The following is a 144,179-nucleotide window of genomic DNA, read 5'->3' on the forward strand; positions in this document are numbered from 1 at the left end:
TATTTTTGCTTACAGTTTGCATTATGGTAGTGCCTGAAGGTTTGGGCCCAGCTGTGTTAGACACTGAATAACAGGTTTCTCTGTACTGACATTCCTCCTGCGCTGTCTCAGCACGTCTTTCTCTGCTTGGTCAGTTTCCAAAATCCTTCTTCTAAACACCCTTCAAACTCTGCCACTTCCAAATGCTCCACTACCCACCTGTTCCAGAAAATACCCTTAGAATATTTTTTTTTCAAACCACTTATCATCTTACCTTCCCATAACATCAAAAGAAGTGGCCGAGTCCTATACTCACTAGTTCACACATCTCAGGATTCCACATCTTTCCTTCACTAAATCAGTCCCAACAGCCAACATCCTTGGTGTTGGTGCGAATCTTTTCTACCACCGCTCTCACTAAGCTTGTAGGAAAATGACTGCTGAAGCTACTGAGCTACTCTTTTCTCTTTGTCCCCATTGCAGTCTTGGCTGATCAACACCCTGCCAGATGCTTTGGTTCCTCAATCAACAGTTCCAGAGTTTGTTCCTTTACACAATCATTTACTGCTGCTATAAAATGGCTAGTTGCCCTTCCTACCGCATCATTCACAGAAATTGATAGGGGATTATATTTTGAGGGGACCTTTTTAAAGCATACATCTAGCATTACGTTTTGAAGTAACAGTTGCTTTCATTCCGGGCAGTAGATTTTTCCCTGTTCTTGCTAGTATGTTCCTCCCTTACTTATTTCATAAGCACACAGGTGGACACCTTTTAATAAAAAAGTGGTGTAATAATGTCACCAGGGCATAGTGGCACCAATAAATATTTGGAAAGAGAGCTATTAATTCAACAAAGAGATAAATAATGGAGACCAAATACAACTAATTGCTGAAGAACATCACCTACCACACGTTGTTGCTTTTGAGAGTGGCAGAATGTTGTTGTATTCAGTATACTCCCAGAGGAATTAGAGGGGTGCATTTTATACTGAGGTTTGTGGCAGATCTCTTTTAGTATTCATAGGTGTGCTGGCATAATACAATTCATTTAGGAATATGACACATCTGTGTAATTTGTAGGTGTTGACTGTCTAACCTTCAGACAACTTGATGGAAAAAAATAATTCATCCATAACAGAGACTTTTATTTTTCAATCCATAACATTCTATTTAATGTATTAGAAGTACATGAAAAGAATAGAAAAACAGGAAAAGTAAAACAACAGGAAGAGAAAGAAATGCCTCACTGTACAGCATTTCAACAAATAATGTAGAGATGGATTATTCCATATTTTCAGATCATTTATAGTGAAAGTTCTCTGAGTCTTCCTATGGGTCTAGCTTACTTATCCTTGTGATCAAGTAAGAGAAAAGCCGTTGCAGTCCTATATAGATGACATTTATTTTTCCAGTAATTCAGACAACTCGAACATGACAATACTGAAGAATATGTTATGAATATTTCATCTCATGATTAGAATCATCTTCAAATATAACTCTCTATATTCACATGCCTCAGCTGTGGTGTGACATATACAGCTGCATAATGTATTTACATCACAATGATTTTTATCAAAATAAAACAGAAGTTACAGATACTCAAGGAAGGACAATAAAAAAAGATAGCCCACTCCTTTAATTGTATGTCTCTTGTGTTTAAAATAAACTACTTAATTGCAAGGGAGTAAGTTTTGATTACTCTAAATAATAAGACATTTCACTTAATAAGACGTGGTGCATTCTGGGGCATTTTGCCACCCGTGAGCATCAGAGTACCAGGATGCTATTATCTGCAGCATATGAACTAGTTCACAACTATCCCAGGGCTAGTAATCTTCCATTTCAAGAAATGCAATTTATGGTCATGCTGCAGTTTTCATCTTTGCACTTAGAGTATCTCCCAGGCATCTTTCACAGATTATGGTTCCACCTGGGTCAGGAATAGGTGGTCATGAACCCCTGGTTTTTGTTTGTTTGTTTGTTTGTTTTTCATTTCTAGAAGTCTACACAGTATAAAATTTGCCTTCTTTTTCTCAGTGGAAGAAAATATTTTTGAATGAATTTTGGGTTAGAAAATACTGTCCTCTGAAAGCAGCCTCTAAGCTAAGCTAAGCTCCCACCATTTTTCAGGAGCCTGATCGTGTATTCCATCAAAACCACAGGCATAGCTTCTTCACTCAGAGCTTTGTTCTATTCTCCAGTATCCACCCCACTTTTCCCCGACTTGTGTGGCTGGTGTGGCCTCTCTCACGGCCTCAAGCTTCCTTCCCTTCTGCTGTGTGCTGGCATTTTTCTCCACAGGAGGGCTCAGATGATCCAATTGGGTACAAAAGTGCTTTTAGTGATCAGTAATTTGGAGTCAATAAACCTCTTTAGTAGCAGGGGTTATTACTGAGCGAAACTGTGCCTAGTTCCATTTCTAGCCTACTTCGCAACCCCACGCTTCTCTGTGCAGGAGGGGACAGCAGGGCCGGAGCATTTGCCAGTCATGCAGTTAACACCAGCAATTGCTCCAGATAGAAAGAGCTACATCATCATTACCAGGAGGGAGGAGTGAGTCTAACAAAACACATTGCAGTAGCAATCGGGTAATTGGATCTCTACTGGAAATGCAGCCTGAGTAATAATTTCAGATGGCACCGATTGTGTTATAACAGAAATTATACCTCTATTATCATAGTCCAGTAGATCCAGTTCTAACCAGAGGCAAATGCTTTAAAGGCACTGCTACCTCTGTGCATACCTGAACTTCTCGGGAAAGGCTAATCCACTTTGAAATTTATGCCAAATTGGCAAAATACTCCGTTCTGCCTGAACTTAATCTCTTGAGTTGAGGCACATGGGGAATGTGAGAAAACAACCTTTTCCTGAAATACACAAAAGAAGGAAAAACCTCCACTACCATCCAGTATATTGTACATCTCTTGGCTGGATGAGTGGAAAACATATTCTGGAGCATGATAGTGTACACGGTCGTGGTGTGCTACTTTTCTTCAGTAATGAATTTTATGCCTGCCTGTTTCTGTTCCTTTGTCTATTTTTAATTCAAATATGTAAAAGCTTTTCTTAATACAGACTCCCAGGTGTCAGTTGCTGCCGGGAGTCCCTTTTCTTTCCTCTATTGTTCTCTTAATTGTTACTTCAAAACAATTAGCTGGGCATTCATATGCAAATGAATGCAAATGTACAGGGGATTGGGTGTGAGAGAATACCACCACTTGTTAATTTCCACTTCAAGGTCTGCTGGTAGGAACAACAAAATTGCTTAACAATGTATTTTTCCTGGGCCATAAAGGGTGAACTCCCGAAGATTCCAGCTGTCCTGCTGGCTTGGCAATTGTTAAGGTTCTGCTGTTTCTTGGTAAGATATTTATTTGGGTTTAGAGATTGTCCTAGCCTTGTTACCCTAGTCTGCCCTTGCTCGTTTATGCTTGAAGACATGCCTTAGAATTTGGAGACAATCCTGATTAGGTAATAAGGTAAATTATTAATATCCATTAAGGCACAAAACCTCTCAGTGGAAGGAATTCCTCACTTCTCTCACAAAATAAAACTTTTATAATTTATAAAAGAGTATGTTTTATTGCATTTCAGGCTTAGAAGACTGATACACTGACTGATAGGCTGGGGATGAATCCTAGAGAGACTTCACCAGTTGCTAAGATAAATCTCATCTTTTTTGGAGCTGTTATATTGTATAAATGTACATTCCTTTTCAAGCTATATAGTAAAACTCCTTATGAAAAATAGTTGGTTATTCAGCATTCAGAACTGCTTTACAAAGATAAATACCTTAGCTTTTCAGATCCAATTAATACACAGAAACCAATTAAAAGACCAAACCCTGTAATCATTAGGCAGGAAAAATTCAGAAGCACAGACTATCTTAAGCAGGAAAACCCACAGCACAGCAGGAAAACTCCATCACTCATATGTGACTCTCCAACCAGGATGCCCACCAAGGAAAAGTTCTCTCTAGGAGGTGTAACTTTAGAAAGACATTTCTGAGGCTGTGGGAGGAAGTGATTAACTTTTAACTCCACAATTAATTTTTTTTTTTTTTTTTACATTACCTTGCTGTTCTTCTACTTTAATCTCTGAAAATCATCTACACAACAATAAGGGACCATAATATTTACCACTCAGGGCAGGTAGCATCTTTGTTATGCAGTGCGAATCCCACGTTTCACCAGACACATCCCTCATGGAAAAAAAAAAAGAAAAAAGATGTGACTGGGTTGTGAAAGCTGGCTTCAATTCCCTGCTCCATCACTTACCAAAGGGTGGTGGGCTGACTCTTTAGGCCTGGACACTCAGTTCTGTTTAGATGTCTAAATGCTACTGGAATCAGTGGAATTCAGGTGTTCGCTTGTCTTTATCCAGTACTTAATGGTCCTGTATCCTGGCTTCCTACCTCCAGGATGGGGTAATAGCACTGCCCTCAGTGCTGTTGTGAGAATAAGCACATTTAAGACTGGGGGGAACTCTGGCACGGTAGTGATAGGGGCCATATAAATACCTTGAGCAAAGAGGCACCACTATTTATACTACAATATAAATAAACAGTAAGAAAGCTGCTATGACTGATCTGGGGTCTCTGGCTCTGTAACATAGGAGCTAATTCAAATTGCTACTATGCATACCAGAGGAGGAGGAGACCTTGTACACCTGCAGAGGTGGCAATGAGAAAGGGAGAGACTCCTCCATCACACTCAGTTCCTCTGTACAGAGGGTTGGCTACTGTCAGAGGTAATTTGGGTGGCTACCCCCAAGGCTTCACAATGTGTTGTGCTTCAGGGAAAAGAAGGATGATGAGTGGTCTTACCTTCATCCCTGCCCTTTCTTTCTGTGACCAGTGTTCTATTTAAATAAGCTGGTGGTTGTTGTTGATTTTATTTCTCCCCTCTCCCCCTCCACAGGTGTATCCATTTATGATGATTTAGCTCCAAGCAAGGACTTAAGGGTTTTGTCCAAAACTAATACACAAATGCCAGAAATGGTCTTTAACCATAATACTTCTATTTTTCCCTCTTTAAAACTTGGAGAAATTGAAATATCTGTCTTCATTACAACATAAGCACCTGTGGAAACTTGGAAGGTGCTGGATATATCCCCTTACAGAAAGAATAAATGTCTCATCCCAGCAGAGTGTGCCCTTGCTGCAACCTGTTCATACCTCACCAACCAATACATTTTATCTTCATATGTGGTTGAAATAGGGCAGATTTCTGTGACTTAAACAGGCAAATAAAACACATCCATCTTCTAATAAGCACGCAGGAAGTTATTATTAGCCAGTGGGCTAATATTAAAACACACAGAAATATAAGAAAAGTCTGATTTGAACAGGTGGGGCTTTAAAGCATGTTTTACCCTGAAGTTTCCACTAAGTTTTTTTTCTTAATGAGTTGTCTAAGGCCTTTGCCTTTATGAGGCTGACAGTTGCAACTTGAAAGTCCAAGGAATATTTTTAGTGGAAACAAGAGATAGGTGCTGGCAGGGTGTTTTAACGATGGGCTGTTTGTTTTGGTAACAAGATTCAAAGAATGCATTATTTATAAAGCCCTGATATGCACATATGGCTCTGGTTGTATGCAGCAATATAATAACAGAAGTGGTTTCTTATAACCTGTCTGCATGACACTCCCAGATGACCGCTGGGACCAGAATTTCACATGCAGTATGAACCAGCAAAGCCAGCAGAAGTTGTTCCTCACTAGACTGCTCATTCCCACTCCATGCCCTTGCTTCCCTCTGCTGTCAGCATGGGTGCTTGTGCTGGGTTTTGAACCAGATCAAGGAATTAATCCAGGTTAAAACTCACCTAGCAAATGAACCCTAAGATGTTTAACTGCTTATATGGTTATGCTTGTAATGCTATGGTGCAATAGTGTTTTCCACTAACCAGTGGGATCCTTAGGTCTTTAGCAATATCTAGGTAGTAGGAAATACTAAATCTAGGCCTGCTGAAGAGAGCTCAGAAACTGACTGAGCTCATGATCTGCTTTAGAGATCTGCTGATCTGTCAAAACCTGCTTCAGTAGCCCAGGGCTTTCCTTACTAGCCAACAATGCAGCCCTGGCTGCTTCCTCACTGCGTTTCATAGCTGAGAAAGGAAGCCTGGACCAGTCTCTTCCCACTCCTGTACTTCGGTCTTCTGATGGGGTCTAGAACAATGTTTCTTTATGTTCTTTGCTCTTTTCAGCTAACTACCGCCCAGTGCTCACAGGCAGATGGCCCACTTTAGCCCTTTTGAATTGCCTGGGACATCAATATAAAGCATAAAGGTGTTTTGAATAAATCAGGTCTCTTAGAGGCAGGTAGCTGTGATGAGGCTCTCAATGAGCAAAAAGGAATGGTAATAATTTAAAAGATGAAGTATTCACATGTATCAAAGCCTTGGATATAACTTAATATATATCTAATACAGTTTTATGCAGTATAGATAAATAGACAGAACTCAAATAGTGTAATCCCATTGCCAACATCAAAGCATGTAGATTTCAGAAAGGAAAAGTACAATTAGAATGTGATTCAAGATATAAAGCTTTTCATATCTCCACAAAATGCATATATGTGTACATATATTTATGCTTAAATATATATTAATGAGTTCTTTTGCATAGTGCAGTTTGTAAAGCTCAGATCTCTTGTCTTTAGTGTGTTCTAGTATCCTTTCTTTTATGTCTGATTCTCCCCATTAAGTACATCATTCTATTTTTTTAGCAGACAAAATCCTTTACTAGCCTTTCTCCTTGATAATCTTTTTACATTTTTCCTTATCTCTTCCTTTGTGTCTATTTTCTGATTGTACCTCTTACACAGGCCTTCACTCAAGGTTAGTGAAATTAAACATTAGCTGGCTTAATAGGTAGCTAGTAACAGTAGTTTATCTACCAAGATAAGCTTCCAGATTTTGGATGTCTTGAATTTCTTCTTTTCCACTTCCATTATCTTAACACATTGTTATTTGAGGAGGTAGACACCCATCTCCTTGAATGTTGCTTACAAGCAGTTTCCCTATATAAGGCCCTGTGATTATTTCTTCTCCGGCAGGTTTCAGCTAAGATAGTTTTAATACGTCCCTTTTTGGAGTAAAAGGCTATAGATGTTTCAGAATGTTTCATAATTTCTAATAGCTTATACACACTGCAGGTGCCATGTTCATCTCATGTAGTGTAGGATATTTCCATTCTAAAATGTACCCCAAAGGATCACAGCAGCAGGGAAAACTGGGGACAGGTTTGTAGGCTTCACTCTGTTATCAAGGCAGGGAAAAAAAAGTAGATCTGCCATGTATCTATATAAAGGTAGCAAAAGCAGGAGGTTGCCCAGACATTTGGAGCTGAAGCATTATAACTGTAGGAATGGAAGTGAAGCCTGGTCAGAGGCCTCATGGATTTGGATAATAACGCTATACATGTGTCTGTGTTATTCCACTACTCTGTTTGGTGTGTGAAAGGGAGGATCAGACCATGGTTACTTCTCTTCCACATGCCAGTCTGAAGGGTAGGACATGGGAGTTTTGTAGGACGTAACCTTCTGGGCTAGTTATTACAAAGCACATTTACATTCCACACAAATCTAGAAATTTGTAATGTTTCCACGAAGAGCAGGGTGGCTCAAAGAGCCAGTGGCTGGACTTGTGCATCATGCTTTGTCTCCACCAGAGATTCACCAAGTTGAAAAGCCTGACTAGAAGCAGCTACTATGATCCAGGGCTTACAGATCCCGACAGTCAAAGAAGAGACATAGACATGGCAGCCAAGTGTCTGGGATAAACACAGCCTTCTCCAAAACAGCAGTCTTCTACAATTAGCTTGAGTTTGTTTAAACACTCTTTAAGTAGGCGTAGTCCAGAGCTAGGGCTTGGGACAAAGTCTCCTTGTCTGAAACAGTCTTTTCACTTGTGCACAGTCAATAAGATCTTCAGACATCATTAGGACATTAGACATCTCTGATGAGATGTGACTGGTTACATTGTGTGAGGCAGACAGTCATGACTGCTTGTTTCAGACTTTTCACGGCTCTGAGTGACCGACCTGTAGTGCCAGCAGCTCATCGCCAGCCTTCCGCAGCACAGCAATCGAATAAACAAATCTGCCTCCCATCCTCCAGCTCTTATGGCTCATAGCCCAGTAAAAGGGTGGCTGGGGACTACTAGAACTGTCACGTCATGGGACATTGGCCTCTGTTACTGACTAATGATCTTTCCGTACAGAAGTTGGTGCTTTGCTTTGACATACTCTGTAATTATTCTCTGTAAACCTGCCTTTTCTGTTGCTGCTTAGCCACTGCAGATGAATGTATCAAAAGCTTAGCAATGTTTTTTGGATACTTCTGCACCTTTCGGTATTTCCTAGGTTCTGGTAGCTTTTCTAGGTGCTGCTAAAAGCTTGTTTGAATGCAGTAGGATGGGGGATTTCCATACTATAGCCTATAGGTTTTAACAACTCAAGCTGCCACCTTTTTTCCCCCCAGACACAGCTGGGGTGGAGGCAGGTGATGTTAGCTTCCTATCCAAATGGTTGCTATGGTTTAATTAACGCAAACCCAGAATTCAGCAGCTGAACGATTCCTCCATTTCAAGTAACCTTTTCCAATATTATTTAACAGGCTGTTGTCAATCAATTCTAATTTAGTACTTTTTTTCAGTACTTTTCTCCTCATCTAGGTCTAATTTTCACAATCCATCTCCTTTCTCTTCAGTTGCTCTATAATGTACCTCATCAGATATAATCTCCTTCAATATCTTACCAATTTTGGGGCCTCCTTCAATCCTTGATCCTTATTTTACTCTGTTCCTCTTAGAATCCATTTTATGAACCTTTTCTTCCAAGCAACTAACACCTCAGCCCTGAATCACTAACCTTTTTACAGTGACATCTGACATATTTTTCTGTTTGATATGTATTGTTTCTTAAAATGGAACTGTTTCTGCAGCCTGTAAACCCTCTTAGAAATTAGCTACTCTTTATGCTGCCCCATGACACAATATGCCCAACTGAATCTTCGAAGACCAGGGGAAAGAAGACTGGTCAAAGATAAAGCGGGGCCTTTGTTAAACAGAGTGTTTCTGCATCCATCTTATTCCAGGCAAAAACTCTGATAATCAACAATACTATAGCTTTCATGTGCTGGGGCACAGTGCCAGTGTTGCAACTGCTGCAGAAGGTAAGAACAAAGAGGGAAGATAAGGAGTTGTGCTGTAGGGGGGAAGGGAGGAGTGGGAAGAAAAAAATCTTTTGCATTCCTGGAATGATTGTGACACAATCATAATAATTCAGAAATAATTATATTTGTTATCGGTCAACATAATTTCCTGCAGTTCTACACACAACGTCATTTTCCTTTTCCAGCAGTCAGGCTGAACAAATGGTTCTGTTCTTGTTATTATTTTAGTACGAAGCAGAGTGATGTTGATTGAACTAATAGTATAAACACAAGGATATCACTGAGAAATGCTTGAAGATTGGCATTTAGCCTATTGTTTCCCAACATGATGCAACCGTATTTGTTCATTATCACTTTTTTCCTCATGTTTTGCTGTAAAATGCCACAGTGCTGCGGTATTGTAAGGACAAACACTGCAATATGGTTAAAGACTAACTCAGTTTAAGTTATTATCCAGAGCCCATTACTGTAGTATTGGAATGCATAAGAGAGACTATTTAGTAGATGAAAGAAAAATAATACAAAACCAGTATCATGCTGTTTATTCAAATGCTGTAGGCTAGAGCTCTGTGTATGACACATATAAAATGACTGATGGATTTCAGCTTACAGTTTAGGAGAGAGGATGCAGACACCCCTGCTGGGGTATGACTTTCTTCTGCTCAACAGATCCCTGGCTCCCTAGAGGGACTGGTAGGTCCCTGGGGAGACAGGTCATGCTACCTTCAGTTTTCCTGAGAGACTGCCAGAGAAGGAGGGCAGCTTTAGCCTGGGCCAGTCACTTCCCAGGAGTATTGCCATATGAGATGGAGCCTGTTCCCTGCCTTCCGCAGGACTCTTCAAATGAGACTTTTGAGGTGCTGCCAGTTCTCTCTGGCATTATTCTCTATTGCTAGGTGTCTTGCACTTATAGAGGCTCACACAAACCAAGAGGAAACTTCACACCATTTATTCTCTTGCAAAAGTCTCCAGGCAGTATACAGAGCTAAAAGGGAGTCCTGCTGGACAGGAGTACACAGCTCATTAATATAACTGGATTAGAATTTGGTCCTTTATGTTCACTACAGTTGCTTTACAATCTGCTTTTATTGTTGCTCAGATATTTCCCATTGTCATATAAAATGATTAATACATAAACATGAGAGAAACAAAGACAGACTCTAAAGGATCTCGAGTGACCTTACTGGAAACTGAGTACAGGAAAATTAGAACTGAAAAATACACATAAATAACAGCCAGAAAAAGAGGGAAACCAGTTCTAACTCTTTTGTTCCTTTGCTCCCTAGTATAGGTCAGTTAATGTATTTACTCATAGGAGTCTCCAATTTAGTTTTCCATATGCAGTAGAGAGAAACATGCAGCCTTTTCTTGAGATGTTATGAAAGATAACAGCATAGGAGGTTACAAGAAGTATGATACAAAGATCTTTATCAGATATATAATATTTTTATTAGAGATGTGGGAGCAGAAAAGTAGTCTGCTGATTGAATTAGCAGGTGTTTTGTTTTGTTTTGTTTTGCTTTGTTTTTTTAATTAGGAGACATGAATAGCAGATGATTATACAATGGAATCTCAAAAGGCTAAAAAGTGGCAAGGTAAGGTTCAACTTGGCAAAGGAAATATGGGATAAGTTTTATAAAAAGGTTAATTTAGGGTAAAATCCATCACAAAATTGTAATGTGTTTTGTGGTTTAAATGTTTGTAAAGTATGATCTTTAAATTTATGCTATTTTGAATACCTGGCATCTATATGAAACCATCCAGCTACACTGTTGGCTCCTATGCCTGCAGGCTTCTTTAAAAATTCTGCTGTGAAGACTTGGAGTAGTAAGGGAATTTTCTGTGCAAGCCAGCTTCCTTCCCTTTAGTCTCATTTCAAAGTCACATTGGTAAGAACAAAGGAAGTTTCTCAAGCAAGAAGAACTGAAAACAAGCTAATGAGAAAGAGTTTTCTATTAGCCAAATTGGCTGCTTCTTTACAGGGATGCAGCTTCTTCCATGAAACAGACTCAATACTATCCACTGCTAGATGTTATTTCTTTAATAATTATCATTACACAAACATAGATACATAAATAGAAAATGCAAGAAACATCTAAGGATGTCTAACTATGCATAGTTATGGATAAATTCTAAAAGTTTATGATGTTCAACTGTAGCACTTCCTACGATTTATGCACTAATTACAGGCTTTTAATATTTTATCATTCAATGGACATTCCACTTAAAGGCTGATTTACAGATAGCCTCAGCAACCCATAGCTCCAATTCAACACAGTAGGACCTGGAGATCTCCCTCCATAAATCAGAGACCTTCCTCCTCTGTTTTTTTTTAATTGGCAAGCACCAAGTGAGCGCCAATGTCAGCAAGCGTGGGCAGAAGAAGAGGAAGAACTTTTATGTGATGTGTAACAAACTAGTGGTGGAATCACTGCCATGGAAATTGCTGAAGTAAGCCCTTTGAGAGGATTTGAAAGGGATTAGGTATCCATAAGAACAGGAACAACATTTTAAGTTTTGTAGTCTTACTACCAAAGAATTACAAGGGTCATGAAGCCTCATGCTTCAGAGCTTAAGTTGCCAGTCTGTGGGGGTCAGTATAGATTGTTATCTCTGTTATAATACAGTCAACAGTTGAACTAGGTCATTACTGGTTTTGTGTTAACATACTTGCATTTATAAGAAGTAGATCACTGAAGAGCATGAAGCAATGTTCTCCTCTAGTGTGACAAGATATGTGTTTCTGTGAGTGCAGATTTGTTCTCCTTTCTATGATGCTCTTGAAATATGTCTTTGCCAAGAGGACACAGAGTGAGGTGGTCATACACAGACAAAGAAGAGTTGTGATGAATGTGAATTAGCTCCTGATCTGTTAGTTTTCTAACAGATCTGTTAGCTCCTGATCTGTTAGTTTGCAAGTTAGTTTATCAAACTATGTTCCTCTGTAGTCACCCCTATACCTTTCTTTGCAATACCTTGCTCAGTGTTTACCTACTCCCCCACGACTGTCCATTATTTCCAGCTTTTACCTTTATGCACTGCCTTGCACTCAGCTGGTCACTGGAGCCATTTCTGGCACTCATTGACAATTCTCTCCTGCACATGGAGCTGGGCACATGTGTACTAACTTATTTTTCCGTGCGCTCAGATTGGATCGGTAAAGCTCTTCCTTTTCTCTGCTGAACAACCCAATGCATTTGCCTTTCTGCAGTATCTTGAGGAAGATCTCAAGGATCATGCGAGGTGACAAGTGGAGGGCAGCAGTTCTTACCAAGCTGAAGGGCAATGAGCAGGTGAGGCGTCTAGAGAACAAGTCTTATGAGGAGTGGCTGAAGGAACTGGGGCTGCTTAGCCTGGAGAAAAGGAGGCTGAGGGCAGACTTTATTGCTGTCTACAACTACCTGAAAGCAGATTGTAGCAAGGAGGGTGTTGATCTCTTCTCCCAAGTAGCAAGTGATGGGACAAGAGGAAATGGCCTCATGTTGCACCAGGGGAGGTTTAGATTGGATATTGGGAAAAAATTATTCACAGAAAAGTTTGTGAAGACCTGGAACAGTCTGCACAGGGAAGTGCTGGAGTCACCATCCCTGGACGTGTTTGAAAGAGGTATAGATGAGGTTCTTAGGGACATGGTTTAGTGCCAGAGTTAGGTTATGGTTGGACAATATGGTCTTGAGGGTCTCTTCCAATGAAAATGATTCTACGATTCTCAAGGTGCTGAAGGGACCTTCAGGCTTCAGGAGGAGCCCTTCCACTCTCTCAGCAAAAAGGGGCTTTGGTATATCGACTTTTTCAGCACTGGGAAAAGGCAAGATACAGCTTAGGAGATCCACAGTAAAAGGGCCTTAGATGGCTTAGAAAAAGCACAGAACACGTCCCTTTCAGCAATGCTGAAACTTTTTGATGACTGCTGTGTTTCGTGTGCCTAGTACCTGCTCATATTAGCCATGTGCAGCAGCAGCAGGATCACAGGGAGGCAGAATCATAGACACAGAACAAACTCCACGTGGTGAGATGGCCACAAGGCTCTCCAAAAGACCACATCAGCTATCTTCTTAATTGGCCATTTTCGTTTTAATTATACCCAATATAACCAATACACTGTGTGTTTACCTCTGAACTGTTTGCCTTGCTTCCAAAGCCAGATGCGGATTTCAGATGGAGCAATGAACAACTAGCAGCCAAGATAAAAGCCTGGAGAGGTGGAATAATCTTTTGAATGGAGATAGCAAGACCCTGCAGAGACATGGGTAGATCTACAGTACTTTAAAGCAGTCATTTAGAATGAAATTCTCCTTTTAGCTTTCAATCTTTTGGAAGGATGCGATACAGTATGCCTGGAGTTTTGAGATAGATGCAGGAAAATTTAAAACTTGCTAAGTAAGAGGTTACTGACAGTATGCAGGAGGAGCTGTAATGGCTAAGCCTCTAGAAACCTGAAGGGATGACACTGTGGTTGGATTTTAGGAAAAAAGGAAGAATTGCCAAGGCAATGAAGTACATGCTCTTAAATGAGATCAAGGAGCACCCTCACTAAAGGCTTGTCTTTGATATGTGGACACTGCATCCTAACAATTGTTCCCTTTCAGGTCTTGATAATTTAAGATTATTTTTATAATGCACTGTGCTGTAGCATGCCAATGATGTAGTCTTGCATACAATTGTATTATACAACAAAGCAAGGACAATCTGAACTAAAATTAATGCACAGTATTAAATCAGGTACTTAATCACTCATTTTATTTTGATTTACTGAAGCTATTGTGTTCTTGTTCTATATTACTGAAAAAAAATTAACAAGACACAACATGTCTCTGAATACCACAATATGTAAGCTCACTTTAGGAAACAATATAGATAATTCCAATTCTTAAAAACCCAATAGAACCATTAGACTTGCATATTAAAATACGCCATTCTCCTCTCAAACTTAAACACACCCATATATTGCCCTATCAATTGGCAAGTGGTACATTAGTTTCCCACGTAAAAAGGCTATTAAGACGACAAGAGAAATTAATTTCAGTTGGATACAACTGTAAATACTAAAATACTTTTTACTGGAAGACTTTTAGAAATTGATCTGTGAGGGGGGCTGACTCATTTTGTGTATGCTACTGTTCTATCTTCATTTGGAGATAAATTATCACATTATACTCTTTGCTCTCCCACTTGCAAATTAAGTTGTCATTCAACAACTCATAAAGAGGCAAGCTGCAACAATCCATAAGAACAAATAATGCAGCTACTCTTTGTTTAAAAAATGTGGGTTTATATATGTATGGTTTTGTGATTATTTCATCCCCACCCCATTCTTTGTACCTGACTACATATTGACAAGATGCTTCTAATTTATTTCCCCACTAGCTGGACACCATTAAAATCCTATTGATAGTAAATATAATTATTTTTTTCAGAAACAAAATATAAAAATAATCTATTTTCTGAGAGTTTACTTTAAAAAAATGTTTCTTTTGTGGCAAGAAAGTTTTGACTTGAATAAGTTTTCTCAGATGAATGCGGGCTCCAGAAGAAAATAGAAATAAAAAAAGAAAACAGCTTTTCCAGTTAGTATATGGAAAAAAATATCCAAAGCCTGTTGATCTGTTTTGGTTTTACATTACCAAACCCTGATATTTCAAGTGCAAACAAAATGAATATTTTCAAAATAATATTATGCAATATACAAAATAAGTATTTTTAGCGTGTGTGTTTTTTCTATAAAACTTCCAGGTGGGACTCTGCATGGAAACTATCTAGCAGTCTCTAAGAAACTCTGTTCTGGGTGTTTCTACATGAACCAGTGACATTTGGCAGTGACCTCTTGAATTACAACTATTTTTTTTTTTTCTATGTAGGACACTTAGGAACATTCATTTTCAATGGAATTTATTTTTCAAATAGGCTTGAAGAAACAAGATCTTTCCCAGTACTTTGAGTTGAACCTTTCCGCAGGGCTTCTGTTTTCTCCTCAAGTTAAATATCATAAAGCAAATAATTCAAACTAGTGGAAATCAGCAAATACAAGTACAGCACTGTTACGGTCCTGTGCTTCATCTGAATTAAGCCAAGTTTTGTAAAAGAGATGGGTATAAAGAAATAGATATCACTCATGATGTTGGTGGTAGATCAAGGCTGTGTTCCCACTTCCTTACTGCTGGGCGACTATAGTGCCTGTGAAGTTTGTGGTGCTAACTTTGCATGAGAAGAGAACAAAACATAGGCAAAAGTGACCCAGTATTTCTATTCTCAGCAAGTGTGTGTATTTTAGGAGTGGCTGAAACCATTTAAAATTCCAAGTGTGAGTGGTAACATCTCACAATTTTTCTCCAGATCACTCCCAGTCTTGTATCTACAGTGATGGGGAGAAAAGCACCTGGGATGCTGGTAGTCTGCCATCGTCCTGTGCATTCACTACTAGTGCTGTGCTGTGTCTGTGTCTTCCTTAGCTCAGTAAATACAGAGTCAAATGTGCCTGATCAACGGTCTCTGGAATATGTAGTTTCTTCCATGAAGACACCAGACAAGACTGGAATTTTGACTTTCTGATTAATATTTTATTTTTCTGTCTGTTTTTCTGGCTTTCCTACAGCCTATTGATTTACCATAGTACTTGTCTCACAAGTACACACCTCTTCTCCCTCGACTCATGTCTCCTACAATCAAGCAGTTTTGTAGGTGTTTTTCTGGCTTGGACTGGGCACGAATGCCTGACAGTAGAAATGATGACTCTGGAAAAACTATGCTTTAAAAAAACCCAAAAACCAAACAGCTGTGAGAAAGATATCAACCTGTTACCTCATATTACATGGGGCTAGATGTAGGCTCATACTACATGCCCAATCAAGCACTTTGAAATCCCTTTTTTCCTCAACTGCAATAGCTAGTGGGAAAAGCTGCCCAATTAGAGACAATACTTTCTCCATGCAGGTTAACAAAGTGGGGAAGAGAGGACAGAAAACCTGAAGAGGCTTGTTTGCAGCTTGCTGAAGCAAGGCTCTGGGCAGCAGTGGTGGCATACCAGGTAGATGCTGGGCAGATGCAGACTGTGGCTCTCCCATGGTGCAGACACTCCTGGACTGTTCTCTGGGGCAACATATTGAACACTTCATAGGCATGACTTACAGCAAAGCCATTGACAAGCCTACATCTTGTACTGTTTGGCTTGGAGTTGCTTAGAGGTTTAATGCCCTTATTCATAGTTTCAAAATAGCATATGCGGCTGTATCACTTGTAATTTACATTCCTAGGGGAATGCAGGGTAAAAGAGTTGTTACCAGTGAACAGGTGCTGGTGTCCAGGAACAGCAGATATCAGTTGGATGAACATATATCTTTTTAGACAGCATTTGTATTTATTGAAAAGGTAGACTATGTGAGTATCTTACACATCAACAGTAGTAACCTCATACCAATAGGCAAATGGCTTTGTTACAGGATGAAGTCTGACCACAATTTATGTGATCATAGCAGCCTGACTACCTATAGATCTCAGAATCTACATATCTGCATATCTACATCAGGAACTTCATCCTATCCAACAGATGGGAAACCTGAGAGGAGGGGAACAAGGATATCTGTAATATAACTGATAAAGGAACTGGCACCTCAGGTGCACATTTGAGTGTCGTGTTCTCTGACTCCTGAGGAAGACTGTGCAACTGAATTCTCTGTCTGACTTAAAAAATAAGTCAGAGTCTAGAATATGATTCATAAGGCTAATCAAACTATGTAGCCTTTTCTTCTGCAAAACCACAGCATAGCTGTCTTTTTTTTTTTTTTTTAATTTTATTTTACAATACACAAAATAAATGGACAGAGAGTGTCTGCTAGTGGAAAGCTCTGCAACAGCACTAAGTGCTAAAAACAACAAGTCTGCAGTGTAACATGATAGAGAAATTGTTCTGCAAGGTCTTGACTCTGACCTTACATTACCTGTATCAAAACAGTGCAAAAAAGGAGACAGAAGAAACAGCCAAGTCCTCTCTAAAATTATCGCTGGCACCAGACCCACAGAGAGTAGATCATAGTATATTTCTATGAATAGAACTTGGAGGAGTTGTGGAAGATTTGCAGACCCTGTAATTTTGCAGCTGAAGCTGACGACTGGCAGGCGACCACAGCTCTGGTGGCTGAGGAGTGAACAGGACGACTCCGAGCTGTCTGAGGGAGATCTACAAGCAAGCTGCAAGGTACTTCAATCCTTGGAAACTGCCTATCTTTCAAAAGCTTTTTGTTATATCAAAATAAATGTCAGGGAATACAAGCATGGCAACATTCTTCAGTTTATCACATGAAACCTCTGAAGAATCTCTTGAGCCTCTGTTTGCCAGTTGCACAAATCATCAGCTTGCTCTTGTACGTGCTTACCAGCCTTAGTGGGTATTATTTGTACTAGAAAGTATCTGAACGGTCAGGACCCATGAGTTACTATTCCTACTACAATGCCTAAGGGCACTGAATAGGAATTACAATACAAGACATCGAACAAGGCACTTAAGCATGTAGCACAGAAGTTCTGGCAATCTGCAGTTTGAAGTAGACAGCAATGGGCGCATTCCAGAGAAACGGGGAGAGGAGGCACGAAAGGAGTGTAAAATTGTTCAGAGGTGAAATACGAGCACTATTTGATGAAGAAGTACATATTAAAAGCAATGTCCTATGGATGTTGTACATATCGGTTGCAAGCTTATGTGCAAGGCAAAATATATACATGCTGGTCATTACTCTGTATTTTAGGTGTGGAGGTTGGGTTTCCCTGTGCAGTGACATTACAGAAGTCTACAAATGGTGTCTTACATCTAAGTTGTTTATAATGTGATTGCAAACAGCGAGTGTATTGTTTCAACATGGTTAATGTTTATGAGCTGCATTTCAGTTTATAGGTGCACACAGATTGCCTGGAAAAGTACCAGGCCATTCCTTTTTTAAGCTAGTGGTGAAGAAAGATGAAAGTCTACACACTCCCTTCCACTGTAAAATCACACAGGGGGAACAAAATGAGTTCAAGTAGTCTACAATTGTTTGAGTCTAAAGTTTTTATAAATTACCTCATGCTCTCCTTGTGTCTGTGAGATTATCTGAGATTCCAAATAGGGCTATTTCAGGCTAAGAAGAGAACAATTAAGGACTGGGAATCCATGAGAAATCAAGACTGCAATGCTGTAGATTCTCAGCATAGACTTGCAAACCCACTTTTTCCAAAGGCTTTCGTCTGGCCATCACTAGAACCATCAACAAATTCCAGCTGGTTGCTGTACTGCTTTTGGCTCCATGACCCATGTGTGCACTCTGGGAAGAGGGGATTCATGCAGTGTAACTGGATTTAATGCTGCTTCAAGCCATATTAACTGTACTCAACATTTACAGCATATGGTTCCCAGGTTTCCCAGTGGAAAATACCATTCAGACCTGCTGCTTCTTAGTTCTTTGTACATCCTCTGATGTGCCTCCTGTTTCTCTATGACCTAAAAACCACTTGAAGGTGTCAGAGGAGAAGGACGTGCAAAGGGAAGAGGTACCATCAAATATTGCTAATATTCATTTCCCCTTCCCTTCAATAGAAAAGATGAAGAGAAGAAAAATGGACAAACTAAATGTAAAGATATTGAACAGTAAATACCCTCTGTGTTTTATGTTAGAAAATAGGAAAGAATGCAATTAAAACATATTCATAAACAGAATGATTTTTTTTTATTTTTACTGTAATTTTTCTCCTATCTCTCTCATCTCTCTCGTGAAATGAATTACAGAAATGCACAGCTAAGCAGCAGTGCATTAGGTAGAATGAGGATGCAGAGTTTACTAATATTATGTGTTTATAGAAGGATGAGAACAGTCACTGAATGGGCACTTCACATAAGCCTCCAGATCCCTCCATCTTCCCCAGCAGAGGTGGATGTGTGATGTTAGGTATTCTGTGCATAACTGCCTGAACAGTAGGAGCTTAAACTGCCAACTAGATGATACATTTTTACCTGCTCAGCTGTAAGAGTTAAGAGCTTGGCTTGCCAGGGATGGCACAGACAGGAGGTGTGGTGGGGAACGAGCAGGACACCCCTGCTAAAAGCTGTGCATCTAATTTCTCATGCAGGGTTGTTTTCTCTCATTTTCCTGTTCTTCAGCACTTAATGATTTTTCTGTCATCAATGGAGTTTTAATTGAGTGGGATTAGGGGTGGATTAAAGGATCTCATCAGAGCTCATACTCCCTGCATCCACTTCCTGTTGAGTCCTCTCAACAGAAGAGCTTTTGACATTAGGAAAGTGAAAAATACTTAAGACAGTGACACAGTAATGGAGTACTGAATTGAAATGTAACCAAGGAGTTAGTAAAGGCAAGCATGTCATAAAATCTTGGAGATCAGAGAAGGACATGGTTTACGTCACATTGCCCACTCCTGGATTTCATCTCACTGTATACAAGATATACAAGATGGGTTTAAACTTCAGCAGGCACAAAGGCATCACCTCAAGCCCCTCCTCAACTGCTTATGGATTTTTTAATGAAAGACACTTTCCAGCATATAGCTGAATCAATATTAAAAATATTGTAAAATTCACAACATGAAAAGCCAATGGATTTACATTTCATTCTGTATTTACATTGGTTTTAGAATCAAAGCTACGGCAGGAGAATAAACCCTTTCTTTCTTCTTTTATGCCAGGGAGAAGTAGAATACAGAAATTATGCATTTATTTGTGTTAGCTATCTTTTTACTTATTTACTGAAAATATCTAACCAGGAGAAAAGGGAAAGGGAATAGGGTCTCTGAAAATGAATCTATTGAGTACTTAGCCAGACATAGGAGAAAATCCTGACCCAGCAAAGAAAATATTCTCAGTGACTTCAGTGGGCACAGTTTTGTATACTGCTTCCCACACAGAGCAGAAGCTTAGTTCTGCTCTTGATGTCCTGCTTTAATCACCAGGAGCTAAACATGCAAATACACACCAGGATTGCAACTAGAACATTTAAGACTAAATATACAGCTATGTGAACAATGACCAAATATCACCATAAACAATCTTATCTTTTAGACACTATGAATTCTTCTCCAGTAATAAAAATTTCCCCTCTGATATGCACAGCAGGTCTCAACTCTGAAACACTACTGGCATTAACGGGATACATGTATACAGTATATATATGTATATACACACATATGCAAGTCAAAATTTACCATGAGGTTCTGTAAGAATAATATTAGTGATGTTTTCTCTTCCACATCTGTACTTGAAAGTAGCAGTGACATTTCAGTCTCTTGCAGGATGTTTTAGATATGGTTCTAGATATGGCTCAGTTAAGTCCTTCTGTCCTGGTTTTGTTAAAAACAAGTTTCTCTTTTAGTGAATTTGCCTGTCAGCTAAAGCCTTCATATTAGCTGCATTTTCCTGGAGAACCAGATACATGTTTTGGTAAACATAGCAATGGAATGAGAAGTTATTGATAAGCATGGATGGACATCTCATGAGAGGGGCAATGAGAAACAGGTGATCAAGAAACTGACCAACTGAGTTTAACATCCCATTCACGTGAATACTTCATACAAAAGTGGGAGATCACGAGGATCTCGTCCCTTTTTCTTTATGGCCGACATTAGGAGAGGACCTTGCTAGTCATCCCTGTGAACTCAGGCCCAGTGACAGACTGAATCCAGCTCTGGTTGGCTGCAGAGTCCAATCCAGGACTTTGGGTGCCGCCTCTGCAGTTGCTGGGACTTTCAAGATTGGTTTTGTATATTTTGTATTATCTTCTCTATTCATATCAGTAGCATTAGTAAAACATTTTTAATTCTTCCAAATCTCTTCTCTCTGTCCTTCTTTCTCTCCCGATCGCCTGTCCTTAGTGGGAAGTGGGGAGAGGGAGGGGCAGAAGGAGGAAGGAGAGGGAGAGGAGCTTAACAGTACATCTGCCAGGGTTTTATTGTCACCCCACAATCAAAACCCTCAGCACCTTCAAAGCTATACCTATCCAAAGGGGTCCAAAATGCTCTAGACTAAAAGTATTTTTAGGATGGACATTCTTGTAAAATGTGCTATCTGTAAGTCTTACATTAAACATGTCTTGGTGGGGCTATTTCCACTCCGGGTTGTCACATCTCCCCATTAGCTTGTCTGACTAAAGGTGATTGAACATATCAGTACTTCGGTGTTTTTTCTTTGTTTACTTGTTTTTGTTTTGTTTATTTATTTATTATTTACTTAATCAGAGTTACCACATGACTGGAACATATTGTCCTCCTGATGAAAACCTGCCTACAAAGGATGAGCAGATATTCTTCATTTTTACAGAATAATTTTTGGTCATGATGCTATCATATCATTGTGAATTTATTTGCTACTGAATATACGTAGTAACATGAATCTAGCTCTTGAATGCCTGTAACTCCTTACCAATCAGCACATCTGCAGTGAACGTCTGGGATTTGTTGACATCTAGTAGCCTGTCTAGCTCCACTGTGTATGCACAGTAGAGTTCAACCTTATAGGGTCACCAGGTGTCTGCAAATATGCAGAGAAGTTTCTGAGAGACCAACTGTATTTGCACTGCACAGTTGTTTTACACGCATGCAACAAAATCATAGAATCATAGAATAGTTTGGGTTGGAAGGGACCTTGAAAGATCGTCTAATCCAACCCCCTCCACAAGCAGGGACATCTGCAACTAGATCAGGTTGCTCAGAGCCCCGTCCAGACTGGCCTTGAATGTCTCCAGGGATGGGGCATCTCCCACCTCTCTGGGCAATCTGTTACAGTATTTTACCATGCTCATTATAAAAATGTCTTACTCATATACCTGAATCTCCTCTCTTCTAGTTTAAAATCATTACCCCTTGTCCTGTCATAACAGGCCCTGCTAAAAAGTCTGTCCCCATCTTTCTTATAGTCTCCTTTTAGGTAATGAAAGGCTGCAAAAAGGTCTCCCAGAAGCCTTCTCTTCTCCAGGCTGAACAACAACAACTCTCTCAGCCTGTCCTCATAGGAGAGGTTTTCCAGCCCTCTGATCATTTGGATGACCTCCTCTGGATCTTCTCCAACAGGTCCATGTCTCTCCTGTACTGAGGGCCCCAGAGCTGGATGCAGGACTCCAGATGTGGTCTCACCACAGTGGAGCAGAGGGGCAGAATCACCTCCCTTGACCTGCAATCTGCAAAACACCAGACTTACCTTACAACAACACCAGACTTACTTCATTGCATATGTGAAGATACCTCTCTCCAGGAAATCCCAGACAAAGGTTGGTAGACCTATACTTAGGAGACTGGATTTCAGACAGATGCTCAAGGTTTGTCAAATATTGCTGTAATGATGCAAACTTGTTGCTAATAGTTCACATGAAAACACATGTCAGAGAAAAAATGGGGTTCCAGGTCCCCATCTATTTGTAGTTGGAATGTTAAGGACTCAGTCAAGTGGAGCACAGCTGCAAGGAGGCTGGGAATTGCTGTTCAAGGATAGTAGACAATGGAAATGGAATGAAGCACAGGTAGAAATTAACTTAAAATACAACTAGGAAAGGAAAACTCAAATTTACAGCAGTTTTTTGTAATTATTGTTTCCAGCATTCAGAAAAAAAGATTAATGGAGGATACCGCTGCTAAAAATATAATCTCATGCATTACTCTATATTTGCTAAATATGGCAAACCACAGCACTGATAGGTACTTGAGTATAATGCATATCTCAATCATTTGTGGGTTGGTTCTTTTTTTGAAAGTGCATGGTTTTAAGCATATGAATTTGAATCCGGGGTGCTTAAAACAAATAGCATTGTGTAAATTATGTTAAATTGTGGAAATGATGATTAGAATAACTCAAGAGTCAAATTTAGACACCTATTATATGTGTCTGTCTCATGCTGGTGCTAAAGATAGGAATATTGTAAATGAAATGGAAGAAAAATTATGGCACAGGGTCCCATGAGTTAAAACCTTCAGAGCATCAGTCTAACGGTCAGACATAATCTAACATGGCCAATGGATTCTCCTGAAGTGCTCCTTGCCATTATGAAGCATTTACTGAAAACAGGCAGAACAGTAGATGCTTTCAGCATCTTCCACAAAAGCAGACAAATGAGAAAACTAAAACTCATGAGATTCTTTGTAATTCTCTAAAGCAAAGGAGATCAACTCTAAGAGTGATTGAGAACTCTTAGTGTCTGTGCTGTCAGCCATTTGTTTTCCTTTGAAAAAGAGAACTGTAAGGCTGGCCAGTCCTTTAAGATACTGGAAAGAAGCTGTTATCGAGTTGAACCAGCTGCTGGTGAGAAACAAGGTAAAGGAGAAACACGTGTGTACACACAGATTTCATCTTCTTCTTCACAGGGTTTTTGCCTTTAACATTTTCACTTCACTGGTTGTGTTGAAGTTTCACGGTTACAAACTCAGTCTTGGCCATCCCATCAACTACTGCAGACAAATGCTAAATTTAAATTTATGTTTCAGGAAGTAATAAGAGATCACATAAAATAACTCCTTGATTAATTGCATCTGCTTTTGGTTACATTTATTTTCTTACTTGTGATCATTGTTCATGTTTTCTAGAAAATGTTTTTCTTAAATTAACAGTAGAATTTATTCCTGTCCAGGGGTAGCTATTTCAAGAATACTGGCCATTTCTAGGTCTTTTACTAGCTCAGTTAAAATGCTTCTAGTTCATTTGACAGTAAGAGTTCAAGCTAAGCATGTAAAACTACCACCGTGAGCAGAAGGAAATTACCTTCCTCTATTTCCCTATGATATACAGCTACATGATTTAAAAGTGTGATAGGACATTTATAGGTGAATCTGACCACTGCAAGAGTACAATAACAAGTCAGATGGAGTAGAAGAGCAGTTTTCATATCCTCAGGTAGATGCAATATTTTCATAAAATTTCATAGTTTGCACAACTTGATGAAAAGCTGTAAGAGACTGAGAAGCACAGTCAGAACTTTGAATAAATTAGATGATATGATTTAGATGTGTTGCAAAAAAAGTTCAGAAATCTGTATATAAAGAGGCTTTGCGGATCAAGGCTTCAAAATAAGCTGGATTTGTAATAACAAGGTTTTATAAAGCATCCAGTCTAGAGGAATGTGCAGCTAAAATATTTCAAGGCTGAAGTTTTCCATAATAACAAAGAAAAGATGAATTTCCTCATTTGAATCATATTTAATTCTGCACCCAAGGACAACATATTGACCAAAACTCTCCATAGATATAGGGAATTTGACATGGTGATCTAACTTTCAGACTTCTGATGAAGTTTACTTTTCTTAGAAAAATTACAGGATACATGCAATTTTTGTTGGTCAAATAATGATTTTTTTGGGCACGGAGCTGGAGGCGATACTATTTATGCTTACAAAATATAAAGTTTTATATATTCAGATCCTGTGAGACAACCAGGTCTTGACATGTAGTTCCTTATTGTTCCTTTGTAAGGAAAATACTAGAAAAGAAGGTCAACCTGCTTAGCCTAGTATCTTATTTGGACAACAGGTACAACTCTAGTTGGGGAAATACAATGGGAGGAAGCCACATATGGTACGAAGTCATAGCCTGAATGTATGTTTTTACTAACTTTGAAAAGCTCCTAGGGAATTCATTGGAATTTATGCTAATCTCGAGTAGAAAGAGTTACTATAGTTACTAATACAATAGTTGCTAAATGTAGTTCTCACTATATATATAGTGCGCATTCTGGGATCCTATAAATTGAAAAGATAAAAGATCTTTAATTATGTTTGCCATGGTAATAAATGATTGGCTTCTTTTTATATAGTTCTACTGTAGACAGAGTATGCGCATAACACTTCGCATGTTTTTAAGAATTCAGCATCAGCTGGGAATATTAGAGTTCTTACTCCCTCTCCTTTTTATTTAAAGGTTGGCAGTAATTTTTCATGTCAAGATCATGATTGATGTGGGTTAACTTTCACTAAAAATCTTTTGAAACATTTTGAGTAATGTTAAAAATTATGGCATGCAATACATCAAAATATTTTTCTAGGCTTCCTGCATAAATAAATAAACACTAGGGAAATGTGGAAGGCATTCATGGTATTTTGTAAGCAAGTTTCAAACTGCATCTTGCAGATTTATATGCTTCATAACTTACAATGCGATGCATGTTGCATTTTATTAAAATACACTGTGCATGAGGAATAGATGGTGATCTGCTACATTTGTGTCTTTGCCCACTTCAATTTGAAATGGAGATCAATTCACTAAGAAACGTATCCAAGCATGGATTATGTAGCCTGTCCATCAAGTGTCAGTTTCCTGGGGAAATACTAATAGCAAATCCTCAATCTTAGGGCAAATGTCAAGGCTGTAACGTCCAGCACTCTGAGTATGGAACATGGGATTACAAAAACATCTGCCATTGACAGGCAAATGTTAAAGTCACTGATCTTCAGCAGTCAAGATCTGAATAGCATAGAAAATCCCTCCAAGACATAATTCCTAAAGATAAGTAAAACAAGATGAGGAACAGGTGAAGCAGCAATGAGTTTTCCTAAGAGAAAAAGAAAGACAGACGTCTACTGTCACTCAGTAATGTAGGTCAAACAAAAAAAAGGTAGTCAGGCCACTGGCAGGTGCACAGTGTGGAGCTCTCCTCTTATTTTTGCAGTCAGAATCTTCTCATTCACCTTCATTAGCAGACCATTATAAAAGCCTGCGGAGCTGAAGACATCTGCCTTTTCTGACCACGTATCGATATCTCACTGAGGTGCTCATGAGAGATGTCTAGAATCCTTGCAGTCAGTCCACCCAGAATAGTTCAGACCACTCACATGAGGAGTTTACCTTTCTGTCTTGACACATTGAAAGCACAAGCCCTTAAGCAAGGTACTGAGTTTATAGACTTTTGAACACAACCAGTACTTCCAGGGCAAAGAAAACAAGTTCTTGCTTTGAGCAAAGTGAGATTCTGAGAAGACCACAGCGTGGCTGAAGAAAAGGCTCAGAGATGGTTTAAAGCTATCACCAGTCAGTGTCAGGAAATGTTAGGACATCGGACCAACACAATCCTTTCTCCTTCCTATTGTTCTTTCCACAAACCCATGTTATGTACTATATTAATGTGAGGGATGAACTGTTCTCTGAAAGTGCATATCTTTCTCCTAGGATGATTGCATTAGACAACTAGTTTCGATTAGGCATTATATGATTTCATATGGTTAAAATTAGGTGTGATTAATCCCACATCTAATGTGTACAGATAAATACGAGTAATTAGAAAACATTTTAAGATCCTTCCAAATGCCAAGGCGCCATGGAGGGAGCCATCTTCACAGAATCGCAGAATCACAGAATGTTAGAGATTGGAAGGGACCTTGAAAGATCATCCAGTCCAATCCCCCTGTCAGAGCAGGAACACCCAGATACTTCAGTATTTCTGTGTGTTCAAAATTACCTAAGTGAACGGTGTCTTGGAGAGCTGGATGCCGTTGGGAAGGTGACAGAAAATGACTTAGAGTGTTTGAAATACTATATTCAATGTCATATATAGTATACTCAGTAAAGCAGCTAGACAATTAGCTGCCAGCAAGTATTTATTCTTTGCAAAAATTATAGAATAGCATCTACCATTACTGTCAAAGTTCAAACTACATAAATTCAGTATAATTTTTACTTTTCCAAATATTCCTAATATATTTTTGTTGCAGTGTTGAAATTAATCAGACAATGGCTTATTTACCTTTTAACTGTATAGTAAGCAACAACTACAAGAAACTTTTCTCTATTTCCACGGCTTAAGGTACCCGTGGTCACAAGAAAAAAATATACCCTTTCAACCAGGACTTTAATTGTTCCTAAAATGAAAGGACACCAATACACTGCTGGCAATTTATGAACCTTCTGTCCTACCAAGATATAGCTGTACATAAATCTTGGAAAACTGTATTATTAAGCTTGTTGCAGCTCTGTAAGAGAATATGAATAATACAGTATGCACTTCTTTTACTTTTCATTGTTTTCTCTATTCCTACATTTCTTAGCAATAAAGGAAGGTTTTGAGAGTTTTGTTCTTAGAACCTAGGCTAGAAATTATTTTTATGATTTGCTCCATTTGCATGCTGTCTCACATCTGACAGTCCACTATGAGCAATTGAGAAACTTCTTCTGCATAAATTACAGTAAGCCTTATGGCAATTATTGCTATCTTTACTGATCCATGCAAAACTATTTCTTCTCTAATTCCAGAAAGTGCAAAGCCTCTTCTTTTTAGGGAGTTGTTGACCATATTAAGGTTTTCAGCAATATAGCTGTGAAAGTAGAAGTTAACCAGGCCCCTGAGAGCCCTGGTTAATTAGAAGTTTTGCTACATGGCAGAAGTGAATGAATTGTGGGTAAGACAGTACATGTAGATTTTTACCCAGAAAGGGCAATTTTACTTTCTATTAATTAGGATATAGACTATTAAAATAAGGTTATCTGTTGTACTGGAGCATAAGAAGGCCAAGTCCCAGAGTTATTTCAGTATTGGACATTTTGTTAAGACATCTGCAAGGTTAGGCTATTAGAGTAAATAATCAATCATTTTAACAATGTTAATACAAAAGTGAAGTGAACCAATAGCATGGGGGACATATGTTCAAGTGTGGTTTAGGAAGCTGAAGATGTGAGGCGAATAAACTGCGGAGCATGAAGGCGTGTTTAAAAGACAACCTTTTTATCTGCTTTCTGAATATGGCACCTTGGGTTGCTGTTATTGGTCTTGGTAAGCTGAAGGTTTTGTGATACCAGACTGTTCGCAGGTTTTTCTTGTTTTTGTGTTTCTGCTGGTTTAGGAATGAAAAAGCTAGCTCAGCTCTTGTTTGACTTCTGCTTTGCACTTCTACAAAAAGGGAGGAATAATGTTTTTCTAATAATGTCTTCAGAGGCATGAAATGAATAAAGGAGCAGGTAGCCCTATATTTATGAGACAGCTACCAGGTTGTATCTTGATTTGTTGAAGGACTGTTCCCTCAGGATTGCTGTCATGGTCATAAGCCATGCACTGGGCTATAATTCAGTCAATTAAAAACACATAAATAATGTTTAAATGCTACTTAAGACCATGCTCACTGTCTGCTCTGTACCTGTATGGAGCAATCCAGTAGGCACTAAATACACATATAGCCAGTATTAAGCCTGTGATAAATGCATGGGACAAAATCATCTTTAGATACCAAACATTTGACTGTGCAGGATGCTGGCTGGTGTTCTAGAAATGTGTCTCAAAACTGTCTTCTTCCATTTTGGTAGCAGATGATAGCATATCTATACAGTTTCTTCAAATACATCTTTTATTGTCTTCTGGATTTAGAGGTGCTGCACAACTGCTGTTACCTGGGCTCACTTGCAAAACCTGGACTTTCTCACAAATGCCCCAGCTTCTCAGAACAGATCACCATCACTCTGCAGCTAAAGCTCTTCAAAGATGGCTCACAGTCCAAAATCATGCAACATATAGGTCAGTCACCTGATGAATGAACAGACGGAAGGTGACCATTGTGTAATTCTTCTGGACAGCTCAGAAAGAGAATTATTGTCATTTTTATGTTTTGATTTATATTGTCAAATAACCTTAGCTTTTTTCAGACTGAGTTATTGCAATGAAAGTAAGCAACATCTGCAAAGTTTTGATTAATTCATTCAGCCTTTGTTGTATCCCTACTACTACACAACTGAGTGAATTAAGGGATTTCTCTTAAAATAAATGATAAATAATAACAAGGGGACATAAATTACAGTGGTGAGGGATACTTGCTTAAAGTAAGAGATCATACTAATTTCTCTTCATCAGCTAGAAGTGATGAGACTCTATGCTTGTCACTCACCAAGGATTGATATAGTTTGCCTTGTAAACTGACCACTTCATTCTGAATGCTTGCTTTTGCAGTTCTGGGTCATGTCTGTTATGATCAAAAAGAAACAACTGTAATGAGACTTCTGGCCTTTGTTTTTGATCCCTTTCAATTCCTATCTAACACAAAAAAAAAGCAATACTCATATTTTTGTGAACAAGCAATATTATAATTTTAGTCACATGACTGTAATGTGTGAATTGGTATTGCATGTGTCCAGTGCGTATAGCATGTACCTATGCAGTCAGGCAGTATGTGATTTAGTAATTAAGTCTCTGATCTGAAATGTATCTATGTTTGATTAATGTGTTTATGTCCTGTTGAAGTCAACGGGCTATAAACACTTTTTAAATTGCAAGCATATGCCTGTCTGATTTTGTATGTGAGAGTACAGCAGATGAATGGAACTGAAATGGAAATTTCTTTACTTTGACCTGTATTTTTGAATACCCAGCCTGAAAACTATGTGGTCTGATTTTCAAAGATGCTGAGCAACTTCAAGTCAAAGTGAAACCTTGGAGTTCTAAGAGGTGCTTCATTTTACAGCCTTACAGGTGAAGTATTAAGCATCTTTGCCAGTAAGACATAGAAGGAATTGATTACATAATGTTGTCAGAAACTCTGGGATACACAGGTAAAAGGGACTTCATAAGAATAATGACTTTTTATTGATGACTGCTCTGAACTGAAATTAATGCTTCTTCAATCTGCAAACAGAAAATAATTTTAAAAAGAGAATAGAACATATTCAGTGAGTAGCATATCTGTTTAATAGAGAAAATTTTATTAAAAGATAGATCGCTGCAACTAAATTGTTGGAAAGTTTCCCAAGGAACATAGTAAGATTCCCATTATTGACTGTGCAGAAGAATGCTCTGTAAGTAATGTGTCCCTGGCAAAGGCTAATTTAGCTAATAAAATGTTTTTTGGGCCTATTTTGTAGTTTTTTGAATTAAGAAAATATTAGTAAAATTCTCTGATTTGTCTGAGTTACCTCTGCGTGAAAATGCAGATGATTCTAAGAAGTGAACAAAGTGAATACTGCATGTATTTTGTAAAACTGATCTATACTGATCAGTTCATAGTTGGGGCACTCTGTCTGGGTGAACAGATATTTACCAGCAATCCAAATCTTCCAGTGCATTATTTCAGCAAACCAATTGAGCTTGCAACAGGTCAGAGCCATTGGATCACAATGGAGATTATCTCTAACATTGAAAACATAGGTACTAAAATATTGACAATAATTAGGAATTTATTAATTCTTTCATCAAGTCAAATAGCTTGAACACCTGAGTTCAGTTATCAGCCTGATATGTGCACAATCTGCTGTTCCTCTTGGAACTGGACAGCTCTGGGAATCACAGATCAGGACTAGACTAGGACACATTCAATTTCTATTCAAGGCACTGAATATGTTTCAAATCATATTTATTTTGTTTTATGTGTTTGCTTTGCTGAGGAATGTGTTACTAGCCAAGGCCTTAAATCTCTCTGGCACAAATTACAAGTTTTAAATAAATAATTGGCAATTAACTTTGCAAGTACCAAACAAAATTCTACCTCTGCCTCCAAGAGTGCAATGAACATGGCTGTAATGTAACTCCCAGCACATACAACTCTGCATGGGCTTTTTCCCCTCTTCCAATTTTGTAATAGTAGAAAGCACAGAGGCAGTACACAGTCAGAAAACACTGGTGCTAGACATCCTCACAGGTCCCCAAAGGACGCGGTAAAGTACTTTATAGCATCAATTGTATTATATATCATCATAGGAAACACTTATGTAATCTTAGGAAGTGTATTTAAAAAAACCACAAGGTCCAAAGAACACATACTTTTCAAATATATCAATATCATGAGTATATCAATATTATTCTGGTGACAACATCAAAATTTACTGACAGCTAAATGGACCCAAACCAGTTTGTTTTTTTGTTTTTTTTGTTTTGTTTTGTTTTGTTCCACATGTTGGGGAACTGCTTAGCAACTGTAAAGATATTTCCTGGCCAGAACTTAATTCATCTTCTAAACTGAATTAAAAATAAATGCACTTAGAAGCTAAAAACATAATTTAAAGTAAAACTTGTGCTCAAATGTAAAAAGAAAACCCCTATTTTCGATAATCTTTCAAATCCTAACAAGGTCTAACCAAATTCTTGAGGCAGAATCATGAAAATAAATAGATTATTTTAGCAGCAGGAATAAGGCGGTAAAATACAGAGCTCATCCGCAATATAATAATTATGTGTACGCTTATATATATCATACGACTAACAAATGATTACTAAAAAATGTAAATTTATCTAGAATCTTCTACAGAAATTTATCCTAACACTGTATGCAACTGTAGTAATTTTATTAAAGCAAAAGTATCTGTGTAGCAAGGGGTACATCATTAATTAGCACACGAACTTCCACTTTCAGCTAGCGGCAGATATGCCTGTGTGATCAGTAGCAGATGCCTCTATGTGATATATGTGATGCCATCATAGAATTTGGCAAGGAATATTTAGGAAACTGTATAATGGATTAATATACTTTAGCTTAGGACTTTAGATACTGAAAACTGACCTTCCCTGCACAGAGTGTGGAGGGTGAGACCCAGCAGACATTGGCAACTGCCAGGGCTGTCACTGGGGAGATGCTTCAAGTCGTCACATCTACCACACAGCTGACAGGAGCACATGTGTGGGAAAGCCCAGGACCAGCTCAGCGTGACCCCCGCGGGGGGGCAGAGGGGCATCCCAACTCCCCCGCTAAGGGCTTATAATTCAGATTTCACTGGGTTTGGGAAGGTCTCCTACCCACCTCCTTTAGCCTTCAAAGATGACTTGTGCCCTGTCTACATGGCCACTTGGTTTCCGTCAGTAGTCATTGAAGAAAGGCTGGTGTGTCTGAGGTGGAGTCTACCCAAGTCCATGCTACTCTATAGTTCCAGGATTATTGCCTGAAAATGTACCTCCTTTTTGGACACCGGAGGCTGACAGAAAACACGTATCTTTTTATTCATAGTAGCAGCTAGTGTGACCTGGACATCTTTCACTGTCAGCAAGAATGAACCTTGCAGCCCACTTACTATAACACATTGCCTCAGTACAATCTCAGTGAAAATCTCTAGTTAGAATGTATTCATTTACTGAAATGCACTGTTGCAGACATTTAAACAAATGTTTTTGCATTTTGTTGCAGCACCTGGACATTTATATTTAGTGATCTCTTACAAGTGGTATTTCTGTTTGTGCTGGTTTTGGCCGAGATGGAGTTAGTTTTCTTCATAGTAGCCAGTATGGGTCTATGTTTTGGATTTGTGCTGAAAAGTGTTGATGATACAGGGATATTTGGGTTATTGCTGAGCAGGGCTTACACAGGGTCAAGACCTTTTCTGCTTCTCACATCACCCCGCCAGTGAGTAGGCAGGAGGTGCACAAGGAGCTGGGAGGGGTTACAGCTGGGAGAGCTGAGCCCAAATGACCAAAGGGATATTCCACACCATGTGATGTCATACTCCGCATATGAAGGTGGGGGAAGAAGAAGGAAGGGGTTGACATTAGCACTGATGGTGTTTGTTTTCCCAAGAAACCATTATGCATGATGAATCCTGCTATCCTGGAGATCATTGAATACTTGCCTGCCCATGGGAAGTAGTGAATTAATTCCTTGTTTTGCTTTGCTTGTATGCATGGCTTTTGCTTTACCTATTAAACTGCTTTTATCTCAATCCACTAGTTTTCTCACTTTCATTTGTTTGCCCCATCCCACTGAGGGGAGAGTGAGTGAGTGGCTGTGTGGTGCTTGGTTGCAATCTGGGATTAAACCACAACATGGTCATTTGTTATTTAATGCCAAACCTAATGAAAGTGACTCATTTTTGCTCTCATACATGCCTACAAGCTTTTGTCCACTAGCCTGTGAGGTCTAAGAAAAGCCTGCTAGGGTCTTTGCAGACAAGAGTGCCATTTTCTGACATAAAGGATAAGATTTCATGCTTCTTCCCCATCTTTCCTTTCCCATTATCTCTGTTCCTGTACACAGTGAAGATGATAACCCTCAGCAATATATAAAAGCCGAAGAAATGTATGATGAGGCCCAGTCAGCATGCGTTTATGAAAGGCAGGTTCTTATTTGACCAACCTGATCTCCTTCTACAACAAGGTGACCCAACTAGTAGATGAAGGAGAGGCTGTGGATGTTGTGTACTTAGATTTCAGTAAGGCCTTTGACACCATATCCCACAGCATTCTCCTGGAGAAGCTGGCAGCTCATGGCCTGGCTGGGTGTACTTTGTGATGGATAAAGAACTGGCTGGAGGGCCGGGCCCAAAGAGTTGTGGTGAATGGAGCCAAATCCGGTTGGCGGCCGATCATGAGTGGTGTTCCCCGGGGCTCAGTATTGGGTCCAGTTCTGTTTGATCTCTTTATCAATGATCTGGTTGAGGGGATTGAGTACACCCTTAGTAAGTTTACAGACAACACCAAATTGGGTGGGAATGTTGATCTGCTGGAGAGTAGGCAGACCATACAAAGGGATCTGGACGGGCTGGATCATTGGGCTGAGGCAAATTGCATGAAGTTTAACAAGGCCAAGTGCTGGGTCCTGCACTTGGGTCATATCAACCCCAGGCAGTGCTACAGGCTTGAGGAAGAGTGGTTGGAAAGCTGCCTGGTGGAAAAGGACCTGGGGATATTGATTGACAGCCAACTGAATATGAGCCAGCAGTGTGCCCAGGTTGCCAAAAAGGCCAACAGCATCCTGGCTTGTACCAGGAATAGTGTGGCCAGCAGGACTATAGAAGTGATTGTGCCACTGTACTCGGCTCTGGTGAGTCCCCACATTGTATCCTGTGTTCAGTTTTGGGCCCCTCATCATAAGAAGGACATTGAAATACTAAAGAGAGTGCAGAGGAGGGTGACAAAGCTGGTGAGGGGCCTGGAGCACAAGTCTTATGAGGAGAAGTTGAGGGAACTAGGGCTTTTTAGCCTGGAGAAAAAGAGGCTGAGGGGAGACCGTATTGCTCTCTACAACTACTTGAAAGGAGATTGTAGCATGGAGGGTGTTGAGCTCTTCTCCTAAGTAGCAAGTGATAGGACAAGAGAAAATGGCCTCATGTTGTGCCAGAGGAGGTTTAGATTGGATATTAGGAAAAAAATTCTTAATGGAAAGGGATGTCAGGCATTGAAACAGGCTGGAGTCACTGTCTCTGGAGGTGTTTAAAAGGCATTTAGGTGAGGTTCTTAGGGACATGGTTTAGTGCTGCAATTAGTTTAGGTTATGGTTGGACTCGATCCTGAAGGCTTCTTCCAACTGAAATGATTCTATGATTTTATGATTCTAAGAAACAGTAGTTTCTCTTTCTCACACATCATAGAATCATAGAATGGTTTGGGTTGGAAGGGACCTTAAAGATCATCTAGTTCCAACCTCCCAACCTTGGGCAAGGACACCTTCCACTAGACCATGTTGCTCAAAGCCCCATCCAGTCTGGCCTTGAACACTTGTGGGGATGGGGCATCTACAACTTCTCTGGGCAGCCTGTTCCAGTGCCTCAGCATCCTCATGGTGAAGAATTCCTTACTTATATCTAATCTAAATCCACCCTCTTTCAGTTACTCTTACCTCTTGTTCCCCTTACCACTTGTCCTCTCACTACATGACCTTGTAAGAAGTCCCTCTCCAGCTTTCTTGTAGACCCCTTTAGGTACTGGCAGGCTGCTCTAAGTTGTCCCTGGAGCCTTCTCTTCTCCGGGTTGAACAACCTCATCTCTCTCAGCCTGTCCTCATAGGAAAGGTGCTTCAGACCTCTGATGAACTTCATGGCATTCCTCTGGACTAGCTCCAAGAGGTCCATGTTCCTCTTATGCTGGGACACCCAGAGCTGAATGCAGTACTCCAGGTGGGATCTCATGAGAGTAGAATAGAGGGGGAAAATCAACTCGCTCAACCTACTGGTCACACTTTGTTCAATGCAGCCCAGGATGTGATTAGATTTCTGGGCTGCAAGTGCACATTGTTGGCTTGTGTTGAACTTCTCATCAACCAACACTCCCTAGTCCTTATGCTCATGGCTGCTGTCAATCTGTTCTCTGTCATTTTCATTGTAGGCCAGGATGTTCAGGATGACCAACACAAACCATTCAAAAAATGTAAGAAAGGTAACTCCCAAGCATTATGAAATAGGGGAAAAATAAGTTACCTGTATGTGTAATCAGAAATACCTACAGTCACATTTCAAATTATATAAAATATGTATATATTTATGTACAAATTTAATTTTAATACATATTTAATTATTGTTAATATTTTTGTTTTATACTTCTAAATGTATATATATGTATATACACACACACACACATATAAATAAGATCCCTGATATTTGTCTTTCAGTTTTTCAGTCTTTAGGCCACAGTTACTACCACTACACTATCTAAAAGTTGTAGGCCTAAAAATGTATTGAAGTGAATGATCAATAAGTGGTTCACCATTTGTCCATGCTCAGTTGTTCAACAGGTACTGAACTGTGGAGCAAAGAGACTTCTATGTGGAAGCAACTAGATGTCTATAGATTTGCAAGCTCTGGAGAGCTTAAGGTGTTTTCTTTCCCCTCTGTAGACAGAAATCAGACAGAAAAAGTTAGAAACCAAAAAGCAAAAGTAAAAAAATACCTACTTTATTACTGTTATTTGTCCAGCTCTGTCTGGTACTATATTAGTATGAAAAAATATTCTTTTCCCAGAGAGAAAACCCATTAATATTTGTGAAATGCTTAGATATTGTGATGAGAAAGATCCTTCAGTACTTAGACAGATGTATTCGCAACATCTGGTGGTAGATTTCTCAGCCCAGTCAGAGGTCTGGCCTTGATGACTCTGTTTAATTATCTCTTGGCTAAGGAATGTATGTCTTTCCTTCTTATCTCTCATAATCCTACTGAGATCCCGTCTGGGAAAAATATTGGGTAAGTGAAAACTTAGCCCAGGGAGTTGATGAGATGAGGTAAATCTCAAGCTGCCATATTAATGAATAGTCAAAATTTTAGCACATTTTTACAAACTTTGGCAGAATGACATCATTAACGTTTCAGGAGGTCTCCTGATCTCTCTTTATTGCTCTTTGGCCAGTGTCCCTGTAGTCTTCCAATGTAGCATTTTTTTATTACTGGAAGAAAGACAGTATCTTTTGTGGGTAGGTCACTCTTATTCTTCTTTAATGAGTTGCAAAATAGAGTGGAACATAACTGTGTAGATAGCTTTAAACCTGGACATCAAAGTAGCACAACAATTAATACTAGACGTCGTTCATCTCTCTTGAGCATTAACTTGATCATATTTCTAAATGTTCTGCTTTACTAATAGAGGATATGTTACTATTAACTGAAGGTAGAATATTATACCTTAGCAAAATCTATCAAGAAGCAACATTTAGGTTCTGACACACGAGAGTCCTGAAGAAAGTTAATTACCATGACTCATATCTTCCTAATTTCTACTGGTTTGGTAATGCTCTCTACAATGTTATTTTTTACAATTGACCAAATATCTCTCAAGTAACTCTCACCTAATTGAACTAGTGCATTTAATTCCACTGAGAAGCATCCAAACTATAGAAAGATATTCCATAAAATACCATTGTATTAAAGAGAACATATTTTTGAACCAAAAGGGAAGAGAATTTTGGCACTTAAGGCATATACTTTATCTAAGCAATGTTTTATGTAAAGAGTTTTCTGTCATGGGAATGTTTTTCCTCAGTTATCTTCCATGTGATTTCTTGCACTTTCCTTTGAGTACCTGGTATTTGTCTCAAGCCATACAAAATTTTGAAGATAAAATAGTTTACTGAATTTTTGTTAAAAAACATGAACACTGAAACTGACCATTAGTTTCGGCAAAGGCAAATTTTACCTTGCATTTTCATGGCAAATGATATGATGCAATGTGACTGGCTTGATCTTTGTCCCAATGATACTGGCTTGACAAATTTTTCATAATACAATACTGATAGCACAAAAATAATAATCCCTGCTTACATGTATTACTTTTGTGCAGAATTGAAGCACAAATTTCAAAAGTTAGAGAAAGTATTTTTGTAACATATATATATATATATATATTTTTTTTTTTTTTTAAGAAGTAGCCTAAAATTGCATAGCTGGAGAAAGAAGAAAGAGTTTTTGGCTAAATGAAGCAAGATGGAATCATTGCTGATCAGAGCACTATTTATTCCCAAAACACAGTGGGCTTCCCTAAAGGAAAATAAATTCAGGTATATTCCTCTGTAAAGACTTGATCATTTCTTTGCTATCTGGATCTGACTGAATCTGAATTCTGTAGATATTTGAGACCAGTCATGCTGCCCTTGCCATTTAGAGTTCTGTTCTTGTTTTCCATGGGTCATTAGCAGAAGATTTACCCACAAGTGAACCTTTGTTGGAGTTCAATAAGGAGTGGAGGGCTACATTATTTTCTGGTGTGACTCAAAACTCAGTCATTTTGCATCCTTTTACACCTGCCAGCACTTTTAAAATGTGTAGTGTCATCAGAAGGCAGTGAATATGTAATTCAGGAGATAAAACCAGGCTCTATTTAGACAGAAAAGAACTCATTTTAACTTGATATGGGCTGCTGCCTATGGTTTCATGCTGTACATACCGCACTTGAAGAACTGTTTGTGTCAAAGGGCTTACCCCTGTGCAGAGCACCAGCAGTCAGAACACTAGAAGAAACCAAGCCCTTAAAGCCTAATGCCTGCAGAATGAAAAACTTCTTAATGATCTGCTAGATCAGTGACTAAAGAAATGGCATAATGGTTCTTTTGCTATATGGATTCAGTGAAGGTACAGGAGATCATATACCATAGTAAATCAAATCAAGAAATATTTGAATACTGTTTAGTTCATAGATCAGTGGTCTGATAAAGTGAAAAGGAACTTTCTGAGCCATTATGATCTGATGGAAAAAATGCAAGTTAAGTTCTGTTCATCTATTAGAAAGCAAGAACCACAGTGAAGCTGCAATGGTCTACTGTGTCAAAGCCTGTGTGGAACGTTTCTAATTAACTATTCATCTGGTCATTAGTCAGGATTAATGTGGAAGGATCTATTAAGATCTACTGTCTCAAAGAATGTGTCATTCCAGGAGTCTGTAAAGCCTGAAGATATATTACCCAGTCACAGTACCACATTATAGACTGACAGAAAAATTGCATCCTTAAAAAATAAAGTTGGCTCTGACTAATGCTTTTGCAAGGAAATATCTTAAATCTTTTTTTAACTGCTATTTTTCCCAGTTCTGTAATTAATCAGAAGAGCATAATCTAAGATGTTTTTTCCCAAGTCTCCTAACACAATCATGTTTATCATTTTCTCTAACATCATTTAAGAAATCCCAGTTACGCCATTGTGAAATAATACTTTATAATATTTTGTCCTCATAATCCTGAAGAGTTCTAAAGTCAAATTATTCAGGGAGACTTTTGATATAAACAGTGGGAACTTGGTCTATTCAGCCTCAAGAAGAAAAGGCAAACGGGAGACCTTATTGTTGTTTTCAGCCACCGGTGTAGGAAGTGTAGAGAAGATGGAGCCAGACTCTTCTTGTAGGTGTGCTATAGCACAAGAGGCCACAGACACAAGCTTCAACAAGGTGAGTTGCAATTAAATAGAAATATTTATGTTCTTAATGAGGGCCATCAACTACTGCAGCAATGTGCCCGCAGAGGCTGAGGACTCTCTGTCCGTGATGGTGAAGGCTCAACCGGACGCAGACATGAGCAACTAGATCTAGCTGGACCTGCTATGAACAGGTGTTTGGGCTATATGGTCTTCTGAAGCCCTTTCCAGTCTCTGTTTTTCTCTGATTCAACAATCTTCCATGATTCCATAATTAGAAATCCAGACAATCTCTGCCTTGAAGTTTTCAAATTTCATATTAATGTAAAAAATGTCTAAGATCTGAAACAGACAGAAGTATAAATATTTGGAAGTATTTGCAAGAGGACATTTCTAACAATTTAAGAGTTGATAAGCAACTGAGTTTTTATTTATTTATTTATTTATTTTCCTTTAACTACTCCATATGAATATATAAGTTCTTTTACGAGTGTATCTCCTCCCTATGCCACTCCAGAGGCTACTCATGCTACTTTATTTTATGGTCTCAGATATTCCACAAAATGTAACACACAACAATTTTCTTAAGAGGAGGTCTATGCATTTATTCTATCTAGTGATCTTCTTTAAAGAAAAATGGTGTGTGACATTGAAAAAATCTATTAGAATGCTCTCTGTAATAATCTGTGATGCGTCTGAAAGAGGCAGTCTGAAAAGAAGCTGAATATGTTATTCCATGTTTTTCTGTGTTTGTATTTTGGGACAAACTTTGACAAGATCTGCATGTTAAGTCAACAAGTTCTGGATGTACATTAGTTCAGCAAAAAGCCATGGCTAAGATTTTATTGCTTTCACCTAAGGCAGAAAATGTGTTAATGTATTACAGGAGGGGAAAGAGAGAGAAGTACCATATTCAAATTGAATTTAACTGCCTACAGTGTGTTTTCAGTCAGTTCATTTGGAGAACTTGATCCAAAACTTCAGTCGTCTTTTGATGATCTCAGCAGATTGAGGATCAAGTCATTCTTAATGGAGCAATAACCAGGAGGTGTTTAAGCTTATTTATGTACTCTTCTTGAAGAAAGAATAAAAAGTTAGAAACAGAATATGAAGGTAGTAAGGAGAGAAAGTTATTTCAGTATGTTGCCTGTCCAGATTTACCAACTGTTACTGATATGGGTGCAAACTTTGAATACACTACTCAGTATTCTGCTGAATCACGCAGAAGAATACCTATTGCAATAAAGATATGTCATTACGTATTTAAAATGTTCTGGCTATATTTGAAAATGTTATCTAGGTAAATAGCACTGTAAAGCACATGATGAATTAAAGACTTGCTAAGTTATCTCGCACCTTTGAACATAATAAAACATGTTGTCCTTTTCTCACACTGTTGAATGACCTTACTTGCCATATTAGGAAGTAGAAAGTACTTCTGTTTTCTTTTCTTCCCAGGACACATATCAGCTTTCTCTTTCAGATCTGACTTTATAATCCTTCTTAAATTGAATATTTTCTTACATTTAAATGAAACCCCCTAAATCTGGTATCTGATACTAGTTCAAAGTGAGGCAATCAGCTATGAATAACTGAAAATAATTACTCAAAGAGCAAGAAAAAAAATCAATAACATGACAAGTCAGATTGAAATTTCTTCTGAAAAGAGCAACTGATCAAATATAGCATTCAATATTTTGATTTTTCTTCCTCACACTGCAGACATTTTTATAAAACTTATACCACAGTTAGGATACACCTGCAGTTTTGGCCTCACCTGCAGACCTCCGAATACATATTCCTTCGCATTTCTATAGATGCAATGAATTAAAGAGTTTTTTATGAGGAAAGCTAATGATTCCTGGTGCAAGAACTGTGCCTAAAACATGCTATTTCTGTTGCCCAGTGAGGTGCATGACAAAAAAGGAGGCCTTCACACTTCTCTGGAAGTGGCATAAAACCAAATCTGGCAAGGTGTTCCCACTGAAATGAACCATATGGGTAGCTATTGAGGTGGGTAGCATGTAGCTGTACTCAGCATTTCAGAGGAAGCACACATGCATCTTCAAAGCGATTAAGCACTGTGGTCAAGACTTCACAGGTCAAAGATATTTTTATTAGCTAAACCAGTGGCACTTGGTAATTCATGTTAACTGAAGTTTAGTATAATTCTTATACAGATCAGGTGAATTCTGCTTTTAAAATATTTTCGCCAAACATGACAAGCTCCAGAAGTTGCAACATGGCAAAATGACTGTGACCCCATCACTGAGCCTTAACATTCTGCCCAACCTTTGGTAAGTTTGCTTGTTGCACAGAGCCTCCCTTCTCCACCTTTAAACAGTGGTGCTAGTCGTACATTTCTCCCATTTAGTATCTGCATTGGTTTGGTTTGTTTTAAATCATACTCAAGCAGAGAGGAACTGTCTTCTGCCACATGTTTGTGAGGCATTGAGTGTGATGGTGTGGCTGGGCCTTTCTGAAATGTTAATAACATATAACTCCAGGAGCCTAGATCACAGTTTAAGACCAAATGACAGTGTAGAGACTAAATGGACTCAGACACCAAAACACTTCAATGACAGATACAGGCAATCAATGGCTTAGGTGACCTCTCTGCTCCTTGCGGGAACCACAGAATAACTCAGGTTGGAACCTTGAAAGAATCTGGTCCACCATTTTTTGTGAAAGGGAGCCTAAATTATCTTATCTAGTGGTGTATCCAATTGCATTTTGAAACCTCCAGGAACTCTGAGGAGGTTGTTCCACTGAATGATTGTTCTTACTGTAAAAAATGTGTTTCTTACATTGAGATGAAACCTTTCCTCATGCAATTTGGACTCATCATCCCTTGTCTTCTCCATGTGTCTCCTTGTGAAAAAGCCTCTGTTCTCTTCTCAGCTGGACTTGGTATGTTTGAACACTGTGATAATATCCCTCCTGAGCTTTCTCTTCTACAGTGAGAAAGGACCTAACCACTTCAGTCTTTCTCATAGGGCACGTTGTCTAGCCCTTTGATCATCTAGCCCAATCAGGGGGATACTATTGATGAAGCCTTCTCTAGCTACAGGACGCATTGTGTTCGCAGGCTCTTGTCCTGCTGGGGGCCTTCAACCACCCCGACATCTGCTGGAAAAATAGCACAGTGAGCTGCAGGCAATCCAGGAGACTCCTGGAGTCCATTGATGATAACTTCCTAAGCCAAGTAACAGACAGTCCTACCAGAGGGAATGCAATACTGGACCTGATGGTGACCAGTGCAAGAGAGCTAATTGGTGACTTCAAGATTGCAGGCAGCCTGGGCTGCTCGTGGAGTTTGCAGTTTTGAGGGATGTGGGACAGGCAAAAAGTAAAGTCAGGACCCTGAATTTTAGGGACAACTTCCAGCTCTTTAAGGAGTTAGTCAACAGGATGCCCTGGGAAATTGGCCTAAGGGACAAGGGAGCAGAACAGAGCTGGCAGATCTTTAAGGACACTTTCGATCAAACACAAGAGCTCTTGATCCCCAGGTGTAAGAAATTGGGTAAGGTGGGCCAGAGGTCAGCATGTAAGAGTAGAGACATGCTGGTCAAACTAAAGGGCAAGAAGGAAATGCACAGGCAGTGGAAGCAGAGACAGGAATCCTGGGAAGAGTATAGGGACACTGCCAGGTTGTGCAGAGATGGGGTCAGGAAGACCAAGGCACAGTTGGAGCTGAACTTGGCAAGGGACACAAATAATAACAAGAAGGACTTCTACAGGTATGTCAACCAGAAAAGGAAGGTCAAAGGAAGTGTACCCCACCTGATGAGCAAGACTGGTAAACCAGTAACAATGGACAAGGAGAAGGCTTAGGTACTCAACGACTTCTTTGCCTCAGTCTTCATGGGCAAGCTCGTTTCCCACACTTCTTACATGGATGAACAGCAAGACATGGACTGAGGGAGTAAAGTCCCTCTCACTCTGAGGATCAGGTTTGTGACCACTTAAGGAACCTGAATATAAATAAGCCTATGGGACCAGATGAGTTGCATCCCAGAGTCCCGAGGGAACTGGCTAATGTAGTTGCCAAGCCACTCTCCGTGATATTTCAGAAGTCACGACAGTCAGATCAAGTCCCTGGTGACTGGAAAAAGGGAAACATCACACCCATTTTTAACGAGGATAGAAAGGAGTATCCCTGGAACAACCAACCTGTCAGCCTCACCTCTCTGCCTGGGAAGATCATGGAACGGATCCTCCTAGAAGCTATGCTAAGGCACATGGAGGACAGCAAGGTGATTCAAGACAGCCAGCATGGCTTCACCAAGGGCAAGTCCTGCCTGACCAACCTAGTGGTCTTCTGTGATGGAGTAACTACATCAGTAGACAAAGGAAGGGCTTCAGATGTCATCTCTCTGGACTTCTGTAAAGCCTTTGATACGGTCCCCCACAACATCATTCTCTCTATATTGAGAGGTATGGATTTGATGGGTGGACTGTTAGGTGGATGAGAAACTTGCTGGATGGTTGCACCTGGAAAGCAGTGGTCAATGGTACAATGTCTGGACAGCACCAGTGAAAAGTGGTGTCACTCAGGGGTCTGCACTGCGTCCAGGACTGTTTAATATCTTCATCAACGACATAGACACTGGGATCAAGTGCACCCTTAGCAAGTTCATGGATAACAAAAAGCTGAGTGGTGCACGCCTGAGGGATGGGATGCCATGCAGAGGGACCTGGACAAGCTCGAGAAGTGGGCCCATGTGAACCTCATGAGGTTCAACAAGGACAGGTGCAAGGTCCTGGCACCTGGGTCAGGGAAATCCCCAGTGTCAATACAGGCTGGAGGATGAAGGGATTGAGAGCAGACCTGCCGAGAAGGACTTGGGGATGCTGCTGGATAAAAGATTGGGCATGACCTGGCAATGCGTGCTTGCAGCCCAGAAGGCCAATTGTATCTTGGGCTGTATCAAAAGGACCCTGGCCAGCAGGTCAAGCGAGCTGATTCTGCCCCTCTGCTCTGCTCTGCTCTGGTGAAGACCCCAGCTGAAGTATTGCATCCAGCTCTGGAGCCCTCAGTATAGGAAAGACATGGACCTGTTGGAGAGGGTCCAGAGAAGGGCCACCAAGGTGATCAAAAGGTTGGAACACCTCTCCTAGGAGGACAGGCAGAGAGAGCTGGGTTGTTCAGCCTGGAGAAGGGAAGGCTTCCAGGAGACCTTTTTGTGGCCTTTCAGTACCTAAAAGGAGCCTATAAGACGGATAGGTACAGAATTTTTAGAAGGGCGTGTTATGACAGGAAGAGGGGTAACGTTTTTAAACTAGGGGAGGATATATTCAGGTACATGAGTAAGACATTTTTTTACAGTGAGGGTGGTAAAATACTGCAATAGTTTGCCCACAGACTTGGTGGATATCCCACCCCTGGAGACATTCAAGGTCAGGCTGGACAAGGCTCGGAGCAACCTGATCTTATAGATGTAGATGTCCCTGCTTATTGCAGGGGAGTTGGACTAGATGATCTTTCAAAGGTCCCTTACAATCCAAACTATTCTATGATTCTATGATCTTCATGGCCCTGATGTGATCTGGGAGGAAAGCCATGGGGGCAGCGTGGCAAGTAGGGCCACACAGTGGGTGATCCCAGGACCAAGCTGGGGTATCCCAGCTTCTCCGCTCGCTGATAGCCATTGGATAAGGTAGGAAAAATGCCGTTCTTGGTTGGCTTTGTTCAAACTTGATGACTGTCTGTCACTGTTGCTCTGGCTCAGCACCTACCCCTCTTAAGGATGCTGTCACCACTTTCACAGTGGTGGGTTTTTTTACACTTTAAGGTACTTCTCTGTGCTTGTAACTAAGCTGTGGCCTTATCTTGCAGGGCTTATATGCCAACACCATGGTCAAGTGCACCTAATATATTGTAACTGCTAGGCCCTGCTTCAAGATTGTTCCCACAGGACCCTTTACATACAACCAGTTTCAGAACTTGATGTTTCTACCCATTGCCTGCCAGAACAGGGGTAGATTTGGCCACTTCAGAGAGCAATGCCAACACAGAGGCCCAAGAAAGGAAGCCAGGGAGCATTGTGGTCAGAGGCAGATCTGACACCCTAACATCAGAGCCAACGATAGAAGAAGCGAAAATTTTGTTTTCCTTAATTCAAGACTGTAAAGTACTTACCCATCTCTGAGCCCAGTGAAGAGGAAGAGATAGTCCTAAAGACAGGCAGAATGTTTCACATAAAACAGTCTCACTACTAAGGAAGTGAGAGGCAAGAGAAATTTTTTTGAAAGGAGAGGAAAAAGCCAGACGTTTATTCTATGCATCAAAGGGAAGGAAGAAGCAAATGAATCAGAAATCAAAGATTGAATATCATTGGTCTTGCTGACAAAGCAATCAGCAATCCCCTCACAGCAAGTACAGTGGTTTGTTGAACAAAGCAAAGAAATTTAAAAGCCTTGAACAAAATAGGGTCTTTCCATTTATAAAATTAGACATAATTTTAGAACAGCATTTTGATTTAGGAGCTGTAAAGGATTTCTGCATTAAAAATATATAAATCCCAATTTTGTGATGTACAATTAATAATGACTTTGTCCAAACCCTCTCCAGCCTCCTTTGTAATTTTCTTTAAAAAGCATTAAATGAGGACATTTTCACTTTAGTTGAAAATCAATGACACTTCAATGAAGCATGCATTGCCAAAATATGCAACTAAGAGGCATACAGTTTAGCAGCTAAGTCAAGAGGCCAGGACTTCCTAAGTAATAATGCTGATTTAGTAATGGAAATCTTGTAAAAAAACACAATCAACAGCTTCAAAATTTATAGGTGCCATTGATAGTGCCCTGGAAGTCTCAGAGTAAACCCCCAGTGTCCCTCATTTCAAACTGAAAAATGCAATGCTCGATCAATACAAAGCAAAGCAGAATGATATTTAAGGTTTCTTTTTCTGGGATATTTTGTGAAACCACGATTTTTTCTTCTCCAGCTTTTTTGTATGGATGGGAGGAAAGACGGCAAGAGGGCGATGCACACAAGAAGTGAGAATTCAGAGCTTTATATCTGACCATGTCTCTGGGTGACCATAGAAAAACAGCCTGGCACTTCCACCTAGTGCGAACATCCTGCTCCTGTTTCTGTTTAGTCTGTACAGGCTGTAATCTCTCTATATCTTCAGCATCTGTTTGTATAACTCTTAGGTATGGTTGAAATCCCTTTCAGCTATGGTATGAGAAATAATGATCAGGGGTGTACCTGTACTGAACAAAAAGAGATCCAAAAGGTGAAGAAAATGTAAAATAAATATGAGAGTTAGCAACTGCTGAATACCTCACTTTCATCATAGACAGGAAAAACCCAGACACTTAAAAAATATAAACCAGAAATTTGTGTTCCATGACACCACAAAGTGGATATTCAAATCAGTTTCTACCAGTCCTTTCCTCTTCCAGCTCTTCCTTGCTGCCCACCAGCTTCCCTATGGAAGCGTATTGACTAATGTCGTTCTTCTGCTTCTACTCTTCAAATTTTGGCTGTAGTTATCAGAAAAAGAGAAGAAGTCAGCTAAGACTGTTTCCATGAAGTCACAAATTATCTAGTGGCTAAAGCCAAGTTTCTGTTAAACATCTCATGCTATCTTAGGTACCAGTTATATATTCCCTTATCAGCAAAATTTTTGTGAGTGTGTGTCTGCATGTGCATGTTTATTTTTAATAAGAAACTCACATTAAAAAGGCCAAAAAGGAATTTCTAATGAGGAAGGATGTGCTTGCTTTTGGAAAAGTTAACTGCTCCAGTGAATTGCAAAGATAAAGCAGAAGAAATTATCCAATAATTTGTCTATTGTAATTAGAGATGGGCCTGAGTTGCTAAATTCTTAGCCAGATCCAAATTATGGTAGCATCTGGAGCTAGGGTTATAGTTTTGGCTCATAGACTTTCAGTCAGGCTAATATGAAGAGCAGATAAAAGCTAAGGGACCTGGTCCCTGCCACAACATACAGACAACTGCCATCAACTTTAAAGGCAGTTATTCAAGTCCTATGACAGAATATTAGGAGTCAATTACTGTAAGTTAGTGCATCCTAGTCAAGATATTTTCCCTTTGGTCTTAACACTGAAAACTGTCCTATGATGCTGAGACAACAGTAATGTTTATAAATATGTAAAGGGTGAGTGTCATGGGGATGGAGCCAGGCTCTTCTCGGTGACAACCAACAGTAGGACAAGGGTTAATGGGTTCAAACTGGAACATAGGAGGTTCCACTTAAGTATGAGAAGAAAATTCTTCTCAGTGAGGGTGACAGAACACTGGAACAGGCTGCCCAGGGAGGTTGTGGAGTCCCCTTCTCTGGAGACATTCAAAACCTGCCTGGACACATTCCTGTGCAACCTCATCTAGGTGTTCGTGCTCCAGCAGGGGGATTGGACTAGATGATCTTTCGAGGTCTCTTCCAATCCCTGACATTCTGTGATTCTGTGATTAATGACTTGCCTCCTGCAGTGGGAGAGCTGAGACCCACAGGTTTTCAAAACTAAATTTTAACACAGACACCTGAAAAGCTCTCATACTTCAGTAAAATGAAGCTTTCACTCTCAAACTTTGTATTTTAAAACTTTTCTTTACCTGTCACAAATGGGTGGTGAAGTTCAGAGAAAGGGAAAGAAGAGGTAGTGCAACCATGGGCAGTACTCGAAGCTTTTTGTGAATCCTCCTAACCAGCTGGCCACACATTTAGTAGTCAAAGAGCAGGACTATGGGAAGTTACTGAAGACCAATGCGTGGTATGTAAGTGTATGGACACCTTGCATGATGGAGACTGAACAATGTGTTTCAGGTCTAGAACAAGTCAGTCTGAGTCTGACTTCAAGGGCCATGTACTGATTCTGCAGACCAGGAGGCATATGGGAGTGTATCACACCTCCCCTCTTGGCTCAGGTGCTCCATTCCAAAGAAACTTGCACCCAGATGTCTTATCAATGTGCTGTGATGATGTAGCCAAAGTAAACTGCAGTGCAGGTGCAGTTGCTTATGACCAAGCCTGAATTTCTGCCCAACAGATCGTAAAGATTTATCAGCATGCTCTGCTCAGTCACACCCACGACAAGAGCTGACCATGTACAGAGGTGCAAATAACCCTCTCCTGGTGTTTGTCATTGTTACTAAGGCAATAACTGGAAGGCACAAGGAAACAGAAGATGCTACGTGCAGATAACCTGTTAGGCAAGTAAAACATAGCAGCAGTGGAGATGATGGCTGAAACAAGTGCAAATATATCTGAGAAGGAGCCCAGGAAGCAGAAATCATCACTGCTGTTTGAAGGATGATTTGATGGAGGGTCTGAGGGGAATGGAAACATGTGGGTGAGAGGTTCCCCCTTGCTCTAGCAGCAAACAGAATCAATGTTGAGAAAGATGCTTTGCAAGGTGAAAAGTTATCAACAGGTGAGAAATACCAGTCCAGCACTGCCAGCAAATTGATACTGACCTTCCAGGAAAGCTGCTGCCACCATCAAAGCATCTGGCCTGAGCCAGTCCCACACAAACAACAGAAGGTATAATTGCATTTCAGATTCTGGTTACCACAAGTTCAAAAAGAGTGAATAAAGCACACTATAAACATAAACATATTCCTGCTAATTAAGTAAAAACTAAAACAAAAAAACCAGAACAATTATCAAGCAAATGAAGGAAGCTAAAATCAGCCCAAACCCTATAAAATCTGCAGAAAAAAGCAGCTAAAAAAAATGACTAAAGCAGACCTCAAAGCACAGCAGCCATCTGTGCCAGCCAGGATCTAGTAATAATGCAACTCCTAATAGCAACATGAATAATAAAAGTAAAACTCTCATGAGCTGCTACAGTTTTTTGCAGCAACAATAATAGATTTTTCTCTGTGGTCTCTGCTCTTTCTGTACAATCATTATAACTGTGCTTAACATTTGCAAGAAGGATCTTCCTTTTTAGATGTAACTTCAGGACATATTTGCATTCAGTGGATTAAATCCCCCCGCTGCAGCCCTGGAACCTCAACTCCCACTGTTGTACCTTCTCTGTCAGTGATTCAGATCACAGCTGTTTCTAAGGAGATATTAAGCTGAGAGATACTGTGGGTGTACATGGGTTCTTCGCTCCATGAAAGGAAGAACACCCCTCCTTACCTTTCTTTGCATTCTTGAATGCTCCAGAGATCCTCTTTCTCTTCTTTGGTGAACTGAAAAGTTCAAGTAACAAGCAACTGCAGTGGAAGCAGCAGGACAGCTATTGCCTGACAAGGAGTTTTAGTGTTTTCTGGCCTTACTGGTAGCAGTTGTAGCAAGACCCTTGAAATGGAAAGGCTGCCTCAGCTGCAGTCTTCAGAGAAGCTGGGGTTTTCAGAAGGATAATAAAAATTGGGTTACGTTTCAGAAAGAGTGCTACAGAAAGTGCTTCAGAGTGTGAAAAATACTGCCCACCTAGAAAGAATTACAGAACTCATTTTATTCATCTTAGTGAAGTAGAAGCTAAAGCACAAGTTGATTCTCAATGCCTGGGGAAGATCTAAGATAGGGGGAGACCTGTTAAATGTAGAGATAAATGTATATGAAAAAAACCCCAACAACAACAAGTCTCAGGAGGTAGAAGCTGGGAGTTGTCAAGACATCTTCATGTTGTCTCTGCATCACCAGCCTCAGAAGTTTGTGGAAGTGGAAAAAGGAGATCCCATAGAAGGGCTTTGATAATAGTGAATGCTGACCAACTCCACTGGAGCCCAAATATCACCTTAAAATGCCACAGCTATGGTAATATGATCAGAGCTTTGTAAAACACACACACCATTTATTCTAGGTCCTCATGAAGGAAGTGTGGCAGGAGATTGACTACTTTGTCAGAAAGGTCTTTTCTACAATTTTCCTTTCCATCTTGTGAAAGTGATCTGTCACAGCACTGGTTTTCTCCCATCTCTGTGAGAAGGAGGCAAGGAATGACAGAAAATGCCTATTTCCAGGAAAGGAGAAACAGGAACATATGGTGGAAGAGGGAAAATCAAGATTATTATAAAGATCACAGCTATTCAGATGAAAAAAAAAAAGAATGGTGTTTTTTTGTCTGTTTTGTTTTGTTTGTTTTTGTTGTTTGTTTGTTTTAAACAATGTTCTGTGCTCTCTTTGTTTCTGCAGACAGAAATTCCATTAAACAAATCTCACATTTGACATCTATAATATGTTTTAATTCGTGTGTCTTTTGAGAACGCAGATGTCTGGGCCTGCTTGGTGCAGAAGAGAGCTGTTCTTCTATGTGCGATTTCTACCTAGACCCCCCCTGTGTGAGAAGTATTGTTAATTTGAGGCAACAGCTTCCCAACAGAGATTGCCCAAGAATGAATTCCTTGTGCCCCCATTATGTCTGTTCCCAGCTGGAGAGGCTTTCAGCAGATACACTGTGCCTTCACAATTCTCCGTTAGGTGAATTTTCTGCCACCATGTTAAGCATTGTGCAATGTCCCCTGTGTAACATTGACTGAAATGTAGAAACGATCAAGTCATCTGAAAGGATATGGGGAGGTTTAATTTCCTGAAATAGACCTGCTGTTCAGGCAGTATTGCCTTCTCTATAATAGGAAGTTCAGGAATATCAATTTCTAAATTTGTATATTCAAATTAGTCCATTACCATTAATGCCAACTCCATTGAAAAACCATGAGTCAGGCCCCCCCAAACCATGAGAATTTAATGGTGTAGAAACATTGTCCCTTTTTCTTTGTCATCTGATTTTTTTAAGCCATTTGGAGGCAAGTTTTCAAGTTCTTCTTCGCAAAGGCAAGATTAGGAATTTACTTTTTTTCCTCCTCTGTGAGAAGAAAGGTTTACTTGTCATCGTATGAGTTCAGGAGCTGAGCCAATGTAAAACTGCAGGAGCTGACAACACCGCCTGATGCTTTTTTCAGGTGCTTCTGTCACTAAGAGATGCTGCACACCATCATGACCAAGTTAATTGGTTAGACCTGTCCAAGTGCCTGTGCACAGACGCTTAACTGCACAGTCATCAGCTCACATAAAAATAGAGCTGGAAAACGCTTCCTCTGGTTCACCTCTTTGGTTATGGGTGAGATCTGCTAAATCTGTGCCATTCTTGCTCAGCTTGTTCCTAAAGATGTCTGACAGTAGAAGCTTAATCACCTACTCACTGCCTTATATTTAGAAAATCATTCCTAAATTGTAACTTGAGTCTTTGGTGTTGTAATTTAAGATCATCTCTCTTTAGCCTGTGAGATATCATGGAGAATTTATTGATCCATTCCACTGTGCAACAACCTTGTCAGGTGTCCTGACATTTTTTCTTAAGGTTAATAATTCAATCTTTCAATCTTTTCTGTTACATTGTGTTTTCTAGGGCTCTGCTCATTCTGGTTGTTCTACTTTGGAAGTCTCCCCAAGTGGTTCACTTCTTGCTGAAGCACAACACCTAAATCTGGATGTGTTATTTTAACTAAGCCTAACTAGGACTAAGTAGGCAGGAACGACCATTCAGCTTCTCTTACTGTTAAACTTCTGTTTATGCATCCTAGCATCATATTAAACTTTTTCATACCAGCTTGGTATTACTGCTCATGGACAGCTTGTAGCTCCCTATGTCTTTGTGAAAAGTTCCTGAACTGATCAGCTGCTATGATTCTTGTATAACACAGGTGCTCATTCCTACATGCCATTAATACTTCACAGTTACTTAATAGCATCATATTTTTTTTCAGACTATTTCTTCAATTTGTGAAAATCATCTTGATTTCTAATTCTGTTCCCAAATGTGTGTGCAGGCTCTTCCAGCTTTGCATCAGCCATAAATTTAATAAGCAAATTCTCTATTCCTTTGTCTGAATTGTTAGTAACTGAACAGAATAAAATCCATAACAAACTGTTGCAGAACCTCACCTCAACTAATTTCTGGATAAAGTTCCCTAACCCAAGTTTTCACGTGTAACATCATAGTTTCATTTAGACTGTGTCTCCTTAGCAAAGCAAAACAAAAAGCAACAAAACCCTTTCTAAATCAAAACCTGCCACTCCTTTTTTTTTCCATATGCACCAGAAAAAGCACTTTTTCAAGATTAATGAACTAATTCTGTTTTAAGAATGTAGGTCACTACCGTATTCATTTCAAAGTTTAATAAATATTTATGGCCATCTGCATTTACCTTCAGAAGATACATTTCTATAGAAAATGCCTTTGCTGCATCCCAAATTCATCTGCCTATCTCTTAATGTTGCCAGCCCCTTCTCTGGCACCTGATTCTAACATAACCCCAGGAAATAACATTAACTATTTGAGCCTTTTCTGTCTTTCTGGCTCCTAGGAGAATCCCTACAAGTAAGCTCATGTGCTTCAACCTCGCTCACTTAACCACTTCAAACCTGTTTAAGGAAAGTAGACAAGTCTAACCCTGGGTCATAATATTGCATGGCTAACTAGCGTGGTCACAGATGATCAGCACATTCAGGACAGCAAACTAACTCCAGCAGGGGGATTGGACTAGATGATCTTTGGAGGTCCCTTCCAATCCCTAACATTCTGTGATTCTGAGATTCTGTGACTCTGTGAACATGATTCTTGAACAAAGGTGTCAAATAATTGAAAACAATTATTACATTTAAGAGACTCTTGTTCCTTTAGAGCATACCTTTGTTACATTATTCTTCTTGAAACTTTTGTTGAGCTTTGCTTGTAGAATATTACACAGAAAGTCTCATTTCTTGGGGGGTTATACACCCAGAGCTAATCCATGATTTCACGTGTGGCCTCTATACCCTGCAGTAGGCTTTGTGCAGGAGTTGGTAATGTCACAAGGTTCCATGCAAGTATAAAGTCCTGGCTGCCCATTTTAGTGTAGGTTCAGGGATTCTGTTTATAACCCTAGGAGTAATTTACTTGTGGATCTGATCCGGGGAATGATCTGTAGTCTATCACTTGGGTAGACTGCTCATTTTGTGAGAACCACATTGACGCAGTCCAACAGAAAATTATGTTAAAGACATTCTGTAGTGAGGGCTTGTAATTTGTACACAAGTCTGGGGAAGAACACTGAATCAAGAAAACTTAATTTTGACAGTCCTGATATATAGTCTATTTTGGTTAACCAAAAGGAACACATACATTTTCTACATTAGAGGAATTTCCATTATTTTTCTCTCAGCCATGAAAATCGATTTTGATGTGATTACACTCAGAGGCTGCTTGATGTGCTTCTGACAGTACAAAATGGAGAGAAACGGTGGGTGGTGTTGAATTGAGGATACTGTGGTTAGCTGAACTCTGTCACAAACTGAAAATGATAAGATTAAAGCACACACCATTAATGTACTGAGCAGGAGAGTGAGCCTTAGGAAAAATGGTGATTATGATATTTTGATGTTGAAGATTGCAAAAGATTCAAAGAGCTTTCATCATCTTCTGTTTACTGTAATCACTGACATTTGTTGGACTGGAAGGAGGCCACCTAAACTCAGCATATGAAAGCAGCCCTTAAGAATAAGCAGTAGGACTATGCCTAAACATTGGCGGATATATGTAAAAAGAGGAGCCACAGTACTTGGAACTCTACAAAACAACGAAGTTTTCATTCTGTTCACTTTAATTACATCGAGCTCATGAGTGTCTTCATGGACACCACATCCCTTTTACAAATGAGAATTTGACCCCATATTTCCATATTCTAGACAAAGTGTCATTTTAAAAGAAATCCTTACTTCTAGCTTCCTGTTTAGGAAGCTCTTCTTTTACCATGAGAATTTTCATTGCTTCAAAAAAAACCCAACTCAAAACAAAGAGAAAGAAAAGAAATGAGTAATAGGTGAATGCCATAAAGGCTGAGGTTTCAAATTATTTAGTCATATAGACGTGTGGTTCCTCTTCTGAAAATGTTTAGACTTGACAAGACTGGAACTTGCTAGTTTGCTATTGAGGCACAGCAGTTGCAAGCTGTTCTGACCATGTTTTCCTCTAGCAGGACTAAGGGTCTGCTGTTGTGCACTTCAGTGGGTAGTTTATTTATAGGTAGGTAAAAATAGAAGAAATAAACATATTTTCAACAAGGTTGCAAAACTAGGCTGTTATCTCAGCTGCATAGAAAACTTCTATCATAGCAGTTCTATGTTATGTCTTGGTAGCAGACGATTTGGAAAAGGACATGCATGTAGCTTCCCTGACTCTTTACTATGTCAGCAATAGCACAATAACTGTTTGTCTTCTGTTACTCTTTCTGTCCGGGATGACAACAGGTAACTATGGGTCTATTAGAAAATGTATTTTTAAGTCTTTACCTCACATTTTACAAGTGTCATAAATATTCTATTTTGGTGTGGATTTTAAATGTAAGAATAAGCTGGTTCTGAATTCATTCATTCTCAATAGCATTCTAATGGAGTTAAAGGAAGATGCAATCAATAGGGTTATATACATAATAAATCAGGTCCTATGGAAATGCTATAAAATGTATGCAATTAAATAGCAATTTATAACCACCTTAGTTACTAACTATTTTGAAGAATTGAAGAGAATTATGGTCTGGATTGAGCAAAGCTCCAAGTATGTGTTAAGCTTACAGTTCCTATTGGCAGTAAAGTCTAGCACGTTAATGGATGTTTTTCTGACTGAAGTCTTTAATCTCTCTGAACCTTAGTTTTTGCCATACAAATAATAGTTCTTTATCTCAGAATACTGCTGTGCAGATATACCTGTTAATTTTGTAAAAATGTTCAGATATAACAGTTATGGAAGTGACATAGGCACATGCAAATATTTCTCTCTGCCAGTAGCAATCATCCACCCTTTACGCTTCTCTCTGTACGTAAACAGTTGTATTCAGTCTTCTATCTTACATCACCTGCCTGCTGCAGTTCATAGTAGGTAGTTCTCAAATATTAATGCAATGCGCATTTGAAACTAGAGGCTTACTATACGTAGCTTTCACTGTCTTCAAAGGGAAGTGATCAGTCCTTCTCAGGGTTCAGGGTAGAGGAACTAGAGTATTCTCTTTCTGTAGAGTAATAAAATAATCACGTGTATCTGGACACTGTAACTGGTGAAATTGAGTGCTAATATTTTTCTTTTAACATAAACCAATGAAAAGTTAGGAAGTGGTTTTCTTTTCCAAATATGTCCCAGTCCTTATGCTCATTTAATAGTTTTTCTAAACAGTAGGAATTACATAATCTAAACCAACTAGATGGTTTAAGAGAACTAATGTCCCATCCAAAGGTTCTTAAGGGCTAAATGTACCTATAATATTGAAATAATTGGTAGTGTGGAGATTTTGAAAACTGCACTGTGAGATGAGGATCATCTAACTTCATTTCAGGTATGTAAAGGTTCAAGTCTGATCTAAGGTTGTCATTTGCATGACTTCACTGCTAATGAAGAGACATTCATGAACATCATCAAAGAGTGACATGATCCACCTGCTCCGGTCTCCTCTTTCATAATGGATGAACTGTTTGTTGAAGGTATTTATCTCGTTTCACTGACTGCAGAGGAAACCTAGACAGCTAGTTAAGGCTAGATTAAATGATAAGGTTAAACCATCCTTTGAAGAGCTAAAATTAGGAGAAGGATGCCACTTCTACACTGTTAAAAACAAACTCAGCTTTGAATGTCTTGGTTGTTTCTGAAAAATGGAATTTCATTACTTTTGAAATTGTTATTCTGTCTATGCTTTTACAATGTCAATGATGGAAAAGTATTAGACAGTAGTTATATCTTAATAAAAAGTGCTTAACAAGCAAGAAGTATTTATATAGTATCCTATTAATCTAAATTAAACTCAGTTGAGTCCTTCTGGGGTACTTACATGCTGTATTCAATCCTTAATGTGTTCACGTTTCTCCCTTTACTGTTAGACTGAAGTATGTGTATGTATCAAGAGAAAATGACTTCCATGGGGTTTCATTTTAAAACCAGACATGCAAATCCTACTATTAGGTCAAATTTTGAAGTTCTTATGAAGTATTTTCTCAGTCATCACTCATCAAGATTTCCACAGACCAATTTTTACCTTCAGTGCTTTGATCTGTTGTTACTGTAAGTTTCACATCTAATTTTCCCGGTATGCAAATGTATCTCTTAATATAAAGTTTTATCTGCAATACAATTTAGACTTCTTAGGGATATTTTACTTTTATTTTGTTTTGTTTGCTCTCTGTGGTTCTGTAAATACAAATATACTGCCTTACTGTGATATTTTTCCCTCTGGCTTTGTAATAACTATAATACAGTGTCTTTTTTTTTTTTTTTTTGTCTTTACTTAATCTATCTGTAAAAATGGGCTGAACTAATTTCTGAATTGTAGGTAATTCTTCAGCATGGGAGTTGAATGAGAAGCTCTTCTGTTGTCATATCTTTACATACCTTCCACAGTCCCTTGGTCCCTTGAACCCATATGAGGTTGCACACATTGACAGACGTGAGAAGGTGTAGGTGAGTTTAATGCACCTATGGTTCTTCACAATGATCCCCTTGTGGTTATCTTAGTCAACCTGTAATTAGTATCAGCTCTTCTCTCTCTCCTCCACCATCTCTCTAGTGACCCTAATAGCTGAGAAGTGGAAAGAGGTTTGGTGCAGAAAATGAGGAGTTCAGCTTGATCTCTGCTATGGTTACATTTCTGGCAGTATATTCAGGAAAAGTTGATCAGAGAGGCACTCGCCTGACTCTTTTTTTCTACAGGTGCCAGCCTAGTCTACCCTTTCTTTCACTTCCAAATGCTATGTTTTGTTGCATGCCACCTTACTGTTCACTGTATTTGCTCCTGGCATGACTGCAATGCAAATACACAATGAAGAAATTTAAGCTATTGACCTGAATGTGCAAAATCCCTGACAATCTCACCTTATCCCCCATCTCTGTTTTTACTTCCCATGCATCTTTTCCTCCCTATCATTCACTTAATATTTTCACTTTAATGCTCCGTTTTTCTCCTCTACCTCTCTGATTGCCTCTGTCATGTTTTATTCATTTGGTCTCTTGATGTTTCTTCCAATCCTCTTTTAAAATACACTTCTCTGAACAGTCCTTCCAGTCTTTTCCCACATACTTACCAATTCCCATAACAGTGACCTAGTACAGAGTCACAGAATCATACAATGTCCTGAGTTGGAAAGGACCCACAAGGATCATCAAGTCCAACTCCTCTTCCTGCATATAACCCCACAATTCACACCATGTGTCTGAGGGTGTTGTCCAGTCTCTTCTTCAACACTGTCAGGATTGGGGCCATGACGCCTCCTTTGGGAGCCTGTTCCAGTGCTCCACCACCCTCTGGGTGAAGAGCCTTTTCCTAATGCCCACCCTAAATCTCCCCTGGCACATCTTCCTGCCATTCCCTTGGGTTCTGTCACTGGTTGCCAGAGAGAAGAGATCAGTGCCTGTCCCTCCTCCTCCCCTTGTGAGGAAGCTATAGACCACGATGAGGTTTCCCCTCAGTGTCCTCTTCTCCAGGCTGAACAAACCAAGTGACTTCAGCTGCTCTTCACACAGTTTCCTCTCCAAACCCTTCACCAACTTTATAGCCCTCTTCTGGACACTCTCCAGTAGCTTAATACCGGTTTTATCCTGTGGCACCCACTGTGCACACAGTGCTCCAGGTGAGGCCACACCAGTATAGAGCAGAGTGGGACAGTCACCTTCCTCGCTCAGCTGGCAATGCTGTGCTTGATGCACCCAGGACACAGTTGGCCCTCTTGGCTGTCAAGACACACCATTGGCTCATGTTCAACATGCCATTGACCAGAACCCCCAGATCCCTCTCTGTGGAGCTGCTTTCCAGCATCTCATCCCCCAGTCTGTATGTACAGCCAGGGTTGCCGCATCCCAGGTGCAAAATCCGGCACTTGCTCTTGTCGAACTTCATGCAGTTGGTGATTGCACAGTTCTGCAATTTGTCTAGATCCCTCTGCAGGGCCTCTCTGCCCTCCTGAGTGTCACAGCAGGATCTGATGTGGTGAAAAGCCAACATGGGAGCCACTAGCCTTCTCCTTGCCTCACTTACTGAGCCTGTGACATGTCCTTCAATGTCACAGCATGAGGAAGATTGACTATTACTTCTGTGATTTAGATTAGCCCATTGGCTATACTCATTCATACTATGCACAGATAAAGGTAAGGAAAGACTAAAGTTTACTCTGAAATTATTAAGGCCTGGCAGTTAGGTGCTGAACCTCCATCCATCTTCCCTGCAGTCTTACTGTAGAACATACCTGACCCAAACAGAAACAGAATAGAGAAAACTCAGGGTACAAATACAAAACCTGTCTGTGCCAACTACCATGGTGGAGGTACTTGAGATGTATTTTATTCAATGTTTTAAAGTACTGCACACATTTATGAACCCATTTTCAAACTGGGTTTTGTTCATTTTATTAGAACTATTGTTTTGGGCCACATTCCAGAGTCCTGACTTGAAGTCAATGAGAGGTTAATTTGAGTAGAGATCAAATAAAAATTGAGAAGGTGTTTATCTTTTGGTGCAGTGATAGCACCTTGCCTGGAATTCTGACCCTGCAATGTCTAAGATATATAGCCCTGAAAGAGCATCCAAGAGAAGATTTGGTCAGAGCACAACTGAAAGCAGATGGCATATATAACAGAAATAAATGAAAACTAAAAGCCCTGCTGAGAGTGATATATGAGATTCTGAAGGAAATCTGCCTTTGGCACATTGTACTATCATTTTAAAAATTTAAGATATCTTTTATGAATTGGAAAAAAACCCACACTTCAGGTCCTGCTGGTCTCTGCTCTGCATTTGCATTGCAGTGCAAAGCAGGAGCTACGCTTCCAACCTCTGTAAATAACACACCTCCTGATACGTTCACCTCATTCCATTATGGTTGCAGGAAGAGGGAAGAGCAGTTCCTGTCCACTTCCCAAGCTAGGACTCTGGTGTTTGGAAAAGAGGGTCCACTGAGAAAAGACAGATGAAGAGGAAGGATGTGGTATTCAAGGTGAGCTTGTGGCTTCTTCTCTTGCTCGCAAGAGTTAGACCAATTGCTGAGCTCGATTGTGGTCTAGCCAACAGGACACTGTCTGTCTTTTTTCCTCCACAGGTAGATTTTCTCCTCCCCAGTGTGCAAGCACTAAATATCACTCAGCCTCAAGTAGTTCTAGAGACTATACATACAGGAATGAGAAACATAGCCTTTGACAATCCTAAACAAAGTCACTCAACTCCTTTTTTTTTTTTTTTTGATTGTTTATATGGTAATGCAAAATAGTGTTTTAATCTTAATTTGATAATTTGTCTGAAATATAGGTAAACTAACATATTTAAGTGATGTACACTATGCTATGATGTTTTTTGCAAGACAAATCATATTTCTGAATGCAGTTCTGTAAACAGAAAAAATTCAAAGAGCGTTTGTAAAGTGTTAGTTACTCAGATGTAAATATTAAGCTATGATATCTGCATGAAGCTAATCAACCCAAGCATTATGTCAAAACCCACATGACTGGCTCACTCATCCTTGACAGTGTAACTGACACTATTAATCTCATGAGGAGAGTAATTTTCACAATAATGCACAGAAAGTACAAACACAAAGAATTTATATATGCCAGCTACCTCTCACTGATGTGTTTCAGAAAGACTGTTTAGCCCATGTAACAACATTTTTCATAATCTTATATTTTATGGGCAACCAGCAATGATACATACTGTGTTTCTGTCCTGCAAATCAGTAGTCCTGGGGGTGGGGGGGGGAAGAGATCAGAAACTAATTACAACTTCTAACATAATGCATACACTCAAAGGGGGTGGAGTTGAAGTTGCCAGCTTCACTGTGACATTTCCTAACTTTGGAAGATCTGACTTTGCGATCTGAGTAATGCTATTTCTCTCTTCATTTAGTTAACCCACATATTTGGTTGTGCCCAGGGGATCATTTGTAGAGCAAATATGCAACAAATCTCTGCAGTCCATTTTGAAGTTTACTTTAAAAAAGTAAAATATGAAAATGTCACTCTAAATGTTTTTTAAGATCTGACACTGCCTTGTCCATATCGTGGTGTATTTTTTCCTTGCAGGACAGTGAAGAGTGGAGTCCCCTAGGACTATTAAAAACAGACTGCATATTGTAAACTTTATTAACATGATGGGCTATGTGTAGAATACTTCCATTTTAGGTATGCTTCTATAGTACTGAAATATTGCATCTCCATGTAAAATATGAATTCCTTGAGCAGGAGCTGTTATTATGTGTTTCTGTACAAGAAAACATAAATATGTCTACAGCAAATTCAGACTTCTTACTCTAATACAAGCACAAATGATAATGGCAACAGTGTGATTTTACCCCAGTTCCCTTATCTTCATATATTAGAATCTCACATTCTAACCAGCATTGAAAAAAAAAAAAAAAGAAAAAGGTACAGAAAGTTGGCATCTAGCTAGACTTTTTTTCTTTTTTAATTTCTTTTTATTTTTTTAAATTCTGTTATGTTGCTTGACAAAGAAATGGATGAAAATATTTTGTTTAAGAAAGTACTCAGGAAAGATCAAATATTGACTTGGATAAAGAAAATCTCAACAATCATTGAAAAATACTCAGCCGGTATGTAGCTGCGTAGCAGTGGTGCCTGGGATTGCAGTTGTGTGAGCAAAAGCCATTAAAACTTGCCTCTGGTCTCATATTCCCACCTATACCAGCAGCAGCATTCATCTGATACTGCAGTGAGGTGGATCAGAGAGTGATGCTAGCAGAAAACTAACACAGGGAAGAAGTTTTTGGTAGTTCAGCTCCCCAAACCAGCTCGGCACAACATCAGACAGGCACCAGGGCTGATGCAAAGGACCAGGAAACCTTGAGCTCTGGATGAGGGAAGACTGAAGAAGCATCAGCTTAGTTTGACTAACATTGTTGTGGTGTTGCACCTTGACTTGTAAAGAAAAATGAAGATAAGTTTTCTGTTTCTAGCAGCAGAGAGTTTTCTGGGGCCTCTGGACATGCAGCAAAAGAGAGTTCTTTTCCTCTATGGACAAAAGCAAAAATGCCCAGTTTAGGTATGATCACAGAATGGGGGGAGAGGTTATCTATCATTACAAATATCTTTTTCTAGCTGCAGTACATGTGCTGGAAAAAAAAAAATCACCCCCAGTTTTGAGGAGGATCACTGTATCAGTGATCACTGAGACTTTCTGTGTGTGGAAACCTGCCTATAGGCTGCCAGCTGGTGTGGCCAGCGGCTCTGGCTGTACCAAAACCACTGACTGTGCCACAGGTGTCTTCTTGCCTCTCTCCCCAGCCAGGAAAAAAGTGGAAACTCAGTTCTGTTAGTTACAAGGGAACTACTGGAAGACCCAAAAAGTTATAAACTTGGTCTTCCTAATTAAAAGATCTTACGCCATTTATAGAACTGCAAGCTAATATGGCACACTATGAAAACTTCCTTTTAAGAGGGGTCGAGGAGGTCCATTATATTTCACTCATTCTTTCCCTCTCACATTTAAGCCATTTCCCTTTTTATTTTGATTTACTCTCTCTTTCTATTTCTCCCGATATCTCTCAAAAATATAGAATAAATATACTGTCTTTAATGATGACTTAGAGCAGTTAGCTAGACTGTACAAAGTTAGGAAAAGATAACCTTCTATCACATTAATTTTAATTATTTGCCACAGAAATATTTGTTTTCATTGAAGAGCTTTGACTTATGAAAAATAAATGAAGACATTTTTAATTCCAAACAGAAATAAGTCTGTATTGCGTTAGTTTCAATGTTAGCTCTCACTACTTCTTTATTTAATAGTACATTTTCATTGTTAAGCATTATTTCCTATACTTTTAGGTGCTAGTAAATTTAGATGTTATTGTGTATATATAGAGAAGAAAGATATATCTGTGTTGATTTCAACTGGGTTCTTTTTCCTTTCACATGCTTACACAAGGTGCATAGCAATGGGTATTTTTTTCATTACCAAACAGCTGCATTTGCATTCATTTGGTTGCAAAGCTGTTTACTTATGAAATTACTTTATTAATTGAAAAACTTGTAAATATTAGGAATGTCTCCTCCTACTGTAATTGGTACCACATTTTTATCCACATTCCTCTTACATTTGTTGCATATCAAGCCTGTTCAACTACAATAAGAGGGAATAAGATGATAAAACAGTATTAGTTAGCCTCACCTAATCCTTGGATCTCAAATGCTGATAGAAATATTAATGAACCGAGACCCTGATGATGTTTTCAGTTGGGATTGTTTTACTCACGTGGGGACACTCGAATCTAGAGAAGTTGCACCATGACTCTGATTTAAACAGGCTTCACCTGACAAATCCAATCTGGATCCTATCACTTGGACAGAACTGAAGTAACACAGAAGGCACTTGTTTCCTAACCATGTTCTTTAATTAGTTAATGTGTAGACTGCATTTTCCACCAACCCTGATTTTTCTTTTTCTCTGTTTAGAAGAGATGATCCTGATGCATGAGGCAGGTAGTGTGTTGTGGGGTTTTTTTGTTTGTTTGTTTGTTTTTGTTTGTTCATTTTTTAAGTGAAAGAAATACATCTGAAATCCTGCATAAACACCCCATTCTGCAAGCCCTCAGTTCTTCCTGGGAGCTCTGCTTGGAGCGCTTGCAGGATCAGTTCAGAGAATATGTGAGGAAGATGGAAAAAAAGAGAAGAGAGCGAGATTGAAAGGGATTTTGTGGAGACAGAGATATATTAAGCCAGACTATGCTTTCTATTTTCAGTAGTCTAAGGAAAGTTCAGCTCTGACTTCAGAAAAAAAGATTCAAAAGAAAACATGCACCCAGGATTAGTGTTTGCTGGCACGCTTCATTATTCAATTGAGTTAATATGTGTTTCAAAAGTCAGGTCAGAGAGAACTCTGTGGAATAAAGGTACATGCATTGTTTCTTCCTCTGTGCCTTTCTCTTGTCTTTTGCACAAATACACACTGGCAGGTACACAGAACCCAGCAAATTTCACAGTGGCTAGATGAGATACGATGTTAACCACAAAACCTTTTAGTCAACCTGATTACTCTGTCTTCTCTTAAACATAAGCAAGCTGACTAGTAACCTTTGAAAACCCAAACTTCTTCATAAAGCAGAAAAAGAAACAAAACAAACAGTCTTTATAAATACATTAAAATTCTCACTAAAAAGCTAATTATAAGGGTATTTGTTTTGTTTGAGGTAAGGCACATCTATTATCATAAAGATAATTAACTCAGTCTGACAGATCTAATAAAAGGACAAGTTTAGCATTGGCTTAGCCAGAAGCCCAAGGCAAGCAATTTTTATAATTACTAGTTATTGTAACTGGGCTCAAAGAAAATGGTCTGTGATATTTAAACAGTAATGTTAATTTGCATTTAGACCCATTTTTTTCCTCTTTCCTGGGCAAGATCTGTTTAGCTGGAATGAGTAAAAGAAACTTGAATAACTTAAAGAAAATAAGAAAGGCCTTCTCTTTACAGAAAAATTTGGTCTCTTTATGCCTGGATAATTAATATCCTCATGAGGTAAGTGCTCTGGTAATCACAAAACAATTAAACAGCTTAACGCAGTTTGAATACACAGAAAATCTTGAGTTTTCAGCCTGAAATGATGTCTGTAGACTGCATTTATTTGTGGCAACTGTATCTATTGATGCGCAGACCTGCTATGTGCACCTCCACATGCCCTCAGCATGCCCCTGCTGTTGAGCAGGTGAAGAAAGGGCCAGAAAGGGGGGAGGAAAGCACTCGGCTGCTGTAAGGAAGTGGTTCCCATTCACAAAGATAAAGGGAACAAAATAATGTCCAGGAATATATGCATAAGAAGTAAATTGCTCCAGCTGGCATGATGTCGTAGCCCTTTAACTAATGCTTACCTTGACATTTTGCAGCACACTCTCTGCAAGAAAAACAAATCAACATTTTAAAAGGAGAAAGTTATTTTTTAACTGCTTCTGTAATGAAGGTTTTAGAAATAAGTAATAACTAGAGTGAGAAAATACATCGGTGATACACTAAGAAAAGGCAGTTAAAGTACTTGCCATTCAAGTATGAATTTCATTATGTACTACATGCAGGTAATGCTAACCCAGTGCATTTTGCCAATGTAGAACCAGATCTGGGGGGGCACTTTAAGGTCATAGAGGCTTAAGCTCCCCAGTTTTCTAAGTGCTCTGGGGCCAACACAGAGATGCTGCAAACTGCCCTGAATCTTTTGAAGGTAGCCAGAGCTCTACAGCACTGCTTGAGTTTCCCATGAAAAAAGAGAGCAGAGGGAGCATAAAATCTTTGTTCACAAGATGGTGGAAAAGATGAACCTGAGACACTCTTGAATGAAAGGGACCGTGACCTCATTAATGTTTACAGATATATAAAGGGTGAGTGTCACGAGGATGGAGCCAGGCTCTTCTTGGTGACAACCAATGGTAGGACAAGGGGTAATGGGTACAAACTGGAACACAAAAGGTTCCACTTAAATTTGAGAAGAAACTTCTTCACAGTGAGGGTGACAGAGCACTGGAACAGGCTGCCCGGGGTGGTTGTGGAGTCTCCTACTCTGGAGGCATTCAAGACCTGCCTGGACGCCTTTCTGTGCAACCTCATCTAGGTGTTCCTGCTCCGGCGGGGGGATTGGACTAGATGATCTTTCGAGGTCCCTTCCAATCCCTGACATTCTGTGATTGTGTGATTCTGTGATATCAGTTCCTGTTGGAGCACAGAAAGAAGCAGTCCCTGTTTGCTGCCCTACTTTCCCTCAGTCCCAGCCTGACAACAAGACGTACAACCCAGATTCACACCCTGGCTGCCAAATTAGGGTGCACTTCCCTACCCATTACTTCACAGCCTTTTTAGTGGCAGGATATTTTTAAGCTAGTCCTCCAGTTTTGGGGCCCTAACAATTTGTGTTATTATTAATCCATTCCATATTACATCAAGGATTTTATATTAGCCCTACTAATTTTGCTGGTTAGCTTTTTGCCTTTTTTTTTTAATTGCATCTGGTGGGATTGGCAACTAACCTTCTATCGCATACTATCTATGTAACGGAACAAGTGAAGGTAATTCTTGCTAGACCTTTTGCTGCCTGGTTGTCTGGGACTAAAGACACTGCCCTAGCATTTTGTGCTTCACTCTTAATGGGTTTGATGTGTTTTTAAACAGCTTGGCCAAGGTATTTTTTTATAGCAGGCTAAATTTAGGATCATAAATGCCTGTTTGAACTCTGAAATTAGCATACACTCTATCTTATGTTTGGCTATTGGCTGTATATTAATAATTCAGTTTTTGTCTTCAATAAAATGTACTTTTCACTAGATAAGAAAAATGAGATTTTTATCTATTTTGACTGAAGATTTTGATGATTTTTAAAAATTTATTATTTCAGCCTTCTTGTGCTTTGCGGATTTAAGAGTCTATTTATTCAGAAGGTCCCCTGCCCTCTAAAATTCCAGTGTGACTTTGTGTATCTGAGTAGTCCTACCAACATCATCAGGATTACTCACCATCTGAGTAGCTGAGTGTGCTTTGCTGGAGGAGAGCTCAAGGGTCTGATCCTTGAAGATAAGCACTCTTTGGGCTACTGACTAAACACCACGTGCAAGGATTTGGTCCTTTTCAGAGTCATGGCCCAAGAAGACCAGTAAAACCTTCATCTCCAGCTGATGTGGAGAAGGTTCAAGGCTGAGGATTGATTCTACTAACTGTAACCTCAGATCTAACCTCTCAGTTCCCAAATGCTTTTAGACATCAACCTTATCAGTTCTAGAAAAATATTACTGACTCTATTAGATAGAAACAGGCAGACAAAACTTTGCTTTTTGTCTGTATTTGTGGCCCTTGAAGTCATAAGACAGGGAGAACCTCACCTGGGATTTTGCAGTTTGGATTGAGAGAAATATCCTTCCTTTCCTGAATTGTTGTATGCATAAAAAGACAGCAGCATGATAGTTTGTGGTTCCCACGTACCCTGCTGTTTGGAAATTTTGAAGGTGGTTTCTCTAGAGTCCCAGGCTTTTATTCAGAATGCTGTACTGCTAAACTTCTACTGACATTTCTGGTTGCTCCTAACAATGATATTCATTTTTTTTTGGTAGAAATTGTTCACGGCAAATGTACAGCTTCCGGTTTTTAATATAAACTAAAAAACCCCCACCGAAACAAAACAAAAAACAAAAACATAAAAAAAGTTTGAGGCAATTCTCATAATATTTTAAGAATTCTAAGTCAACCAGCTTTTGGCTTAAATGGATTGATGGAGCCCTTTAAATTGGCTCTTGGTATAGCATGTTATTAATCACTGTAGCAGACAAAAATACATCGTTTCCTTGCTGAGAATAGCATGTTTTCCTTTGCTTATGAATTGATCACTGAACGGTTCCTCGTGGGAATATGTTTGTTCTTTCTTTCTTTCAGTCTTTCTTTCCTTCTAAGGTAAAATGGCTTTAAACTGCAGATGTGCTAATCTGTAGGAGACTCCAAAACTCATTGATCTGTGGGCAGTGTAGGTATTAATCTACCAGGGTTGGGAGACTAAAAGAATGAACGATTAATTAAATAGCCTTGAGGTTACTTTTCAAAACGGCATTGTAAGTGGCGATGGGCAAAACTCAAAAGATTTTTATACTGGGTTCAGTTCAGATCAACTCCCTAAATCTGATCACTGGAAGCATACATAAGAGGGAAAAATACTTTGAGGCAATGCATTAAGTTAGACCAATCAGCCCAGTGGGAAAAAACGAGAAAATGTTTAGAAAATGCATTTTAATCTTGGGTCTGAGAACCGATACACATTCTAAATACTTTTAAATGAATCTGTAAGAGAATACATGGGTGTTTAGACAGTTTTCAAATATTATCTGGGGTAAATGCAGAATTTATTATCACATTTTATTGCTTCCAAAATGACTTAGTGTTTTGTCAAGTTGGTAACAATTTCCACGGAATCTTTTTTTTTTTTTTAATTGTTCTCATAGCTTTTATTTCTTGTTGCTCCCACTGAATGAAAAGACCTTCATAAACTGACATGCAAGATAATGCTGCCAGATCCCTTAGGATAATTTATTCTGTGACACCAATGAATTAAAAGTGTGGAGAGACATTAAAGTATAGATTTTGTATATCAGTCCCCATTATACTGCATCAATTGACCCATAAACTGTATACATTCATGTATCTCCCCCTCCCTGCTCTTTGGTCTTTGCTTGTTGTGTATTCTGTCAATGCTGGATGATGCAAACTTATTCCATGAGGCTTTAAGCTGAGAAATAGCAATGTAACCATACTACAATGCAGAGCCCCACTTAATTTATGTTGCTTCTAACTGAGGCTTGGCTCTGTATTAACAGCAGCTATGTCTATCTACTCCATTACTTTTGATCATCATAAAGGGCAGGAAGGACCAAGGGGATGCACAAAAATTTATCTTTTCCAGTATATCACGGAGAAGCAAACTCAGATTTGAAGCTATTTGGAGCTGCCTGTCATTGTACTATCAAACGATGGAGCTCCTTCCTGGATAGTGACTCTGGATGTGAAACAATGTCACATTATTTGAGCCAATAGGTGGATAAAACAATTGCAATGATTTCTGTGAGTGTCTATGAGGGCCTGTATGCACTTCTGTCATGCAGTTTCTGTTGCAGCTTGGCAATGTTCTAGCTCTAACATTAATAGATCCCTCTTAGATCTAACAGCCAGATGGTCAGCAGTTGTGAACTACTTACTGAACCGCTCTTGAAGTTGTGCCAAGATATCTGTATACTCATATTCTTTCTGCAAGCCAGTGCTATAAGGTCACAGGAAGAACAAGGTCAGCAGTGATTCGTCTCATATTTTTAGGGGTGTGTGTTGGCTTGACTGGCCGCCCACAGTTGCTGAGCTGCAAACAGAAGAGGTAGAGCTAATAATTCATAACAAGTCAGTAGTTCATTGAATTTTTGAATCTTCTTATGTTTGCAAATTGTCCATGAACAGACTTTGATTTTCCTGAATGCGTTTGTTACTCAGAGTTATTTGCTGACACAGGAAACAGAAACCACAGAAATGCTGGCTGGGGCTTACCCTTCTTTCTTAAAGGCTGAGCAGAACAGCCATCAACTAGGCACTTAGCATGAGGGCCAGTGAAGGAAAAATGGAGCGTAAAGTCAAAATATGGGAAGCTGAGAGACAGAGATAACCATCATAAAAGGGTTTGCAGCCTCTTGACCTCAGCGATATTATCAGCTACATGCCATAACTGGATCTTTAGCATTGAACACTCTGCTGAGTAGATGTTTGCTTTGTTACCATTTTCCTGGCTTATTTTTTGCAGCTGCCTTAACCCTTGGGCTGCTGCCATTCTCCTCTTGCCTCTCCTTTTCCTCTCTTCCTCTTGAGACATCCCCCCAACTCTTAAAGTAAGTTTTGCTTACAAAAACCCTGAAACAATGTTCACAGCCCCTTTCCAGACATTTCATGAGTAATCTGAAGATAAAAATACATTCATAATTGTATTTGTTCAACCATTTGATAAACTCTTTTCACCCACACTACAATTTTTGCCTGCCTCTGCTCTTTTTGTCTTGAAAAGTACATATTTACAGTCACGCCCTGAAGCGCTTGCAGTCTGAAAAGACAGAAGAGGATTGGAGACAATAGGAAACATAATATCTGTCCTTCCTTTTTTGCATGCCTGTGGTTCGCCCTAGTATTTCAAACCTTTGCCCTAAACTGGGAACAGCCTGGATGCTTTTTGGGTCTGGTTTGCTCAATACCTGCGATGATGCCCCTACTTCTGTGGAATACATAGGACAGTGCCACTCTCTGGCAGCCTCTGCCCATTAGAGCCTTGCCATTGCCACAGATACAAATTCAAAACTCAATTTCAGTTTTCATTTCTCACTTGTTTTTTTTCATAGTTGAGAACACAGTCTAAATTTCCATCCCACACTGTTGTGGGATTATTCTTGTTTGTTTTCCTTTTTAGAAAGGATTTAGGGGCTATAATGAATGACAAGAATAATACAAGTCAATGTTATCTTATGTAGATGAAAAGGAATCATGCTAAGATATCATCACAGAATGGCCGAACTTTGCCCTCAGAAAAGGTCTTCTCAATAGGGCTGGTTCCTAGGTTGGGGCTGAGGTTTGCACAGCAACAGCATGATCCCACTTTTTTGCTTCAATCAGTGGGGCTGCCTCAAAGCAATTAGTGCCTACTTCCACCTGGTTGGTGGGAGTGAGCAGAGAAGGCCAGGAAGACCCAATCTATGCTCATATCCCCTCTAGCAAGCCTCCAGGACTTTCACACTTCTCAACAAGGGTGACTCTAACACCACTATGTTGTTATTCCATGCTTGATACTAATTAAGACAGAGGTTGCTTCCTTTTCTTTTGCCTGACAATGAGTCTACCATGGTGAAGGAATTTGAAAAAGGCCTCTGAAGCAATAGAAATGAGTTCCTGCACTTAGGGGAGTGTGGCAGTATACTGTAGCTATCTGTCTTTGCTTCTTTTATGTTTTTGAAAGAGAGCTAGACTCATCCTCCTGCCAACTACTAATGTTCTCTGAAGGCAGAGCCAGTGGAGTGAGACATGCTTCTCCCACGCCTCAAGTTATCAGCTTCCAGTCCTGATCCCTGGGATGTAAGGGAATTTCTAGCATAAACCTTAAGTGCTCCCACAAGCCACTGAGTCAGCTTAAATGCAGAAATTATTAAGCTTCTTAATTTAGACATTTTATTTCTTAAGCCTGAATCTCTCTCCAGAAAGTTGGAGAGAAAATTCAAACATTTATTAGAATAGTCACTTATCTGACTAAGTTCAGCTTCACTGTAAATAACTTTTCTCCTTTCTCATTAATGTTTGCCCACCCTCTGGACTCTTCATCTGTGGAAAAACTTTACTGGGATTTGAAATTTTAGGGAAAATAGAAGAATGCATGCAAATTACTAAAGTCTGACTTTCTGGTAAAATATGTATCTTTCATGATCCCACAGTTACCTTGCAGGACTCCTGTGCCTTAACCTTGGCTCAGCAAGAGTGACATTATCTACTGTACATCATCTAAGCTAGCTGGACAAAACACAATCCATTAAATACTTGGAGTAGTGTCAAGGAATATGGCATTCTTAGTCTGGAACTAGTATAGATGTCATCAAAGTATTATTACTGTGAACATTAAAAACATATACATATAAAATTTGTCACATTATAAATATCTCTTTCCTGGATCCTTTCCTTGAGTCATACGTGGTACTGCATATTAAACTTCCAGCAACTCTGTGCACATATTTTGCTGCTTAGGCCTAGTACAACATTTTGTTTCCCTTGCTCTTTTGCCTTATCTTTTACTGATTCCTTTCTTTCTTATTTGTTGCACTTATTGTTCTTCATTTAATCCTTACCTGCTTAGATAGTCATCTGACCTAGTTTTATGATACGGATTAAAGTAAATCCTATAATGTAAGTATTCTTGCTTTTCTGTATTCTGCCTTGTCATCTGTGTTTTGCTGGGATTTTTGTTACTGGGGTTGGCTTAGGTTAAGGGATCTTCTGTGTCTCTGAGGCTTACCCCCTAAGTGACTGGGATCATGCTGTAAGGAGCTTTGTTGTCCGAGTTCTCGGGTACCCATTATCTCATTGCTTCAAAAGCAGACTTAATTCTTCAACATCTGAAGATAACTTTGTCTTTAATTATTCAGTCAGAAATTCTCACTGAGGTGAATGGGGGGGTGGTGGGAGAAAGGTCCCTGTGTATTTTAAATCAGAAATGCCTGCTTGGTAGATAGATTTCTGTTTTCGCAGTGTTAACTCACTCTGTGTAACTACATACTTTGGATGGGAAAGAAGCAATCTCTTAACATTCTTGGGTTAAAAAGCCAGCAGAGATTTGTTCTGGTACTGTAAATCCCTCTGCTAGTTTAGCAAGACTGGCAATATGTAAGAACATTAATAAATAGAAGCAAACATGAACATCAACAAAGAGAATTGATTCCTCCTTTTCTTTTCCAGCCTGTGCCGATGCCTCCAAGTCAGAGCTGAAGATCAACAGAGAGTTGTGTCAATGTCCCAGCCCTAGGAAAAGTATTAGATTGTACGGTGCCTGGGATAAGATTTTTATATGTGCTTTTCTTTGCTTATGAAGCCCCTAGCTTACTTTTGCTTAACTGTTGATAATCAAGTACTATATATGATGCTGCCTGCTCAGAGCTGTGGCTAATTTTCGTGCCCTGTCTTGCCCCAAGACTTGCTCACTGATCCATACATTCCTATGTAGGAATGCACCTGGATTTCATCTCTCATTTTTACACTTGCATAGTTTTTCCTTTTGGGTGATAATGGCTGTTATAATTGGTATGTGACATGTAGTCTGAGAGGTCTATCCCAGTGTGAAAGTTCATTCACATCACATTTTCAGGTATGAACTTCTATTTATGCTATGCAGGGGCACAGTTACAGGGTATAACTCTTGTTACTGTAGGAGGCAGTAAGTAGGAGTTTTTCATTTAGAAGAAATGTAAACCCCCATCTTCATAGAAACAGCCAGCTGAAACCATAGGAAGCTTTGCCCGAAACACAACTGTGACCCATGGAGCAAAAGAGGTTTTTTTCACATGTCTAATTAGGAATAGAAAAGAGTGGAGGAAGGAGAACAGTAATTGTATTTTTCTGTTGTAAGCAAATGAAATAGCAAAACCAAGGACTACGTACATATAAGTGATAGACCCAGTGGCAGCTTGAAACAGGCAATGGGTAAAAGAACAGAGCTGCTCGATAAGGTCCTGTCTGAAAGTAGAGCCATGTTTAAATAAATTACCCATGGTTGCCTAAAATCTGCTGTGTTCAGAGAAAGGACTTTGCACATTCTCTGCACCTAGGATCATATGAAAAAAGACCCAACAACATCTTGCCCCTTCATCTATTTCTTCTCTGCTGGAAATAAGCTGCTGGTGGATGTGAAAATTTCATTTCTGCCCAGGTCATTAACAGGATAGATGGATACTTCAGTATTCACAACATGATCATGAGGTTTCAATATTCGGTGCCTTTTTATAAAAGTCACAGACCTTGGAAACATGAAAATCTCAGCTTTACCTACATAATTGAATATATTTCTAACCTTAACAGTTCTAGAGGTAATTCTGGAAAGCAATGATGTGAGAGTAGTATTTTCTACAGAAACTGTAGAAAAGAAAGCACCCATGATTTATCTGTCTATCTATCTATCTGTCTGTCTGTCTGTATGTTTATCTTTAAATACCCCTTCAAGAATTTAAAAGGTTGGGGTTAGTAATTTTTCATGTTTAGGGAACTAGTTTGTAACTTCAGTCATTACTTGTTCCTTCTTTAATTCAGAATTCAACATCTCTCTATAGAAAGTATAATTGTTGTGGAGTATATGGAGTATATATACAGGTGCACTGTCACAGTCAATGCAATTATACCAGACAAAGTGTGGCCTTGTAACACAGGACAGGTAGCAGGTACAAAAACCTATGAATGCAAGATTTTTTTCTCTGTACACATCCACACACAGAAAAAGAAGGAGACTGGGCAGTACCTTTTTTTTTTTTTTTCTGAATACATGAGATTAAAATAAACAACACGTGACTAAAATAATCAGCCCTCGTGTGAACAGTGTAAATGGACAGCACATATGTCTTTGAAGAATAGATGTTCAACTACCAATCCAGATCTCCTGAGCTTTTAACTCTGAACCCTACAGCTGAACTGGTACGTGACTGTACGCAAACCCCCGTGGGACAGATTCAGGCTGCTCTCTGGCTGGCCCTGTGGGGACTTATCATCTGGGTGCAAATGCAGGTGGGTGAGGACAGAGTCAGGCAGACAAGCCCATCATTTATCACAAGGTGAGGGTACACTGCTGCTTGCAGTTCAGAGTCCCAGGAACTTTACAGAACTAATAAAGGACTGGTGTATCAACCTTATTGCTTGCATGCTTTTTATTTCTCTCTCTATATATATTTGATGTTTTGAATTAAAATTAATCCCATGAATAACGCACACATGGTACTTTAAAATAGCTGCATGTCCTCGCCTGCATCTATGTTGTCCTACTATCTAAGGCTACCCAGATTATTTTATTATTCAAAAGAATTCATTTCAGAGGATACCAGGTAATCTTAGCTTTGTGGTTAAAGAAGAAAGCTTTTCCATGGGAAAGCCTGGTTTCACTCACAGAGGGCTTGAATTTCCAGTGTTTCCAAGTTGCAGTATTCCTGCCTGAATGCTTACTGTTTCAAAAACAATTTTATTTGAATTAATATACATGCTAGTCCCAATATTACTGTAATCAGCTTTTTTAACATAAGAAAGGATATTTTCATTTATGTTTAAAGAAATTTATTGATAGCTAAATAGTCATACAATTTTTGCTTAAGCAAATATTTTTTCACAGTCAGTCAACACTTAATCTAACCAACATTTACTCAGATCAATATATTTTAATTGAAACTAATAGCAGATAGCTTAAACCAACAGATTTTTCACTGAACTAAGTACATTAAATCAATATCTTGCTAAAAATTGCTATGTCTTGTATAAAAGGTGTTTTTATTCTTAGCTAAATTCATTTTATTGAAACGTATGCATATTAACAGTAATCAAAATACTGATATTTAGACACTGCTGATGTTATCAGTACATTTAGAAGACTGCAGGCAAACTCACATAAAGAAGCCATATAACACAAAGAGCTAATTTGATAAAAGTGAAGAAAAATAAGGGTGTGGGTTGATTCCTTCTCTCTGCTACAAACTATTCATCTGATCTTGGGTGAAGTACTTAGAGGATTAATTTAGACCTGACCTCCCAGCTGATATCAGGAAGGTAACCAAAGCACCCGTTTGCACAGTTGAGCTCTCTGGTAATCCCCTGGTGGAGGTGACTCTCGGTACATCGATTATTCTGGGAGCTTACAGCCAGTGCGGCCATTTCATCCAAGTATCTCAAGTTTGGTGAAAGCTGTCTTTAGTGGCTGTTATTGCAAAGTCCACCAGTGTAAGAGAGAATTGAGCACCTCCATATCCATGGAAATCAGCTCACCTCTCATCTACCCATAGCTCAGGTCCTTGTATGCAGAACAAGGACAACAGCACTTTTCTGAAGCTTGTCTTCTTTGACCATAAGCTTTTGGACTAGGGATTGTCTCTGACTATGTACTGAGATAACACATCACAACAGGGACTCAGTCACAGCTATGATAATAGCAAGCTGATTGTAAATATAGATTTGGAAGAATTGGTGGCTTAACCAAGAAACCAATGGCATTTACCCATCTGTTACTTTCATATTTTCAGCAGGAGATACTCAAGAGCAGAGACACCACTGTGTGTGGGAGCTACAGCACAAAGAAAACTGGGTGGAGTGGAGGCTGACACATGGTCATCTGTTTTGGTATTCAGCATAATTACAGCATAATTAGCCTACTAATTGCATGCCCAAGTTTAGTTGATGAACTTGTATGTGTAATTATGGCTTATTGAAATGCATTGTGTTTGCAATACTTGCTTCCGTTTCCATGTGACAGAGAAATTTCATTTTTCCACTCCCCTTGTGTTGATTGCATATGCAGAAATGTAAAAGATGAACATAACCCATGCAGGCAAGTATGTCAGAACATTGCAAAAATAGCAGCTAAACTGTACCTGTGCGTCCTGCAACCAGATGTAAGGGAGCTCTTGGCCCTGCGTGCAGGAAATCTGTGCAGTACCAAGTGCCACCCTTGCTTGCAGAATCACATTATGGGATGCAGACCTCCTGCAAGTGTATCATCTGTTGGAAGAGGCCTTTCAAAAAGCAGCCTACATCTTCTGCAAAAGCATTTTCCAGTTCGGGATGAAGAAACTTCTGCAAATGTCCCATTAACTTTGCAAAACTGTTCCCTAATCTTTTTCACATGAACAGAGTGAGCAGAAGCCACTAAACCAATGGCATTTCTTAAGCAGGAGCAATATCTTTCTTACAATCTAAAAAGAAAATGCTTCTTCCTTTTCTTCCACTTAGTTTCCTAGTATCCAGTTGAGAAACTTGAGCTAAGCACTAAGATTTACCCTTTAAGAAGAATCTTAGAGGATGCTTCAAACAATGTAAAGCTTTGTGTTTGTTTGATACAATTTCTTGAAAAAACACTCTTTCAAGTTCTGAAATGGTTGCCAGGACTTTCTGTCCCATGAGAAGGTAAGGAGGTAAGGTGGCAGCCACATGACATATGGGCAGGATTTTATGAATCTTGCAAACGGTGAGAGAGTCTGTCTCACTTTCAGAGAGATGCCACTGTGTTTATAAGATAGTCTGTACCAAGGGAGAATCAGACTGAAATATGCAGCCTTTACGTCCTGTAATATTTTGCTTTAATTAAAATTAGACATGTTCCTAAGCAGAACTTCAGATCAGAACATACTCTCTTCAAACTTTGGGGAAAAACAGATAATGCAGTGATTTTTTTTTTCTTAATCTAGCTTCCTTTAAAAATAAAAAATGGATTGGACAAAAGCTTGGAACTGACAACTGGGGAGCTATAGACTCAAAGTTCCTTGAAAACTAAGTAGATGGACCATACTGTTTCATTTTCTGTGTATCCATTCGCCATTATTTATGATTCTTACAGACCAAGATCTGAAAATTCAGGCCAAAAAGCTGAAATGAAGAGCACAGGAAGTAAACAACATTGACATTTCAGAGCAAAACCCTTTCAAGCTCAGTTATTCCTGTTGTTAAGGAAGCTACTGATGTAAGGGAAACTTTTGGAATGGAAGAACCAACAAAAATGTACCTTTTTTGGAGGAGCATGAAGCTGATGATTCTTTTGAGAAATGTATTTCATATCTCAGCTCTGTTCTTGGATCAGCAGAGATCTGAAAGGCTATTAACTGGAGAAAGAGAATAAGGGAAAACAAAAGTGCACCCCAAACCCACAAACCAAACAAATCTCAAACCAAGGCCAACCTTTCCCAGATTTCATAGGATATCACAGTTGCAGATTTTCATCTGAATGTGGTTAGCTCCTTCTCTGCTCATCTATGGCCAGCAGTGCTTCAAATCTGAGAAAACTAGTCATCTCATTCAAATACTGAAAAATAGATGAAAGCATCTGAACCGGGAGGAAGGGCAGTCTTTTGCTTTCTAACCTCTCCTATTACATTGTTTAGATTTCTGCACACTTTGGAGTCCTCATTATTTACCCTGACATTAGAGAGTATTCTTTAAATAAGTAGCAATATCCATTTAACAAACAGGTTTCTGCGCAACTCCACAGTCAAGTACCATTACCTATTTAACAAAGAAGTTAACTGAGATGTTGCACATAGCACAATCCCCCTGTATGCTCAATTAAATCCTCATGACTGGCCCAGACTTGCTGCCCTTCAAATACTTGCATAGAGCTTTAGCGAAGTTAGTATATTTAGCAAGAAGATGAAAGGGAGGGAGAGGTGACTAATCTCTTTCTAGCTAGACTTTGTAAAATGCTCATTATACTGGAAAATTTTATGGATTACATTGTATAGTATACACTGTCAGTCTGAGCTTCTGGGTATCTCATTCATGCACATGCAATTTGCAATTGCGTCAATTGTAGTATTTAATTACAGTGGTATCATGTGTATGTTTGTACAAAGCCTTGTGATACAAAATTTCAGAGTTTATTAATTAATCCTAATAGATTGGGAGTGCTCTGGATGATCTCATTTTGTGAGGTTTTATGGTACTTTTTATTTTTAAGGCAGTCTGTTAGACACAAACTCCACATATAACATCTTCTGTCTTCTTGGTTAGTCCAAAACAAGGATTGAAAAGAGAAAAGTCTTGCTAGCAAAGAGCGTCAGCACTTTTTAATTACACTGTTTCGTGGTACATGGTGGGCCGGTGAGATGACCTGCAGGAGGAAGTCAGCACTTTTTGAGTGAGTACCAGCATATTTTTACATTTACTTCCTTCAGCCTTCTATTCTCTTTCAAATGGATCAAGTTCCTTTTCTATGGATCTTTAGCTTTGTCCATTAGTACATCCCCAAAGAGTATTTTGTCAAACAAAGAAAAACACTTTGAAGACGATTTTAGTTTCTTTTGAGAGTTGTAGCCAATGCTTTGTCTATATGTGGTGATTATTTACTGAGTTAGCACTCCCAAAAGGCAAATCTGGGTAGATACCAGAAAAATGCTTTAGATAATTGCTACTTGGTCTGATCTCCTGGTATTTTGTGGCATTTTATGCTGTCTTAATGGCATCACCTGAGACTGTTTGGGCACAAATATGTTTTAAACCGTGGTCCATAATAAATTTTAAGGGAGTGATTTTCAAATTCCTATAGTAAGAAGCTCTGTTGAAAATATTTTCACATTCAGGTTGTTGTTCTTGACAACATAATAACAAATGACCATACAAATCTTACAGCTGTAAGAAAGATTGGGTAAGAGATGATGATTATTATAAGCCTAAATCCTCCAATGAACAAGTGTGTCCATTTAATCTTTCCCATTTACTATATTTTGAAAATTAAAATGTTTGCTATGTGAAGCTTAGAAACATTTTCTTAGTTTATGTTCTCAGATGTTTTCTAAGAATCATTTCTCTCTTTAAATATGACTACCTTTATGAACTCTGAGAAGAGCTCTTGGTTAATCTTTTTTGGTGCCTCTATTTGAAGGACATCTTTCAAAGGATATTTCTTTCAAAGGATATTTGTTGATAAAGCTTTTTATTTTTCCTCCCCCCTCCTTTTTTTTCTTTTTTTGTCTTGAGTTTATCAGAGGTTAATGAGAATAAAACCACATTGAAAAGCTCAAAGGTCCAATAACTAACTCACTTTCATAATGAGTTGGATATATATCAACCAAGAAAGTGTCAACAGCCACAACTTCAATAATTGAAAAAAATTTATAATATTCTTGTCTCCATGACATGGAAATACTGTCAGCACCTGAAAGAGTCAAGAAAGCTGCAGGATATATTTGAGATCTGGTGGTCAAGGAAGGCTTCTGAGGTGTTTTTAATAAGAACAATGCTGGGATAGCACAGTAGACTATATAGACACCAAACTGATGCTATCCATGATTTTTCATTACTCCACATTTTCCATGCCTCTGTTGGAGCCAGTGCTGACCACACAGATTGGTATAATTGAGGGGTTGGGCTCTATTCCTATTAAATATTTTCCCTGCTGTTTCAATGGTAATATTCACATACAATAGGCTGCGATAATAATACAAAACCTATATTACTCTCAAAAACATTCTTTTCTGTCTAAATCCATTGTACTGCTTGGGAACTAGTTACTTAATTATTAAAACAATATCTAAAAATAAACAACTTCCAGAAAAATTGGCAGGCCAAATTCTGCTCCCATTCATCCCCAGGCAGCACCACAGTGTATTGTAGTGTTTGAGAGTGGATTATAGAAAACAGTGTCAAATTATTACTTTTCAATAGTGGATAATTCATGTGTGGGTTGTAGGAAATAGCCTAACTGCTTTACAGATAGCCATTACAGTCCTTACCCTCTCTTTATCTTGTCCTTCACCTGCCAGCTTCAAGCACAGTATTTGCTGTAGGAAGACCTAGGTATCCTTGCAAGACCTCTTTCAGCTCTCATTGCAGATAGGATCTGGCACAGAAGGAATACCACATTATTTTAACACAAAGACAACTGTCACATTATTTCCCCAGTGGCCAATCACCCTGCAGGGGACAACTTCATCTATATTGTACCTGCTTAACATACTTCATTAACTCTGTCAATTACCAGCTACCTCAGCACCTTTTCTGTTGGCATTACAAAATTTATTCTTTCCATGTCCCAAACAGTACCATCTTAAGAGCACCCTTCAGTATGCAAGTAAGGAGATATTAATCTTAAAAATGTATATTAGGAACAATAGATTTTCAAGATGGTTTATGGCTTGTTTTTTAATACTACTATCGTTGAATCTAGAATATATGAGGGCTTCCTCTAAAATGCCAACATATGTCTATTAGAGGTGACTATATTTTTATTTGACAGAGACTTTCCAGAGAAGTTCTCACTGCCAAGCATAGCAGCTAACTTTTCTAGTTTAATATACAATATTAAGCTAAATTTAAAGCTAAATAAGCAGAGACTTTATTCACTTCATGGAGGCTTGCTGGGCTAGGAGCTAAGGAGCATATTTGCCCTGGGCTGCTTCGGCAGGCAATGGAGATAGACCTGTTCTTCCAAGGGGAAATTCAGCCTACCTGAGCCAAGCCTATAGCCACTGACTGTGTGAGACTGCTTCTCACCACAGAGACTAAATTAAGTGGCTTTTCACTAAATGTGGCACTTAGAATATCCTTGCAAGAAGCGAGACTTTCGGTTTAATGGAGAGAGCTGGAGAGGGGGTTATTTCGGGTGGGTGCAACGGCCAGCAGAGAGGTGGGGGTTGTATAAGGAGCTGCAATTTGGGGGTGGAAGTAAGGTGACATTAAGGTTGGTCTGGGTCTCTAAACCCAGGAACAGATACAGCACAGGGGAAAGGGGACTTGAGATTCCTAGGGCAGCAAAGGTGTGAGTAGGCTCCAGAGAGAGGAGGTGTAAAATTAGGAAGAGCATTTGGTTGAGCTAGCACTTAATTCTCTACTTTAATACAAAGCTCTGCTTATGCTAATTGGCCTCACTGACTGAGCCCAGATCATAGGAGAAAGGAACCTGGTGGGGCAATGATGGGTACAAAGGCCCCCACTCACAACTGTGCGCAATTCCTCCCTGTTGCTGCAGAGAAGGAACAGATTTACTGGATTGCTCCCTGCTTCTCTTCCTGGTCCCCTTCACTACCTTTTTTTTTTTTTTTTTTTTTTTTTTTTAATAAGCTGAAAATATGATGGACTTCTTCAAAGGACACTTTTGAAACAAAGAAAACCTGTATTTTCACAGAAAAAATCAAACGGTAAATGACCTGATATCTGTTACAAAGACACCTGATTAAAGCAAATTCAACATACAGTTTAGAACAGACTAGCATCAAATGTTCTGAAAGGGAGCAGATGAACCAAGAAAATTGGAAGTCAATGGAAATCATAAATATCTCCCGATTACATGGAGTTTTCCGAGTCACATTTCAAAAGGAGCAAGGAACATGTGATCTCTCTGCCCCTGCTCTAATCAGCTTGAAAGGCAAATACTTCAAAAAAGGGAGGCATGGCTTGAGTTTACCCATTGCAGTTGTGGAGTCTGTTGAGAAGTTGCAGGTTTCTGCATGATTCAGCTTTCCAAATTAATGTTTCTTCCAAATGAATATTTCACTGCTTCTCCTTTTCTCCTTGTGTTTTATTTTTTTCTACCTGAATCAGTATTTTTCCTGTAACTGTAGCTACTGTGTACTCCTGCAGATATTGATCAGGGCAGTCTCTTTGATCAGTTGCAGAGCAAATGACATTACCTGTAATCTCTTCCCATGCTACGGCATGTTAAAATACAAGGTTTCAGCACATCAATTAGCTTTAAAATACCTTAACTGCATATTAAGAAACAGCAGATACCTACTGCCATATGCTACATTTGTACCTTCACTATCGTTCAAGACACCCCTGGGGGCATTACAGTGTCCTAAGTAGAGTTGGAATGTGAGTACAGCTTAAATCCATGAGGAAGAAGGATCTCCATAGTGAGGACTGTCTCTGCAATAAATGAACAAATTTTTAACACATCTCTTCTTAATACTGCTGTCTGGACTAAGACTATTTTTTACTATTAGTACAACAATGATTTAAAGTGAACTCTCTAATTGCAGTAGAACTAAAAGCTTTTCATTCTCTGATGTACCCCTAACTTGAATTTTTGAATTAATTCATTGGGGGGGCTTAGGGAGTTGTAATACACTGAACTACTTCCACTTCTGTAAAAGCTGTTTGTTTATAGCCAGGTGTAGTACTTCATTTTTTTTTTCTCCTCTTAAATAAAAATGAACACTGTGCAAACACTGGCTGACTCCTTTTTAATCTGTCAGCACATTCTTTACATCTGTGCATAAACATTATTATCACAAACTCAGAGGTTTACTGCAAAAATTATCAGAGTCCTCTGCAGTTTCCATTGGAAAAATATAGGCTTTTCATTTCCACAAAAGGTTAGCCAGGGTTTCCTTCACTACCATGTGTATGCACAGGGTAAATATTTTATATTTAGTACCGTATTGTCTTCTGACATATAGTTGGCCTTGATAAAGTTTCCTATTGTATTGACTTAAAATATTAACGGTTGATGAAAAGACATGGTCTGAGGAAGCAGGATACAGGATATAGCATAGTTTTAGAGATTTTTAAAGATTACCTTTTGAGAATGGAAATGGTAGCTGAGCATTTCTGTGTCTGTTTGTACAAAAAAAATGCAGTCATCTTTTTCATCTTTATAGAGATGACCTTTTGTGTTATAGTACAATGCTTTGAAGCACAGTTATTTTAATTGCTTTATATGCCTATTGAGACCATTCTGCATGTCACTTTGTTATATACAGCACCAAGTCACATATGTTCGGTCAATGAATCTTTTGGTGCCTTGATATTTACGTTAAAGTCTGAGCAGGAGTTGTGGAAACATTGTGTTCTGGGTTTTGCTGTCGGTGCTTCTTTTTTTATATATATATTTTTTTTTTATTTTAATTTTTTTACTGTCACTCTAGCTGTATACCTAATGAGGTGACAGAAAGAATTAAAAATGACAGATTGTTTTGCCTGCAGCGGGGCTGTCTGCACTGTATTTTCCTATAATACAGCTCAATAAACCCAGCTTGTGGAAAGCCCTCTGCACATGATCCATGGCTGCAGCGAGGGTGCTGCTGGGGGTTCCCAGCAGAGGGGGCAGTGGGCTGGTGGTAGGAGTGGGGGCTGCTGCCTGCCTTGCTCCGGGGATGCACAGGGCTGGCCCGGACACAAAGCTCCACTCCCCAAAACATCTAATTAAAAGTTGCGCAGAATGGTTAACACACAGGTATTTCTGTCCGCAAACCTCGTAAAATGTACCTACCAGCCCATCATGCTCGGGAAAGTGTGGCGTTCCTTGCCCTTCTGCCCTTCCAAGCCCGGAGCCAGTGGAGACGTGGTGGTGCAAAACAGCCATCGTGGGGATTCGAGGTAGCGTCTGTGTCTGCAGACATAAATGGCTTAGCGTCCATGTGCCCTTTTGCTGCTGCATGTCTGGTGGAACAATAAAACGTATCAGAAGAGATTCCTCAGGACACAATGGTTAACTACAGGTATTAGACTGATAGGCAGTCTAATTAAGAAAAAAGATCTGTCATTTCACAGACTGTGCAGAATAAATTCCAGATATCCATGCGTAATCTTTCAAAGTGCCTTTATCTCCAGAGCCAGTGAGGGTGACCACAGAATACCCTGAAACCAATTATGTACTTCTCGATTACCATATTTTTATTTCTCAAGACACGGGGCTAATATGAGAGATCAAAAAATGTTTGAACCAGAGTAATTTCAAATGTCAAGAACCAGTTATTCTTACAACAAGCTTCCAGGTCTTGACAACATAAGCTGTTCCCGTGTTTGGTTTGATTCCTCTTGGGGACTGGAAACAAGGGACTAGGGGATTTAAAGTGACTTTGCACCGTGGAATCAACACACACTTTTGAGATCCTGCATTTGACACTGGCTTTGAGGTGGTTTGTTTTGTCTTAATGTTTTTTACCTTTTTTTTTTTTTTTTCCTCCAGAGAGAAAGCTGCAGAGGAATTGCAGCCTATCACCATCAGGGAGTTTCTGTCCAGTTCTTTGGGTCAGAACAAATTAATCAGGTAAGAGTCTGTGGGAAGGAAGAATCTGAAAGACAAAATCCACGTCAGAAATTTGCTTTAGGAGGAAAAGTAATTTTGCCAACAACATAAGGAAAAAAAAGGGGAGAGCAAGAGGCGGATTCCTCTATAGTAATAAATAAATAAAATAAATGTCTGCTTTCCAAATGACTATTTGAAAAAGGACTCAGAGGGTACCTGTTTTTATTCTCTTTACATTCTCTCATGTTCAAGGACCAGTACATGTATGGGTGCTAAAGAAAACCATGCAGTTCTCCACAGATAATGTTCTGCACGTGTAATTTCCTTCAGGGGAGGAAATATTTTGAGCCTGAAGGTCTCTAGTTTTTACTGCAAGGCATGAAGGTTGCTGTTGTGGTCTGCTTTATTGAGATGCTGAGCAGCCATAAACACAGATGAAGTTGGGGGAGCCATATGTACTAATGCTACGTTTTCAGAAAGGGAGGTGGTTCAGTTCTTCATTCTCCAACTGCCTCACCAAAGGAGGAACCAGGAAGGGGCTGAGTGCTCCACGCTCCCAACCAGGGACAAAGTACAGCCCGTGTCAGTGAGAGGAAGTAGCTAGTTAAAAGTAAAAAAAAGCCTCTGTAATAAGAAAGGTGGCCTTGCTCCCTTTAGGACCTCGGTGAAAAAGAGAAGGTGAGAATAATTTCATTTGGATCTTATTCCTAGGATGGCAATTGCGCTTGCTAGTTATTTGGGTCTTGGACAAACTCGCCAATTCTGAAAAGTAAAAATGAAGATGGAAAAATGCTGCAAGTAATCATGCAAAGTAGAATTCTGAGGTTGGCTTAAAGTGAAAAAAACAAAACTGTTTTCACTGAGATCAATCATGTTAGTTTTCTGTCTTTTTTTTTTTTTTTAAGTCCCAATTATCAGTGCCAAGCAGGAATCACAGATTAGACACCATTGAAGTTATTTTTAAATTTAGCTTATTGAAACCTGTTCTTTTCAATGAAGCTGCTCAGAAGAAACTTAGCTTTTAGATTCTCCAGTATATTGCTCATAGTATCCTGAAAGGAAAGGAGCAGATGCAGATACTTCCTCCTGGGACCAAGATCATTGCAAGGAGTTCAGAGACTCACATGTACATGTTAAATTAGTCAAACATTTAAAGGTAGAGTGGAGAGGATCTGTTTCTTGATTATGCAAAAAGTTAGCTGCTCATGTTTTTTCCCAAAACTCTTCAGATTTGGGAGTCTTTTTCTCATTGTGAGGGGATGACAGGGTAAAGGCTCCTTCTGATCTAACAGCATTTGAAACTGGGCATGATTTTAGGGAACTACATCCCTGGGAATTTAGAATAAAGTTTCATCAAGAATGACAAATGCTGTATCAGGGAGAGGAGTCATTTTGGATCTCAGGTAAAATTCTTCGTGATAGCTGACCATGGTCTGTCTGTCAGATGGTTTGTATGGGAGGGAGGAGTGGAAGGGTCAGAAAAAGAGGGACATATTCTTTGAAGGTTACTTTTCTAAAATCTTAATTTAACCTACTCTAGGTTTAATAAGAAACATTTTGGGGAAAAAATGTCAGAAGAAGATAAGATAAAGAGAGGCAGAGGGAAAAATGTGCTGAGACGCTTTGGGGAAGAGCAGAAAATATGAGGATGGCGACTATACCTGATCCAAATGAGAAGGCAAGCCTAGCAAGATGTGAAGTGATACAAAATGGGATACAAGAAAGACAGATAGAAAAAATCTGAATTACCAGAAATTTTCTATGCTTCTATGCACATCTATGTGTACGTGTATGTTTAATATCTTCACATGTATAAAATGCACATATTTATCCCCAAAATGCAAATAAACAGCTTTAAGAAGCTACAGTAAACTAAACACTAATGTTCACCTGTACTTGTGCTCTAAGAGAATAATGCTTTGTCTCTACTAGCAATTACAATGGGCAAATATAAGAGGGAACCAGTGTGCACTGAAGACCCATTGACAGCTTTATATGCATTTCAGGCAGTTCCGCTTAGGAAAAGTTCTAGTCCAGCCCTGTGGGCTGAATGCCCATTCCCAGCTGGAGCACATTACGTGTTGCTTACAGGGTGTTTCTCTCTCTTTAGCTGGTTTGTGTGATTCAGGACTGTTCTGTGTTACAAACCAGTAAGGCACAGTGAGCGGGAATGACAGGAAGACTCAAACACTAATGAAGACTTTCTGCGAGAAGCTAAACAAACATTCTTTATCCTTTCCATGCTGCAGCCTGTATAGCTGTTAGTAAACCCCAAACCTGATGGTTTTGTACAAAGCTATTTTACGTACAAGCAAGTCAGATCTTGAAACTTATTCAAGATCTACATTATGCTTGTATAACAAACTAAGACTCCAAAAGGTTTGTGCATTATTAATGAGACAGTGGAAGTGCTCTAGAATCAGCTTTCATCTAAATAAAGGTGATGATGTTTATCTGTACCCTTTGTATTCACTGTTGTCTTGAGTGCACAGTGCTTCCTGTTGGTATGTATGTTATCGATTTGCTGACTAATCTTTTTATCTGATCAATATTGATTGTAACTCTCAGTCTATAACCTTTAGACATAGTGATATTGTGGCTAAATAAAACACAGATGCAAAATAATTAACAAGTTCTGATACTGGTATTTCTTTTCCAGCAAATAGCTTATGCAAGTCTTACATTTGACAAGTAGAAGTAGTATTTTTAGAGAAAAGTGTAAATAGAAGATGAATATACAATCTTGACTTCCTTAATGTAAATTACTCAAGAAGAAATAGTAAGTTACCTTGGGGAAATCAACAGCTTCTTCAATCGGATTGCTTCTGTCACTGCATGGACACCGTCTTGTTTGATGTCCTCCTACCATTTGTCTTGTATGGAGTCTTTTATCTAAATCCAAAGCAATGCAGTCATCACTGCTGCAATTCAATAATGGCTCCACAGGAGCTGTCATCCACAGTTTGCTATTCATCTTGTAAAGCCTTTGAGTTTTCAAAGTATCCACTAAGGTTGGTATTTCAATGCTGTGGACAGATCACTTAAGGTTCTTTTGTATTTCCAAAACAGGTCTAAATTGAGAATGAGCAGATATTGAAATGCCCAACTTATTGTATCTAGGTGCCAAAGGAGAGATAGAAGTGTCAAAAGGTAATTAGATAGTCAGACCCACCTCCCAGCTGAGAATGTGTGACTTTGTGGGTTTGAATGACACTTTGACTCAATACTGGCATTGCCTGTGGGGAATGAGCCCCTTGAAACAAAGGGAAAAAAGACAAGGAGATGGAAAAGATTTGGCATTAGCCACTAGCAGCTCCAGGAAGTGAAAAAATATTATGTGGTAACATATGAAGTGTAAGACACAAAGAGAAATTGTATCATTTTTTCTTAAGTATAAGATGCCCTTTATTCCATTTGATACAGACTTAGAAATCAGGGGCCATTTTGGACTTGAAGGTCAGTGACAGACCGGAAAGAACTCACATTTATCATGAGTCAAGAGCCTGGATGTACGCAGCTGTTTAACAAGCTGCTGAGATTTAGAACAAGCTGCTGAGATTTGAATGGGGGGGTTTAGGTTTGTTTGGTTTGGTTTTGGTGTTTTGTTTTGTTTTCAGATGACATTTTACCTGCTCCAGTCTGAACATGTGTCTTCCTGTTAGCCTTCTGTTTGTTTCTTTTAGGCAAAAGAGTAGCCATCTTTGGGCACTAATGTGGGATAATTTAGTACAGAACAAGAGATTAAGTGTATTCTTTGAGAGTGAGAGTTAGCTTGGGTAAGGAAGCATTATTCTTATCTGAGCTCAGATTTGGCCAGAATGCTAAATTTATATATAGCCTTTTCTTACGAGAAGTACCATGATTTACTCAGTTTACTCTACACAGATTGAAGTTTTACCCGAGTAAAATGGTCTCTGTGGGAATACTTCACATTGAAAGTATTGAGGGAAGAAAGCTTTCTCTGTCAGAACAAATGCTGTTCCATCAATGTCAAATCCATCTTTATTGAAAAACAAAGGAAAAGATTTCATTTTTAAAAATTTCCTATGAATTTATGGGATTGCCTTAGATTCAGGGCTCTTTGACGCAATGGCTTAGTGTACCTTCCTTTGTTGCATTTTTGTGGACAAGTAACATGAATTGCTTACTGCCTGGTTTCTCAGAATATGTACTAGCATTAAGTAGTCTGCATGAGCATGGGAACGTGGTCATACAGAACAGTTTGTGTTGTCCATACCCTCTGGCACAGAAGAGGTGCATATGGACAACCTGGAGGCAGTGTCCTGAGCTACTAACCGTTTCCACCCTTAATGGTCCTGGTGCTGCCCAAGATATCTGCACACTGGTGTCAGCATCCTGTATTGATCTGCAGAGGTACGGGGAGGCTCTGTAACTGCAGCTCAAAGTGAGGAGGATTTCTTAACACAATCGAAATACAGCCCTGCTTTGCCTGTGTGTTTTGCTGTCTCCGGTCCCTGAGCTAAATTGTACCAATTCCCCTGCCCAGAGCTCACTGCAGAGGCAGAGCTATGACTCACCTGGTAGTTTCTGAGACAGCCAAGCATTCCCCTCTAAATCTCTTCATCCCCTTCAGCGTATTTTTAAATGCTTGGCCTCTGTTCTTAAGTGCTGGTATTGAACAAAATGTAAATATAGTGCAACCTCCGGTTTTAACCTTGGCCTTGATCCTCCTCTTATTGTAGTGAAATGTAATAAAAAGAAAGGTAACATAAAGATGTATATTCTTTTTTTTTAAAAAAAAGATGTTCATAATTCTTTAAAATACATGAGTCAGCTAAGCATTTAAAAGTAAAATATAGATATAAAATTATTCAGACAGGGTGATATAATATAGAATTTAAATTGAGCATATTTTAGCAGCACTGGGAAACCTTACCCCAGAGCTAATAATGTAATAGATCTATCTCACCAACAACTTGGAACTTGCAACAGAGTTTTATCCACAAAGGAGAGTTCTCTGGCCTACTTTATTAAATACCTTAGAGGACTTTGCCTGTAAGATTACATTTGAACAAAGCAATTTATTAAAATCTCTGTTCTTATTTTTCCTACTGAAATTTTAGTCATTTTCTATGAAAAAAATGTATAAACAAATCCAACAGGCTAAATAAACATAATTCAACGAACGTTCTGTCGAACAGGTATATAGGAAAACACCCTACAGTTTATTTTTCACCATCGCTTGAACACTTGTATTGATGTGTCTACCTCTTTTACTATGGTGCATCAGGAAGGTTGTGTTCCTGATTAAGAGTATTTTTTCAAATCTAAAGCAGAGCCGGCAACGTAATTGAAAAATTACCCATTAAAGACAGTCCTAATAATAAAAAAAAGAAACAAATTGAAATACTGTTTTTATTTCTCGTTAATGGAAATAATTTCAATTTTGTTTAATGAATCTTAATGTGCTGAGGAGGATTACAAATCATTGCAAAAGGATACAAGGATTGAAGCTACATCATCTTATATTTTACTTTGTATGGACCTACCTATTTTTGCGACTATTATTTACTGATAGTTTACACTAATGTACCACTGTTCAAGGTATAAGTATTTAAATCTATTCATTAAATAGGGTTTTACAGGAAGTAAAAATAACAGAACTCAATATAGTGATATTAATTAATTGGTATATTTGACGTTTCTGCTTAGATTCAGTTATATATTCTAGCATTTACCTTGGAGTTGTTATGTAATTCTGTTTGATCTGAGAATTTAAGTTCATTCCATTTAGTGGGAGATGTTAGATATTCAATGATAATAATTACTATTTTAAAATTGGGCCATTTATGTAAGTAGTAGGGTGCAGAGCTGGCAAGTAACTCTATGCAGCCTTTTTGCAAAGGGGTGTAAAGAATAGCACAAAACCACTTCATTTCTGGACACTTGCCCTTCTCAGGTGCTGCCTACCTGCCATGTTCAAATTGACACACGTGAAAAATGTAGAGGTCTATTCCTGGAGAATGAAAGGAGGAAATTCATGCCACTTACTAGGTAATACCAAAATCCAGATGCAGACAACTAAACCGTCACAACAAAAATATCTAATTAACCTGTAACTCATTCCCTGTATATGCAGAAGTGCTAATGTGATAAAGGACTTTACCATGAAAAAGAAATGAAACAGATGAAATTTCCATGAGCCAATTGTCATAGGCAATCCAATTTAGAAGGAGAGAGGAAGGTATTCAATCTGACGTTAATAGCATTCATTTACCAGTAGCTGATGGAAAAACAAAAACAAAAGCAAAAACCAATCCACCAAAAAAAACCCAAAGCAAAACAAACCACATAGGAACTATACATGAAGAAATTATTGAAGGTAAGGGTATGTTTGTGTGCATGTGTGCTGGCAGTAGGTCACATATAGTTAACATATAGTTAAAATGTGAGTGCAGCTTAGAACCCCGCATAAATAGCTATCCCAAAGAAAGCTGGGGAAGAATATTTAACTTGGAAAAAATTATAAAATGCTGGAATTACTTTCAAGCATTAGACAGTAAACATAGTTTTTAAGAATATAATATTACAAAACTATGGAGACAAATGTCTACAGGTGAGGCAGAGATTTAAAGACAACATATAAGGAGTTTTCACTCTGGGAAACACTTCCTGGTCTGACCAGTGCTAGACAAATTAAAAAAAGGAGTCAGCAGGGACAGGCCAGGGTGTGCACAGGTGTTTTTGAGGTGTTTAACTAAACCTTGAAGAGGGCTGTTGATGTGACCCGCCCATGACCAAGGGCTGTTGAGATGTGCCCACAGGAGGAACCTGCCCTCTGGGGTGGAAGGGACTGCCAAGGAAATATTGTGGGCAGCCACTTCAGCTGAGGAAAGAATGAAACTATAGTCTGAGGTCCTTGGAAGGAAAAATGTGAATTTCCTGGAAATAACTCAGAATATGTCACAGACATAACGTCAGGACAAAAGGAAGGTATTTATGGAATAGTATGTAATTTGGACACCTCACATTAAGTTTGGAATTTTTTTTTACAGAGTTTTACAGAGGAAAATCCTTTGCATCGTTGGAACACTTAATAGTTTCGATGTGTTTTACTCAAGAATACAATGAAAAATATTTTTAAAATTATGCGATTTATATTTTACCTTCCTGCAAATGCACAAGCCACTAACACAGTTTGTATAAAAAACCAAGCCAAACCACAACAGCATCAAAAAAACCCTACTCTGCAGCTAGGCTACAGTATTTTAATCTTTGGTAGAATTTGAATACAATGCAAATATCCAAAGCTATAGTTTTGGTGATTTTGTGGTGGTGGTGTTTTTTTTTTTTTTTTTTTTTGTTTGTTTGTTTGTTTGTCTGTTTTTTGGGTTTTTGTTTGTTTGTTTGTTTGTTTGTTTTTAAATCAGTTAATGTGTTTGTGGACCAAAACGTCCTCTGTTTTATCACAAGCTACTCTGCACTGGAATAATTAATCCCTGTTCAGGTGTAGTACTGATCTATAGGACTGTTCCCATAGTAACTACATTGGGGGACTGTCAAAGAAACAAATCCCCCAGCTGAGAGGGTGCAGAGTTGAAGCAGGAGACAACGAACTGTGGTAGCAGCTCTGAGGTCAGACAACGTGTCCCATATGTCTTCTGTGCAGTAATGGAAAAGCCCCACATAAGTAGGAGGGTGAGGATCACTGACAAAAGCAGCGCCCTCAACAATACTGTGTTTGCAGATCTTGGGTTAGATGACTATGTTGCCTCCCTACATTTATGCTTTCTGCAGTTATTGCCTTCCTTGTCTTTATTTGGTTGGTAGAGTTATGCAATTTAAAATTGGAGCAAGACAACGTTTTAAAATTATATCCCAGTGTAATGAAATGGGATGGTTTAATAGTCTACAGTTAAACACAGAAGCTTGAACATACACTTGCACCTGTGTACAAAATCAATGTACATGCAGCCATAATTATTTTGTAACTATATTTTGCTCCACCTGTCCCTTGTCTGTATTTTCAGTGTCACATTGTCCAAACCGGGGACATCCTTGCCTCCTTCAGAAAGGAAGCCAGGTTTCATATTCTCATAGGTCCCAAAGCTGGAATGTTCTTTTTGCTTTTGGTATTACCTCTGTGAACAGGAGCCTATTGAAATAACCAGGACTCCTGAAGCCAACAACACCACCAGGTTTTGGGGTCACCCATTCGGACACTCCTTTTCTGTATCTTTCTCTGTATCACTGGCAGTACAAAATGACCATCCCTCTTGCTCCCAGTGCCATATGCGAAAATATTTTGGGTCTTGAAGCAGGAGTGTGATATCTGCGCACTGCCTCTAGGAAGAATATCTCTTAACTGGGGTGCAGGCTGAAAGCAGCCCCTTTACAAAGTGTTTTCCTTTGCTACAGTGTTGTTTCTGCCCGACTTCTTCTTGTTCCTGGGCCTTTTTTCCCTGCAACCTAGGGCTGCCTGCAAGGAGAGTCTACCTGGAAAGCAGGTTGCAGGACTTTGCTATTGCTTCCTGAGACTACACAATTGCCAAGCAAAATATTCACAACATATTAATTAATTTTATTGTTTGGTTATATTGTATTCATCTCATTGTGTGACACTGGCAATTGGCAGAGGTTGGAAAACAGACGTGAAATAAAGACAGCTTGAGTGGGATGGTTAATCTCCTGATGTTACACCTCCAAATACTGACAAGACATGAAAGTGCAAAAATGCCTCATTTGTAAAACAGTACTCAATTCATTAAAAAATAAGTATAAGCTAGAGGCTTTGTGATGCACGTTGCTGCAGAAGCAGAAAAGCCCCAGGAGTTACTGATTTTCTAATGACTGCGATGCAGCATGACCTGAGATCACTTCCTCACACCCTAAAATACCCATGACACCACTGGTGACATTAGCAGTTTCACACTGCCCTTGTCCAAGGCTTCCATTGCGTGTACCACTGCGCACATCCAGGTTGACACTCCAGGTTTATCATTGCGTACAATACACACGTGTCCTCTCAGCCCCCACTGTAATATTTACACAACAGATTGGTTTAGAACATTTTCAGGGTGCCTGTTATGAATACCTCTTCAGATATTTTTTGTGGAAAAACTTTTGTTTGCTGATTAGCTAGATACTAACCTCCAGTACAGTATTTTTGAGAGAGGTTATCTGGAGACTGAAAAGGTCTGTGGAGGAATCCCTATGCCTATAGGAGACACCTATGTGGTGGAATATTCCTTCTAGTCCCCGAAGTGCCAGGGCAGACACCAGCTCCAGGGCAGGAGCTGCATAACTGTGCTAACACAGTGCTGAGCATCAGACAAAAGGTCCTGCTAAGGATGTTGTAAGGTAATGAACGCAGACCTCATCCTACTGGATTTAAAACATAAATTTTTGAATAATACAAGCCAAAGTATAAAGTGAAAATGATAGACTTGCCCTTCAGTCATGTTGTAAATTTTATACATGACTGAACTTGGAGTGCTCCTTGCAGTTCCTTGTAATTCTTGCCAGTGTTGTTTCTTGCTTCTTAAGGATCTGCTCCTAGTCTCAGGTCTCACATTTAATTGTTTGTAATTATAATTAGAATGTAAGATCTTCATCTTCCTGTGTGTCCATGAAGCCAGGAACACCTCTGATCACAGCAAACTCCTACAAAAGGATAATTATATTTTTAAGGAAATGGATACAGGGAAAACGCTATTCCCAGCATGGAACCTTGTGCAGTCTTGAGTAAATGAAATTCACCTCTGCAGAGGGTCCTTCCCAAAACCGCTGCAAATCCCTTCTTTCAAAAGCTCAGGTGAGATCCAAGCAGTGCCCAGCCTTTATGTATTTATGTTGTCCTTAAGCACACGTATAGTTTTCATCTCTGTGAGAAAATGGTGGAGGTTTGCAATTGGCTTCAGTGGCAGCACGATAGTGACATTTTTAAACTGTTTTTTTTTTCTTTTTTTTTTTTTCTTTTTTTTCTGCAAAACTGTCTCTAAAATATAGCAACTTGTTTAAATCATCTTGCTTTTTCCCTGCTCATACAGATTGTGCAAGGGAACCATACTGAGAATCATGTTTCCAGCACACAGAGAACTAAAAAATACTTGAGGTGATTTCTGGGAATTTATTTTTGTTATCAGGCAGCTTTAGGCTATTTGATCAACTACACCTGAATCTTGTCTTGATGTGAAAATTTAAACAAATATTTTTGTCAGCAGAGAAGAATGCCTCCAGTAACAAAAGGCATGTTTGATTCATGCTTCTGACTCTTTTCCTCTATGCTCCAATTTTTTGTGTCAGATCCACGCAGCCAGAAGATCTGGATATCCTTTCTTCAGATTCTCAGCTAGCTGCAGTGTGTAAAATAATGCCACGCCAAGATTATCTGTACTGAAGATATAGTATGATGAAAGCTGGTTCTGTAAAAAAGATTTCTTAGGAAATGGCTCACTGCAAACTTTAACAGATCTCTAGAACAGCCTGTGTCAAACATTGTGCTGAGTTTTTGCCCCTCTTCCCATGATGTGGCTAACGTTAACTGCTCAAGTGTTAATTTTAGTTTCTTCTCTTTCATCAACTGAGTGTCAAGATGATGTCTATATTTCATGCACATAAAGTAAATGGGGAAAGTTTCTCTGTGGATACCTTTTCTGCTTTTTAATAAATTCTTTCTTTTGCCTGAAGAGAATTAGAAGCTGGCTTTTGACCTCCATTAATTTTTTTAATTTAATAGTTCTCTGCATGCATTAATAAATATTATTAACCATACTTTGTACTGCAGCATTTCCATTTCCTTTTCCTCCACTCTTTCTCATTTGCTGCAGCAGGTGCCCAGTTAAGAACAGATTAGGAAAGCAGAGGGAATGAACAGAGAAAATTGGTGCCCATATCCCACCTCTGCGTCAAAAACAAGGACAGGGTGTCTTAACATTTCTCCGTCTACCAGGGTGCTTTATAACTGGCTGCTTCTCTAAGCAAAGCTATAATTATAAACTAAGGGTTATTTGATAGTTTTCTGAAGGCAAATTACACCACTTAAAAGCCTGTAAGTTAAAAATGATCAGAAATGTTTTCTGATTGTAATATCCTGGGTAGCTGTTGCATGTGCAGATTTCCAGCGAGACCGCACTCACTTCATTTGCCTTGATTTCTGCAGGGCTGCTTCTAGAGGCAGGTAAATCCCCTTCAGAGTAGAACCCTCCAAATCCAGCCTTCTATATCACAGTTCTTTCAGCAGGTCATCCAATTTACCCCAACAGTAAGTGATTTAGCTCCAAAGGAGTAATAGACCCTAAGTTTACAGCATATTCTGAAGTCAAGCTGTGGTTGCCACTTCCAAATGGCAGCACAAACCTTGAGACCTAGAACCTTTCAATGGGCTGTGTAAAACAAGCAGTGTGTGTGAGTCCAGTAGCTGTCTGTTCATCTGCTACTAAGGCAAATAATTTTTTGTTTGTTTGTTAGAGAAAGGGAAAAAGTGGCACCTGTCAGGTAGTATTAAGAGGCTCTCCAGCTCCCAGTCCTATGGGTACGCATTTATCATGCAGGAACAATTGACCCCTCTAGTGGAACCGACGCTGTACTGCAATGGTGTTTTTGTGGTTACTCATAATTAGCACTGCAAATTGAGCCACAGGTTTTCTGCCAAGACCTATAACATGGTGACTCCATAGCACAGTGTCACAACATGAAACGATCTTTTCTAAAATACCCTATTGTAAATCTTTAAAATGAAGGTTTCCTTCTTTTATGATATCTAGAAAAGATAAAAGAGGGGAAAAAATGTCAACCCTCCTACTTCCTTTGTGCTTCTCAAGGCACAGTGTCTATTTTGCAACTGTTTCCTTTTCAATGCATGTTCTTTTCTCTAGAGGCTGTATGAATATTGTACAATGCTAAGTACAGCTATTGGCACTTCACAAAGAACCTGGAATAATAAGTGAAAAGGATATGCCCCTAACCATTCAAAAAGAGTAACGCTCTTCTGCTATCATTTACATCAGTGATATTAATCTTTTTTTTTTTTTTTTTTTTTTTTTTCCCCTGCATGCAGATCCCTAAATTTTCAAGTACAGGTTGCTCTATGACAAACTTAAACCCTTTGGCAACAAGCCTGCAGTCAATGGGTTGAAAAACTCTTATTTACATTTGAAAAACTCTTATTTACATTTGACCACATAGATTTTTTTGGATTAAGACAGTCAATAAATGAGAAATAATGAAGAAATATTTAATGGAGTTCAACAATTACAGAGGACAATTTTGCATGTAAGTTTTTACAAAAGGTATTGTCTGAGGCAATGGGTCCAGAGTACTTTTCCACAGAAGAAATGGAAAATGTAGAAATGAATAGGACGAAGTCAGGAAGCACAAATCACACACAGAGTGCAGACACACCCTTGCCTATTTTTGAAAAAGTTCTTTCACTCAGTTTCTTCCTGGAACTCCTCCTTTGTTTATCTGTCACTCCTCGCTTTGCCCACATCCTTCAATGTTTGAACTGCTTCCTCCTGCTTTTCATTCAGTCTTCTTGCAACATCTTCTTTGGCATTTGGCAAAGAGACACTAACAGCACTAGCTAAAAAGGTAAAAGGTAAAAAAAGAGGAGATAACTTTGCTCACTCCAGAGAATTTTGCATCAACACAAGTACACACATCCTTCTCCAAAATGTAAACCTTGTTTTAATTGACCAGTAAAATAGTCCATGCGTTTTCAAGGTAATTTTGTTGGCTGGCTGAAGAGCGTATCTCCATCAGGTATTCATGCTTTTTTGTCCTATTGGTTGTTCCTTAAGACTGTAACATTTTTTTAGAATATGAGATATGTCAAAAAAGGGCAGTGAGTCTACCTACTCTTATGGCAAAGCTTAGGTGTAACAAATTATTCTTTGAGTTGGTACTAAAGCCAGTTTAGTGCTCCAGAAAACACAAAGTGAAGGCAGTCAGTGCTCATTAAAGTGGCTGTCTCACTCTTGTAACATGCAACATGTAACATGTGAACAAAAGTTTGTATTTCCCTCCACTGAACTCAGAGAAGGACATGGTGAAGCTGGAGGCATCAGAGGCTATAAACATAAAATGATCATTATTTACTCCAAAATGCCTACAATCCAGTTAGGATGCATACTACTGGAGTACATCTTCAGGAGCAACAGCACATGTCATAGCTGGCTCTATACACAGGAGTCTTCTCAAGAGGGAAAAGCTGGAACAAGGAAACACTAAAGCCAATTACTTGTCAAATTACCCTTAGAAAACTTTTGGGTTGCAGGACAATGAATGTGAAATAAGAATAAAGAGAATTTCCAAGTGTCTTGGATGCAGAAAGGGATGTGGTTTGATGAGTAAAAATCTTGACAGGGAAACAGTACCAGTTCAGTGATTCTATAGGTCTGGTTCAACCCAGACTTCAGTGATCCATTTTGCTGTGTCTACCCCAGATGTTGGAGAACACAAACACACACATGTGAAAGAGTCCTTTGATAAGAAGGGTATTACAAAAAAATTCAAATCTGAATGCAGGTTTATATCTTAGTCCACTTAACCATTTATATTTCCCAGTCTTATTTTGTCCTTAATTTTTGTTTATGCCAGAGAATATATACTGTAAAGGTCTGTGATTTTCCCATTGACACTAAGGTCATTATGATCTCTATAGAAATGTCTGTCACATACTATTTTTCTACAAATCACAACATAATAAACTGTAATGATGCCTTTTAAGATGTCATGGTATGAGAAGTTAACAAGTATTTTGGGAAATCTAAATGGTAGTGTCATTGGCAGGATAATCCAGAACAGTAATCCCCCTCCTTCCTTCCTTCCTTCCTTCCTTCCTTCCTTCCTTCCTTCCTTCCTTCCTTCCTTCCTTCCTTCCTTCCTTCCTTCCTTCCTTCCTTCCTTCCTTCCTTCCTTCCTTCCTTCCTTCCTTCCTTCCTTCCTTCCTTCCTTCCTTCCTTCCTTCCTTCCTTCCTTCCTTCCTTCCTTCCTTCCTTCCTTCCTTCCCCTCTTCCCCTCTTCCCCTCTTCCCCTCTTCCCCTCTTCCCCTCTTCCCCTCTTCCCCTCTTCCCCTCTTCCCCTCTTCCCCTCTTCCCCTCTTCCCCTCTCTCCTCCCCTCTTCCTTCCTTCCTTCCCCTCTTCCTTCCTTCCTTCCCCTCTTCCTTCCTCTCTTCCTTCCTCTCTTCCTTCCTCTCTTCCTTCCTCTCTTCCTTCCTCTCTTCCTCTCTTCTTCTCTTCCTCCCTTCCTCTCTTCCTCCCTCTCTTCCTCCCCTTCCTTTCCATGCTCTCTTTTCTTCTTTCCTTCTTCATTAAGTCATAAACCTTAGGACTGCAGTTTTTCCCGTATAACCTTTTTTCTTGCAGTAACATCTGCCAAACTAGAGCATTAATATTGCAATAAAATTTCAGTGCGGGGTGACTTCCCAGTACAGGTGCAGGTCTCTGATAGGGAACCCTTTAAATGAAGATCTGTAAGTCTGAGGCAAACCATATTATTTGGAAGAAAAATAGAAAGAAATAGTAAAAGACACGGTTTAAAATATGTTGGTCTGCTACTGATTACATTGTGGATTCCAGCCAGATGATTCATTGTCTCCATTTTTACTTCCATAATTCCCACAACTGCATCAAATATCTGAACACCAATGCATTTTGGTTTTATACACATAAAAGGGATTGCATCTCTAAGGAATGCTTTTTGTTTAGGAAATCACACTGAAGCTTAATATTAGTAGTTATTGAAATGCTCTTGAGTCCAGTTAAATCACAGAGCTAAAGAATTCAATGTCTTATCTATAAGAGATAGTTCTGAACTGTAACAACTCTCTATATATTCTACAGCTGTCGAGAAAAGATCTGACATCAGTCCGAGATCAAATCAGAGAAACATCAAATCTGTATCAGGAAATAAAAGACATACAAATCCTTGAAGGGCAGGTGTAAATTGGATAAGCCCAAATCCCATAAGACGAAGAGAATGCAAGAGGTATTCAGAGGCAAGAGCCAACATTTAGGGTTCTGCATACCAGAAAAGTATTATATATGTGATAACCACATGTGAAACAACATTAGGCAGAATGATTTGAGTTCAGTGTGTAGTTAAAGAGTTGATATATTTAAAAAAGAAAAGTGAGAAGAAATTCAAGCATAACACTAAATCAGATTTACAATAGTAGAAATATACAAATTATAGGTAGGACAAGGTACTATTGTATCATGTAGGGGAAAATGAAGCTAGGAAATCCATCTGTTGAGGACAAAACAAAGCAAATGTTTGACATCACATGTAGCTGTAAATTTTAGGCATATATTTCTACAGTAGTGTTGCTTGTGTGTTTTGAAGCAGCAAATTCAGCTATAAATTGGAACAGTAAGCTGCAGAAGACAGTAAGATAGGAGCCTGAAACTCTGAATAAAAATAAATCAGTTTTGTTAGCCTCTAACAGATTGAAATCCTGGCAGGCTAGAAGAAATGCAAGGGTCCTGCTGTGAGACTGAGGCAAGCTCCGTAGATATCTGATGAAGGTAAATGCTAGTATACTAATGAACCATTTGTGCCTGAAGGACTGATGTTGGAAAAGTTAAAGTTGTTTATTATGTTTAGCAGAACTCTACAAAGCCTGAAAGGATTCTGCTGGCACAAGAAGAGAAACTCAGCATTTTTACTCTGTTCATGTATTCATAAATCCATGATTGAAACCAAAACAAATTACATACTGAAAAAGAATTCACGAGCCCATTTTGCCATCAGATGGGAGGACCAGAGGCACCTATTTGCTGTTTTGGGCAGATGTTAGCCTAATCTGTTCATGAATACTTACAGTGCTGGCAACTCCAATACCCCAATTTTATAAAACTCGGTTTCATAAAAAGTTTCAAATTTATCTAGAAGATTAAGTATATTGGGTAAAGGCATTTTCAGAAAGCTCATCCATCCCATTATTTTCCTATTCTTCTGCATAAAATATTGTTGCTCCAACACATTCATGGACTTGCTGAAAAGCGTGTGTTGTGACATACTACTTCTGCAACAGATACTCGAGTAGTTAAATCATCTACAGTTTGCATGTTATGGTATAATAAAACAGAACTCTTCTGTCTATGGGCCTGTATGAGAGAGAGCAATCCCCAAGTCTTGGTAGTATATGTGGTCATTCAAAAGGAAAATAAAGGAAAATTATTTCTGATACTGGTAAGTGTTTGCTCTTTACAACAAATGAAGTCCAATTTGGCTTGAATCTCTTAATTTTGTAACACTGGTTTAAAAACAATTGTTGTGTCTTCTGTGTTCTTGGATACTGATTAAGCTTGCAAGCAAAAGGAGCCTAAATTCTAAAAACGTTTGTCATTTATTAAAAGCCAAGCATATTACTGAACTCCTGACATTTGTGAACCTTTGGTTCTTAAATTGCTAAAAATCACTCTAATAAGATTCATGACTTACATCAGTATTATAATTATTGGTGCTAATTTTCCTTAGACCTGCTATTGACAAAGTTTATGGAGCAAATTAACCCCTGAATCAGTTAAATTTTCTCAGTCTGTTTCTCTAGAGATGGATGTGAACCACTGTGTAATATGATTCATAAAAGGGCACTTGTTTAAGGTAGAGTTTACAATTTAGGCACTGGACGACAGTTTTAGACTTGGAAAAATTGGAGTACATCCATGGATTCTGTTTAACGTTTTTAAGTTATAGTAATTGAGGATCATAAATGTGGCATTGAGTATACAGAGAAAAATAAAAGCATATGTGCACAGAAACAGAACAGTTGTTCTTGAAGTCTTCTATCTGCTAAAGCAGTTGCCTTGAACAAAAGTTAACAGCTATAGCTAGTAAGGCATTTTACAATGTTTTTGTCCTTCACTTAGTCCTAACTAGAGACTGGGAGGAGATACTTGCTGATGTTGTATTTGAGTGGAAAAAAATCAAGTAGAATAAATGGCAGAAATCCTTCTCTTATTTTGTCTCAATACACAGCATATCCATACAAACAAGTGTTTTTTTTTCCAAAGCAAAAAGAATATAAAGAAGGGTCTCAATGCATTTCCTCCTACACTATCCTTAAAAAAGCCAATTACCCTCAAGAAGGAAGTGCCTGTATATAGGCACTTAAAATCTATATATTAATCTTTTCCTAAGCGGGTATATGCTTTAGTGATACATTCACTAGTAGCAGAATACATTACACTAATCCAGTATTTCTGTTGACTTGATTAACCCGTTATACACTCTTCAGTTATTTCACAATAATTTTTCCCTCAGAGGTTCTGTTCTAGTAATAGTAGCAAGTTTTCAAGGTTCGACTTGTCTATATGACAGTCATGTGCGGAATTCTTTTGTTGGATTTCCCCGGGAGAGTCCATATTCTAATTTCATTAAGAAATACTTTTTAAATAAAAAACAACCAAACACTCCTTACAACCTCTTTGCACAGTTAGCAGAAATGAACTACTTAACCATAACTTTGATAAGTGCTCCTCCTGCAACTGTGCTTCAATCTACCTTTAAACTGTTAATGCAAGAATACATACATTTGCTGTTGGCAACAGTATGAGAAATGGAATATATAAACCTGCTTTTAGCAGAGAATTTGCTGCAAGGTTCTTAAGCGTTCATTGGCTATTCTGTAAATTCAAGTAGCTTGCGAATAGTGGCAGAAAAATCCCTTCAAAAGCGTTTTCTAACTCCAACTCAATTGTTTAATGCCAAAAGCAGTTCTAATCAACTTCCTTTTTTTACCCCTTTTTTCATACCTGAAGTCCAAAGAAAATTAGGACAACAGTAGAAAGAATTCATTATATACATATTAGTGTTCTGAAGTCAGGAAACAGGATTAATCATACCCAAAATACCCAGAAGAAAGTATGTTTATAATCCCTGTACATTCTCATTAGCCACTTGAAACCAGTCTGTGGAAATCTCTAATTGGGGAAGAAATTCTATACAAAATCTCTGCCCCAGAATTGACTGAATCAGAGCTCTAGGGGAAAAACAACATGATTAGCTTTGGCAGTTAGGCTCAGCTGAAAGTCTGAATAGGAAAACAGATTTCCTTAAAGAATATTGCTGCTGTTGGCCTAACTCAGAGCACACCTCTAGCTGTGGTATGGATATCCTTGCAGAAATCAGTGAATATTTTGCAGTGTAACTTTAAGTCCAAGGGGAAAAGCTCAGAGGTTATTTTTTGCCTTTTTGTTCCTATGAAAGTTACAGTTATCACAGTCACCTATTAACAACTTTTTCCTTATTTTAGCATAGACTGCACACAGCGTAGACTTCAGTGATATCTAAGTCCTGACTTTTTTTTCTGAGTTTACTTTAAAGAAGGAACCTTTCCCTGTTTTTTTCCCCTTTAATATGCTACTCCTCACGGTTGCTTCTTTTGAAGCAATCTTTTCATCTGACCAGGCTGTAACTAGAAGATTCAAGAGGTGAAAACTGCACCAAATATATTTGACTACATGGACAGATTTGGAAGCTCTGTTTATATTCTCTAGCATTTCTGATAAATTCTGCAGCTTTTGCTCTCAGCTGAATAAACCTGGGGTGGCAGCTATCATTGAGAACACCATCTGTGATAGCTGTGTTAGCCCAAGTGAAAAAGGAGAAGCTGCTGAAATTATCTGAGTGGCACCAGCCTAAGTCCAGGGAGCGCAGAACCATTCTTCTCATCCCGCTCTTCTGTTTCACTTCCACAGTGGTGGTAAAACATGCAAGGAGCTGTGGAGGAAAAACGGGAGAGGAGATTTAGGATGGTGAAGGACAAAGTGGGGAGACTCTACCACAAGGTAGCAGTGGAACTACTTCAAATAGATTAATAATGGTGAAAAAAGACATTTTTTAAAAAACCCTGCTGGGGTAAGAAAGTTGTGTAGAGCGTGTAGAGTTAGCATAAGGGCAAAAATTTTAAAATTGTCATCTCTAAACATGGTTGAGTAAAAGCAAACCTGGAGCACAGGGACAACTTGGAAAGTTTGTGAGTAAAACAGATGACTAAAACAGAAAAAAAACAAACAACCCGCAACGAAAAAAATACAAAAGTGAAAGGCACACCAAAAGAACAGAAAATACTTCCATTAGCCCTCTTATGATGTGGAAATGTGAATTGCTATATTTTCTGGCCAGGCATGTGTATGCAAATATATGTAAATTTTATGCAGATTGTATCTTCAGCTTTTTTGATGCCCAATGTAGTCAGGTCTATAATATAGTTATCCAGAAGGAATCACTGAATTCTTGCTGGCGAGGCAGAAGCGTTTGGGTATGGATAGAGATCAAGTAGTTTTTCTTCCAGTTCTACTTTAAAGACTGAAGCAGAGTGAATAATTCTCTGAATTAGGCCATGTGCTAACTGGAAGTCATCTGTAAAGAGGATCAGAGGAGTCATGTATCTATGCACTGTAAAAAAGGGATATATGTCTTCTGCTGGGAATTCCAAACTATGAGACAGTTGTTATAAATCACACTTCAATTTTTGTGATTCTTATAAGGAGTCACCAGGGATGTACTTTGGGAAAATCCATCCAGAGTTAAATGTCTCTTGCTTGTGAAAGTTAGCTAAGAGATATTTTATGTTCCTTTAAAATATTTTTTATAAGCAGATAGTATATGCAGGGCAATGCAAACCTTTATTCTGTGCTCTACACTGGATGGTACTGGGAACAGGCAATCCTAAATTAAAAATGTCTATTTAAATATTATGACCTGAGGTTTCACATTGAGCGTGGCTTTTTGACAAGTTCCAAAAAGACAACTGAATGCCAGCATCTGTCCTTCAACAGACAGAGAGGCTCAAAGACAGGAGAGGGAAGAAGATAACAGTGACTACTGTTTGGTGGAACATTCCCAAATATTTTTTGCAAATAGCTGGTCAAATGAATGAGCTGTAATTAACTATTCACATGCTTTTTGTGATTGCTTTCCACAAATATTCCAGCATATCAGTTTATTGGCAGGAATGCAGCAATGACTTTGCATTTGTAATTATTATTATTTTTACTAGCAGGCAGATTCTGAAAGATATCCTCTACCAATTAGAAAAAAAAAAAAGGGGGACTGATATGTCCAGTTGAAGGAGTCCCTTTTGAATTTCTAATATCAGATACTTTGATTAAATCACCTTCCAATAACCCACGTATGAAAAATATTTATAGAAATTATTCAACAAAAAAAAATTCAAGTCATTGCATGTGAAAGTGAAAAATAGAAAATGAAGTAACAGGTCCCTCATCACAAATGAATTACCATTCATCCAGCTCTGTTGCTGATGTATGACTTTCTCTGGTATTTCAGCTATATAATCAGGTTTTTTAGAAACCCGAACTGCCCAGGAAATGGGTGACTCAAGGTAATTCAATGACTGTATTTCATCACTACATCCAGAAAGTGCAACCAACATTCAAGTTCAGCCCTGATAGTATCAGGAATGTTTGAGTTAAGCTGTAACATGCTATTTCACCTCGGTTGAATCTTCATCATCTTATCTTTATCCAACAGGTCCACCACCAACTGACAGAAGAAGTTAAGATGCTGGACTGAGCAGCAGTGGTTCCATGTGTGAAACAAGCTTTGCATTGCTGAATTTATAAGAACAGAAAACATTTGGTTTTCGGTTCTACTTACAGAGTAATGTCTCAGAGAGGACAAAATACACTGCCCCATCATTTTGGGATGTCCATTTTCCTAGCTAACATCTGCACACGGCAAGGTTTCCTTCTGGAGATGCAGCACATTCCAGGAGCAGCTCCTTGTGCTAGTCTCATTTCAGACTCCATTCAACACCACGCATGGAGGTATAATAGTTCCAGCTAAACTCTGTAAGTACTGGATTTTTCAAAAAGATTTGGTTCAGTCCCTCTTATTAGCAAAACTGTAGCCCTCTCATGCAGTTTTGTCACATCTACCTTCCCTTTGTTACGGAAAAGCAGTATTGTCCCTATTGTTAAGGTTGCAACAAGCTTTTAAAGTCCTATTTTTGCCCTTTTTTAACTTTGCCTTGGAAGTTGGTTTGGCCTAAAAATTTCCACACTTTGAAGGAAAAGAAAGATAATTAATTTTCTTCAAACAGTGTATAATCACACTATTTTTGATTTAGAGGTCATTTAGTAATTACCCTGATTGGAAATATACTTACTTAAGGCTTTGTTACCTCTAACTCAAAAGCTGCTTATTATAACCTCTTCAAACTTTTCCTGCACTTAGATCCATTTGATAATTCTCAGTCTTCTTAACTAAAAATAAGAAAATTCCAAACCTGCTATTTTGAAAGAGTATTAAATTTTTCTTGCAGATTGTCTTTGGCCATATTCTTGTCCCTTTATGTCAGCAAATGCCTTTGTTTTCTGCTGGATTCAGAAGAAACAGTGGTGGTTTACAGGTTCATTCTGCAAGAATAAACATGGTTGTTGAGAAGATAAACTAAGATATCTTCATCCCCTGTGCAATTAAAAATAAAAAGATAAATTCTCTACGTTTTGTTATGGTTATTTGATAAATGAGAATCAGGCAGATGCAGTTTGGATTTTATTTGTTACAGAGTGCATCAACATTAGTATATCAGCTAGGGTCAGTAACGTGCTCCTGGAGTGAATCTTTTGATGGTCCCCATTCACTAAACCTAGCTGTGTCTCATTCAGTCCAGGAGCCCTGTCTTGAGATACTCCTAAGGAAAGAAACTCAAGGAACATGCTATGAACGGCAGGTGCTCAGTGCCTGCCGCTTCGCTTCACAGGCCTGCTCTAGTTGCACCATTCTACTTGTTCACCATGATGTAGCCAGAAGCCTAGAGAACTCTTTGTGAATATAATGAAGGAAAGTATTTCGTTACAGGAAAGGTGAAAGCAACTGCCACAAGAACAGTAACACATGCAGAAGATGGGGAACACAAGGAAGCCCCTCAAACTGAGCCCAAGCCAGCAGTTCAAAAAAGCAGGGAATCAATAGGAAAAGCTAGAAGGCATGTAAGAAGAATTTCTTACTGATGCGGTTGAGAAGGAATGTATTAACTAAATCAGAAATAAATGAAATCCTACAAATGGCATGGATTCAGAACTTGACCAGCATAGCAAAATTGTCAGTCACTATGCAGGAAAAACAGAAGTATTCATCATTAGCATGATGTATTCATCTCTTACAGTGATTAATTAAATACTTTTTATTCCATTAGTTACTGGGGAGGATGTGAAACAAAAAACATTAAGCATTTTAGAATCTACTGTGTCTGATAACTTGCACCCAGTAGTATTAAAGAATTGGCTTAGGACCTCTCTGAATATTAATGTTGATTTTGAAAAAAATCTTGATTTGTGGGGAAAAAAGTTCCAGAGGACTAGCAAAGAGTATTACTATTTTAAGAAGAGTGAAATGAGATGATATGAGGAGCTACAGGCTACATAGTCTGATACCAGCTTCTCTTAAAACCATGGAAGGGCTCGTACAGGACACAATCAGTAAAAATTCTAATATTTTAGCATAAATAATGGCATTTAATATGATTTTATGGAAAATGGGTCTTATCAAGAAAATTTGTTATCATTTTTTCATAAGATGATTCTTGTGTATTGATAAGGATCGTGGCTGAAAACATCGTGGGGAAACTAGTTCAGCCAGGAGATGACACATCCATTGCAGGGGGAACTGCGATTTGCATATCAACGACAAGCTAACGAGCCACAGATCAGGCCGACCCACCGATACCGGAGGTGGAGGATGTGCTGGAGAGCACAGAGCCCTATCTTCTGATATGCCCAGCTCGGCAAACAAAGGGGAAAAGCCGAGACCCCTCAACGTGGCCCAGGACTTGTCGAGACTTGTTGATCTTTCACAATCACCACTTCCCCCCACATACTTTCCTCTACTCTGAGAGCTATAAAAAAGCTCACCAAAACCAGCACAGGCAGGGAATACCAGCTCAGCCTCACCAAGGGAATCCAGCACCCTGAGGACCCTCAGCCTACCGGCCTCACCGAAGGGAATCCACCCTCAGGACTCTGAACCAGACATCGGAGGACACTGCACTCCTGGACTGCAAACCCCACCATCCTCACCGTGGAACACCAAGGTCATACATCATTGTACAAGTCCTGCCATCCATACTGTGGGGCCGCAAGAGACTGGATCCCTCACTCTTTTATTTCTTCCTTTCTCTCTGCTCTTTCCTTCTCTCTCCTTTTTTCTATACCCCCATTTCTTTGTCTCTCCTTCTGTATATATATTACTCTCTTTCTCTCTCCCTTATACCTTAGTTTTCCTTCTCTCTCTACCACTCTCTTTCTCTCTTTCCCTCTTGAACATATAAGGATAACACCATCTTTAAGCTCTGCTGTTGGATTCTGGTTAAATTTCATATTATAGCTACTGATGGTTGCCAATACATCGCTCGTAGTATGACTTTCGCTGTTAATGTGTTGATAAGTTCTGTTATACTTTTGCCAAGTCACCATTCACTGTAACCAATATTCCAACACGTACTTTCAGTAAAACTCACAACTGAATTGGACCCCGGGGGTGATTGTCTGTCATTCATTTCACATAACCGCGCAGAATTAACCCAGAGTTAACTCACACCTGGTCTCATCTGTTGAGTCAGGGCGCACGTTGCCTCTATAGCTAACTCATCCCTCATCCCATCTGTTGGGACGGGACAATGATCTAAGTCTGGGTGATAAAGTGTTGACATAATACACTTAGGCTTCTGTGATAAATTTTACCACTTCTACATTACATTACTATTTTAAAGAATAGCACTGTACCAATGTAAAATAGCACTGCAGAACAGAGTAAAAAAATAGTGAAATAGGTTAAAAATCTGCTAAGGAGTAAAGCACAATTAGGAATTGCAAGTGGGGTCTAATATCAAATGAAGACATTTGCAGCTGGCTCATAGGAACTGTCTGAAATCAGTCTTATTTAATACTTTGACTTCCACAGCACTTAGGATGATTCAGATGGAGGTGGCCAGCAAAATATAAGGGTAGAGTGGATAATTTGTGACACAGTAGCCCTCCTTAACTAAGTTTGGCTCAAATAAGAGTTTCTGCCAGTCATTACTCCCAAAAATTCTGGATATCCTTCTGCCTGTCTAGCAGTCCTTTTGTGAATCCTCTACAGTTATTGGCCCCAATGATTTCCTCAGTTTCAGAATCTAACTGTAAATTATATGAAAAAGTCTTTATTTTTCCATTTTACTCTTTCATATTGTTTTGCGTCCCCCTTCGTTTTTGTGTGTGTTAGAAGACATAACTTCACTTTAGACTTCATTACAGTTTGTAAATTTGACACTCCTCTTTTCAGGGTCAACAAGCCCAGTGTCTTCAATTTTTTTTTTTCATCAGAGAACTTTTTAATGCTCTTGATCATTCCCATTGTCCTTCACTGAACCCTCTCTAAATCAGCATTATTGTTTATAAGATGGAGTCACTGGTACTGCACACAGTATTTCAGATCAGGCTATAGCATTGGCAGTTTAATCCTTTCTCTGTTAGTTCCCATTCTTTATGCATCTTAATATGTTTGCTTATCTAGTACAGCTGCACATTAAGCAGAAGTCTTTACTGAAGTAATTTACAAGGATAAGTAGGTCCCTTTCTGAAGTTGGTACGCTAATTTAGAGCTCTGTGAGGTGTTGAGTAATTCATATTTTTTCCACCTGGTGTACCTTACTTTGCTTTTATTGATAATTCATTTGTCAGAGTGAGTAGGTCACACAGTTTTGTTTGTTTCAGAAGTTGCACACAATCATCTCTGAACTTAGGCTGAACTATTTTTTATCCCTTGCAAATTTTGCTGCCTCACAGCAATTCCCAGTTCCTAGATGATTAATAAATAAGTAGAGGAGCAGAAACCTTGGGGCCCACCGCTGTTCTCCTTTGACATGATGAAATTGACCATTTAATCCTGCCCTTCACCTCCTTTCCTTCCACCACTTCTTGATCCATCACTACTTAGCTTCTTTCATAGCGTCTTGCAAAGAATTTTGTCAGTGGCCCAGAGAGGTTAGAATAAATTACACCAGCTGCTCTTTTTTATTAATATATTCCAGAAATTCTAGGAGATTAAAACAACAATACTTCCCTCTGCAGGAGCTGTGCTGATTACCCCCTATTTGCCCATGCTCTCCCAAGTGTTTTGCTACTTTGTTTTAAATTATTATTTCAACTAATTCATTATATTCACCCATAAGGCTTCCTGGTCTATTATTCCCCCAAACACTCAGAATCTATTCAAATATAGGTATTTAAAACCACACATATTTAAAGACCATTCCCATATTTGTTCTAGTGCTCTTCTGTATATTTATCAATTACCTCCAGGTAGCACTATATCTTTAACGGTGAAATTTCCAGGTGATGATTTGGCAGTGGCAGTAAAACTGATGAGGTGAGATGCAAGTGCTTAAGAATGTGTTTTTTGAGTAGATGAGCAGGGTAAAAGTAGCTTGCAATACTAAGTGCTCCTGATACTGAATGTATAATTTCTTACTCATCCTGTTATTGTGAATACTTTGGTACCTGGTCCTAAACTTCAGAGAGAACAAAAAGATTGATGCAGAGACTGATACATTAGATAAGGTTTGAAAAAAAAGGACTCCAAGATCTGAAATACAAAATATTTAGCAGGATATTAAGGAAGCTTGATCTGTTTTCTGTATTCAGATGAACAGGTGACTTGTGTTCCACAAACACTTCTCTGGAGACATTCAAAACCTGCCTGGTCATGTTCCCATGCGACCTCACCTAGGCGTTCCTGCTCCAGGAGGGGGATTGGACTAGATGATCTTTTGAGGTCACTTCCAATCCCAAACATACTGTGATACTGTGAAATATATAAAAGGAGAAGGGGTTTTTAGATCTTTGGAAATTGAGCAGAAAATGTCACACAAAGAGGCACTGATGACTGGCAGCAAAAGGGATTTGAAGTAGAGCTATTGCTTGCTTCTTAACCACAAGGCTTACTGGGCTGTGGAATTATTTGCTAATTGGTAGAATTTCACTCACTTGAAGTTTTAAAGCCAAAACTAAGTTTCCTAGTAAAATTTACACTGAAAATTAAGTTACAGGCTCCTCACAAAAGTTACCAAGAAAAATTGGTGGCATATAAATCTATTTTTTATCACAAATGATTATTATTTACTACCTATTGTATCCAGCATACAGCTGGCTGGTCCTGCCCATGGCCTAAGCTTTCACTGGCTTCTTTTTCTAGAGAGATCAGCAACTCATTTTTGTTCCTCTAAATAGCAAATCACCTAATTGCACTCAGGTAAACCAGCATGACTAACCTAGCTTTTAGATGGAAGTATAATATCCTGAGCAACCTTAAGCAATGCCCATTTCATATTTCTTCATGAGACATGGCTTAATGGGATAGTTCCCATCATCGCCTAGCATGGTAAGAAAATGTGGTTGGGTCAAGTGGACACTTCTGGCTATAGACTGAAAGGCAATGAAAGAATCGAGATCTGCTTTGTTAAGGTGCCTGTAGCATGTATACTCACTTGGTTTGCCAGCTAACTGAAAAAATGAGTTACGCTGGGAAAGTGGAACTTGTCTCGAGGCTTAACTTGACCTATGTCAAATCACCAGGAGTTGGAGAAAGTCCTTGGATATGCAGCTGGGAAGAAAAAAGACTTGAGTGCTGAGAGGTGATAGTGGGACCAAGCATCCTGTTCTGGATGTGTGGTCTCACCAAAGCCGGTTGGAGAGAATGCTTTGAACGCGTCTGTGTATCTGCTGCTATTGTTTATGCTACTGGACCTGTAAATATCCCCATTCCATACCCTCATCACCTATGAAAAAGCAATATATTACAGTGAGGAGGAAAGAGCTACTGAGTTCAGCACTGGATGTCCCACTCCTAATATATTATTTCACTATGTCTTCCCAGTCACAAATACCTGTATTGGATACTCACAATGGTTTCCGAAGACCTTCAGGTTGACTCAGTAGGGAATACACAGTGTACTTAACTCCCCACATCTCTGAATGTTTTAGGGATCTAAACCTTGAGAACTTGCCAAAAATTGCAATAGAAGGTTGTAAAAATGTTGAAAGCTGTTTTCTGATTTCTGAGGCAGCATTTGGGAAGGTGTTGGTCAGCCGTAAGAGCAGAACAGGCATCAGGAAAGACAAGGTGGCAAATTCTGAACATTTGCTGACCTTAAAAAGAAACCTGGCTCTACTCGGCCCTTAGCTTCTCATTTTCACAAATATTTTAACAAAGAAATTGACCGGCATGAAACAGGGAAATTGTGAATTCTTACCAACACTGTTGTACTGAAGAACAGAAACACAGCATATGATTAACATTATCAGTGATGCAAGACTACCTGGGTAATTGACACAAACTGTTAACCTGAGAGCTACAGACTAATAAGCATTCTCAGTTTATAAATGGATTTTGGTTTCAGATTTACTGAGTAAAATCTGAATTATTTATCCAGATCTCAGCTGTGTGATTCAAAATAGTCTGCAGAACTAATTATGACTAATTTTATTCTTTGTTTGCACCTGCCATTTGTTTGTGAAACCATAAGGAAAAGAAAAATCTGTTTCAATAAATAATGATATCCTGAGGCCAGCCCACTTATGTTTTGTTTTTCACTTACACATGTAGTTTTTCTGGCACTTTTTATTGATTTAGGATATGCCTAAAAACCAGATTTGTTAGCTTCCACCCTACCTGTTGCTGGTTAAAACGCTCCAACACGTTGTGACCATAATTCAAGTACATGTGTTGATGATTTATTGGTAGAATAACTTAGTGGCAAAGTAAGACTAGACTGGAAGTTTGATTTCCCCTCCACTGCCCTTTAAAGTCCAGAGCTTGGGGCACACAGGACAAAAGTTTAATTCCATCACAGGCTCCCTGATTCAACTGAAGAAAAATTGGTTTTTGATTTTTTTTTTTTCAGAAAACAAACTTAAAGCCTATCTTAGTGTCGGACTAAGCATCACAAGCAGAAGTTCCAAGATGATCTTCGTCATAATACGTCAGTCTGGGGAGATGTCAGGCAGTAGTCCAGTATTAATTTTCTTTCTTCGTCCTGGTCTGTCTCCAGTTCAGATAGACAGAAAAAGAAGGGAAACAGAGGAAGGGCAAAGAGTAAGCTCCTTGCAAGTACCTGTTGTCCATGAGAAGTGTAAGTGAGACTGTTATTTTCAGTTGTTCATGTGAGTGCAGTGTGTTCAGATGATGCTTTGGCTCAGGCCTCAAGTTCTAGCTAGCTTTAGGATTGCAACAAATCATGTGAAATGCCAGGGTTCTGATCTTGAGCTTTGACCCAGTATTTCCAAAGAAATAGAATATAGGCATAAAACTGATTTTCAGCTAACTAGTGACTTTAAGTCATATTTTGCACACCGAGAGTAGGTTAACTTGTCCACTTCTTCAGACAACTTAGACCAATATCCTTATGTGGATTTAGGTCTCCACTGAGAATGATAAAGTGTCTTAATACCTGCAGTGCAGCTACACTCTCAAATAACTTGGCTTTCCAGTTTACTCGCAGGTTCTGGTCCACTGGTCATCAACACTGCATGTGTGTGTTATTTTGCCCTTGGATTGTTCCTTGGGACTAATTCAATTTGTTCTCTCCAAGATCTAATTTGGGTGAAATGTGGGGGAGCTTCCCTCAAGTGGCAGTTCACTGCAGGCAGTGTAGACAACATTACCAGGTTTGGCTCACCCTTTATTATAAAATCCTTCATATTAATCTGTGTAAAATATCCAAGGCAATAAATCTAAGGCCATATTAAGCTTTTATTTCATGCCTGAGAACAGAACCCTTGGGGGCATGCCAGAAGCATCACTCTAGTGAGCTGTGACCGTTCTCAGGTTTAGGCATTTTTGAGTATAAAACACACACACAAAAGATGTATACATTAAGGCTATGACTTGGAACCAAAAGGATAAAGAAGGTCATTGGTTAGTCAGTGTAGTTGCATCCTGTCTGTTCTAGCAGCACCTAAACCTGAACAATGTGAAATGCACTTTGCCTATGGCCAAGAGACCACTGGCCAAGACACATGACTACAGCAGGGTAGGTGCAGTCTTTGAGAAGGTGCACCTTTGCTTTGGATCATTATCTTTGAAATGGGATCATAAGACTTTCCAAGTTCACAGGAATGTTGGATTGGAAACACTGTGAAGTACTCATGTCAAAGCAAGTAAGTCCATCAGAAAGAGGTGTCCCATTAGGGACAGTCATCTCCACTTTACTCACTCAACTTTTGGAGCCCACTTATACTGTTATAGCGCAGAAAGCCCTTGGGTCACGTTGTGCCTTCCCTAGCACAGTGTGACACTTGCACAGGCACAGATGCTCCTGGAGCCCTGCCACAGCCTGGGGAACCACTCAGCAGCACCTGCCGATATCCAAAAAGGATGGTTGTGCCTGAAGGGGACCCGCACACAGAGGTCAGAGGTGGCAGCAAGGTGGGAGGGTGGCACAGGGAAGCAGGAGAAATGCTCTTCTGAGCCTCAGGGGTTGTGACTGCGAGGGTGGACACGGAGTGAAAGCCAAAGGGAGACGAGTTGAGGTTTCTGCAGATGGTTTCTGCAAACCCGAGTGGTCAGGCAAAATGGTAACTCCTTCCTGTGAAAATGATGGCAGCCTAAATCACAGCTCATGGAGTAAAAGGTGCTGGTATGGATGATTTGCCCTGTGGAAACTAAATTAAATTCCTCTGGGGATCTTAGGAGCAAAAGATTTCGTTTCCTAGAAAAACTGATTTAAAAGTGCTTATCCTACCTATCTGCCCATCTATCACAGGTAATTCCAGGTGCCTATCACTGTCACTACCAGTCCTGTTTTGGAAATCCCTTTACATCAACTCGTCTCTCATGATATTATCAAAGGGTTCATCTAAACCAGATCCTAGGAGCAGAAAAAAAAGGTTCCATCAGCTCTGCAATTACCTCTGATTTTGGCCAGATTAAAATTACAGAGAAGAGTTGAATTTTAATTCTCTTGAAATTCTGGCATAAAGGCCTAATTATGATGTTTTTGTTTGGAATGCATTTCATAAACAGGTGATATGAATAAATTCCTGATCAGAGGGTAGTTTTGGCAGCCTAATGTACTGATTGAGTGAGGCTTCACAGATGCATGATTTGTATTTTGCTGTTGTTTCATTGGACACTTTTTGAATACATATAATATTATTTTCAAGTATATTCCCATAGCAATAAGAAAAAGACAATTCATAAGGGATATACAAAGGAAAACTTTCTTTTTGATCAAAATTCAGTCTTTTTTTTTTTCCTACGGATTACTATTAGGTGTTTTGTTAGCTTCTGCTGTCTTAATGTTGAAGCCAGCTGAACACACACTTCAGTGATGAAGCACTTCACTTTATCTTCTTGTGTTTTTCCTCAAATATTTGCATTTAGATAGTACTCCTGTAATATGACAAATCTTATGGAAAACTAGAATTTCATAAATTACAAGGAAAAGGAAGATAGAAAGTTTGTGTGTCAGAGAAAAGCAAAGGAGGGAGGAAGAAAATGGGAAGAAGGGTTTATGAAACAAAATTAGGAAGGAAAAGGGACATTAATAAGAGGGTACAGACACAGCAAAGGCAACGTTTGAAGAAAATAAGATTAAAAATACAAATATTTTAATACAGTGACATTGCAATGCTTCTATTTTTTCTATTCTTAAAAAAAAAAAAGTGAGACACAGGGAGAACGAAATAGCTTATATTTTTAAAATTCAGTCTTTAGTGAAAAAGAAATGTCAAACATTTGCCCACTGTTGTCAGACTCCTGTCATTGCAATACCTTGCTCATGACACAGGAATGTTGTGACTCAACCAGAAGATCATCCCACAGCCTGCACCTGCCTGGGATTAAACCCAGGCAAAGGCCTGCAATATGTTTGCTCACCTTTTGGCACTAGCAAACACAGAAAATTGAAATATAACTTCTCTAAGTAAATGTTTTCATTTCACAGCACTCTCTGCAAAAGCGTATTTTGCATGGCATTGACAACTCTGCAAACACCCCTATTGCCTTCCAGTTCTTTCTAGAAAGAGTCTACTTTGAAGTACAGCAGTTAAAGCCCGAAAGATCAGTGCAGGCTTTGTCTGCACCGAAGAGCTGATCTCTTTGTAACTGCATCAGTGTCAGGGAAGCAGTTTAGAAATAAATGGGTCAGGCTTCAGTCAGCTGCTCACTGAAATATAACAGCCAGGGCATTTAAAATGTCACCTCCTGTTATTACATATCTACAGGAGAATACAATCCCCATAACACAGACAGAAAACATGGCTTCACAAGCATTTCTTATGTGCTTCAGTGCAAAGTCAACTTATTTGGTTTAAATGTCCCCTTTTAGCAGAGTGCATCAGTAATATGCACAAACCCCCTTCTCTCCAGTGTATTGTGAGTGTAGTGGACTTTCTGCCAGAGCATCAAGAGCGGGCAGCTGAGGAAAGAGGCCAGAGAAGAGAACAGCTAAAACTGCCTTGTCTTGTTCTTCAGTGGGTGCCAGCCACTCTCCCAGCATGTTCTTACCAGCCCTGTTGAAGCATGCTACAGGACCTTTCCTGGATTACCTGGCATCGAAATGAGAGATGTTGTAAACTGTTTTGGTACCTCCTGGTACCTATTCTACTTCCTTAGCCTCATCCCCTAGCACAGTGGCCTCTGAGGACCACGTGGCTGCTGCCATCCAGCTCCAGCTGTGCCAGTGCAACCAAATCTCTTCTCCAGTATGTCCACAGCTTCTCACTCCTTCTCCCTCCCCCCAACTCAGTCTCATGTCTTCTGACTCCGTTTCTCATAAAATCATTCCCTAACGTGTTTCTGTGAAAATGAGCCAGGTTGGCTCACACTACGGGCTTGCTTATCTGGCCTGCTGTAACTACGATGGGCTAGGGAAACATCATAAGCAGTGGATCCAAGGGGAATATTTGCTGGAAGGAAGAGTTATGCTGGACAATCTGGGATCACTAGAAGCCTTCCCCTAGCAGATATTTTAGAGAGTACACCTCTGCCTACACCTTTCAGAGACACCATCAGGCTCAGACTGACAAGCCAGAAGCCTAGTCAAATCTGAAGAATGAACTATTCTGCATTCCCTGAACCAGGATTTACTGAGGTTGAGGCATTTAGTCCTGCTGATGGACAGGCTACTCCAAAGAGCACTTAGACTCCTATAAACCACCTGGAACACTTATGTGCAATAGAGCTATTGTGCAGTAATTTGAAAGCTAGAGTGCAGGAAGAAGGAGATTTTATATTTCTTTTTAAAATATAGACATTTGGCCTAAACATTTTTTTGGACAGTAAAAGACCTTTTGAGAGCAGCTGCTCCCAATGATTAAAAACTCAGATTTTGGTATTTGTTTAAAAGATTAGAGTGTTTCTGGGTAGGAGAAGGAAGTAAAGATGCCCCAAGGTATAGCCATCCCTCCTTTTTTTTTTCTGAAAGAGAAAATTGATTATCATGTATTCACTTTTCCTAAAGGCAGAGAGCAAGATGGAAGCACTGAAAGTAAAAAATAGCACCAGAGCCTAAGGTAAGCCCCAGAAGCTCTGACTAGCCATGGAGATGTATATTTTGATGGGGAGAATGCACACTGGTCAGAATTGGCAGATTGGAGAGTATGTATTTACTGGAGCCTGCCTGACCTAAAAAGTAAATTAGCATCAAAATCCCACAGTTAGAAATTCCATCTCACCCACGCACCTTATTACCATTAATTTGACTCTTGGCTATAGAGCATTTCAGTGCATTACAGTATCATAATTCAGTCTTGAAATACAGATATGCATCAGAAGGATACTGTCATCTTAATTTTTGTACCAGATACTTAGGCCTGTATAACACAATATAAAAGACAGGCAGGCACACAATTATGGTACTCCAAACCCTAGGCCGACCATTTACGTCTGAGGACATCTTATTTCTTCACACCCACCACCCAGGAGAATAATAGCAAAAGGCAACCGGAAGTTTTTCTGTCTTCATAAATTTAGTAGACTATATTCTAATTCAGTGATGCATGGGTTTAGTTTGACCATGATTTCTCACCAAAACAGAAACAGTGTTTAAAAATTGCTGTGTCGCTCTCAAGCATCAAAATGGAACTGTTGAAGAGAGACAAAGTACATCAAAAGTACCTACTGCCTCCACAGAAGCCATTTTTCACCCTGGTTTATAACCACTTAGCTCGTCACCTGCCAATAGCCTTAGGAGAATTTAAGATGAATGCTCTTTTTTTTTTTTTTTAGAAATCCAGAGACGCACCAGTTTTTGAAGCAGTACTTTAGTCACAAAGACTTTCTGTTTGCTGCAATCTGTACAAGACCTGGCTTTCCCGTCTTATGTTCATGGATGTCTTTTATGTAGGCAATAAAGTTCAGCAATGAGATTGCTATCTTACTTTTGCAAATATGTGCTTATTTCTCCTTCAGCTTGGGGAACACAATGAAATATGTCTGGCACTGTTTTGTTTTCTCTTCAACCAAGGAAGTTCTGTTTTCATGACTCAGCAGGATTTACCTGTGAACTTGAAGAGATTTAAGCCAACACTAGTGCCCTGCTAGTCAAGGATCAAAAAACCTATAAGATGAAACAGTTTCAGAATTTAACTTGCAAACAAGTTCAGTTAAATTAAAGAAGATGGAGATACAGTACAAAGAGAAGAACAAGAAGCAATCATAATAATCAAGCCTACTTGAGACATCTTCTCAAATAACTCTGTGAGACTGGTAATACTCTGTGAGAGTTATTGCAAAACATTTCCCAGTATTCTTGAATGAGCAATATAATACAAAAATCACAATTGTGAAAAGCATTAACTTGTGAGCCCACACGCATTCTCCTGATACTAGTTTTATAACAGCAGGGTATAAACTAGGAATGCTTGATACAATCTTTTCAGATTTTGTAATTTTTTTGCATGTGCTTTGAAAGGTAGTGGACAGAGACAGTATGATGCAATAGTTGTTAGATCTGTTCCAAAATGATACAGAGCCAGGTTATGAACCTTATACACATCCTTGATGAGCCATCGCTCAATCCCATCAAAGGGAATAGTCACACAAATTCCAACTCTTCACCAATACCCGTAAGCATCTAGCTACTGCTCTGTTTGGTTCAATGATGTAAAAAAGCATTGGATTTTTGCTTTCTTTCCCCCCCTGTTTATTACAACAAATACATCAGAGTGCCTCAGGTGAAAATATTCGGGATATCAGAATGCAGATCTGTTGGGTTTACATGTCCTCTGGACCTGCAAGTTTCCTGCAGAGCTGATCTGTCCCTGTCAAGGTTGGAGTGCCACAGCAGACAACTTTGTAATGATCTGAGGTGTATTGCCAAGTAGGTCCTTTTTTATTTCCATCCAACACAAGAAAATAGTATTAAATTTACCAACTCTCGCATGATACTGCTGACATATCTGGAAGGTGATTAATTGTGCCTCTGTGGTCTATGTAATGTTCCATTCTGGACAAAAAGAGCTTTTAAAATATATCTAAGAACTATAATTATGAGTGAGGACAGAGACTCATAACTGTAAACGGGTTCTCTGTGTTTCTTATTTAAGTACCTGTCAACAACTGAAAGATGGAAAGCTGAAGAGAATTTTGTACCAGCAAGCAGAATGCAGCAACTTTTCAGGATAAATTCTATCTGCTGTGAACAGCTTTGTCTAGTAAGAGTCAATGAATCTATTAATCTGTTCTGCAAAACAATGGATAGGAACAACTTCTCAGCTTTATGAGATACATCAACGCCCTTCTATACCTTTCTGAAGAAGGCCCACATGCCCTCTGCAGGCTCTGTGTGATGCAGTAGCATCATTAGCACTGTCTTCACTGCTGTTACATAACTTTCTTTCCCTGGGTTTCTAACAGAGTTGTTCAATTAAAACATGTCACATGGGGGTAAAATTTTGCAGACAGATTGTTTTTCTCTCAGTGAGTGATTTTGAATTTGTATTTTTTTTAAGCTATAATTGAAATAAAACCAGAAACATCATTCTGAATTTGAATTTATATAGTTATAAAAATGAACAATGTGGAGGTATTTGTATTCCTGGCTTTAAAGGGAAAAGCACTTAAAACAAAGAAAACAGAGGGAAAACTATTGATATCTTGATGCTGATACATTCCTTGTGTTGCATCTATATTGATTTTGCGAATGAGAAAAGAGAGGTATAAATTTATAGGGACATTTTGGATCAAATTTTGCATTCATTTATTTAAAAAAAATACAGAGTACTAAATCATTGATGCTATCATTTGGTTTTACAGATTTCTGGCTGAATCCAAGCCTACTGAAGTCAACAAGAGTATTTTCAATGGTAGACTTCAAATCAGGACCTTGCTGCCTGACTGTTCACTCATGTTAAGCAATGTTATAAAACCCAGTGACATTACATCAGTGTAAAGCTTGAAGAAAGCAAATCTCTTCACAGTCTTCAGGAAAAGAGGTGCATTTCCAGATTTAAAATATATGTAGCTGTGTGCATATATGTTCCAGATATCACTTTGGTTCTAGTGCAAAGGATTCAGAAAGCAGAAAATGAAGGGAGGGTTAAGAGATTGCAGAAGTAATAAAGAGGATGGCTAACTGCTCATGAGATTTAGCATGAGAAAAATTAACACTAACATACCTCAGGAAAAAATGATCCACAGCTCAAATATTTAACTAGAAGGGCAAACTTGGAAGTTTTTAGGGTTGAAAAAGTCTCATCTTAAACAGCAAGTTCTCTCATTTAACTATAGGATACATATTTAAAGTTCTACAATCTTCTTTGAGCGCGCATGATCATACAGATATAAAGGTGCTATATAATGGTATAGATATTCCACACAGTAATGGAGTTAAGCAATCTCTATCTAAAGTACCTCTATACTCATATCTTCACATTAAGGCACACACTATTTTTAAATAACAAGATCATCATCCAAATTGTAGCGATGTAACTTTCAAGTACAGACCTGACCTGGAGATACAAGCCTACGGTATATGTTGGTGAAAAGGCAAATGCAACTGTGATCTTTGTGAGTTGGATTCTGATGCAATAGCCCTGAAATATTGCATTTATTTGTAAGAACTGCGTTATAAAAATAATGTCTTTTAAGTTACTGGCAGTTCAGAGATAAGTAATAAGATACTAGCAATGTCAATGGGATGATCTGTGAATAAAGAACTAAGTAGGTACGGGAATGTAATTTTACTCCCCATCTAACAGGGTTTGCAAGTTGGTGTATTGGTGTGGTTTGAAAGAGGTAGGTTGCATGGAAATTGAAGCAAAGAAATTTCTTTTTGCCACTTATGCAGGAAGGATGTAAAAATGAATGCAGTACCATAACCACAAAGTTCACAAAGTATCTTTTGCATACTCAGAGCAGTAAACTGTAGAGAAAAGATGAGTTGATGTTCTGCCAAAATTTGAAGAATATTGGTAGAAAAAAAAGGGGGAAGATTTATTTTAAGTGGTAAACTCCACAGATATAATTGTTCACAAGATAATTCAGGCAAATGTTTCATCTCAGTATCAGACAATATTCCTGACAATGAGCCTCCACAAGAAATTGTAAGAAGACTCATGCTTTGCCTTTAAAACTAAGCCAAAACTGGAAATTGAATGCAAATGTGTGTTGTAAGGATGAGGAGAACATGACAAAACACACTTAATCAAGACTTTGGAAGTGCTGAGTAACTGGGGTTTCCTATCCTCATGCCAGTTTTGTTGGATCTATACTGACAAAGAGGCCTTACGAATGGCAAAGGGCACCAGCTATAAGAAGAAAATGTTGATGCTGACTCACTACAAGTATTTGCCTGTACAGAAATACCAAATTATGTCAAGTCTGAGTGTAGATTTTAAGGATTTCTGAGTCTTCTGAGGGACAGGAGGAAGGTGACAAGTCATGTTGGCAATAAGACCCTGGTTTGGAGGCTGCTTGCCCCCACAGTGCTTCATTGGAGCTGTCTTTCCCTCTAGACTCTGCATACACTTGTGGTAACTAAGATGTCCCAGATAGAGGTTGAAAATTAATACGGGTTCAGAATAAAGTGTATTTTCCACTCTGTAGTGGTATCCTTCACTCTCCTTATCTCACTCTGTTGTGATCCTTTGTTGCATCTTTTCTTAAGTTAAACGTGCAACTGAAATAATAACTTTGTGTTCTGTTGGCCACTGGCAATGACAGCACTCAGGATAATAGGATCTCACCCGATTGGGTCTCATGGATTTTACTTTCATACAAATAATTATTGATAGCATTAGGATAAAAGATATTTCAGGTATCTGAGAAAATTATTTCCAAATAAAGGCAAAAAAAAAAAAGAGAAATAGAAAACAAGTACCATAATATTAAGCACATTTGACAAGGGTATGTAAAATAAGAGAAATTAACTGGCATGAAGGGTGGGGAAAGTAATGAGAAAACAGAGTAAAATACAAAAATCACTTTCAAAAAGTGAGAGGTACAAGAGAAGAAGGAATATGCTTTTAAAATTTAGTGGTCACAGAAGAAGGAACACCACAATATGTTACATTAATAAGCATTGTAAGTAGAGATGTTGATTAATTCAGAAATGACTTATTATAATATAAATGACAGGACATAATCAAAACTGAAGTAACAAGGAATGCAATGTGTATTAGAGAAAGTAAAATGAAAGCTAAATTCCTGTGGGACAAGTACACCTTTAAAAAAGTTTCTAACAGGTTTATTAAAAGCTGGATTTGGAAGTTTGTAGCTTAGAGGGGCAAGGAAATGGAATAGAATCTGGGCAGAAAGCAAGATGGTTGGTATGTTATGACTAAGCCTAGAAAAAAAGTACAAAAAATAAGCTAATAGAAAAAAAAGGAAAAAAAAGCATGGATGTATACTAACTGAAGGAACAGAGAAAAAAGAATATATTTTTCTGTATGTAACACTTAACCATTCCTTGGTCAAGTGTCAATGCTCAGATAATAATTGAGCTTCAGTAAGTCTAAACCACACAAGCAGGATTCTAAAGGATCCACATTCTTAAGATTAAGAAAATGCACACACCTTCTTATCACTAACAAAAAAATAGGTGTTTTATCTAAATGTTCTGAATTACATATAATTTGATAGATGTTTAAAAAAAGCGCTACTACAAATACACTGGGTGGCATTAGGAAAGTCTTTGTATGCCAAAATAATGATGACTGCAAAATGTATCCTAGTGAGAAATGACAGCCTCTGTTAGAAAAATAAAAGGGAGTTGATTAAATTACAAAATAACCAGAAGTTTCACATTCTTTAACATTTTAATTCCTGCAAGTATGAAATGGCTAGGATTGCAACTACAATGATAACTTCAGAAAAGATGTCAATAAGGTTCAGCAAAACCAGGGCATTTGCATGCTTACTGCAAAACAAGTCAGGGCAGAAGAATATATACTGCATTACAAGATACGCTATGCCTCATGAAATGAGCACAAATGAAGTGGGACAGGGAGAAGAAAATGATGAAATGCTGGAACTGAGGAGATGTGTTCAGACAGAAGAGTGACTGCAAATGAAGCTGCAAACCCAGGGCTCAGCAGTGTGAAATGAATGTGTAGGTTAAATTATTTTGTTGGCAGGACCCTGGAAACTAAGAGCAGACATTTTGAATCTGGCATATTCAAGACTTTGGGTATTATAAAAACTGAATACCATTGAGGTAGACTATAAAGAAATGCACAGAAGGCAATAAAGAATAAAACATGCCATGAATATCATCTAGAAAGATTAATAACATAATGGAACCAATGAGAAAGTAATTTTATGCTAGGTATCCTAGTATTATTATTTTCTTTAGTCTTATGCTTTTGGACTATTTATGCCAGGTATTTGAAATGCTTGTTTTACATAGCATGTTATGTGAGCAGATTACAGAATGGCTGGATAGGCATTTGTGACACATGGCTCACCATTTTTAGTTGGTGAAAATTAGAAAACATTTGTACTGATTCAATTTTGTAAGTATTATTTTTTTGTAAAATTAGAGACTGTTAGAACACTCTGATATGTTTTTGACACCACTAAAATGCTGCCATGGCTAGCCTGGCAGACAAGTGAAATTTTTGAGAGCAAGCACACTGTCTATACCATTAATGTAAGCCACTCAGAATGTGGTACTAAAACATTGCATCCAAAAGGTGATCAATTCAGTATGTTATGAAAGTGTGTTACCTCTGTGGTAGGAGCTGGCACTGCTAAGTAATTATTCTTTTAAGAAGCATGATTAGGACAAAAGTGGCAAAAATGAAGTCCAGCAGAGATGATTCAGAAATCAGAGACAGAACATGTCAGAGAGGAGATTGCAGCTCAAAAGAGAGAACATGAAAATCCTGAGCTCTGACTAATGAGGGCAAACATAAATGCAGCAAAAATAAATTTAAAAGCAATTTTTCAAACTTGTTAGTACCTGGCAATTCAGAGAAGTCTTTAAGCTGACAATAGAGTCCTCCATAAAACCTGTAAGAAGTTTTCAATGCCAAAGGTGCTGAGGGTAAAAAGACTGAAAATTCTAATATTCAAGATAGCAAGAGTAGGATTAAAGAGAGTAATGTGAGGGAAATTGTACAAGCTAGATGAAAAATGATAGAAAAAAATGTCCAAAGTCACAAGAATTTTAAAATGTTGCACACTCCAAGCTCTGAAAAATTGTAGGCATGTAGCTTGTGCTTGAAGAAAATAGAATTAGTATCAAAAATACTCAATGAAGTATTCATGTGCCATGCTTGGGGGAAGAATTAATTTCAAAAAAACATAGCAGTTCTCGAAGAATTTCAGTTGTCATTGTAAGCAAATGTGTGTGGTCTAAAAGGAAGAAAAAATACCATGTCTTCTTGTTTCGTATTAGTGTCCCATGGCAGGAGGAACTATCGATTGTTCCACACAGCTGATGTCTGCTCTGTGGTACTGAAAATTGGAAGCTGAATGCTAAAAGGTTAATGAAGGATTAAAAAAGGTAAGTTGACACACAGACCGTTCATGAATGTTATCTCTGAGGGGAGTTATTCTGTAGCTGATACTCAATGATTCATACATCTTATAGACAAAGTGGGGCATTACACTAACTAAATATTCCTCTGCTTACATAAAGAAAGAGAATTTTTAAAGTTTAATTAATTAGAAACAGTATTTTCCTGACAACCAGAAGTACCTTTCACAGTGAGTTTAAAGATAAGTCAGGACACAGACTGAAAGCTGACAGTAAAATCTGAAGTGGTTTTCCAAGGACTCAGATAGCAAACTTCAATTAACATTGACAAGACCTATGTCATTAAAGTAAAATGCTGTTTTAAGAGGTGAATTTTAAATCCTGACACAGGCTTCTGCAACTGGACAAAGTCAGAGTACAAAGAATAATCAGTTTAAGTGAGTAACTAAAGTGTTAAATTTGGAGGGAATGAGCTCCCATGAGGGTCCAGCTCTTATTTTGTTAGGGTCATAGACAACCTGGGAATTTCAACATGAACCACACCTAGACACCCCCAAGTAAATGACCTTTACTGAACTTAGAACATGTTTACAATAAATACTTTCCAAACAAGGCATATAGTTGTTGGACACGTACCTCTCCTCTCCAAGTCCCTCAGGTCAACATTTCATTGAGAATCCACATCCTTACAGCTGATCTAATCTCCTCACTGAAACCAGAGGGTAATTTTCTATTTATTTGAATAGAAGAGACATCTAAGTAGTCTGTGGTATCTGAAGAGACAAGATTTACCATCCCTATCAACATCTTCACTCATTTATACCTTCCCTTTTGCCATAGGGATTTCCGCTCTCAGAAGTCCCCCATGCGTTGCTATTTCTCTTTCCTGTCCAAGCAACACTTTCCTTCCTTAGATTTTTCTCCACCTATTTGTGCCCCCTCTGGCCTTCAATCTTATTTGCTCATCCTTCCTCCTGAAAGACAGACAACCTTTTCTTCCTGTTCAAATATCTTTGCTTTGTCCTAGACAGTCATCATCAACTCCAGCTTCACTCTGATTATACTCTCATCCTGCTATTTGGCATTTTGTGGTTCTCATTTTAATCCTTCTCATGCCACTGTGTGCCATGTAGCCTCCTGTCCTGTGAAATTGCCTCTCATTCAATCTCATCCTCTGCTCTCCAACCGCACCACCATCCATCTACTTCTGTAGCTTTGTCTTCCAGGGCTCTGAAGTGCTTTCTCCTCTTTGTGAAGTCCCATCTTGCTCTTCTGCTTCCCAGTCCCACTGCTTCTCTCCCAGTGGTACTTCCCTGTCTGCAAACTCTTGCTCAGTCTTCCACATTAGGTCTGCCTCATCCTGATGACCTCTGACAGGACCTTTCAGCCACCCCTCTGCTTACTTCGGTTTCTCCGCTGCCAGGAGGTGCTTCATCCATGCAGTGTGTTGCTGCTGCTCATACCCACTGGGATTCCCAGGAGGTGTTATGGAGAACCAGGAGAACCAGGACCTGTTCCTGTGTGCTGGCATCTTTTTGCCCCACAACAACTCTGCACCCTACTTCCTAGGCCAGGCTGCTCCTACTGTATGCTATAGTGGGAAAACTATTAATCCTGGGTCGAAGTTAAGGTTTTCCCAGTGAAATATCAAATTGTAAAGGGGAAAGTAGTGACTCACATATGTAGGTAGTATAAAATACATGTTTTACAAAACTATGACTTTCTCTGATATTATGTATGCTTTGACAAAACAGAAAATAATATCTCGTATTTGGAATTTTTGAAATTCTGCATATCTTTGATTACAAGATGGCACCTTTTCTTTTCTAGCTTGAAGTAGAAAATTGTTTCTGGTTTGGGCAGTTTTAAAAGTGAGCCCAACCCATTAGCTGATCAGTGAAATTAAAAGGTTGATTTATCCTGTAACTTCACCACAAAGTGAAAGGTCTTCCTGAATGACAGTCGACTGAGCTCAACCACATTGAGAAGTCTCCACCCCTCTTGAACTTATAAGGCTGGTAAAACATCTTGAGTGCCATAAAGAAATTAAAGGTATGGACACTTAATGGTGATGTTGAATGGAATTATTAATGATACTGTTACAGTAATGTTTTCTGTGTGTGTTTTTTTCTCAATAGGAATATGTAAGAAATTACACTCACTTCTTCCCTCTCAAAACAGTTCAAATGGGTTGACTTGTAGTAAGTTGCTCCCTGTTTCACCAGCTGCTTGATGGCATGCCTGTTGTGGCAGGTACTTGACACTTGTCAGATATATTTCTGTCTTTTGTTTTGCACAGACTTTGCAAATCTTGGAGTTTGTTATTAATCCATTTTATTGAATGAATTGTTCATATCTTTGTTCTATGCCTCCTGTAGTTATCCCCTGTTATATATTTTAATTTGCTTAAGGTGACACTATAAAAGACTTTGCCTGTTGTTGAAAGACATGTAATACCTCAGCAGCCGCTCCAGCCAGGCTTTGACCCGGTTCTGAGTATTCTTCTGGTTCCTTCCTTCACTGAAAATGTGGGGCTTTTTGTTGGGAGTCTTATCATAACTCGTTTTCAGCATTTCCTTGGTGACTCAGTCTTTGCCTGCTGCTTTGTCAGGCTTTAACTAAAAGATAAAATGTCTAGTTCTGAGCAGCTAATTTCTTTGTCAATGTCAATCGTTTCTTGAAGTGATGGTCCATTTAACATCTCTGAAAAGTAGTCTGCCCATCAATGCCTTGACTCTTTTTCTGTTTGAAAAACTTTGAACGTTAGTGCTTAAAAAAATGCATAGCAAGATGTCTCCAAGTTGGAATGAGTGCTACTTGGTTCACCTAAACAGAGAAGTTACAGGTTTTGTGTTTCTTTTTTTTTTTTCCTTAATTTGTCATCCTCTGAAGTTACTGTGCATTTTCATTTGTGATACTTAGATCCTCCAAAAGTTGGGAAATAATTTGTGAAAAATATGTTTTGTCCACAAGAAGCAGTGAAATTTTATTTCTGGGAGAATTAGAGTCTTACTCCCAGCTCTGCCACACTAGTGCAAGTTCTCACAGGTTATTTTGTGGTCCTCAGTTAATCCCGAGGAAAAATGAACCAGTATCCATCTCCTCAGTCAGTAATAAGGACAAACCAGTTTCCTAAGCAAAGTTTAAGAGCAGCTGTAGCAAAGCTTTAGAATGAGAGCTACTTGTACCAGATAATGGCAATCACTGTAATTTACTGTGTCGGATGCCTGGACATGTATGTATCAATGCGATACAGACCATGGTGCCTATCTGTATCGCACTAAAATTGGACTGTGGTATGGGAAAATTAACTTCGCTTCCCTGTGTGCATGAATACAGGACAATTTTCAGTCCTGTCAGCAGTATCAGTATGAAACTTATTATAGGTAATAACATTACTGTAAAAAACTGCTCAAAAATAAAATAGATGTAATGTTCATATACGCTATAGAATAAAACACACTTTAAATGAAATAGAATAATTTTATTAATGATGTCAAAGAAATGGATGTATTCCCTGATGAAAAATCTGAATAGAGTCCAGGCAACGGTCAGTAGCGTGTCTTGAAATTTACTGTCATGCAAAAATCTGTGCTACACTTTTCAGGAATTTGAATGTATCAGCTAGATCTCTTGACATGGTATATGCATAAATCACTACTATTAAGTTGATGTTAATAAAATTTAGCCAATGATTGATATCAGCATTATAAAATGTAAAAAGTACAAATGTAAACCTGAGACTGTGTGTTGAAGTCATGCTCTAAGTCTCTTTCCCTCCTGTGTGTGTCTACAAAGGACTTCTCCAAACCTGATTTAGTTTTTTTTTTTTTTTTTTCTTCTGTTTCTTGTCCAAGAACAGATCCCTAATGTTACTTAAGCTCACTTTTGTATTTACTGGATCTAAGCAACCTGGTACATATGATTTGAAGGACAATAAACCATCTTCACACACGTACAATTGACTCACCTAAAATAATTTGAAGGTAAAGGCTCCTGATACTTGATTAATGCTAGTTAAAGTTAGATTGAACTTCCAGCAGAATGTGTAAGATCTGGTCTATACTAATTTCTTTACCTATAATGACAATATATTCTGTTGCTCACATACCAGGTTAAAATAAAATTTGATCTTTACTGGAGACTTCTGGAAAAAAAAATCACCTTCGGTACACAGGTTGTTCAAATGGAAAACCCAGACATCTTACTGGTATAGTACAATTAAAGCACATTTGTCTTTACAAATACAATATCTAATGTCTTCTAGTAGAAAAAAATGAATGTCAGCTAACAATCTAAAAGCAATAAACAATAAACTTAAATTATAGTAAAAGTCAATTAGTATGCCAATTAGTCTATATTGCAAGCAACTTACATGAAAAATCTTATTTTTCACTGTCATACAAGGTGTCAAGGAATGAGTGTTGTCATTTAGGATTCACTAATAATTATAAAGGGAAGCCTGACAGATTATGATGTGACTCCATAAAGTAGTAATGCAAAATAGCTACTCACCAAATGGTAAAAGCTTTTCTATTTCAGCAGCTTTTAAAAGGGTACACATGGTAGTAGAAACTCACTTTGCAAAAAGACAAATAAATCTGGGGATGCATATGCTTTGTGTCAGTTTCATGTGGTTCCTAAACAAGGTTTTTACTGAAAATGTTCTCAGTGCAAGAAGATAATAATGTGGAGAAAAACACATTCATCACGAACAACACACAAAATCTAAGACCTCACTTTATTCTTCTGGGAAAGACACAGAAAAGTTAATAATCTCTTCATAGACACAGAGCTTGCTATCCAAGAATGCAAAAGGTACTGTAAAGACTAAATAATAAAAATATCACAAGCATGAGGAGGCCATACAATTCAGCTAAAAGCAGAAGATGATAAGCTTTCTCATTTGAGTTTAACTTCAAAATAGAAGCATCTTACTTCTAAAAGAGCTGGACATCCAAAAGTTTAGCCTACATGTTTGTTTACATTTGTTTCTTCTAGACCTCCACTGTTATTTGGCTAGGCTTACACATGAGTAAATTGAAATCTACTGCTTAATTTTAACTGAATACTCCGTTTAGCTTTTGTCCTGTAAAAAGCATAAATGGTCTTTGTGGAAGCATCTGATTATCTCCATGTGATGATAATATGAATTTATATTACGTACAAACTACTTTGGCTTAGCTGAGTACAAATTTCTGTGGCCCCCAAAAAGCAGTTTTACCAAACAAACCTTGAGAAGCCCACTTCTGGCTGAAAAGATCAAGGCTGTGCTACGTTTCTGTGTCTGGAAATCGATTTTTCCCAAAGCAAACATCACATCTGACTCTCAGAAATAAACCATTAGTTTAGCTTCATTGAGTCCAGCACAAGGTCTGATCTTTCTTCCTACTCTGGGATTTGCTACAACTACCTTCTTTAGTTTAATCCCTCCATGAATTTATACCCTTTTCCCATAATCATATTAATGATTTTAATTTTTTTTTTGTAGTAAATAACTATTTGTTTTTCATCATAGAATCTGATAGGGAAAATATAAACACAGTAGGCAAAAAGAAAGCAGAAAGAAGTGATAGACAAATCTGAGGACATTTATCTGTGACAAATAATTCTAGCCAACCAAAGACTGCCAGAACAAAACTCATGAGTTCTAGGAAATGTCCAGCCTTGGAAGAACAAGCTTTTGGAAAAATACACCCTTTAGCCATATACTGATTTAAATGGCTTCCTCAGAATTAATTACCACCTGTTTCCATGATGCATTCATGATCACGGCTTACTCTGAAGACGCAGTGAATATGTAAGTTTTTAATGCTTTGTTTGAAGTCCATGAGCCTTTTAAACTGGGAAATGGCTTTCAAAATGTGAAGTGGCTGAGAGACCTCAAACAAGACCCTTGCCACCAGGATTTGTTCCTGTCATAGCCCCATGCCTGAGAGAAAGCAGAAAGTCAGCATGGTGCTTCATCATGAAATCCTTTGAGTTTGTGGTATATTCGATAATTCGTTTGGATGAATCATGGGTTTAAACTAGACAAGCAAGTTAACATATAAGCTAATGGTTTTCATTGTGCATAAATACGTGGGGAAAAAAAAGTCCACGATTCTCACAGCTAATTCAGTGGTTTGGATGTTTTTACCTGTAAGGAAGTTATCTTTATGAAGAAGTTATGTGAATGCTTGTTGCAGTTTTGCCCTTCCAAAGCTTTCAGAAGTGTTTGAGAAGAGTGAAGCTAAAAAACCCCCAAACCAGACCCTGGGTAAGTGCTCAATACTTCTTTATTACATGAAAACATAGTAGTAGGAGAGCACTCATTTTTTGTATTCAGCACCTGCCTGCTGCGAGCACAGGAGTTTACCTTCAAGTTCATCCGATTAAAGCACTTGGGAACACTTCAAGGACTGTTCATACTCACTATCAACTAGGACACAGTGAAGAATCTGGAAATGATATCTTCAAGAAAAGATGCCTCAGGATGATCGTATTGTACTATTGTCTCTGGCAGTCAAGTATAACTGTGTTTTATATGCATTTATATTTTTATATATATGTTCTATTTATCAATCTATCTCTCTATCTGTGGTGTTCATTTTTGGTCCCTGCTATGCAAAAAAAGATGTGGACAGGCTGAAGAGGGTCCAGAGAAGGGCCACAAAGATGATCAAAGGACTGGGAAGCCACTATGTGAGGAGAGGCTGAGGGAACTGGGTTTGTTCATCCTTGAGAAAAGAAGGCTTAGGGGAGACACCCTCACGATGTTCCAGTATTTAAAGGGTGGCTACTCAAAGACAGAGACTCCCTTTTTATAAGGAGTCACATAGAAAAGACAAGGGGTAAGGAGTACGGGTTACTCCTGGGGACATTCCAATTGGACACAAGAGGAAATTTTTTCATGCAGAAAATAATCAGCCATTGGAATAATCTCACCAAGGAAGTGGTAGGTTCCCCAACATTGGACACTTTTAAGACTCAGCTGGACAGGGTGCTTGGCCATCTTATTTAGACCATGCATTTTGCCAAGAAAAGTTGGACCAGATGATACTTTTGGTCTCTTCCAACTTGGTAGTTTATGATTCTATGAATGTAGTGGTACTGTAGGTACAACTATAGTAATAGTTTGAGATGGAGTAAATGTTTCCAGCCCTGCAAGAGAAATATGCTCTGATAAGGAATGTGTTACAGTACTGTCAGTATTTAGTTGCATGAAGATAATATTTGCTGCCAAATGTTGAATTATTTTCCTGGTGCACATTTTGCAATGCATTTCTAATGTGATCACTTATTATTTAGTTCTCTCTCTATTTGATGAAAGCATAAATTAAGATAAAGTGCATCAAGGTTACTGGTGCTTTCTGATAATAAACTAAAACTGTTGATTAAGCAGATGATGAGTTTAAGTCAACACCCTTTGTATTAAAATGCTTGATGTGGATTTATAGACTAACCTCACAAAAGTTTCACAAGTATAAAAGAAATGTTAAATAATGATAAAGAATATTTTACTTTAGCATAATTTAATATCTACAGTTTTAATACAGAAAGTCATTTAAGTAAGAAAGGATATAATTAAGCCCTATCAATATACTGAACTGTTTATTTTGTAGATTAAAACATCAGAAGTATTCTTGTTCTTTCATCTTGATTAGGCAATGTATTTGTTTTGGATTTCCATGGATATTTAATGAATGTTATCTGTTTGAATGAATCTCTCTGGTTTTTTTTTTCTTTTCTTTTTTTTTTATTAGAACAATCTAAGAACTAAGTTTTGCCTTTTCTGTGGCACTTACAGGTACAAACTCAACAATATCTGTACTAGGCATAAATTCTCCTATTCTCCCCTCCTTGGGGGATGAAATGAGAGAATTTTCTATAATGAAGCAGTCACTTTACACTTCTTTAGGTGGTTCTTATGTTCCTTCACCAAGAATTCTTCTATCATCTTTTTTTCCAGGCTGCTCTCTAGGCTAGATGAGATACTTGTCCATTCTGCTTACTTAAAGGAATGCCTGTGGGACCAGTTTGGGAAGGACTCATGTGATTTTCCTGAGACTTCTTCAAGTGAATCCTCTTCATTTTGGATCACCTCCACTTCAGAACAGAGAATGTTTATGGCCAGCCATGGGTACAGGCTGCCATTGTGCATCACCTCAAGCTGTGCCACTGACTCTTCTGGTGACAGGGCCTGAAAAATTATTTTTACCTTATTGCTGATGTGGCCTGATACAAAGCCCCCCACCCCTCTGTTCTAAATCAGACTGAATTCAGGTGCTTACATGGCATCACGTGGATGAGAAATGTTGACCTTGGCTTTCACCACAGAGCATTTTCAGAATAGGCTTATCAAATACTCCCTAAGGCAAGACCCCTGCTGGCGAAGGATCCTTTTAATTTCAGTTTCCTTCTGAGGCTCACATTCAATTTAACATTGTTTAAAGAGTACTTTCATGTTTCAGATTCTATTCAACTCCAAATTAGCAAATATCAACAATGAATATTGGTCTTTTTCTTTCCATGGACCTTCTTCCTCATACTTTGTATTCAGCCCTTAATGTAGGTAGATTAGTTCATTACAGCCAAGAGAAAGAGAAAACGAAAAAGGAATGGTTTGAATGTATCCAATAACTATTCCATATTCTCAGCAGTACCCAAAATGCCATTAAAAAGAATAACATGCTTTCCATCACAACAATTCTAAGGTTATTCAGTATTGTTTGAAATACAAATAATATAGAATTATTTTACTATTAAACTAAAAAGCTTTCAGCTGACAGCAGTTCATGTTTTTGGAGTTATTGTGTTAAGTTCCTGTAAATCTACTTGTAATGCTGAATAGGAATGATCCATGGATTAAAGATCAGTCAGGAGCTTTACAGAACACAGTAAATAAAATACAATAGTAACCTTACACTTCAGATACAGGACGAGTATAATCTGCACAGGTGACAAGATGGGCAAGATCTACATGGGCTAAGAGAAATTAATCAAACTGTACTGCAAAGCTTGGCCTGAAATATGGAAATGCTTTGAAAAGTCAATAAAGTAGGCCTTCTCCCCAACAGGAGTAAATCCATCAGATAAAGTCATTGCAGCTACGTCCACTTAAATCAGTTAAGATCTGCCCCAATGTTTGTAAAATTAATGGACCAACTCTATATTGCTTTCATTTTTCTGCTGGTAGGTTGGAAAGGTAATTAGTACACAGCTTCATCTCCAAAAGTATGGTCTAATAGAACCGGGTTTTGCCTTGCAGTGATGTGTAAAAACATACAGAGAGAAGCTGAGAGCCAGAGGGCTTAATTCTTTACATACTCACACATTGTATTAATGTACTCCAGGGTCAAATAAGTATAAACTACTGCTTTTCTGGTTTGGTACACATTGTTGAGCAAAACAACCTAGAAAACTAAAATGAAAGCAAACATGGAAAGTGTGAAAGACCTAGTTCTCCTTCATATAAGAACTGATATGTCTAAACATTTGAACTAACACAACAAGTAACACTGCTTACTTGATAAATCAGAAAAAAAGAAGGATTCAAAGAGGAGAATATAGAAAATAAATAGATTTCAGAAGTAGAAAAAATCAGGGACATGCTACATAACACCGAAGATTTTGGCGTTTGGTTTAGTTTAGTGCAGTATACTGCATTTTAGTTTATTTAATTTTAGTTTTTCCAATGCAATGAAATGCACTAAAACAAGGGGTTAATAAAACAAGTCTTTAATGTGAAAAAAAAGGAAAACACAGTTAACCTCAACTTACTTGAGAGGTGAGCAATTCCTATCAAAGCAGGAAACAGTAAGTCCTTATCTCATAATTAAAGTGCTTGAGTAGGAAACACCAGGGGAAAAGTCTAAATACAGTAGTATAGCTGTTAGTTAACAAAAGCAAAATGAAAACCAGTATGGGTATTCACTGTATAAATTAGTACCGAAAGTAACTTCACACTTTGCGTCTAATTTTGACTCACTGACCAGCTGGATTTGGTATGTTTACAATACTGAAAATCAAGCCTTTGAAATTAAAAGTGTGGAAAAAAGACTGGTGTCTTCTTGGTGAAACTGATATTATGTAGAACCAGTGTTCTACCTTAATATGAAATTATGAATGTGATTTTCAAAGGACCCTAAGGGAATTAAGGTTTCCAGCTCCTGCTGAATTTTGTTAGGATTTAGGAGTCTAATTCCCACGTGCTTTTTGACAATCTCAGACTAAATATTTACCTCCTCTATGCATCTTATGCCCTTTCTGCATTATTTACAACATTCAGAGATACCATTTCTCTCTGGAGCATACTGTGATTGTGTAGTATGTTCTCAACCATTTTATCTGCTTGTGCCCAGAATAGTTAGCCGAAATTTGAAGGTGTAGGAACTGTTTGTAGGAGACGAAATGAAACTGAATTCAAGAATCAGGACTTTCAAAAAACTGATCCTGTTATTCACAAACAGTGTGTGTTCCCTAAAGGCCGCAAGAATGAAGCAAAGCCAGACCTTTCTTCTGACATCTAAAGTTGCAGCCAGGTGCTTCCACTCATTGGCTACAAAATGCAAAATAAAACTCTGCCTTTTTGTATGTTTATCTACTCCACTGAAAATTTTACCCATCTGCATTGCTCAACTTCTAGTTTTGCGTAAGATCTCTGCTCTGGGTGTTCATTCCTTCATTAATGATATTAATTGCTTTTCGAATTTATCCTGAATAAATAGAGTCTTCCACACTCTTCAGTTTCAGTTACAATTTGTCTAACTAACAGCACAGCAAGGCAATCTTTACCTATGATCTGTTTTCCAGACAATACCTTCACTTGAGCAATTTAACACAAACTTTCTAGAGAATGCAGTTGCATCTAGATCAAATTATTTATTGTTTCCCCAAATATATCTTCTTATTAACTGATCAACCGTTTTATATCTTGTCCTCTTCCTTAGGTTTTTACTCCACTTTCCAGGATTTTCTGGCTCCAGCAATTTCTTGGGAATCAGACTCAGCAACACCATGGATAGCAAAATACTATGTGCTCTATCCTCTGTATCTATGGATGTAAGGGGAAGGCTTTGTCTCAGTGATTCTAGGCAAAAGGAATTAATACACTCTAACCTGAATTAGGAAAACAAAAATGAAACAGTTCTCTAGACTGAACACATTTGTCCCTGGGTATTGGAACACATAATTTCAGTAATAATGATATCAGATTTTCTACAAGATTCTAGGTGCCTACTTTTAAAACAGTTTAAAGAGATGTGGTCCTCAAATACCACTGGCACCTAGCTACTTACCTTCTGTATACTTTTTTTGAAAATTAAAATTCTTTTCCTATGTGTTTCTATCCAAGTATACAGCTGGCATAATTACAAAAGTAGTAGTGCATGCTGTTAGTAAAACCTTAAAATAGTAGAATGTCTCCTTTCCAAGGTAACAAGTGATAGGACTAGAGGAAACAGCCTCAAGTTGCATTAAGGGAGGCTTAGATTGGATATTAGGAAAAATTTATTCACAGAAAGGGTTGTCAGGCATTGGAACAGGCTGCCTAGGAAAGTGGTTGAGCCACCACCACTGGAGGTTTTAAAAAGATGTGTAGACATGACACTTAGGGAAATGGTTTACTGGTGGACTCCTTGGTCTCAATTGATAAGCAAACAAGCACAGTAATATTGGCATTTTAAATACTGCATCATAGCACATCTCTCCCTGTTGTGATCTCATACTAGCTATCAATAGATATGGGAATAAAACTACAAAATGCAAAGTAGAGTTAAATCAGCTTTTTAGAACACCCCATTAAAACTCCACAGTAGAATAGCTGTTAGTTAACGAAAGCAAAATGAAAAATAGTATTTCTTTCCTTCTTAATAATCCCTTTTACTATAGGACATAGAATTGTTATCATATCAACAGCTGATACCTAGAACCTTGATAGGTTTCTATCCTGTTAATTCCCTTTGGATAGAGGTTAGCTTTCTTGTGTCACTGTCTTCTTCCAAGGAGCAGCTGGGAACTGATATCAAATGATGTAACTTGTCATTTTTCTGGTGAAGACCTGAAGCTTTGGTCATTTTACAAGCAAAATACACATTTGTTTCAATGGGCCTTACATGAAATCTGATTTGAATCTCTTTCCTTAAAGAGACATCATACACTTAGCTAACTGTTATAGTTCACAAAATTTAATGTTGTGTGTTTTGTATCTGATACACTAGGGGCAACTTTTCAAGTTCCTGCAGCTGCACAGCCTAAATCTTGGCACAATCTACTAATATATCTTAGACAGAAATATGACCCCATAAAAGTAGAGTATTATGTGCACTAAAGCTCTGCTATGTCTCAGTCAAAATATCAGGGTTTTTTACTGTAGTATTCTACTCGGTATTCATGGAATAGAGTGTGATTAAAGAACCACTCTCGTTTTTGTTGTGCTGATTCAATAATTATTGTCTTTGTTTATTTTAATATATGCACAAAGTCTCATCCCACACAAAACATGATATCATAAAGCTAAGATAATAGTAGAGCAAGACATCTTTCACAAGGGTAGCAACAAATTCTGGGTGTTTTTTCAATGTTTGCAAACATCAACACTGTATTCACAAACTTATTTCAACATCCTAGAAATGTATCCTTTCTACACTAAAAGACAAAAAAAAAATCCCTTGGAATGACTAAGGTAGAGCAGGATCAAGAGAAGACAAATGTGTCTTTTAATTACTTTTATGGATGGAGACAGACCTCCAGGGACAGAAGAACACAAAATGTCTTTTGTAATTCTTGAAGACCAAGGAGTGCTTCTAAATGGCTTTAGCACTGCCTGGGTTCCTTACAGAGCACACAGAGCTGCTTCATTACTCAGGCTTTTCCACTCTCTCCTTCCTTTTTTTTTTTTTTTTTTGTTTGTTTGTTTTGGCCATCCATGGTACTTAGGTGTTCTCTGTCATGGGGCTTTCCAATACCTACTCATGACTCACAGGACTCACATCAAGGTTCCTCCCAGTCAATGGGAGAGTTCTCCCTCCATAACACAAATTCTATGTGCAGGTGTCTCAGCCGAGGAACAGGCTTACCTCATTCCTGCCTTGGGCTATGTAACAGCCAGGGCAGCATTTTGAAATGATACACTATGATATCAATGGAGATTGATGTCAAATCTGACTAAAATGCTTATCTGTTTCATTTAATTTCTGAAAGGCTATTTTAAAATAATAAAAACCCAGAATGTTTTATGAGAAGAAACTCTTCATAAACATGGAAATTTAAAATCTAATGTTATGAGTATTTTCTTGGTTGATTACTGGCAGTTTTTTGGCTAAAATGATTGATCACAGTGCATACAAAAAGTACTCTCTGACTCCTGTGTGCTGAGGTTCTGATCCAGGAAGTACAACAGAGTCTAAATGGATGGTCCCTCCAGCTGCTTACCTTCCATCTTTCTCAGAGTGTACTTGATGAGACTAGGAGATCTCTGTAATGATCTGACTCTTATGGGGTCTTCTATTAATCGATGTTCTCAGTACAGAATCTTTTCTGCTCCAGATGTTCATGAGGTCTGATGTGCATTAGTAATATCTTGTTACAATTAAACCATAATAATCAGTACACACATCAGTTACTTGGTATGGGAGCTCTGCACTAGCTAGGTATAGAAACAGTAAAGGAAGACCTTTTTTTTTTTCCTGTATATCATGTAAGGCTAAGGTTTTGTGACATACAATGTGAAAATTTTCATTACATATATATTTATCATATACACTGCATTCTCTTTCTTTACTCATTTTCTTTTATTAAAAGAGCAATTGACTGCTTGGCAAGACTATTTGTATTGATTTACAACTAATAATGAAATACAAATTACAGCAGTTTCTGAGTTAATTGCACCTTTGGCCCCATTTTTGACTTCAGTAAGGGTTTTCCAATCAGTCTTAGACACCTGGTCATCAACCTTCTGAGACCAGCACTCTTGCCCCAGACATCTCTAGTCTCCTCTCTGCAGACTAGTGACAAAAATAGCTAAGTACTTGGGATCTTTTTATTCAGTTTGACAATTCAGCAAGTCTGGTGTCAGGTAAGCACCTACACTCTCTCTTCTACTAAATAACAGCATAAAAATGATCTCCAAACTAGTCTGATTTAGAACAGAAACCTTACAGAGAAAACAGATATTCAGAGAATAAACACATCTAACCATGTCCTCTTTGTCTCAGAGCTGGTAAAAAACAAGATGCAGAACTTGACAAGGTTAAGGCCAAATCCATAAAAGGATTTATGTGTCTGGATCCTCTTCGGTAGACTCCAGTACACAGGGGAAAGAATGAGCTCTTGACACAAAAACCTTGCTTAGAGCCACAGAGAATCACATCCTGCCACTGGGATTCAAAGCCCAGGGCTCTTTCCTGAATGAAAAAAACAAGTAAGAATTGGTGTTGACAGAGAAATATTCTCCCCGTTCCCTTTCCACATTCTAATAAATCAAGAAGATTAAAAAATAACAGAAAAAAAGAAGGAAATAGGATCTACAGGTTTAAATCTCCCTTGTATTCACCAGCTCAGTAATTTTTCATTATTTTCTTCCTTGTTTCTGTTCCACTGAAGTGGCAAAATTGCTGATGAGAAGTATTAAGAAGTCCTTAGTCTCTCCATTCCTGCATCCCCAATGGATACTGCAATATATGATACAAACCCATTTAAAGCCATTGCATTTGCACCCATTGAGTAGCTAACCAGTGCTTGGGAAGCTGTGTGTCTCCCAAAACCAGTAAAGTCAGGAGTGTGTGTGTGTGCCCATTGCTGCAACTCTGCTTGAAGGCCTGACCTCATCCTAAGGTCCTCTGCAGGAGATACATGGCCATACTGCTTCACACTGAGGCTTCGTTTGTTTCTGAGAAGGCTACCTGTTTCCCAGAAGAGAGGTTTTGTCAGTCACCATGCTGAGATTTACAAAGACACTACTATGTCTATGAAACCTAAGGAAAAAGAAAACAGGGATAGGATATGTAGGATGGTAACACAGCTCAAAACCCTTCAGTTCTTGACTCTTTTCTGTTTTCCCTCTGCATTCCCCACTTGGACACTGCAGGAGGCAAAGCCTTGCTGGAGCACTGACAGTAATACTTTCCTCCCGAAAAAACATCTGCAACAGAAGCCTGTCCTGTACAACTGCTTAGAAAAGGTACAGCTGACAACACCTTACGCTAGCGTATATCAATAATAGAGAAATTCTTCTGAGGACTAGGAAGGCTGCATGAGCTCAGTTTGAAAGAGGTTTCACACTTGCAGGATTTGGAGTGCCGGAAGTTATAATAGAAATGGACATGAGCTAATAACTATTCTGGGAACTCTTGGCTGGAAATTACAATACCTTTCATTTCCTGGGCTAGGAAGCAAACAACAAAGGGTTTTGCTTGAAAGGTTTTGCTTTGTGTCAAAGAAAGTGTTGAGATTAATGTAAAATATGAAGAGTGGGAGCCTGTCAATGATGTGATGATATGATGAGTTAGGATATGGTGTGTCCAGGTGGTAACAGCAAGGAGTCTGACAGAGCTAGTTTCTTGTGCCTTCCTCATACTCATTGCATATCTCTGATGAAAGCTGTTGACTGCCATATCAGGTAGTATCCAGCTGAAAAAACTAGTTACTTTTGCTAGGTTCATCACCAACCATTTGATTTTAAGCAGTTACAAGCAGTCAGCCACTGACATCAGCTTACGCTTGCCATTCTTTATTATTAAAATCTTTCATCAAAGCACAGTAGGAGACAAAGGCTACTTCAGCTTGTTATCTATGTTTATACTTAAAATCTATGTTTATACTTAAATTTTTGTTTATGCCTTTATTACTACCAAGAAGAATAAAGTAGCCTAGTGCTGGCAACAAAAAATGAGAACACTCCAAAGAAATACTCTTTTAGATATACTTCTTTTGCTCTATCTTATTTGCTTTAGATACTCATTTTCCCAAACTGTCCTAACTCAGATTTGCTTAACTTCAGGATTTCTAATTTTGATTACTTACAAAAACTACTCATTAAATATACATCAGATATATCAGGATTTGTTATCTACATTGGTGATATTACAATTAAATCTTAACCTTGTAGAAGGCTTATAAAACATAGGTAATATTCTTATGCAACCCTTTTCATAATTCTGTTTTCCTTTCCATCCAGTTGATAATGCCATTAGCTTTTTTAAATAACAGGGTCATTCCTGTACAAGTCCACAATTCAGTGATGTACTAAGAAAATTTCTTACACCTACATTTTCCATTTTTATATTTCTAAAAATTAGACTAAGAATAAAGCCAGAAAGCAAGGTGATTTCATGACATATATAAACACTAAAATAAGATTGCATGTTGTTATTGAATTTCTTACTCCTAGAGAATAAGTAATTTGAAGAATTTGGCTGTGGATGGAGAAGAAAATTCCAGATGGACTTTCCGTCTAAGCATAGAAAGCTTTTGCGTTTCAATAGCTTTTAGAAAGGCCTTGAGATTTCAAAGACATAATCTATTTCCACATATCTTCTGATACTGACAGATAGAAAGGAACAAGATGGACGACCACTGCACCATGACTGACAGATTTTTCCTTTAGAAGTACATCTTCCCTTTCAGTATCCTTCCCACCTCTGGCAGAAGTGCACTGGATGTGCAGTGAGCATGCAAATCCCAATACTCATCCCAATGCCTCAATGTCATATGGAAAGGAGAGAACTTGTGACATTGTGCTGATTCAAAAGATGTGGCATGAGAAGTAAATATAGAAGTGGACTGACAAATAAGCACAAAAGGCATAACTGCAGGCTCTATTCTCTCTGTCCTGTTTGATTCTCTTTGAGACTTTTAGTATTAGTGGTATCCAGCAAACTCCCAAATTGCTCTAAATTAAGCCACTCCTACAACAAAGTCTGTGACACTTCCTCTCTTTGTTGTTTACATGCAAGCCTAAGGATGGAGAATCTCTGTTCTAATAATTGATTCAAGGATTAAATAAGCATTTAAGGAACACTAGAGAGAATTTCAAAAATAGATTGAGGGCAGGATACTCTCCAGTCCCAAATGAATATTGTCATCACTGACCTACAGAAACAGGTTGTCTCTTATGTTTAATCTTTCCTTATGCTTATTTCCTGAACTATTGACTAGACTGACTTGAACAAGAGGTATAGAAAGTTCCAGTCCTGACAGTAGCCTGAAGATTGTTGCTTTCTCCTAAGAAACTGTGGAAATTATCTAAAAACCCCTCCAGCTGAGGAGGATACCAATGCCAGACTAAGCAAAACTGAGGATGCCACACATAGTATTTTTACTAATCTATACTGCATCTAGAAGGAGGAAGATTAATACTATCCAAAATAAGCTTTGAATATTTCCATAGGTAAATTAGATTAACTTTGGACACAAGGACTCCTTCATAGAGGAGCAGCAGCAGCAAAGAACAGACTTAGTGTGATTCTGCATTATGCTTTTTATCAGGGATTAGGCTGGATTATGGCTAGGAAAGATGCACAACCAAACATGCTGCTAAAACTTCAAAAATCAGAATTCAAATGTAAGCAGGCAAGAGGTTTCTGAGACTGGAAATGGTTGAAAGGTGCCTGATGTGTTAGAGAAAATCTGGCTTGATCACTTAGCTCAGTTTTCAACAAATTTTTGAAAAAAGAGCATAGAATGGCTTCTTTAGATCTCAGAACTGGTGTTCAATGTCGTTAAATATGCTTAGTAATCAGTTGGTGTATATGATTGCATCTTGCCCTAAGATACGTGACAACAACTTCCCCTTTAATTAAATGGGATTGCACCTGTGTAGGTAATGATACAATTTGGCCTATAATATATAATAAATACTCAATATCTTTGCCAAAAAATCATTTAGTTGCATAATTTAGTGAATGTTAAATAATTATTAGAAACATATTTACTGAAATTCAGTTGTTCAACATCTATCTTCATGCAAATTATTGTTATAGTTCGATAAATATTCATAGTAATCAGTGTGTATTTAATTAACATACAATGACTTTCTCATTAAGTGTGAGTTAAATCTTTTTAAGGGGGGAGCATTTCATCTAAAGTGTAACTGGAAATCTCTCTCTGAAACATTACATAATTAATCTTATTTTTGTTTCCTGACCAAAAAAAAGGGCAGTTGATGGCTGTGAGGGATTGTCTATTCATAGGATATGATCCTATGCTTTGATAAAAATCCAGGCAAAGTATTTGAGCACAAAACAAGAAAGTATTAACAAATGTTTTATTTAACTTGCCTGTGATTTAAATGATTTCAAAATAATTTATTTGGAAGTCAGAAAAGCTTTGAAATTAAATGGCAGAACCGTATTATTTACAGTAAGAGACAAAGTTACAATAAAATTTAAATTACAACAAATAACAAATCACACTGAAGATAAAAATTGATGGCATTTTTAGAAAACACATAATTCAGTCACTCTCAATTTTTCATTCAGTTTTCACCTTGTTTTTCTGCTTAATGTTTTGCTTGATCAGGCCTATTAGTGAAATGGGTTACTTTGTTTTGGTTTATGTACAAAGTAGACCTTCAATGGTTTAAAATTGTTCAGCTTTCAACTTTTAATCAAATTATGTAGGATACCAACTTTCTGTTTTCCCTATTGCTATTTTGTTTTAGGCAGTAATTCTTTTGTGAAGTGCATTGAAGATTTTAGTACAAGTGCGAAAAAAATATATGATTTGTATTAATAATTTGAGACGTACTATTTTTTTCCTTTAAAATCAACCAGAATTAAAAAATAGTCAAATTCTTCATGCAAACAAAACAAAGACATTTCCAATGTCTTTCATAACGCCAAAGAGCAAGGCGTACTGGAATAACCTACTGGATCATACATGGGATGTCTCAGTTTCAGGTAATCCTCCAGTCCTCCTGATCTGGAAGAGGAAGTTTAATTTGCCCCAGTCCCAGCATTGGGCACTGAAACCTAGAGGCAGTCCTTACTTCAGAATGAAATCCCCATCTGTCATATCAAGTGGAACAGCACCAGCTGGAAGAAGCTGAAAATGCCAATATAAGAAGAATTACTAGCATTGCGGTTAAGATACTTTCCTGGATATAGTAATGCGGACATTCCAATCCATCCTGCAATTAATACAAATGATGAGCTAATTCTGTCTCCACTAAGTAATGGCTTGTTCTAGAACACATTAGCTCACACCAGAAATTGTTTCTGAGGGAATCTTTTGCAAAGAATTCTTCTCTGAAACAAATACGTTAATGTAAAACTTACATTATTGCTGAAGCAGACTTTTCTGACACAAAATATTAATCAGAAGATTCACAAAAATGTGATAAAAGCACCTTTTAAAATTGCTTCTCCCTATTCTGCTTTCTGCTTCTTAGGACACAGCAACTGCGCAAGTTGGAGCAGTTGGAGAGCTATACCTAGGGGAAGCAGATCTGCTTGAGAGGAGCTGAAGCTCTGTGGATGAGGATCTTGTTCCTGGCACCATTTCTGTATTTTGCAGAGACACAGGTTTTGCACTGGCAGGAAGGACCCTGGTTTCCCCCCTCAGCCTGGGGCCTTCAGCCCACACTCTCCCTGCTCTCTCACAACATAAAACTTCGAATCTCAAAGTTTCAGTGTGCAGAAAAGCAGGAAGTGTCGTGAGTCCCATATTCCAAATATCTTACGGTTTGTAGCTGAGAAGTCCTCCTCTGAGAAGAGGTGAATTTGTAGCAGGGGCAATTTGGCTCTCAGATTTCCTTGGTAAAGGTTGGAACCACTCAATCAGTTTACACAAAAGAGTCAGCACCAAGACCTTCCACAATGAATAAAAAAATGGATAGTGAATCTAGGCAAACTAGAATGCTCTTGAAAAAAGATTTATTCATTTGAATTAAATTAATTCAGAATTAGGGGCACAACACAATTGTGCAAACATAGGCATACAGTGACATTTAAGATGGTTTCTAACTGCCAGTCCAGAAAGGTGCAGATCTTCCAGGAGTCGTGGCTCATATCTGCCAGCTCCATGAAGATATTGCAAGCAACCCAGGATGTGTCAAATACTACTAGATACCTCTGTTCAGGCAGCTGAATCACTTCCAAACACTATATACCTGTAATACGGCATCTAAAAATAAATAGCTGTTCTGCATTGTATTGGTCTACAGAGGAATTGTGACAGATCTTATATCAAATGAGCATATGCTCTGTAAAGTCCAAAAATTTTGAAGAACCCTGGTGAAGAGGTAAGGGAGGGAAATATACATATATTTTTTGCCTTTTCCTATTAACAAGATGGCAGAAGTTGCCCAGCCTTGGTACTGGTGAAACCTGTCTCACATCTAACAAGCACTGTTTCCACACAGAAAGTTTGTTGCCAGCTCACATCCCACAATCACAGATTAATTTTTCCATGTATATAACTCTTCTGCTGCATATATATGATCATTTAAGTACTGCATCCTACTACATCCCAATACGTGAAAGTTTTCTAGGGTTCTTGCTTGGGTTTTTATTTTTTTCACTACTAATTACTCTGTCTTTCCAAGAAACAATCTTTGGAGAATTATCTCTCAGATATGCCTTGTTTAATTTCAGTGTCCAGTGCTCCACAACTATACAGTACAACTTCCCCCTCTACTCCCTCCCTGCCCCCTGCTTTTAAATGAGGGGATTTAAACTGACAATAAGAAGTCATGCATGTGAGGCATCTCAAAGCATTTTGAATTTTCTGGGTGAAGAATTCTTGTAGTAGTGCAACAGGTTGTCTCCTGTGTTTAGGTTTGGCAAAACTGAGAGGCATGTTCAAGCAGTTTTCTGTAGTTTTTCTGATTTTGTTTTCTTTATTACTCACTTCTTTATTCCTGTAGCATGTGAGCCTTTCACTGATTTTGAAATCAAAGTGAACAACCTCAGGTGATTAGGACAAGCCTTTTAAAATGCAGCTCACTACATTATTTGTAACAAATTTCCCTTCCAGACCTCATCCCATGGATTATACAGGACAAACAGGCTCTGTGGTTTACGCTGTGTTTTACAGATGAGATAACTGAAGAAAACTCAATAAGAACATAAAAGGAGACTAATTTAAATTATATAACATGTATAAAACGAATGTTTAAAATGCCTGTGATACTTAGAAAATGAGCTTCCTAACTCATTGGAGACTCTCCTGCCTTTGTGTTACTTTCCCTCCTTATCTTTTAGAAACTGATGATGGTTTGCTTTGTATTCACTATACTTATCTCCCTTTGTGTAGGAGAGTGATATATGTAAAAGGACACCCATTTGTATGTGTGTTTCTATATTTGTGCACGAAAATAGCAAACACATACTACTAATTCTTCCTCCTTCTTGAATCAGTGTGTTATCACTTCAGCATGCTATCAAATTAAAAACAATTTCCAATTTCTTTCACAAATACCTAGTGGCTAAACATTATTAATGCATTTGTTTGACTGGCATGAGCTCAAAAATTGCTCAGTTAGGGAAGAAGAATATAAAGCATCGATTGTTTACAATCAGTTTTTGTAATCTATATTTTCCTCATGGAAGTGAAAGTTTATCTCATAGTACAACAGCAGTTATAATTTCACCACAACTATTCATCAAAACTGATATTTTGGAGCTGCAAATCATTGCTTTCTAAGGCTACAAAGTAAGCTGTTGGCCTTCCCTTTAATACTCTCCTTTAAAAAAAATAGCTGCCAGCAAGTTATAGGTTTATCTCATATATGTGAGAGTACTCCAATAAATCACTTCTGCTTGCATCAATCATAGATTATGAGGCTTTTATAGTCATGAAATAAGCCCAATAGTCCACCACTGTTCTCAGAAGATTGAAAATCATTGTGTATTATTCTCTTTGTGTGGATGTATGAGCCTTTTGTTTCTCAGGGGTTAGTGTTACACTTAGCCATGCTGCTGGTACGTACCTTATATACCAGAAAGGTTTCTTACAAGTTGGGAAACATTAGGGTGTTTTGTCAATTTCTGACATATTTTCCTATGAAAGAAAGAAGTGCACTTCAG

General features: G+C 38.6%; 1 protein-coding gene across 3 annotated transcripts; it reads left to right on the forward strand.

Moving 5' to 3' along the window:
* The first annotated feature begins 17,239 nt into the window (after positions 1 to 17,239).
* On the forward strand, positions 17,240 to 102,810 carry LOC309439178 (uncharacterized protein). Of its 3 annotated transcripts, none has more exons than XM_082051371.1 (6): positions 17,240 to 17,346; positions 22,197 to 22,393; positions 70,531 to 70,612; positions 73,839 to 73,935; positions 82,214 to 82,294; positions 102,738 to 102,810. In XM_082051371.1, the coding sequence occupies exons 2-6, from the start codon at positions 22,234 to 22,236 to the stop codon at positions 102,777 to 102,779; spliced, it is 462 nt and encodes a 153-aa protein (XP_081907497.1). In that variant the 5' UTR covers positions 17,240 to 17,346; positions 22,197 to 22,233; the 3' UTR covers positions 102,780 to 102,810. The 3 variants fall into 3 exon arrangements, with proteins under 3 accessions (XP_081907497.1, XP_081907498.1, XP_081907496.1); XM_082051372.1 differs by lacking the exon at positions 102,738 to 102,810 and adding an exon at positions 83,814 to 84,855; XM_082051370.1 differs by lacking the exon at positions 102,738 to 102,810 and adding an exon at positions 84,384 to 84,855.
* The last annotated feature ends 41,369 nt before the right edge of the window (positions 102,811 to 144,179 follow it).

Source organism: Streptopelia decaocto (assembly GCF_964273445.1).
Source record: "Streptopelia decaocto genome assembly, chromosome: 4".
In the NCBI taxonomy this organism is placed as follows: Eukaryota; Metazoa; Chordata; class Aves; order Columbiformes; family Columbidae; genus Streptopelia; species Streptopelia decaocto.

Excerpts from the sequence above, each read along its gene's own strand:
- LOC309439178 (XM_082051370.1), top strand. The coding sequence starts at position 22,234 with ATGCAGGACTCCAGATGTGGTCTCACCACAGTGGAGCAGAGGGGCAGA. Across the intron at positions 70,613-73,838 it reads CCTAGGAAAAGTATTAGATT|CAGGAGATACTCAAGAGCAG; the intron begins GTACGGTGCCTG and ends TCATATTTTCAG. Across the intron at positions 73,936-82,213 it reads ACACATGGTCATCTGTTTTG|AGAGAAAGCTGCAGAGGAAT; the intron begins GTATTCAGCATA and ends TTTTTCCTCCAG.